Source organism: Rhodamnia argentea, chromosome 9 (genome assembly GCF_020921035.1).
Source record: "Rhodamnia argentea isolate NSW1041297 chromosome 9, ASM2092103v1, whole genome shotgun sequence".
NCBI classification, from domain to species: domain Eukaryota; kingdom Viridiplantae; phylum Streptophyta; class Magnoliopsida; order Myrtales; family Myrtaceae; genus Rhodamnia; species Rhodamnia argentea.
This window is the reverse complement of record NC_063158.1, coordinates 7,136,046-7,254,401: the sequence shown is the minus strand read 5'-3', so window position 1 is coordinate 7,254,401 and position 118,356 is coordinate 7,136,046. Positions and strand designations below refer to the sequence as shown.

General features: G+C 39.9%; 12 protein-coding genes, 1 long non-coding RNA gene and 1 pseudogene across 14 annotated transcripts; 8 read left to right on the top strand and 6 right to left on the bottom strand.

Annotated features, from left to right (window-relative positions):
• Positions 1 to 17,268: 17,268 nt before the first annotated feature.
• Positions 17,269 to 21,126, top strand: LOC115744340 (LRR receptor kinase BAK1). The gene is made up of 4 exons (XM_030679459.2): positions 17,269 to 17,981; positions 18,793 to 19,053; positions 19,174 to 20,034; positions 20,406 to 21,126. The coding sequence occupies exons 1-4, from the start codon at positions 17,552 to 17,554 to the stop codon at positions 20,885 to 20,887; spliced, it is 2,034 nt and encodes a 677-aa protein (XP_030535319.1). The 5' UTR covers positions 17,269 to 17,551; the 3' UTR covers positions 20,888 to 21,126.
• Positions 21,127 to 22,433: 1,307 nt separating this feature from the next.
• Positions 22,434 to 24,668, bottom strand: LOC115744341 (pentatricopeptide repeat-containing protein At2g45350, chloroplastic). Its single transcript, XM_030679460.2, has one exon. It carries the CDS (start codon positions 24,570 to 24,572, stop codon positions 22,674 to 22,676), a length of 1,899 nt encoding a protein of 632 aa, XP_030535320.1. The 5' UTR covers positions 24,573 to 24,668; the 3' UTR covers positions 22,434 to 22,673.
• A 961-nt stretch (positions 24,669 to 25,629) lies between these two features.
• LOC115744343 (probable protein S-acyltransferase 14) lies at positions 25,630 to 30,446 on the bottom strand. Its single transcript, XM_030679462.2, has 7 exons — positions 30,130 to 30,446; positions 29,432 to 29,651; positions 29,247 to 29,338; positions 27,729 to 27,852; positions 27,562 to 27,647; positions 27,072 to 27,137; positions 25,630 to 26,207 (listed from the first exon to the last, which is right to left on the bottom strand). Exons 1-7 carry the CDS (start codon positions 30,337 to 30,339, stop codon positions 26,082 to 26,084), a joined length of 924 nt encoding a protein of 307 aa, XP_030535322.1. The 5' UTR covers positions 30,340 to 30,446; the 3' UTR covers positions 25,630 to 26,081.
• Positions 30,447 to 30,762: 316 nt separating this feature from the next.
• On the top strand, positions 30,763 to 40,648 carry LOC115744342 (transducin beta-like protein 2). Its single transcript, XM_030679461.2, has 10 exons — positions 30,763 to 31,111; positions 31,680 to 31,785; positions 33,082 to 33,142; positions 33,214 to 33,509; positions 34,538 to 34,677; positions 36,457 to 36,531; positions 37,705 to 37,795; positions 38,688 to 38,891; positions 39,735 to 39,779; positions 40,134 to 40,648. Exons 1-10 carry the CDS (start codon positions 30,899 to 30,901, stop codon positions 40,217 to 40,219), a joined length of 1,317 nt encoding a protein of 438 aa, XP_030535321.1. The 5' UTR covers positions 30,763 to 30,898; the 3' UTR covers positions 40,220 to 40,648.
• Positions 40,649 to 40,863: 215 nt separating this feature from the next.
• Positions 40,864 to 45,387, bottom strand: LOC115744347 (glutathione S-transferase zeta class-like). Of its 2 annotated transcripts, XM_048284881.1 has the most exons (10): positions 45,136 to 45,387; positions 44,962 to 45,004; positions 44,724 to 44,780; positions 44,465 to 44,550; positions 44,156 to 44,227; positions 43,852 to 43,905; positions 43,704 to 43,779; positions 42,642 to 42,703; positions 41,974 to 42,033; positions 40,864 to 41,229 (listed from the first exon to the last, which is right to left on the bottom strand). In XM_048284881.1, exons 1-10 carry the CDS (start codon positions 45,157 to 45,159, stop codon positions 41,131 to 41,133), a joined length of 633 nt encoding a protein of 210 aa, XP_048140838.1. In that variant the 5' UTR covers positions 45,160 to 45,387; the 3' UTR covers positions 40,864 to 41,130. The 2 variants fall into 2 exon arrangements, with proteins under 2 accessions (XP_048140838.1, XP_048140839.1); XM_048284882.1 differs by lacking the exon at positions 44,156 to 44,227.
• A 551-nt stretch (positions 45,388 to 45,938) lies between these two features.
• On the top strand, positions 45,939 to 47,262 carry LOC115744439 (protein cornichon homolog 4-like). Its single transcript, XM_030679622.2, has 4 exons — positions 45,939 to 46,195; positions 46,340 to 46,521; positions 46,761 to 46,883; positions 46,984 to 47,262. The coding sequence occupies exons 1-4, from the start codon at positions 46,124 to 46,126 to the stop codon at positions 47,015 to 47,017; spliced, it is 411 nt and encodes a 136-aa protein (XP_030535482.1). The 5' UTR covers positions 45,939 to 46,123; the 3' UTR covers positions 47,018 to 47,262.
• Positions 47,263 to 50,000: 2,738 nt separating this feature from the next.
• On the top strand, positions 50,001 to 52,414 carry LOC115744423. Its single transcript, XM_030679597.2, has one exon. The coding sequence runs from the start codon at positions 50,233 to 50,235 to the stop codon at positions 52,147 to 52,149; it is 1,917 nt and encodes a 638-aa protein (XP_030535457.1). The 5' UTR covers positions 50,001 to 50,232; the 3' UTR covers positions 52,150 to 52,414.
• Positions 52,415 to 53,215: 801 nt separating this feature from the next.
• On the bottom strand, positions 53,216 to 69,037 carry LOC125316512. Its single transcript, XR_007199651.1, has 3 exons — positions 68,831 to 69,037; positions 67,861 to 67,865; positions 53,216 to 53,227 (listed from the first exon to the last, which is right to left on the bottom strand). It is a non-coding gene; the product is annotated as an uncharacterized LOC125316512 (long non-coding RNA).
• LOC115744420 (LOB domain-containing protein 18-like) lies at positions 62,982 to 65,556 on the top strand. Its single transcript, XM_030679594.1, has 2 exons — positions 62,982 to 63,442; positions 64,931 to 65,556. Exons 1-2 carry the CDS (start codon positions 63,113 to 63,115, stop codon positions 65,333 to 65,335), a joined length of 735 nt encoding a protein of 244 aa, XP_030535454.1. The 5' UTR covers positions 62,982 to 63,112; the 3' UTR covers positions 65,336 to 65,556.
• A 2,782-nt stretch (positions 69,038 to 71,819) lies between the features above and the next one.
• Positions 71,820 to 73,945, bottom strand: LOC125316649 (annotated as a pseudogene).
• Positions 73,946 to 81,285: 7,340 nt separating this feature from the next.
• LOC125316648 (cucurbitadienol 11-hydroxylase-like) lies at positions 81,286 to 81,910 on the top strand. The gene is made up of 2 exons (XM_048285500.1): positions 81,286 to 81,642; positions 81,752 to 81,910. Exons 1-2 carry the CDS (start codon positions 81,286 to 81,288, stop codon positions 81,908 to 81,910), a joined length of 516 nt encoding a protein of 171 aa, XP_048141457.1.
• LOC115744346 (cytochrome P450 87A3-like) lies at positions 81,312 to 83,755 on the top strand. The gene is made up of 5 exons (XM_048285499.1): positions 81,312 to 81,901; positions 81,982 to 82,229; positions 82,320 to 82,409; positions 82,498 to 82,576; positions 83,493 to 83,755. Exons 2-5 carry the CDS (start codon positions 81,996 to 81,998, stop codon positions 83,753 to 83,755), a joined length of 666 nt encoding a protein of 221 aa, XP_048141456.1. The 5' UTR covers positions 81,312 to 81,901; positions 81,982 to 81,995.
• A 16,372-nt stretch (positions 83,756 to 100,127) lies between these two features.
• On the top strand, positions 100,128 to 101,361 carry LOC115744403 (AT-hook motif nuclear-localized protein 22-like). Its single transcript, XM_030679558.1, has one exon. It carries the CDS (start codon positions 100,147 to 100,149, stop codon positions 101,086 to 101,088), a length of 942 nt encoding a protein of 313 aa, XP_030535418.1. The 5' UTR covers positions 100,128 to 100,146; the 3' UTR covers positions 101,089 to 101,361.
• A 3,233-nt stretch (positions 101,362 to 104,594) lies between these two features.
• On the bottom strand, positions 104,595 to 117,043 carry LOC115744402 (kinesin-like protein KIN-UB). Its single transcript, XM_030679556.2, has 19 exons — positions 116,500 to 117,043; positions 115,865 to 115,965; positions 115,617 to 115,739; positions 113,145 to 113,330; positions 112,786 to 113,007; positions 112,474 to 112,627; positions 111,673 to 111,822; positions 111,257 to 111,345; positions 110,773 to 110,976; positions 110,399 to 110,521; positions 109,742 to 109,873; positions 109,502 to 109,633; positions 109,087 to 109,222; positions 108,902 to 108,994; positions 107,875 to 108,000; positions 107,597 to 107,722; positions 105,650 to 105,793; positions 105,205 to 105,333; positions 104,595 to 105,131 (listed from the first exon to the last, which is right to left on the bottom strand). The coding sequence occupies exons 1-19, from the start codon at positions 116,693 to 116,695 to the stop codon at positions 104,971 to 104,973; spliced, it is 2,727 nt and encodes a 908-aa protein (XP_030535416.1). The 5' UTR covers positions 116,696 to 117,043; the 3' UTR covers positions 104,595 to 104,970.
• Between the last annotated feature and the right edge of the window lie 1,313 nt (positions 117,044 to 118,356).

Sequence of the window (118,356 nt, the reverse complement as noted above, 5' to 3'; positions counted from 1 at the left end):
AACCGTCGCCCTCGACCATTGTGGCCACCGTGATGGTCGAGGACAAGACCAACCTCGCCCGCGACTGTGATGGCCTCATCTAGAATTGGGTGAGGCTCGACCACGGGCAATAACCCACGTCAATCACAATAAGAAAAAGAAAAGATAAGGAAAAAAAGGGCACTTTCAATCTTATTTATCTATTGAAAGCACTTATAGGCTTATGGCCATGGAAGAATCTATGTAGCTTCTTTGAGATTTTCAAACAGCTTGCCTTTTTGATAGCACAAGAAAGATTTTTAGCAAAGTTTAGTCATGTAAAATCAAATAATTTTCTTAATCCACAGGACAATTGATTGTTACAATTAGCAAGTGTACTATGCTATAACATTTTCAAATGGTTTATGTTTCAAAAATAACAATTAAAGGGATTTCTAATTAAATAACTCTTGATTATAGCTAGGCATAACAAATTCTCAAAGAACCTATTTTACCAGAGGCGACTAATTTCGAATTATGCGAATCGGTATAGCAACGAGAAATTACCAAAAAAATCCTAAACTTATTGCATTTATGCCATTTAATTTTAAATCTTTTAATTGTTATAATTCAATCCTAAACCTTTTAACAATTTACCAATATAGTTTTTCCACTTAATTTTAACCAAAAAACGATGACGTCGCGATCCGATCGGCGCCAATAATCCTTTGTGGCGTATCGGTGCTGACGTGAATTTCTTTTTTCTTTTTTTATATTTTTTTCTTTCCATTTCGTCTGTGGTCGGTCTTAAGCGATGGCTGACCATCGACAATGCCAAGAGCAGATTAGGCAAGGGTCGCCCTAACTTGATTTGGTGAGGGCTGCCCTCACCGGCCACAGGTGAGGGATAGCCTCGCCTGGGGGAGGTGACCCTTGCCCACGGTCAACGAAGGCTTGCAAGCCCTTGCCTGGTGGCCAACATAAATAATGTGGATTCGGAAGAAATAGCCTAGTCTTAAACTTTTTGTTTATTTGTCAATATAGTCCTTTCGGATAATTTTGATCGAAAATTTATTACAAGCAATTTAATTTGCATTGACCATCCTATGTGGTGTACAAAAGCTAATGTGGAATTTTTTTTCAAAGTTTTCTTAATTTTTTCCATTTCACTGTTGGCGGATTTCAAGTTATGGTTGGCGCCCAGAGAGGACTAGGTAAGGGTCACCCTTGCTAGTTGTAGGCGAAGGGCGGCTTCGCCTTGGGGAGGCGACCCTCGCCCTACCTTGACAAGGGTTGCCTCGCACGGTCGGCAAGCACTTTCTGGCCCTCACCTACTGCAACAAAGAAAAAGATAAGGGTCACCCTCGCCGGTCGTAGATGAAGGACGGCTTCACCTTGGGGAGGCGACCCTCGCCCCACCTTGACGAGGGTTGCCTCGCCTGGTTGGTAAGGACTTGTTGGCCCTCACCTATTGCAACAAAGAAAAAGAGAAGAGAAGAAGAAATAAGTAATTGAAATTTGAAAGAACATTCAAACTTTTATTAAAACAATTGCAAAAAATGATTATGTCAGCACCAACAGTGCATCATAGGACTGTTGGCGTCCATGTTAGCATTTTTTTTTGTCAAAATTGACCCGATTAATTACATTGGCAAATTGTTAAAAGATTTAAGGCTAAGGGAATTACTACGAGTCCAACAAACAAAGTAAATAATTGGCCAAATTCAAAGATTTATGATTGAATTTGCAAAAGTATAATCGATTTAGGAATGTTTTTTATAATTTTCTGACATAACAATGTTACCAATATGCATAATATGGAGTTATATTAATAAAACTACACGTCATCAATTACTAACTACTCTAACTTATGTGATTTTATTATCTATATATCTACATGTCACAGAGTTGATATACTATTGAAGTTTCATGATTTAAGGTGTCATTACACGATATGTCTATGAAATACATACCAAAATCGACCTTTGTTTTCATAATTGACCGATTGGCCTGTGCAGTGATCTCTGTTTCTTTTCTTTTTTTCATATCTCGAAAGTCTTGATCTGCCAAGCTCCGTTGGCCTTCCTTTGTGGGACAATAATTGTTCAGTCATTTTCTTTCTTCTCAAAATTTCAAACTGCGGTCCCAGGAAAGTTTATTCCACAGTTGTGGGATTCCCAAGTATATGCTGCGGCACAAGCTCGTTTGTTTTGTTGCCTTTGGCTGGTCCTCTTATACTTTCGTCAGCACAAGTTCGTCATGTCACAAATCTTTTCTACTATTGTTAACATTTAAGGTTATTATACTATGTATTAAGGCAGACTTCCATGCGTTTGCTTAAATTCCAAAGCCAGTAGCGTTACAGTCTTACTATATAGTATCTGATTTGATTCCTTAAATGTCTACAAGCAACTACTTTGTGCAATTGGTGGAATGTCTTGGTGTGTCCAAGTCCAACTACTTCTAATTAATGCTGTTAAACCACCTTTTTTTTTTTTTTGCTCTTTCTAGATTGACTTCCGCAGCGCCCGGGTCAATGACTGATTTTATATGTATATGACAATATGTATTTCCTTGTCCATCTCTAGGGTTTGACTTTTCAATACGACAAACCCAATTCCCATGCCAAGCACGAGCTGCAATAAATTACAAGAATAATCTTATCATCGTTCATTTCTCATGACTTTCAAACTTGTCATAGCTTTACCATAGGAGATCATGCCAAGCACGAGCTGCATAAGATATGCTACGGATCGAAGAGGTGAACGAATCTAATGCAAAGTGTGCAATCAATACCATATTTAGTATATCATGATGCTTGAAGTTAGATGAGGTCAACTTAAAAGTTCAACAAGATAAGTATAGCTCGACCTTTTTTTTTTAATTGTAAATTGTGAGGGAAATTACCCAGTAAGTCCAAAACCTATCGTACACTATCAATTCAATCATAAACCTTTCAATTTAATCAATACAGTCCTAAACCTTTTTACCAGTTTTCAATGAAATCCATATGGCCAATTATGACCCGAAAATGCTGATGTGGACGTTCAATCGGTGTCGATCATCCTATATGACTCAAGTGGCGTCCGACATAGACGACCTTAAGTGAAATCACATAGGTTTGAGTTAATTTTTCCAATTTTTATTTATTTGATTGTCTTTCTTTTTTCTTTTGTCATCTATTCTTTCCTTCTCCTTGACTGTTCATATTCTTCCCTCCATTGCTTCTTCACTCGAGCTGCCCTCACATCCGCCAGAGGAAGTAGAAGAAATGGATAGACTTACACTTTAACGAAAAGACTTGATTGCACAGATTTGATAAGTTATAAGATTTGATTACATTTGTGAAAGTTTTCAATGTCATTTGCAATTTCGTAATAAGATTTTGAACTTCTAATACACTTGTCCCTAAATTAAATCTACAAATAATTTGCTTCCCTTAACATCCCCCACTGAACTTTGCCCATCATATCTATCACCATCGTCATTACATAATTAACAAAAAGACATAATTCGCTGTCTATTATGCGATTAGGAAATTTTTTGGGGCCATTATTTGAATGCCAAAGTACATACAACAAAAATAGTCTTTTTTGTTATCATAACTACGTTGTCATTCACTCAAATGCAATCCTTATTAAATAGTCTTTTACTTTTCATTGTCTGATTTTATTTGCGCATATGGGACAAATGACACAATACTACGCATTTTTCCTACGACTTACTTCTTTTTCAATTCAATTCACGTCTTCTGCCCTTTCTCCTGCTCTTGCTAAGCGTTGCAAATTTTAGAAGGTAATTTTAACCCAATTCCTCAAATCGGGGTTAAGTTTTGGATAACAGACCCAATTTTCCCCTAATTCAATAATTTTGGCCGAACTGATGAGCAAAATGATGTCATTTACACACTCGCCCACTGACATCTTTTTGCCTGCGATTCACGTCAGCGATTTATTATAAATCAATGTCACGCTAGATTTTCCAATCAACCAAATCACTCATGGTACTCAGCTGAACAATTTTTAATTGATGTGGCATTCAGGTAACTGAACAAAAAAGAAAGTTATGGCCTCAAGTGGGTGCTGTCCAAAATTTATGATATTTATACTGTCTTTGTCCTAAAAATGTCTCTTCGTATTTTGAAGTTCAAGGGGCTTCTCATTTCTCTTCTTGAACAAAACTGTTGCCCCTTCTTCTACCTACTGTAAAGATGTTCATGCCTTTTTCAACTACTATTTCTCTTTGGAAATATTACCAAAAAAGTACTAAATCTATTATAACTATATCAATTTAGACCTAAATCTTTTTTTTTGCCAATTGAGTTCTAAAAATTTTACAACTGTGCCAATTCAGTCCATTTGGCCGATCGGCACCGACGTGAATCTTTTTTAATAACACTTTAATATATTTCGGATTTTTAATTATTTTTTCTTGTCTTTTCTTTTCTTTTTGTTAGGTGAGGGCCTGCGAGCCCTCATCGGTAGCTGGGCTAGGGTTCGCGATCCTCGCAGAGTTGCTAGCGGCCTCCTGTCGGCCTTAACAAAAAAAAAAAGGCAGAAAAATTATTTATAAATAAATAAATAATTCCAAAAATATTAAAAATCAATAAACAAAAATTCCACGTCATCGTCCGTAGTGCCATGTCGGCGCCAGCGAGCAAATAGAATGAACTGACACAATTGCAAAAAGTTTATGACTCAACCGGCAAAAAAAAAAAAGGGCTTAAGATTGAAAATTGACACAATTACAATAGATCTAAATTTTTTTTTTAATAATTTTATCATTTCCTTATCTTTTCTTTCTATCATGTTTAAGGTTGTCCCTGTCAAACAAGTTGCACGATCAAACTTGTTTCCGTCCGGGGTTCTCTATCTTGAAAGAAGGGAGTAGACTTTCTTTATAACTTCCATTCATTGTTTGAATTCCAAAGCCAGCAGCACTATATCGTAGTTACATGTAATGCATAAACTATATTAGTGCAACAATTCTTTCCCTATTGTTCTTTTCCGAGGATCATGTTAGACCAGATCTTTAAGAAAGCAACAAGCAACTCCACCAATTCAATTGGTGAAATGTCACGGTGTCTTCAACTACTTCTAATTGAATTCTAGTTGAACAGGCTGTTATTCATATACTTTATTTTTTTTTTGGTAAGGATTATTCATATACTTTATTCATTCTTAATTGACCTAATAAAATGCAATATTTTACGTGGCGTCCGTGTCAATGGCTAATTAAATAACTTTGCAATTTGAAAGGACCTTCATATCAGTCGTCAAGAAGAGAAATGATCATATCTTTCATTTGCTCATTAACAAAAGCAAAAAGACAGTCCACAATGCTAAGAACCACATTACCACAACACTAATGTCTCCGACAGGAACACATAATCTTTAATATAAAGTTCCAACACAATATATTAAGCAAAGCAAAACGGTTACCTTCATCGCCAAAAGTACTTTGATTGGATCACTTCAACCGCACGACTTATGAGGGTCGATCGAGACTAGTTGATGGATAATCGGAGTCACCTAGAAGCAACCACAATTTATGGGTATCTATGTGATGTTTGTTTGACTTTTCTATCAACTAATGCCAGCATAGCTCACGTTTTACTTGTTAAGTGAAGCTTCTTGGTCATTACGTTTATCATATATTTGTAAGTGTATACAATACACAAACTGGCTAAGAATAGACATTGCAGAGCTAATGAAATCCTCTCATTGATCATGGTGCTTGTTTTGACTTTTCTCATAAATAAGATAGATATATACCCCGAAGACTTTGAAAACTGCATGTTGTAATTATCTTGTTTACGATGGCGCTTGGCGCGTATGGCAACACTTCTGCTATAAAAATCAACTTATGGCCGGAAGTTGATTTTCTGCTGAGTAGAAGTTGATATTTCTACTGATGAAGAGAAGTAAATTTTTTTTAAATTTTCCAAGCGGCTTCAAAATTACTTCTGGAACAAAAAAATGATTCGGAAGTAGAAAAAAGAAATTGCATAATCAAATGAATGAATTTCTACTCCAAAAATTACGTTATCAATCTAGAAGTGTTGTCGTGCGGGCCATTAACATAAGTCTAATCGTGAGTTCGACAGATCATTGGGCCCATCAAAGCCTACCAGGCTCGAAGGACTTTCTGGTTGGGCCTGGACGATATTATTCCCTCTTGGGTTTGGGCCTTGGTTGCTTAGACTCGATCAGGCCTCACCATTTTGATGAGGTCTGGCTAGAGGAACTTGCTTATGAGGAATGAATTAGAAAAACTTCGTAGTTTTAAAAGCACCGACTTTTATCGTACTATGTATAACCAATGCTTAACAAGTTCTAGGAGCACTCATTAACTTGTAAACAATATAATCTTTTCAACCGTTTCTCCCGTTTAAGAAAAGCACTTTAACAATAATCAATACGGTCACGTATGGTTCTGTTAACCCGGTTACTGTTCGAGCCCTTTCCAGCGGTATAAGTAACCCTAGCTCATCAGTTGAGGATGGAGTTATCTGTTCTGCTTCTGAAAAGGGGATGTTTTCTTCGGTTGTGGCTTGGGAAAGGGTAAAGAAATGGAGATACTAAGGTGGATTGGCATCGTCTTATTTGGTTTTCGCCTAATCTGCCTACATTTGCCTTGACTTCCTGGACGACTAATAAGTGAAATAAGCTGCCTACGTTGTGTAGAATTAGTTGCTAGTTTGCTCCCTCACTTCCTACTCTATGTTTGTTATGCAAGCAGCAGCATATGCAATGTCGAGATTATCGCCTTTTTTCCGGTGTTCTTCGGCCTCCCCAATGTTTGGAAAAACAGTTCTTCTGCTTTTTATAGGGGGATAGATTTCCTGGTATGTGGATCTCTGACTTAAGCGAGTTGAGGCAAAATGCTAGGGGAGATTCTTTTAGATCCATTGTGTTAAGATTGGCATGGAATGGGTGCATCTACTATAATTGGAGAGCTCGCAATAGGATGCTTCATAATCAAATGATCCCCTATGTTGTTCATACATTAAACATGGTTGCATTTGCTGTTAAAACCTTTAAATAACCTGAAGAAGGTCCCTAACGGCAGCGATATCACCCTTGGAAAACACCAGCACATCATCGGCAAAGCAAGTTTGTGTTAGCTTAAATATAGAGCACCGACGGTAAAAAGAGAGTGATTTCTTCATCCTGTTGGTAGTTTGTTTGTAAAACAAACTAAGAGGTGCCTTGTTCCACATCGAATCCACATCGAAAGGATGCGAGTGTTTATGTGGACTAGTTTTGGCACTAATCAACAATTGCTATTCTTTGTTTATTGAAATTCAAAATTATTATTCGCAAATGAGTTACAATTATTTTTTATCTTTTTAATTTCGAATTTTATATTAATTTCTTATACCCTTTGGAGTGTTTGTGTCTATTAGGATGTAATTGCCGATTCCGACACGAAGAGTTGTGTTCGAATTAACTTCCTTTAAAAATGAAAGGTTGTGACTATTCGAACATAACTCCTTAGCCTTTGAAAGGTCAAGTCTGTTCAAATACTTTCTCTATATATTACTAAACATGTCCGTTCAATTCAGAACTTCATCTTCCATTTTTCATTTTTTCTTTCAAGATAAGTACAATCACTCTTTCCAATTGTTTCCTAGAGAGATTCTGGAGAAATATCAAAATTGCTATCTACTATTCTCACCGAGATTTTATTGTATCCTGGAGGATATTTGCTAGAAACAATTAGTAACGTTGTGGGGTAAATAAATCCTTCAAGAGAGTGTTATCGCGTCTCAAAGTCCAATTCCGTTGTTGGTCCCATTTCTGACGAAATTTTCCAATAATTTTAAGGATTTAATTTGCAACAATGGAGTCAGAGTGAATAAAAAGGTAATGATATGCACGAGGAAAAGGATTTAGAGTAGGCATAGTAGTAGAAGAAGAGTTGGAGTCATTGGCCATGATGAATTCTCTCTCTATCTGCCATATAATCCTCCTGTTTGACGAAGAAACCAAAAGTGGAACGTGGGATTCAATGGGTCATCTTCGTCATGAGAATTCTGTCAAAAGTTGATTGCTTTGGTACAGTTGGTTTCAGAAGGTTCACGTGTTCCGGCGTATCTGTGATCATTGAATCCTATGAAAGTGTCATTGGTTTCGTTGGTCACAAGAGGACGATAGTGGGCAAGGATGAAGATATACGTTTATTCAAAAGCCAAACATCGTTAATTGCATTCGCATGATCCCATTGTTCCAACAGTTGACAGTTAGTTGGTGTCGTTCACCGATTTCCCAATTTCAAGATCTTCCTGCTTCATTCCTTGGATGCTTTAGAGATGAGTCCCCAGCATAGAAGCCTCCTGTCCGGCGATGATGAGTACAGAAATCTCGCTTCCAAAGACGTCCGGATGCATGGCTGTTCGGGATCCATCTCTCCAGTTCCTCGAGCCGAAGGCCGAAGGCAGCAAAATCTCGATTCAAAGGCCTCTTCGAATTTGCCAAGATGTCCACGTGCAATGCCGTCCGTACAAGTTGCGAGGGTTCCAAGCGAAGGAGCAGTTGCAATTCGAATCTGGAGGCGTCGATAGATCTCGAATCAGCGCTTGGAGGATCGGCGAAACTCAAGGCTTCCGAGAGGAAGACTAGGGATTTTAGGGGGGATAAACTCCAGTTCCGAACGGACGATGACGCCGTCCTCCATGTGGAAATGCCAGTTCGACGGGCTCGAAAGACTCCAAGCAGGAGGGACTATGCCTGTTAATTCCATGATCAGAAGATGGTTACGAGGATGATACGATTTCGATGATGAAGTGAGAAACCCGAGTCAGGCTCATGCTCCACTGGAGGTGAACTTGAAAATGTGGTGGCCGGGATAATTGCAATTTCGACTGGATGTAATAAAAGGTCCAAGCCTTCCTGCAAATGATACTGCGCAGTGCACCACGTTGGGTCTCCTGTGTGCGCTTTGTTGGTACAAGGACGTGCAAGATGCGGAGCGCTTGCACTACATAAATAAGAGTGTAGTCCTTCTCAATACGAAGAGCTTGAACATAATTCGCAATCCACTTCGAAACCGATCCTCGACGGTTTCCAGTTGGATGCCGATGGTCATCACTTGTCACCGTCAGCCAAATTTTCGAAAGAGCATAGAGCGTGCTCTATTCTGCTATGCTTCATGGCCGAGAGCCTGAAGCGACAAGATATTGCTCATCCAACATCTTGCATAGAACATTCATAACCAACGGTAATAAGAGAGTGATTTCTTCTTAGCAGCATCATCCAACATCTTGCATTAAACATTCATAACCAAAACGAAAAGATTAAGGTGACTTGATACACAACTTTAACTAATGAAAAATCAACCCCGAAAACTAAGATCCTGGAGTACATTTAACAAAATGTTCCAATTTGCCGAATCAAAATGCTCATGGTAGAGAGAAGCTATGGCATGATCTATAAACCACGCGGATTAAAGCCGTCGTAATCACTAATCATATGGGTCTCACATGATGAGCTAATAAGATGGATTCGATCGGCATTCTCTATCGACCATACGACATTTCTTCGATCTTTAGGAGCAAGTGATTTGAAACAACTAAGAAGCGAAGTGTAAGATTATGTGTTTTTACAACGGTAGATCTTCCAAATTACAGTGACCGAGATATATTGTGCTCGACTTTTCACACATGAAAAGACGGTCCCTAGGGCTGTCTTGCTTATCTGGTTAAACAAGAAAAGTAACTTCCCTCCTAACCTGGGGCTCAACTCAAGCTACCTTTTGACCTTTTATGACTGTAGTCTTTCGCTTGGACTACATGAGCCACGTTCTCCCCTACAAAACCCTCGAGCGACATCCTCGAGAACCAAACATGATCACACGAAAACCAATTTGGCGGCACCCCCATTTCTTTTTCGTGGATAAGAGAGACAACGTTCAGAACAAATAGCGTCTTTTAAATCCCTCGTTTGTCGGGTTTTTTTTTATACAGACTTGCGAGCTTCACGAGCTGTTGCGCATGGAGGCAGAACCAGGTAGGTTTTCCAAAATAATCGCCATCCGTTCTGGCGGTATAGAGATGTTCCCTTCCTTGAAGAGACGGGACTTCACTAGTGACCTATTTCTAAGCGCTTTCTTTTTGTAAACAAGAAAGTTTGCCTCTTTACAAGACATAAGTCTCAAACCTATGGAGTAATTCATAATATCTTATGAACCATGTAAGACGAGATCCCGACACCCGAGTGGTTTGTCTATGTAAGAAATTATTTGAGTTTAACAGTACGAGAAATTGCACATTTCATGTATGCTTCATTCGCACGCTAGAGTCCACACCTAACTGCTAGATTCGCCTTGTATGATTAAGAGAAACCTAAGATTAGTGCAATTAGTTGAGGCATCGGGGAATTTTTTTAGTTCGTGAACTGAAGGTTACGTGTTCGAATTCCGCGAGTTGAGTGTGAACTTCTCTGAATTAAGGCCGCATGTATAGGTCAACGGTCTGAATTCAACCAATTCATGGGATTTGCAAAGTATTCAATAATTCTCTAGGTTGTAGAGCCTCTATATTTGTGCCCCTAGGTTATCGACTGAAAAATGGTTAAAGGAGAATGTATATAGGGCCGAACGGATGTCGAAAGATGTCCTCTTGAAAAGCATGACAAATTCATTTTCTAAGATCATCTCGCATGCATGCTCTCAAATAAGTGTGTTTAAACTGGTGTGCTGTCAATGCTGCGTATGGGGTTGCAATTCGTTTTTTGTTTTATTTCTCAGTTAATTTTTCCTTTCATTTTTTTTTCATTTATATTACTTGAGAAAAATTGGCCTAATTTGTTCTAGAGGACTTCTAACACTAATTCACTTAGTTGTAGGAGTCGACAAAGGAAAGTATTGACAATCTCTCAACGCCGGAAAAGAAACAAGGCAAGCATCACGAGATGGAAAGAGAGAACTACGAAGTAGTAAAAGCAACTTGTCAGATTCTCCAGCAAGATTTCTCGAAATGATAAAGGAAGAGTTGTAAGTGTTTCCATGTGTGTCGCACGGACACATCATTATTTCTTTATTTCAGTCAACAATTTAATCATATGCTTGATGCTCATTATTTTCATGTCTATATTATTGAGGTGTGATTCATATTCCTCATCGATAAAAAAAAATACGGGAGTATTGTTCTATGGTGAGCAAGCGAGGGTTCGAGAAAATTGCTCCGACGAGAGTTGCGAGAGCAGTGCTCCCAAATTGCCGGAGGGCTTTTATAATTTGAGTCCATATTTTTTCATTAGTAGTTTAGATTTATGCCCATGAATAGATGAATAGCTATTGTTATATATATATCCTTTTTTGCTTGCAATTGAATGATATAATAAGAGGTGTAAGGTGCTAATTATAATGAAATCTTATGCTGGACGTAGCCCTATTTTAAGGATGAACTAGAAAGAAACCTCGTGTCTTGATTTTCTTTTTCGCTTTTACGCTTTATTTCGTTGTGTTCGTGCGTCAAATCCTAATGCATATGTACTTAATTTCTGAATTAACATATGCTACTTTTCAATAGGGCAACTTTTATCCTTTTTTAGTGTGCTTGAATAAGCAAAAACGGAAGAAATGATTAATATATTTTAACTTTACGTTCATTTCTTTTATAGTCAAAAAAAGGGACATACACGAAACAGAGAGGACAATAATTGTGGATTTCGCACAATCCCCAATTTAAAGTGAATTGAGAAGACAAAGAAGAAGAAGAAGAGGAGGAGGAGGAGAGATTGCAATCAATTTATACTGAAAGTGAAGAAGGCAGACTAGCTCTTAGACGAATGTTTTCGTAACACTTTTGCTTCCACAATCTGAAGTTGTTTCATTTGGGGAAGCCACCATGGTTGCTTTAATGGTCAAGGTCGTGCAACCCTAGTCTACAATGCACGAAAATCGAGCATAATTTCATATTATATTTCGTATTCAATGAGTGATCAAAAGAGGACGGACATAAAAGAATATCGTATTCCGCCCCGTTTTGTATTACATCATATATCATCTAATCAAATGATCTTGAGTGATTAAAAATAGCCGAAGCACGTTCTAGTTAGATTTATCGACGCTAATCGATTCGAAGTGCGCCTGAGAGCACCGAACCAAGTGCGTGTCGGGGGTGCGAAATCTGCCACATGAAATAAAAACCCGAGCATAATTCCTTTTAATCTTTACATTTGGGCAGGGGGTAGCACTTGCGGATGTGGCCTTGTCCGAAATTCAAATTCGGATGACCGACTCTTTTTTTCAAAATGCTCGAGATCTGCTGACACCGTCCAATCATCCTCCCCCGACAACGCTGCAGACCCAATTCACTGGAAGAGAGAAGAAGAAATATTTATTATACAGGAGGGGGCAAACTGGCAAAGTGCGTTGCTTGCCTGGTCCGTCATTTCATTTCTACTCCGCCCCCCTTTTTTAACCCCTTCATATCTCTGAGATTCCCCATTCTTTGGCAAAGATTAATTATGTGCTAATAATTGCATAAGCCAGAGAAATCATGTGTTAGTCATCACGACACAGTTTGATGAGCTGATTACGTTCCAATTAAGGAGTCACGTCCTTTGTCCCGACTCAGAGCTACGACACACATTGGGATATAATAAAGTCGAGTGCTCAAAAAATACACATTGAGTATTGATTGTACATAACAAGAGAGCAATCAGAATGCAAAAAATTGCAAGAATTTCTTGAATTTGTTGCTTAACGAGTGCTCTCGAGATCTTATCTATATAGGGTAGAGGCCCACTCAAATCTTCTATTCATGCGAACACGAATTGCCATCCTTACTAATGATCCCCATAAACCGAAATTATCGTGTGAGAAGCATGATGAACTCGGAGCAACGATGGTTTCGGAAGCTTTTGCTTGGAGTTCACACTTCACACGTTCGGATCGGGTAAAATAGAACTCCAATTCATCGCAACTAGGCGGGTACTGCCTTGACCGGCAAACCATAACTCTATCCAATTCCCATCACAAAACACACAGACTAATTTGAGCATCGGAGGGTCTCCGACGGAGCCGACCTCAGGGGGACTTTCTCTTTGTTTGTGTTGCGCGAGATGATAGGCAAGCCGGAAAAGCTTAATCTCAAGTCCATGAGACTTGGAACAAAACCATAAAGCTTTAAGGCTAAACAAGAAAATTTGAATCCGAACAAGGTTGCGTTACACTAGCACCAGGAGATAATTGCTTCTAAACAGATTGATAAGAGAATATTTTTTTCCTCGTCTTGATACCTTCTCAAGATAGCTCAACCGATCAAAAGAGCCATAACTAGGCTTGACCAACGGGCCGGATGTTCGTTTCCTTGAACGTGGTTCGGGCGACATATTTCACTATTGGGTGTTTTGCCCTCTCATGGTCGTCTTGCTCATTGCTTTTCATCGCCGCCAAAAAGTTGTGATGGCAACCATTGCACGCTCGACATAATCTCATGGTGCATTTGTTTGCGGGAAAAACTCCACGAAAAAAGAAACGATTTTCAAAAGATCATTTTTCAGAAAAACAGTTTGTTTTTCTTTCTTTGGTGATATGTGACCAAAAATATTTTTTAACATTTGAATTTTATTTGGAAAATGATTTCATTCTCATGACTTTATCTAAAACAAAAAAAAAATCGAATTTTTAATTAATTTTTTTATTTCGTATTATATTTTTGTTTCTTCCTCCCGGCGACCAGCCGGTGAAGATGGGAACTCGTCTTATCAAGGGGGAAGGGGCACTTGCGCCAAGAAGATGGCTGCTATATTAATTGGTGGTTAGTAATGGATTGGCAAAGATGAGTTTTTCCTACAATAGATATCAAGACAGATTAAGGGTGCGTTTGTTTGGAGGAAAGCTTCGTAATAAAGAAATATCATTTTCGAAAAATCACTTTTTTTAGGAAAATAGTTAGTTTCCTTTGTTTGGTGCATTTGATCGAAAAATTTTTCTGGTATTTTGATCTTATTCGGAAAATGATTTCAATCTCACGACTTTATCTCGGTAAAAAAAAATCAAAATTTTAAATTTTGATTTATTTTATTAGTTAGTTCTTGTTTTATATCTTTTTATTGTTTTTGTTTTTGTTTTTCCTTTTTGCTCCACTGGTTGCCGGGCCTTGGCGATGGTCGGCGGCCAGCCACACGAGGTCGAGTCTTGCTGGCCTTGGCTTTGGAATAAGCTTTCATTCCGGAAAATACTTCACTAAAATAGAAACACCCTCGCACGAAAATGTGGATGTAATGGATAATTGCAATGTTAACAGCATGGTAATATCCATAAAGAAAACAGCCTGACAACAAAACTTGATTGAATAAATGGGAAATTCTCAATTTATATATATTTGGTGAATTGATAATGAGCCTTTGGTTGGGCAATGGCCGTCGACCCTTGATAAGTGACAGTTAAGCACTAATAGATGTTGCAAATGGGCGGATTAGATCGGGTTTAGGTGGATCATAAATAAGTTCGACCCAAATCTATCTATTTAATTCACAATGACCCATTTATTTACAAAGCCATTTAGATGACCTATACACAATCCAATCCAATCTAGATTTAACCCAAACTCACCCATAAAACCAATGAGAAAAACGTATAAAGAATCCCAACAAATCTTCGAAATTAAATGAACAAGAAATGAATAAATTCTGCAAAATAAAATGAAAACCCTAGCCATAGAAGAAGTTTCGGCTTGAGAAGGCTAGGGGTTTGATCACGACAACGGCGCCCCCCACGACGACGGTCCCCAATGGCTGCCCCTAATGGGATCAAAAGCTTGCAAATCACAGGCCTTAGGCTTCCCAGACAGAGTAATTGCATGGCCTGGCCATGGAGGTCCGATGGATCGTGCATGACATCTTCGAGTATTAATTGTCACCATAGCCGCTCTACTGCCACCGGTTCTACCGCGGTCAGATATTCATTGCTGAACTGCTTGAACCGAGCGTAGAGATCGTAAGGGTACGCTGTTGAGAGAGAGCGGCTTTGAAAGCAAGGGTCATAAATGGGTTTATAAAAGACCCAATAAAACTCATTTTGTTTGGGTTTTCTTGTTTTAAACCCATTTATTACTCATATCTTAATTTTAAGGCGGTCCATATCCGACATGCTTACATAATTGTGGGTCAAAAATATGGGTCTGCGACTCATTTTGACAGCCCTAGACACTAGTAATCATTGGTATCCTACCCAACGCCTCTTAGTGGTCAAGTCAATAAGTCATTCCCTCTATCTAAAGAGAGGTTGGATCTTTCTTGAAACGGAAGAAAGAGGGGAAAACGAGCAACCAGGATCCATTTGGCCATTGTGGTTAGAGGTGTAGGTGGGTCAAGCCACACATGGGGTACTCTTGCTCGACTTGTCACCTACTTTAGACCGTTTCAATCTTTTTTGAGATCGAATCGAGTTCAAGTACCCTGGATAGTTTATCAAGCCAACTTCGTGAGCTATATCAAGCATCTCATTTTTCACAAACATATTTCTATTTATTTATTTCGGTGATAGATAGTATTAAATATACATGACTTTGATTACCTGCGATGTAATTACACTATCGACCTTTAACACTCTATTTGACGTAAACGTAAAGGGTAAGTGTGACTATTTTGAACTAAGCCGAGTTTGATCTTGCTGGAGACATTAAATGTGTTTAGTTTTACTTATTTAGATCAATTTGACCTCGAGTATGTCTAGATTTGTATCGGGACGAGTTTGGGCAAGAAAAAAAGTACTTAGTCAAGCTTCGGGTGTGTTTGGGAACAGCTTTCCCAATGTACTTTGGACCTCTAAAGTACCTTGAGAAAAAGTTTTGGTGTTTGGCAACTCACTCTAGGAAAATGCAAGTATGGGTCAAAGCTGAAAGCCTAATGCAGCTAGGGACTTGCCTTGGGTATTGAGCATTTTCGAAAGGTTGGGCGCACAATAAAATGAATTTTTTTCCTTCCCAAATTGCCCTCACTTTTTATTTCATTTTTCAATTTTGCCCATGCACTGTTCATCTTCTCCTTACAACAGATTAGGGAAGTGGTGGGGGAGAGAAGTGTGACTTGAATGGTGCCGGTGAGGGGTCCGCAACACCGACGTTAATCGCCCGGGGTCATGTGGCCGGAGTTGCCTTCCGCCTTACCGTGCAACGTCTAGAGGCATGACGGTTTTTCGGATAAAGTTTGAATCTTTGGACATCTTTGGTTGTTCTATTTGGCCTTGACGAAAAAACAAGAATCCATAAAACTTCGGAGGCACGACTTGAGGTCGGCGATCTCGGCGTCACCTTGACTGAGGTTGGGCCAACGCATGAGGGCCGAATCTAGGAGAGGTCATGGTTGGTCGTGAGGCACAAGATCCGAGAGCGACAAGCTTCGAACGACCAGATTTGCTTATAGCCGATCGAAGGTCGCTTGGCCGTCATTGCGGCCGAGATTGGATCGACACTTGAAGGACAGATTGACGAGAGGTCATGGGTGGTCGCTAGGCACCGGATTTGACGGCGATGAGCTTCAAACGACAACAGAGAGGGGTGATACAACCGAGGAGAGGACGGGAAGCTCCAGCGACGCCTGCTCCGACAAGGATAGTCGACGAGTCGGCGACTCCTGCTCTAACAAGGACTCCTCCATGTCTTCTCTGCCCTGGCCCATGGCTGCCTCTATTTTTCATTTCAAAGTTGCTTTGAAAAATGAGTTATCCAGACACCACCCTAGCTTTCACTAGATACACCTTCACTCAAAGGTCCTTGAGAAAATGGCTTTGTATTCCCCTCAAATGGAACCAAACGCAGCCTTCATTGAGTTTTCAGTTTCAAGTTCATGAGTCAAGTTAAGTTTGAGTCTAACATCGTCTCGACTCAACTCGACTCAACTCGATTGTAATACTAATTTGTATGCTTTGAGCCGAAAAGAACGCAGTGTGGATTAAAGGGCCTCCGTGGGCCTTTGGGCAAAATATTGCGCTACCGCTACGTTAGTCTGGCTTTGTCATTTGAGATAGATTTTAAACTTTGAAAAAAATTGAAATAGTTGGGGAAGATATAGGGGAGACCCACACTATACACTGCGGTCTATTCGAGTAACACTGACAAAGATCCACTTTCCCTAAAGCACTGGCTGACAAAGATCAGCTTGATTATTGCAAGGGTGTCAGTCAAATCAAAATGGCACTATGCAAATCGACAATCTCGTTCAACGACAGTAATTGGTTGGTGTTGTAATCCCATAATTATATCTAATCTGATATCCTCAGGTCTGCACACAAACTCACATTCCCCGCAACTTTCGCTTTCCCCGAGCTCGAGCTTTTCAAACACTTTCCCTGCAACTTTTTCTCGACCATTTTCTCGCACTTCCCCTCCAACCAAGCACGCCCAAAGAATCTCTCTCTCTCTCTCTCTTTGCTTCACACTAGTGACAAGTCCTCCGCTTCAGACAAAGAAAGCTCACATTTTTCTTCTTCACTCTCTCTGGCCATCCCTGAGAAAGTTACTTGCTTTCTCGGCCATTTTTCCTCCTCTTTGCATTCGACCCGACGACCCCAAACGTCGGAAACTTCGCATTTTCCCGCATTTCCCTTCACTTTCCTTCGGTTTCTTCCTTTCCCACAAAGCATGCCTCTCCTTCTTCTCTTCTCTCTCCTCCACGCCCTCCTCCTCCTCCCGCATTCTCTCGCCGTACCCACTTCCGAGCTCGCCGCGCTCATGGCCATGAAGTTGTCCCTCGACCCGGACGACCGGGTCTTGACCTCTTGGGCCCTGGGCTTGGACCCGTGCGGCGACGGGTCCTTCGAGGGAGTGGCGTGCGACGAGCGAGGCCGCGTGGCGAACATCTCGCTGCAGGGGAAGGGACTGACCGGGAGGTTACCGGCGGCAGTCGGTGGGCTTCCGAGCTTGACGGGCCTGTTCTTGCATTTTAACGGGTTGAGTGGTGAGATACCGAAGGAGATTGGGCTGTTGAGCTCGCTCAGCGACCTGTATCTTAACGTCAACAACTTCTCTGGGGAGATTCCTCCTGAGATTCGCAACTTGTCAAATCTTCAAGGTTTGTTCTTGTTTTCCTTCCATTTTACTTTTCTGGTTTTAAAAAATTTTGGTATCAGGAACGCGGAAGTCGTTTGTGACTGTTAATTTCCATTTACAAATGCCTTTCTCTTTTGGGTTGGGTTTGGCGGGCGAACGACTTTGCCTTTGTTTGACAAATTTTCTTTTTTGAGTTTTGTGGGGTCTCATTGAAGAAGAATGTTTTTTTCTCCTGACCGGAGAAGACTTAATTTGTTTGAGCACCCTTTAGATTTTTAATTCTTTTTAGTTGAAAGTTTGAACCCCTGTTCGTTTGTGTGTGTGTGTGTGTGTTTGTGTTCCCCTGTTTACAAGTCGAAAGCTTTCTATGACTGTATGTCAATGTGCTTATGATCCTTAGAATCTGGCCTAAAATGCTATGATCTTGGTGATTCATGGGCTCGCTCAGAGATTTCTCCTCTATTTAGTAGCATAATCAATCTTAATGACTGATCTAGTTACTCATTGGAATTCTTCAGTTAAAGTTTGGTGATGAAAACTACATGGGGTTTGTTTTTGTATGTAACATATGTAGAGTTCCTCTGAAGTATTGGGTAGATAGCGTAAAGATAAGTTTCCTTTTACCTAGAAAAAGGAATAGAAGGAATGCTGATCATGCAAGATACAGCAGTATGTATGCAGTTGTTTCTTCAGATGTAATCTCACAAGTCATTTTTCTTTTTGGTTACAAATTATTTGCTTTATTTTGTTTCGCGAGAAGTGATGAGTAGAGATAAAACGAATTATTTCTAGAACGATGACCTGACTGAGGGAACAAATGTTTCTCTGTGCAGTTCTGCAGCTGTGTTACAACAAATTGGCAGGGAGTCTACCTACACAGCTGGGATCTCTGAAGAGGCTTAGTGTACTCGAATTGCAATATAACCAACTAGCCGGTGCGATTCCTGCGACCTTGGGGGATTTGGAGAATTTAACGAGATTGGACATGAGTTTCAACAATCTTTTTGGTTCCATTCCCACTAGATTGGCTGATGTTCCCCTGCTCGAGTTTTTGGACATCAGAAACAATAGCCTTTCGGGCAATGTACCTCCAGGTAATTTTTTATCGCCTCTCTGGCTGAGTGCAGTTTAGCGCTGGTTATTTTGGCCTTTGTTTTGTTGGAAATGCGTAAATGGAATTTCCTTTCAACTTTTTTTCCATTGTGAAATGGCAGCTTTGAAGAGGCTCAATGGTGGCTTCCGATATGAAAACAACCACGGACTGTGTGGAAATGGTTTTACTGACTTGGAAACCTGTGGTTTGCCCGACCTTATAAATCCAAACAGACCTGAAGCGTTCGGACCAAAAAATATTTCTACTAAAGACATTCCGGAGTCTGCAAAAGTACTGTCAAATTGTAGTGAAGCTCACTGTTCTAATCCTTCCAAAAGTCTGCAAGCCAGTTTAGTTGTTGGGGTGATGGGGACTATTGTTGCGTTCACAGTCATTGGACTTTTTGCTTTCTCTACTTATCGTCGGCGGAAGCAGAAAATTGGAAGTACTTTCGACACATTGGATAGCCGTCTTAGTACTGATCAGGTGAAGGAGGTTTACAGAAGAAGTGCCTCTCCTCTCATTAGCTTGGAGTATTCAAGCGGATGGGACCCGCTGTCTAAAGGTGGGACTGGTTTCTCACAAGAAGTATTTGAGAGCTTTATGTTCAACTTGGAAGATGTGGAACGTGCGACTCACTGCTTCTCCGTGACAAACTTACTGGGGAAGAGTAATTTCTCTGCCACTTATAAGGGGATATTGAGAGATGGGTCGGTTGTTGCTGTGAAGTGCATTGCCAAGACAAGTTGCCGGACCGATGAAGCCGAGTTTCTCAGGGGTCTGAAGCTACTGACGTCAATGAAGCACACAAATCTAGTTAGGTTGAGGGGCTTTTGCTGTTCGAAAGGAAGAGGTGAATGTTTTCTGATCTATGAATTTGTTGCAAATGGAAACTTACTTCAATATCTCGATGTGAACAAAGGAAGCGACAAAGTGCTTGAATGGTCCACGAGGGTTTCCATCATCAATGGCATTGCTGAAGGTAGGATCTATAACTCTTTTTGCCATCTAGTTGCCATTCTTGTAAATTAATCACATGTGCATATGTGTTTGATGTTCACATTGCTAGGCATGATCTGTTCTCTAAGACATAGCATTTTGAAAGATTTGTTTGATCAAAGCATTGCTGCAATGAATTTGATTCAGTCATGAGCGGGTAGTTCTCCAGTAAGAGGTGTATCTTCATTATCTTCTGCATTAGATCTTTTATCTATTCTCCGCTCAATGATGCCCTTTCCTCCTAAATGAATTTACCTGAAATGGTGACCTCTTTAGTTTTAGCCTAAGTACTCATGGATAGTTCTAAAACGACTTGGCTTCATGGCTTTGCTTACGTTATGTCCCCTATTTCAGGCATCAGATACGTACATGCAAATAAAGGGAAAAAGCTTGCTCTTGTTCACCAGAACATATCCGCGGAGAAAGTCCTTATTGACCACTGGAACAATCCCTTGCTGTCTGATTCCGGCCTTCATAAACTTCTTGCGGATGATGTCGTGTTCTCCACGCTCAAAGCCAGTGCCGCCATGGGATATCTTGCCCCTGAGTACACCACCACTGGCCGCTTCACTGAAAAGAGCGACGTGTACGCATTTGGCAAACTTGTCTTCCAAGTCATCATGGGTAAGAGCAACATCACGCCCGGCATGTGGCAAGGAGCGGAGAACTGCAAATTCGAAGACTTTGTGGATCCAAATCTCGAGGGCAATTATTCAGAACATGAGGCAGCCAAACTAGCAGCCTTTGCTTCGCGTTGCACCCAGGAATCTCCGTACTGCAGACCATCTATGGAGAATATTGTTCAAGAATTGAGTAGATTGAGTGAAAGATCTTGACTCCTAGGTGGACTTAATTGTCGCCTCAATTTTTCTGATGATTAGAGGCAAGCTGAGCTTCATTTCTAACTTGTCTCAGGAATGGTGAAGCTGTAGGTGACTTGTATTTATGCCATTCCACACTGTCCTTTAATTAGTCATCGCTTTAACTGTGGCTTGTGTACTACTGTGTTGTATTGTAGATGAAGGACCTTAAGATGCACTTAATTGGGGGAATCAGGCCTTTGTTAGTTGTATTTTGTTTAAGTTGACTGCATTCATGTTGGCTTTGAGTCCATATTTGAAGTTGTAGCTGGTAGCCTGGTATCTAGTGCCTACTTAGATTATGGAGAGCCCTGGAAAGGGATTGAATTCTCACCTTGGTTGCTTTCAGTCTTCATCCATTGCCTGGCCCTGCTGCAGTGGCGAAGAAATTTTGAATCTTTTCTGGGATGCTGGAGATTGACATTGCAAAGACCTTTTCTGGCAATGTTGATGAGAATGTTGTTGGTCTGGTAAAACGTGTTGCACGGTTATGGTTTTAAGTGAACTGTCAGATTCAGGTCTTTCCTTCTGCGCAAATTAGGAATGATTACCATCCAGGCCAATCGTGTATTACAGTGTGATTGCACAGCGATAATGACATACTAAGAACTGCTTAGGAGCTGCTTGACGGCTCGATTTGCGTTTTTAGACCTTTACCATGACCTCTTCCTCTCCCGCAACACCATAAATTTACACTGAATTGACTCCAGCGTATTTACAGACTTCAACTTGTTCTTCAATTCCATCATCAAGAACTAATCTTCATGCAACTTTTTTCGGCACAATCATTGTATCGTCTAATTGTGGGAAGGTCCTTCGTTATCCATCTCTGCACTGCTCGCCTCTCCGTAAGGAAAGGTAGATTCCACATATGAACAGCTTCACTCTGAAACCTCCAGACCAGGATGCTGTCTTTTATGATTGTCATTTTCCTTCTTGACATATCACTGGCAAAAACGTGCAGCTCGCCAATTACTTACGGTATTGATTGTGGCCTTTCAATGTGCTTTGGAAATCAGCAGTCTTTGTGTCCATCCCTCTCCTATTTTTCCTCAAATTCTTTTGAGAGGTTTCTCTTATCTGTGCTTCAAGAAAATGATTCAAAGTATGTTCGCAGAAACGCAGTATTATTCTTGGTAAGAGGGTTCTGTTCTATTTTCTCAGGGCAAAGGATCCATGATAAAAAAGCTGTGATTTCACTTCAATAAACCAACTAGGCAGGTTTATCGACGATTAACTAAAATATGGCGATTCTCTGGCAGTTTTGATTTGCTTCGTCGTAGAAAGGTGATAATTATGAGGAGTGACAGACTAAATCACACCGGACATTGCTCTTGTGCTGGGTCTGATACTGCGCATTGCACAACCCATAATGAAGGGTCGTTCTTCAAGCCTCAGTTATCTCAAAATTCCAGCAGAAGGCTGCATCTGGCAGCAGCTCACCCCGCCTAAACCAGAACCAACAAATGAAGAAACCCTTCATAAATGCTCAGCCTTTTTCATATAGCGTACACCAGAGAAAGAAACGCAAGACAAAGTGTGCGCTATTTCGATTCAAAAGAGATGTTAATTACAGTGTGCTTTTCATAGCTAGGGTTAATAACACGTATGTACAATTGAATTGAAGAGACTCCCCAAAAGCAAGGATACCAAGGGGCTGTCAGCAAATTGGGGTGCTTTCCCTTTCCCACAAATCGGGAAGATGAATTGATCCATAATTTTTGCAGGTGGGAGAAAGAAATTCTGACTAAAAAACTGATTCCTAGCAAGTTACTTCTGAATTGGAAATCAATGGACTGCCCAATATTGAATAAATCTCCGCAACTTGGGAATGGGACCTATCATCCACAGAAAACTCATGAACGATTCCGTTGAGTTCAATCCAACTGCATCCCGGAAGTTTCGGGATTCTCCTCTCTTTCATTACTTCTCTAACACTTCTAGCCTGCTTCCACAGGCCAAGACCCGCACACATGTGAGAGAGAAGAATATAAGAAGTTGAATTGCATGAAGCCTGCCTAAATAGAGAACTAGCAACTGACAGCCCAATATTGTAGTTCTCTTGAATCTTACAAGCACTAAGCAGGGTCCTCCGAATAACGTCATTTCGCTCGATAGGCATTTCTTCGATGAATTTCTTTGCCTCATTTAAATAACCTGCCCGACAGAGGATGTCAACCATGCAACCATAGTGTTTAATTCTTGGATTGATCTTGTAAACTCTTCTCATAAGCTCAAAACAAATAAGACCTTCCTTCACCAAGCCGGAATGGCCGCACGCGTGCAACACTCCAATGAACGTGATATCATCTGGTTTCACAGAGAGTCTTTCCATCTCCATCAACATACCAAAAGCACATTCTCCTAGACCATGAATAGCCAATCCACCTATAATTGCATTCCAGTGATCCACATTTTTTTCAGGCAATACGTCAAACACTGACTTTGCATTCTGTATGGACCCACATTTTGAGTACATATCTATTAGAGCAACACCAAGGTTTCCACGTAACGAGAAACCGATATCTGTGATATAGCGATGCACTGCAATTCCTTCATTAAGCTGTCCTAATTGAGCAATAGCGGAAAGTACAATTAATAAAGTGGTAATATCAGGCGACAAATTCCTCTCCCTCTTCATTGAATAGAAAATCTCCAAAGCTTCTGCATGGAGACCATTTTCAGCGTATCCAGCCATCATTGCATTGCAAGCGACAACATCTCTTTCGGGTATTTCAGAAAAGAAATCTCTCGCAATATCCACATGTCCTATCTTGGCATAGCCATCTATCATATTAGCCCAAGTGACCACGTCCATTTCAGGCATCGCATTAAACAGTCCATGAGCATCTCCCATTTTCCCACACCTGACATACGCATGAATCATAGTGTTCCATGAAATCAAGTCCCTCTCAGGCATTTCCTCAAAAAGCTTCCGCGCAGGGATAAGTCCATCTTCTAATTGTGAATAACCACTCAACATGGAGTTCCAAGAAATTAGATTCTTCTCCTCGATTGGCATCGAGTCGAACAATTCACGCGCCGAATCAATCATCCCACACTTAACGTAACCATCTATCATGCAATTGTAAGACACGGAATCTCGGGCAGCCATTCTACCAAACACATGGCGAGCATCGTCCAGACATCCACACCGTAAATACCACCCCATCAAGCAATTCTGCAAGTACAAATCCGACGCCATTTCTAGCTTCCTCAACAGCCCGTGAACCTGCAGCCCTTCCTTCAACGAACCCAACCGCGAACACGCTTTGAAGACCAAAGAGAACGAGAACTTGTCCCCCAAAATCCCGTTCTCGACCATCAAACGAAACACGGGCAATGCTCTCTCGGGCTCTTCTCCATGGGAGTAGGACTTGAGGATCGCGTTCCAAAGAAAAGGGTCTTCCCCGTTCCCACGACGCGAGAAGGCGCGGTGGGCGAAGAAGACGCGGCGAGCAAACTCGGCTACCGGAGGGTCCGGGGAAGAGCACAGGACGAGGATGAGCTTGGAGGTGAGGGAAGCGCTACGGATGAGACCGGTCGTGATCAGCCTCGCGTGGATTTGGTTCACGTCGTGGGGTGTCTTGCAGTTCCGGAGGTGAGCGAGCGTGGGCTGTATCGAGTTCCACGGCTGATTCGGGTTTGAAAAGAGGAACATTGCGGTCGCTAACTGCGCCGTAGCTTCCAATGACACTCTCCGTTCTTCCAAAGACGAGCTGGGATGGTGGGGAGCTAAGCTATTCGATACGCAGGAGCTCCCATTATCCACTAATTTTTGGTTAAATATTTGATTTATGGTTAAATATTCTCGTGAACAATAAAAAATATTTATTCAAAAAATATTTTTTAAAATAAATACTACCACGGTGAGGTGACACATATTTCTTTAAGTCGCAAAACATAGAGGTCGGAGGATCCGTCGTTCCATAAGTAGAAAGTCCAAGGTTGTCTCAATAAAAAAAAATCTTAAATTCGTTATATTCAAATTAATTTTCATGTCACAAAGAGCCTTAAATTGCGGTGACACACATATTTCTTCTTAAATTTCAATATTTGTGCAACATGAAAAGCGAAAACACATTAAAAAGAAAACATAAATTATCACTTAAAGTCGCAAAAACACAAGTCCAGGGGATCACATCGTGCCATAAGTAGAAGTCCAAGGTTGTCTCACCGAAAACATCTTAAATTCGAGACTTAAACTAGTATCTCGAGATAATCTACCAAAAAACCTTAAACCGATACACTTACAACAAATCTACCGAAACCTAGGACAAATCCCAGACTTCCTGATTTTGTACTTCCAATTTGAAGTAAAATGTGGTGTTCCTTTAGAAATTTTCTGTGATATTAACCCATTATCTTAATTATTGTGCTAACATAACGTGATCCCTCCATTAAGTCTCTTCGTGTTGATTTCAAGGTTACTATATACAAAGACACTTTATCGCATGAATACACTCCGCCAAACGCATTGAGTTGTTTAAATAAAGTCTTTTCTCTAATAACAGGACGATCACGACCTTTTAACATAACACCAACGTCCGTTTAAATGGATTTTTCACTTCTCGCATTTTATTTAGACAAAATCCTAACTTCTATTTTAAGACACTTTGAAACTTTTGTAAAAATAAAAATGCTCATACGTAATTAAAGATATTGTAAATCAAATGTTCAAATTTGAGATTTTAATGGAAAAGTGAAAAATAAGAGAAAAGTAAAGAAATTCCCCGCTGGTATAGAAAAGGAAATGAAATTTCACAATGGATATGATTGAGATCAGAGATAATTTTGTGTAGCACTTAAAACAACTCAGCCATCACTCAACAGCCCTCTAATCCACCAGAACGGAACATCTCGACATCGACCAAATTGCGCACTGGATTCCTTACCTCGCAAGCTTCCGAATCTACACAACCTTATGTACAAATCAAATGCTCGATCCATCTTGCTCGGCTCGACATGACTCCTCGATTCACGTGAGGCAAGGACCCCCTTTCCTGCTTGCTCTCTTCGTCTAAATACAGGAAACACATACCATGGAGCCAAAATTTAGCAGCAGCCTCCTTTGGTAATGGAAAGGTCGCAATTGTCAAAGTGACCCATCTCCCAAGATTTACGAGGCAAATTTCTGGATACTCCCGGAAAATGCACAGTGAGATGGTTCCTAGAATGCTTCTGAATCGAATTCGGGTCTCACTGGGTAGTCAAGACCATGCAGAGATGGAATTCGCTTCCTATCTTCCTCCAGATAAGCTGGAATGAACCAGTATAATTTATCTGTTCCAAACACCTAGCGCACAAAGAGAGATCCATCATTAATGGTCTCATGTAAAATGCTACAAAACTGAGGAGATCGCATATGTATGAAACCAGTATGGGAAAGTTAAGAAAATTAGAATCCAACTTCAGTAATCTTCACCAAAAAAAAAACTTCAGTAATCTTCACTTTTTGTTTTATTGTGCAGTCATCCATCAACACCAACTGCAGACGATGAAAATTTTGAAGAGATGCAGAATCAGAGAAAACAGAATAGGGTGCTGTCCATTCATGACACTCGGGTGAAATGTTGACGGAAAAATTGTTTCCCCCGTACTAAAAGTGAATTCATTAAATACAACTTCAACTAGTTTACAGGACTTACTTATATAGTACCAAAACTTGATCTTTGTACTCTTCCCTCGTACTTTTTCTTGACAAGAAATGTAGACTCTTGAAGATAAACAGCAATTTAACCAACACTGTGGCAGGGGAGTCAACCACATGCACTTACAAAAATGTCTTTCGTTCTGGTGTAGATGTAATGAAATCTTCGAACTTCAATCTTTTTGATGCACATATGATTCTAAGTTAACCACCTTTCGGATCAACTAACAACTAGCACATATGGAACAATCGTAATGCTACTCTCCCTTAATTACCACCTTCAATCACGTTACTGTTCTTGGCGCTCCTGATCATTGCGGAAATCCAATAAACATATGAAATACTTTTGGCATATTAAGACTAGGACAAGGGAAACAAGAGTAACTGTGAAAAAGCATTTTAAACTTCACGTTACATAAGGTTTCCTCGCATTTTTTTAAAAGAAAGATTATTTTAGGACTTCTCAAGGAGATAAGTGAATATGGTCAATGAAATTACAAAACATGCTACCTGCTCGAAATTTCTTTTCCGTCCAAGGTCATAACGCCATTTGGGAGTGGTCTTCTTCTCATAAGCCTGATCACAAGAGCAGAAACCACCGGAAACAATGAAGAACAAGAAGAAACTTCTACAACTTTGGCATTAATTCATCTGTGCAGATATTCAGAGTTCTTTCAGCAAATAATGTCTAGCATTAAAAGGGATACTTCTTTGCTCAATTTCACATCAAGCTATGGAAGCTAGTTCAGGAACACTTTTTTAGGTCATAGAGGAGGTGTTTTGCTATAACCAAAAAAGCACTGACTGTCTAAGATCGCCACAAAAAAGTTTGTTGTTTTGAAGTATAATCAGCAGATAATGCACATAAAGTATCTCCAAGATTCCTAAGGCAAAATAATATCACTCCGCATGCAAAATTTACTAAATAGGAAGGGAAAAGTTGTGAGCAAACCACTTGACGTTCAAACAACATGCTTAGATTCAGAAGTGAAGGTAATACCTCGATTGTGGTGGTGTTAGCAGCAACCAAAGATATATGCAAGATCAGGAAGCCCAATACGCTCAATGCGAATGCCAAATTCAAAACTATTGACCAACACAAAAACATTATTAACTCAAGGAAAACAAGATGCAAGTGAAGGTCACAAACAGTTATGTTGACCTTACCAAAAGATAGAAATGTCGTCGCAAGAGTGCCTGGGGTTCCAGGTATCTCTCCCTCAGTAAAGAATGCTATGAAGTATGGAAGTAAGGCTAAAGTAACGACACTTGTCTCAAGGAAGGTATAGAACTGCATTCAAATTCAGAAAAGGACCAACTAAAACCTTAGCCGTTGTCCAGTCAAAAAATTGGCAAAACATCTTTATGAGTAAAGCAGGGATAAATCAAAGATATTCACAGAGTCAAATACCAAGCATAACTGCAAATGTCAAACATGCTGAAATTATGAGCATATGTGTGAGATGGAGAGAAAAATAGACAATATTGCACATGAACAAGGGCACTTGTTTAGAGCACAAAAAATAATAGCTGAACCATGATTGATTGCATCACATGGAACAAGATCTTCAACAGAACCAACAAAGTGTTCATGAATCTAGGACAGAATAGGAAAAAACCGTAGATGGAAGCTAACCACGGAGAAACAATCTCAAGAGAAAATATCATCAGCAAGAATCATGAACAGAACTGTCCAAACACAGATTCCACTTTTTTCTACTATTACATACATGATACCGTCATTATTTTCATCATACAATTTCTGTGTTCCTTTGTTTTTTGTCATTATTTTTTCTTCTTCCTTTTCATTTCTTTTGGGAGAAGGGAAAGTGGGAGGCGGCGGGGGTTAGATATTTATACAGGTATGCAAAACCTGGCGAGGAAAAACATGTACACTGCCTAACAAACTTGATGTGCTAAACTAAAATGCAATGACCCCTGGACCACGATGGCAAGTGCAGAAATACAAATTTTTTGTTGCCGGGGATGGTGTTGATATCACTCATTTGTAACACATATGAAAAAGAGAAGCCAGTTTCTCAAAATCTGAAGAAGACACGATTTGCAGAAGCTACAGTAAAGCTAAACAGATGAGGGACAGTTAAATTTTAAAGTCAAGTTTCAGGTTTTAAGGGAATTAAGATGAATCACTCTTGGAACATAACAGATTGGTGGCTCTTGAAGCTAATCTCCCTCTCTCTCTCTCTCTCTCTCTCTCTCAATATCTGCAGATCATTTCATACTTAAACCTCAAAATGCACTTCCAGATTGTCAAGATAAAGCAGCAAAACACACTAGGGAAAGGCCCAATCAGAGGTCGAAAATGAATGCTTCGGAAATGAGAAGATAAAATAATTCAACAGGCCTGAACTTGAAAAGGCACAGAAACCAAACTAATATTCTCAGTTTTTTAGAACACCCTAAGGTTTTCGTAATACTTTTCCGTCATTTCAAACTCAGTGTTGGACCTAGAAAGTCTACAGCACGCATAAAATAAGTTATTCTAGACATACCAAAAGCACAAGTGAGAATACTACATTATTGTAGCATTTCAGAATAGATATTCATGGAAAGTAAGACTAAGGCAGATAGTACATAAGTAGTGGCATGTCATAATAATTTAAAGACCTAAAACCAGACATACCACAATGCAACTTGACATATCAGGCAATGGTGTAAACTTACCAAAAAAAGAAGGAAATATTTGTAATTCAATGCTCCAACACAGTTGACAACCCAAACACAATGATGATCCATTTTGAGTATACACCTTCCACCTAAAACAAGGAAGTACAGGCCACCTGTCAACCCAGAATGGAAAAAGGTAGACATACAATAATAGAAATGAAAAACAGTTTAGTAGAACTTACAAACAGAACAATGATGACAGCGAGGTGGCTTGAAATGGTTGCACTTTCGACAATAACGGATTCTTTGATTGGATGGATCAGATTGCAAACCACTCAAATCAGGTAAAGTAAGCGGATCAGACTCCCCTCTCTCCTCATCAATACTAGGCCTCCAATTAGGCGGAACACTACCCGGGTCGGTGAACACAACCGAGAAGTAACTCCACAACAGCATCACCAACTGCATCATGTCAAATTTCCATTACTTCCGGCTTCCTTAAAAAATCCAATAGTCGACAAACTCTAGTAAATTTGTGTAATCGTCAGCAAGAAAATGGCATGCAGGATCAACAACAGGAAATGAGCCTCATAAAAGTACTCATTTTTCGAGAGTCCAGGACTAAGAACTTCAGCAGGAACTTCTAATTGCCTTGCAGACACAATAATTGTTTGCACACATTGAATGATACTTATATCTATATCCAAGAACATCCACAAACAATAAACCAATGCAAACTCTAAAAAATCCTAGGGAAGACCCAAATAAACAAATCATTTTGAAGATACCAAACATTGAACTTTCCGCATTTAAATTTTAAAGCACACTTCAGTCAGACTTCCTTTTTTCCCCTTTTTTTCTTTTCCTACATTCAGATTAAGAGAGAATTCCACAAAAAAACCAGCCTCAAATCACTACGCAAAGAATTAGGGAAGCTCACGAGGCCGTGGAACAAAACCAAGATGACCAGAGCGGTCAACGACTCAACGCCACCGTCGAGCAGAGCAGGACCGTAGTTGGCCACGACGACGGCGTAGTAGGTGACGCCCACGACGCCAAGCACCAGCAGGATCATGATGGAGCCCAGGCCTCGGAGGGCCGTGCAGAACTTGAACACGTTCCACGCCATGGCAGCCCCAGATCTGTGCATATTAAAGCCGACGCGCCGGCCGCGAAGGGATCGGTTCGGGAGCTCGATTGCCCCGTTCCGGTCTCCAGCCGCTCTCGGTTCCGGAGCGATTGCCGATCGGGACGAAATTCAGGTCGGAGAACGTGAGATTGGGTGAATTATCAAGAGGGATTCGTGGAAAATCAAGGGTTCGGGGATTTCATAGTGTAGGTAAGACAGTTTTGGATTCCGTGTGGGGTTCGTAATCCATGGAGCTGGAGAGAGCGAGAGAATGAGAGAGAGGGTCTTCAAGTCAAGTAGGCCGAGACGAGATTTTGTGGGTGGTAAGTGATATAATTGTCACGTAAAATACAATGGAGGGTCATTGCCAAAGAATAGAAAGGATAGGGGCTGGATTGTAATTAGCACTATAATACGGGGGCTAGTGTGCAATTATCCCTGAATGAGATAAAGTCATAAACCCCTTGAATTTTCTTACTTCTTTTCTCGGTTCGGAGTAAACCTCTTGAACTTGAAGCTGCTTCAAAATCTCATCGGTGCTGAGAAATTTTTCCGATCGGTCATCTCCGCTCGGAAACGCATGGATTCCGCCGTCGCGATCGTGGTGTCGTCGCTCCTGGTCGGAGCTGCGATCGCTCTCATTTTCTTCGGCAATTACTTCCGCAAGCGAAGATCCGAGGTTGTGTCCATTGCCAAAGCGGACCTCCAACCACATCCCAAGAACCCGTCGAAGCCTCCTCAGCCCGCCTCCAAGAAGATTCACGCCAAGTCCCACGCTCATGGCGCTGATAAGGTACCGATGCTTTGTTGCCCTATATCGGAGGTAGCAGGTGTTGCTGCTGAATAGAGATGGAGCATTAGTGAAGGAAAGGCTAGTGTTTGGAACTTGACTGTGCGTTGTGTTTTCTTTGTGCTTCAATCGGATGAAGATAAGATATCTTCGACAAGCGAAGAGGGAAATTACTAAACTGTGACCTGATTCCGTGGTTAAATCTAGTTAATTTGTTTGATTTGGGGGCTTTGGGGGACGAAAACGTCCAGCGAGCAGTATGACCGAGTTGTTATGGATCTTCATTGGCTGGCTTTGTTCTGCTTACGGTAATGCTAGTGATAAAAGAGGTACGAGTGTCGAAAAAGTGAGCCTGTCAATGATGGACCGACTTGAATGTTCTGATGCAGCAGGTTCTGAGTGTCCAAGCAATGTTCAGACATACTATTTCTAATATCCATGGAGATTCGTTTGAGTTTAATCTCCTTTTGCAGATTTTTTGTCCGTCTCTCTTAAGATAAGTTGCTAAGCTTTTATCGTCGATGCAATAGTAGCTTGTATAATTTGCTTGCTGGATAATTCTGGAATGTAGGATAAACACAAGAGGCATCATCATTTGGATCTGAATACTTTAAAAGGTCATGGCGATTCAGTCACAGGGCTATGTTTTGCTTCTGATGGACAAAGTTTGGCAACAGGTAACGTAAGGTTCCTTACACTGGAAGATATGGTATCAATAAACATAGAAAATTATTTTAACAGTGTGTGACCTCAAGGTTGAAGAATCACACTGTGAGTTGGTTTTCTTTTGAAAATTTAAGTTTCTTTGATTAGCATGTAAAGTAGCATCCATATTTCATGTGCTGCACCTTACTAAATGAATGCTAATTAACTATTTTGATGTTATCTTCAGTGATTTTTACTGTTTCTTTATGCAAGAAGAATTGAGTTTCCTATAAGTGCATGTAAGTGCATCTTAGTGGATGAAAGCTAGTTGAAAAGTGGTCATAAAAATTGAAACCAAGTTTGAATCTCATTATCTCCCTGTGACCCAAGGAAACAAGTGGTCATAAGTAGTAGTAAAAAGGGGAGTCAATTAGAAGCACTGGAATGCTACTTAAAAGTTGTTTTGGTTGTTTATTATGGAGGATGAGAGAACTCTGTTCTATTCCATTCAGCATACATGTATTTTGATGTTGAGGAAGCGCAACTAGTTGGGTAGATCCTAGACCATGAATTAACCATCTAATCTCATTCACCTAACCATCATTCTTTAAAGAAGGAAAAAAAAAGTATAGGCTTTGCGTTGCCTCGTTTCAGTTGATATGTTAGAAGAGCTCTCTGCCAGGGCCTTGCTATGAAGAGAAAAGTGACAGAAACACTATTCTCTATTTGTGCCTTCTTACTGAATATGGTTTTAGCTCTTTTGTTGGTATGTGAGAGGTCGACCTCCAAAAGAGTGAAATGTAATGAGGTGTTTGTTGTGGAAATCTTGAAGTATCCTTATTCATTTGCTCATATACTGTCCAATCAGTTGAGCATAAAATGTAAAATTGTGTTCTGTGTGCTTTATCTGAAATTGCTGCTTTCAAGTATGCTGAAAAATTGCATTTTGATACAAGTCAATTCAGTATAAGTTCATTACTTTACATGTGCGTAGGATGCTCTTTTTTGTTATAACTTTTTGTGTCAACTGGACACAAAATGAAAGTGCCAGCTCTTGAACTTTGAGATTTATCCTATTTTTGCTTTACTAAGATGTAAGAGTACATCTAAATTTGTCAAGTGAAATGCAAAAGAAGGGGACTTGGATCCTTAGTACTCAATTTCATATAAAAAAAAAAATTCTTCTTTGCTGGAAAGAAAATGCGTCATCCATCCCCAATTCATGCGGTGTTCGTGTTTAGGATATCGGGGGTGGCTTAAACAGAATACTATTGAGCGGCTTTATTAATGTGAGATCTTATTTACACATCACTTGTTTCTACATGCAGCTTGTGCTGATGGTGTTGTAAGGGTGTTCAAGTTGGATGATGCATCAAACAAAAGTTTTAAGTATGTCTCTCTGACAAGCTTGGTGATTGATCAGGTTGTTTAGTTTTTCACTTGACAACTCTCATCTGCAGATTTCTGAGGATTAACTTGCCTGCTGGAGGCCATCCAACTGCTGTTGCATTTGGTGATGATGTATCATCGGTAATTGTGGCATCTCAAAATTTGTCTGGTTGTTCTCTGTATATGTATGGAGAAGAGAAGCCTAAAAATTCAGACAGCGATAAGCAGCAGACTAAGCTACCTATGCCTGAAATCAAGTGGGAGCATCCCAAAGTTCACGAGCAGAGAGCAATATTGACCCTTTCTGGGGCTACTGCAAATTATGACAACGGCGATAGGAGTACAATAATTGTATCTTGTTCAGAAGGTGCGGAGTTTATCTCCAAAATGTGTCCTAAACTAGCTCAATCTTATGTTTGTTTTAACACAAATTTCTTTTGGACTAGCCAATGTTCTTGCATCTGGTAAACATAGTTGAGTTAGAACATTGAGATTGAGATTTCATAAGTTAAGGTGATTGGTGTTAGTTCATTTAGTTGATGCACTCCAACTGGCTGTGCAGAGAAAGTCTTATCGTCCTCCCCCTAGGGTTGTTTCCTATATGGGGCGGAAATTGAAAACGACAAACTTTCAGGGCTTTGAATTGATGCAAAAAACCTACCCAAAAAAAAAAAATTGATGCAAAAACAATTTTTTGTGCAAGCTAGTGTATTTATTAATATCTCAATGCAAAGTTTCTAGATGTTGCCCATATTTTCGTAGTTTGAATCAGTGATATGACAAATAGTTCCATCAGGTTACGCGAAGGAATCAATATTGGCATATGAATCATTGTGCCTTAAATGTGGTCTCTGTAGCATCCTTTATGTCGTAATGTATTTGCACATGGGATGAGTGCAACTTAATGTCGTTCAATGAATTATTATGCGTCAAAATGTTTCACACTTCCTCTTGGAGGGATCTAAAGCTGTTTAGAAAGTAGTCTTTGGGATAAATTGCAGGAGCTTGATTTTTTTTTTTTCTTTTTTTCTGGCTACTTTTTTGACTGGTGTCATGGTGCCTCTTTTCTGCTTCATTTATGTGGTCCTCTCTCCTCCTCTTTTTTCAACTTACTATTGCCAAAGAGGCTGTCTGTGTTTCTAACATCTCTGAATTCTTTAGTAGGAGCTTCCAAATTCATATGATTATTAATTAGGTCGCAGAATAATGTAAAGTATAAGATGATGGCTATTTTCAGTCATTACTACTAGCATAATTGTAAGAATGACCAGCAAATGTAGTTCCTTGTCTTTGCAGCAACTGTCATGATGGAACATCACAATGGCCATTTAGCATATTGTGTTAGAGCTTGTAAAACCTTTTCTATTTTGCAGTAATCTTTTGCATCCTGTCCAGGAACTGACATCATAATTTGGCATGCAAAAACTGGGAAGATATTGGGGAATGTCGATACAAATCAATTGAAGAACACTATGTCTGCTATCTCACCCAATGGCCGTTTTATTGCTGCTGCAGCTTTTACCGCCGATGTTAAGGTAAATCATCCTTGATTAATTGTTCAGCTGAAATGGTGCTTCTTTTGGATAGTATATCTGGGTTATGTCTGATAGTGGCTGCAGTCTATAAAATCGTCATTAGTTTGGTGTCTGATAAGCATATTATCCGTGCAATATTTCATCTTCTACTGCTGTCTGATAGGAATAGGTCTTATATACAAATTACGGTAAAAGAACACTTGGAGTGCCAATATTTGTGAACGACGCTCATTTTGGTGCCTATATATTGATCACTTAACTGTCAATTTTTTTGAAAAACGGTTATTTCATTGCCAACTCCGGTGAGCTTCGCTGGAAATCTTACGTGGCATCTACGTGGCTCGTCGGAAGATCCCGATTAGCAATAAAAAAAGCTAAAAATTAATAAAAAAATTCTAATGTAATTGGGTACGAATGAATGTCATGTTCAAAGCTGCTTTCTGTAGACACCGCTTAAAATGACCGATATGAGCTGAGATAGTCTCGGTCCTAAGAATCTGACTGTACTTCCTGAGTTGGAGGGTTGTATTAAAAATTTAAAAATAAGCTTAAAAAAAAATAGAAGTTGCAGCGGCGAGGGTAGGGGATGGCCGAGGGGGGTCGTCGAGTTTGAGGCCTGGCCGAGGCCTCGTAGACCCATGGCGAGGCCGACCTTGCCCAGATTTGTGAGGTCGAGCCTCGCCTAGATCTGTGAGGTCGAGCCTCGCCCAGCCACGTTGACCCACCTTGGCCATTCCCCACCCTTGCTGGCCATTGCCGGCGATGGTGGGGCGGTGACGGTGAGAGCTTTGTGGTCTTTTACCTTGTTTTTCTGTTTAAAGTTAATTTTTAAAAAAGTAACTCATTTTTAAGTTTAAAAGTCCACGTGGACTAATTTTTTTAAAAAAATTGCCACGTAATGTTAAACAATTAAAAATAAATGACACGTAATTAGTTGGTCAGAATTTCTCGCCGTTAGCATTAAAATGATCGTTTTTTCTCCGATTTGGCACTTAAGTGATCGAAAAAAAATATTGACACTAAAGTGAGCGCCGTGCACAAATATTAGCACTCCAGGTGTCCTTTTGCCTACAAATAACAGACCTACTGTTTTTGACTGTATTTGAATTGAAATATGAAACGTTGTCTTTGATGACTAAATGTAAAATGTAGAAATCTCATGCATGTCTTGTTGTTCTTAAATTAGAAGTATGAAGAAAACTGAAGAGCCACAATTTTGCAAATCAAAACCAATTTACAAGCCTCTTTATCAAAAGATCAAACCATGTTCATATTGAAAACATTTTGATAATATTCATTAAAAATGACAACGTCTAAATATTAAGTCAAAATTTTGTTTGGAATAGAAGCATCCTTGAGTCAGCTATCAAAAGATGGCCCTCACCCAAAAACGTCGTCACTCAATCGAAAGAACTAGAATATGGAGAGAGTAATTGCAATTAAGAACTTTGAGATCACTACCCCTCTGATTATACTATTCTAAAAGTTTAGTTTCCTCGGCCACTACTGGGAACTAGACAATGTAGTATCTTCATTGTCTCAACGGAATTCCTAGTGTTCTTGCTTTTGGTGAACATGTGACTGTAAGTAACAGATTGAGACTTAGCCCTTCATAAGAGTCTTTGCTTACAAGCACCACTCCGCTTCTTTTGTTGAAAAAACTTGGATGCAGTTTTTAAATTAGGCAGATAGTCTATCACTCTGCTGTGGTACGTGCTGCCATCCATGTCACAGTCTTATGCTTCTTGTTATGTTTACCTCGTGCATATGTTTTGGCAGGTCTGGGAGATTGTTTATTCAAAAGATGGTTCTGTGAAGGGAGTTACAAAAGTCATGCAGCTTAAGGGACACAAGGTGATAAGTCCATGAATGTTCTTTGACTTTGGTTATATTTGGTCAAGTGTCTTCTCCGTTCAATTATCTGTTTCATTCAAGCTGCCGTGAATTGAGACGCGTTACTTTTGCTTATAATCTTTGTGGAGAAAACGAAATTAAGCATATCTTGAGTACAGGAATGATAATTTCTAGTGTCACGTCTTTTAGTAAGGAATAACCATGCTATGCATGTGTAGGGAATGTAAATACTTACATTGCGTATTTTAAAACTGGACCCGACTGGCTGGCTACCTGTATCAATGCCACATCATTTTGTTTGGACCATGAATTGGTCAAAAACAGGTTTTGACTCGGTTTAAGCAGTGAACTCCGGCTTAACTGGATTTGGCATCAAAAGAAATTTCGTTGACCAGGCAGAGTTGGGTTTAGCCTTTTGACCTAAGCATACAATTTTCCATACATTGCCTAGGAACAAGAGAAGCCACCTTGCCCGATCTATGTTGGTGGCTTTTATATCTGATCGCATTACGCATGACCATTGACCCTAAATAAGTTCTTTCAGATTTCTCCTTGCCTCTCAGATTGAGTTATCCATGGGATTTAATCGGGGCAACAGTCTCATATCCTACCTTGGCTTGATGCTTAACAATTTCTCGAGCCATCCTGCTGGAGTTTAATTTGTTTTAAACTCCCACAAAATGCGAGCGATATCCAACTATAATTGGCTTGCACTTTTTCCTCTCTTTTTGATAATGTAGAATTGATTTTGTTATCGCCACATCAGCCATTTGCCATGGAAGTCCTTGAAGTTGTGGCATAGCAACAACTCATAAAGCGTCGTTCCCTTCATAAAGCAGAACCTAACATTCCGTGAGATTGAAAAAAACCCACATTTAGAAGAATAGATTCATGTCAAAAGTCAAAAAAGCTTGTTTGGATCAGGTTTAAGGTTTTTGACGGACTGGTTTGGCCAGGTATAAGAACTCTTTGAAAGAGGTATTGGACTTCCCATTGTTTCAACTTTTCTTGTTTCTAAGTTTTCTTCGATTCAGATGATATTATAGTTTTCCAGATAGCTATATTTTCTTGTTAAGACTCCTCATTTCCTGTGGTAATTGTGCTTTGGTACAATATTGTATCAATACCTAAAGGTCGTACTTTCATTTCTTAAATTCCTGTTTACTTATTTAGAGTGCAGTGACTTGGTTATGCTTCTCTCCAAACTCAGAACAAATAGTTACAGCATCAAAGGATGGCTCTATAAGAATTTGGAATATCAATGGTACGTGCTATCCCAGTCTGTTTAACTGCGCATTTCTGAGGCTAGGTCAAATACATCCCCCATTTTTTGGTTGGGATGGTGCTGGGCAAGGCTAAAAATGCACCAGGAAAAGGAGATATCAAAGTTGGTTACTTGCTGTTTACTCCTTGTTGCATTAATTGCATTTTTGGATTCAATTAGTATGCTGTAGGGAGCGAGAAGTGGCTCCTTCATGTCTCTTATGCTTCCTGAACGGTATAATGAGTTGGTTCAACATTGAAGTATGGGCTGCATGCTCAAAGTTACAATTTGTGTACTGCACAAAGAATCACAAGACATGTAGGCTTATTGTCAAAAGATAAACTAGCTGCAGTTTATTAACTATTCTGGAAGGGGGTTTATACTGTATTCTGTGTTTGTCCTTCATTTGATTAAACTCCTGCCACCAATTTCTATAGAAATTGAATGTTTTGGTTGGGTTTGTGGCCTCATGGAATGAAAAGGAGGGAAGAAATGGGCAGATTTTTGTCTCTACTATTCTTTTTGGTAGTCTGAGCCTTTCCAAGTGCAAATTACTAGGTTATCCGTTTGTTAAACGAGCCTTCCGGAGAAAACAACTAATAGAGTATTTGAGGATAGAATTATGATCAGCTGATTGGGTTTTACTTTCGTATTTTGCCTGGAGTCATTGGAGTGGATATTTCTCTAAGTTAACTTCTTATCTGCTGAAGGCGGCGTTAGTTGATTGAGAAATATGATATACGCTAGGTATTGAGTTTCTTAGATATTTTTATTTCCTATTGTCCGACTGAGATGCTAATAATATCTTGTAGGCTTTATCACATTTCTTTGTTATAGTATTTCTCAACTTCCTACTTCTTAGTTCTAAAGTTTCTTTCTTTATTCCTTGAAGTTCGATATCACCTTGATGAGGATCCAAAGACTTTAAAGGTGTTTCCAATCCCATTGCACGATTCAGGTGGTGCTACTTTACACTATGATCGCCTCAGTCTATCCCCTGATGGAAAGTTACTGGCAGCAACCCATGGTTCAATGTTGCAATGGCTGTGCATTGAAACTGGAAAGGTTTTGGATACAGCTGAAAAAGCTCATGATGGTATGCCCCAGCCAGTAACATTTTCATGAAGCATTTCCTCCTTTTTGATCTTCAATAAGTAACACATGAAATTTTATGGTCAAGTTAAATGACTCATGTCAGTTCTCTAGATGGCAGAACTCCTTTATCTATGGCTTCACAGTGTTGATGTACTTGTGAGGCGATGGTAAAATGTGGATGGAATAACAAGACTGGTCAATGGGATTAGTTGGAGGTCACCACTATATGCTCACAGTAACCTACCCAATCCCCCCAAACTCCCCACAGAAAAGGGGAAAACTTAAGGGCTATATTTTCTTGCTTACATATAATGATTAAGTATAAAAATCCTGTAATGTGAATTTGAAGATGTAAGGCATTATATTTTCTACTTTACTTTCTGTGTTGTTCGAGATTGGAATTGGAACATAGAAATATTGAAAGACTGCATGGGCAGTGTGAATGATAATGAGATAGTTGCCCGGGGCTTTAGCTTGCTCCTGTGCATTCTCCTTGTCCACTTTTTCCTTTGTTTATAACCAATCTTTCTATCTATTGTGTTAATACTGCTGTCGATAAATCTTTCCGTTGAAGAATTGGATGAAAAGAAATGAGAACTGTTACTTTACCCATGACCATGACGCAATAAGTGGGCACTTTTCTTAAAATGATAAGACTAGTTGATAGATGATAATTGTTCTAAGATTTTATGTGTAGCAGCCAAGCCGGCTGCTGTATTCTCTATTCTTGTCAGGGGCAGCTAATGGGCTTAAATACCTTTTTCAGCATTCCTAGTTGAGTTTTACAGTTCTTCATTTTGGTCAATGTTGTGTAATTTCACTCATAAAGTATTCCTAAATGCAGGTGACATCACATGCATGTCCTGGGCACCACAGAGTATTCAAACAGGTAAAATTATATAGGCCTAGTAAGCACTGTTCTTCTCTTGTTAATGAATCTATGGATCCTGAAGAGCCTGCGTTTCACCTGATGCATTCAAGCATTGTTGTGAATATGTGAAGGGTATTAGATATTTCACTTGTTAGAGAAGCACATTGATACACCGTACTGGGGCCTGCATTAGTGAGATAGCTCTCAGACAGAGAACTGGAAGAATACATCCTTATCTTGACCAGAGCATAGAATTGCTTCAACTCTTCCGCTAGTCTCTATCCATGCACTACCATATGTGTAGACAGAGATGCTTATAGTTACCTGTTTCTTTTTTATTTTCTTTTGACCCTCCCTCTCTCTCTCTCTCAGGTGATAGAAGGGTTGATGTTTTGGCGACTGCCAGTGTTGATAAAAAAGTGAAGCTTTGGGCAGCCCCAGCACTCCAAACCTCATAGATAAGTTAATACGGTAAACTGATATTCAGCATCAGAACAAAGAAAATCTTGCTCCAACGAATATGCTTTGCCATTTGAGATGCAATATGGGGTTCTAACTTATCTCCAAGCTGGTGGATAACCAAAAGTAGCAGCTGTTGCTCTCCACCAAGAGCCTCAGGGTGTCATATGGAACGTCCTGACAGCATCCGGACCTACAGATCATACTTCAACATCGTTTGTCTTTATTTGAAAATTTTGCCAATAAATTTAGCCTAATACAGGATCAAGCAAGAAGAGTTTGTTGTAGTTCTTCTGTTTATTTGTCTTTTCTTTGGGGGGATTGTGAGAAGGTTGTGCTTGCGATGGTGACTGAACTGCGAGGTGATGACAATCTAATCTATCTGAGCCACACCGATCTGGTCGGCTGAATGAAGTGCTTTCTCCTTTGGTTTTTGGGACGGGATTATTTCACTTTCAAATTTGCATTGGCAAGTTTGAACACAGTTCCCGTAGAATGCTAGAATCTATATGCTTGACTGCGTATTTGTTAATTTGAGCTGATCACGATTGATTCTGAGCACTATGGAGAGAAGCGCTGCTCTCTGAAAGTTCACAGTAATTTCTCCCAATCATGGCACTTATGTATTGCTTGACAGCAACTCTGGAAAGAAACTACACAACCCTGTATTATTTAGAGTAGCAACCTTGATGAGAAATTGACAAAAAAAAAAACTCTAAAAATCAGCTCACGACCGACCTAAAACTTAAGGGCAAAGCACCAACGGGGCATAAGCATACAGAATGTGCAATGAAAAGTGAGAGAATGAGCCTCATCACAAAGATGAGGCTGGCAATTTGAGAGCTTTTGACCATGAGAATCATCAGACTTTCCGGCTTCGAACTTTGAGATTGGGAAGGAGATACCCAGGTCAGATCGTGGCATCAGGTTGACTTTCCGGTAATGATGCTGTGTATTCCGGCAAAGTCTTGTAAGATTCATGTATCCTCCTCAAAGTAGGGAACTTGACCTGCAACAAAGAATGTGGATGTTCAATCCACGAGTCAACATGAATGGATGTTCTATCCATGAATCCAGCACCGATGGGTTTCGAGAATTGCAGAGCTCTGACATTAACCATTCCAAGACACAATGTGCGTCATTAGAAGACCCTCATGCGGTACCATACTATAAAGATGTCTCGGTCACGAGGTGCGTCATGAACATATTTTCAGATGTTTTTGCTTGCAAGACATATCTATAGTTGCGATACATGGCAGTAGGTTCACAAACTATTATGAACTGTGAATTGAGAGGCAAAGGCCCTCTCGTCTGAAGATCTTTATAGCCCTATTTGAAATGTGAAAGTTCTCTCGGCGAGACAACTAAACCCAAAGATGAAATCTTCTAAAGGGGTGGCACCAACATGCTTGTACAACATTAAGCAGAATTTATCTACATTTGCTCTCTTCATAAAAGAGAAGTATATATAACATGTCTGAAATGGGCGTTCCCTTAGTTCTCGAAAACCAAGGAATAGCCTATGTAAATTGCGCCATAATTGAGGTGGGATAGTATATAATCAGTCTCATTAAGTACTCACGGAAAAATCTTTCGTGCAAGAGAATGCTTTCACTGAAAATTCTTCCGAGATGCTTCGCTATATGCAGGAAAGAATGTGCACATACGAATGACCACGAGGAAGAAACAGGAACCATAATAGCAAACTCAAAGTGAATTGATCATAGACAAAGAGACAGGGAAAGAACTTCACCATGTCAATTTGAAATCTCAAGGTAGAAGCACCTATTTGTGGGGCCAAAAACACATCAGCCTGCAGAACATACATTCTCAGGTTGTTAATACTGCATTCACCAAAATTTGACAAAGGAAGAATAGTAACAGGGGATTCGCAACATTTACATCAGTCAAATCCAATCACTGGTTCAAAAAGAAGGACGTCAGGAGAAGGGATATTCGTACAAATTATTCTAATCTACTGATGCATCGTTTTATTGAGTTTAACCCCGCTCACATTTCATACGGGGATCTAAGTCCCATACAAAAACACGACAAGAGAATCGATTGTTGAGTTGAAGTGGGAAGAGGGAAATCAAGATGCAGTTCATCTTTGGCTCCCAGCACGCATGGCAAACTAAGAGTAACAATATCAAGTAAAGAATCATACTTCTTGGTGGACAAACGAGAGCAAATAGCATGGCAGGACAGCAATTGCCAGCTACCTTGCCTCATTAGCACATTTTGACAATTGACAATTACTTTTACAAGTCCAAAATACTTGTTACGAAGTATATGCATCTAAGTCTAAATGTTCTTTCACATAGATACTTTTCAGTCCATAGCGTTGGTGTAGAGAATAAGAGACACAAAAAACAAAAAGACAGGAGAGGAAAGATAAGATGTGAAGATTCAGAAGCAAACCAAGCAGACTTCATCCCCAGTGGCATATCTGGTCGCAACATTTTCTAGCAACTTCTCGAGAGCTGTACATGGAGGAAACTGGTCTTATTCACAGCTAAGAAACATCTGCAGCTTGGTATACAGGCATATGTTGCTAATATCCATTGATACTTCATGAGACTACAACAAAATTTAAGGTGCAAACAAGATAGGTTTGTGACCAGAATTATTGTGAACATGTCTAGCCATTCAGTTTTTCTTCTCTTCCAAGCACCAAACTAGACGGTTCTACATTTTCTTATTTCTCTTTCAGTTTGGATTTCCAATTTTCTGACCCGATAAATATGCCTTGCTAATGTGAAAATCTCATTGCAATTATGTATGGTAAAATCTACACAATATCCATGTCTAACTTGAAGCTGTTTTCATCATGATCTTGTGATTGTTAAGCCTCAAAAGAGTGCCTAGCCTTCACTTTAGGTGGTGTTTCAAAAATGATGGTCCGAGTTGTGTTGTTTCTATATTAAAAAATTATAAGGCGCCCAATTTTTCGAATGAGGGTACATGACAGAATTAAACAATGCCATCATTTAAACCATGCTATATGCATTTGTCATAGGCTTGCTGTAACCATAGTGAACAAATGCAAATAGACTGGTAAGATTACTACAAGGAGAAGACAAGCCAGAGGGGTGGAGTCTATACTGCTAATGTCAATGAACCAAAGGTATCTGTTATCATTGCTGCCGCTTATTCAATCAAGTGTCGAAAAAGTAATTTCTAAGTTTTGTGAGCAACTCGAAAATCATGTTTTCCACCGTGTGCTCAAAGTGTGCTTCATTCCTAACTGAAGGTGGACTCTGATTACACCCAAGTGATTACTAATGCTTTGGAACGGGGGAACTGCAAGCATGGCCTAGTGTTCCTCAAGTTTAGAACAAACAGTCCTTGTACTTAGCATACTTTTTGAATCAAATGCATCATCCATCAACTTTACTTTTGGGAGAGAAAATTCGAGGTCCATTCTCATGCTTCCTAGTTAGTTCCAGAGATCACTTTGTACAGTCTTAATGAGACATTTACCTTGGAAACCTCTCTCTATTACATATCGAGCCCATGATAGCCTCTCTTCAGGGCCAGCTTTCTCTTCAATGTACTTCTGCAGAAAAGAAAGTATGCATCTCACAGACTTCTTTGGTCCTAAGAGAAAGCATTACAAACAGAACTATACCAGCAGATTCAGCATCTGAAGAGGTTGTACGCTCGAGCTGATTATACTTGCAGCCTGCCAAAACAAATGACAATGCTAGTCATTATTCTACTGAAAACACCTACTAAATTGAATCTGAAGTCTGTTGTAAAGTGACAAAACGGAGAGGCTAAGCGAAGGGAGAGCACAACGATGGAAGATCGCATCTAGTTAATTATGATCATGCGTAATCCAGCAGATAGTCTGAAGTTCCGTGTACATGATCCTCAAAATCTGCGGGAAACTTCAGCTTTAAAGGAATGGAATGCGCAAAAAAGAAAATGACCTGGAGGTTAAGAGCTTTCAATCGAAGATCGCGAGGTAACAAAGCCTTCTGAGGATACTTTTCTTCCAAATACTGAACAAAGATAACACGTGCTTTAGCAAAAATTCAAAATGAAAATGCACTCAATCCAATCAGACTGATCAAATCAAGCAAAAGGGCTAGGAAACTATGCATCGAGTTGAAAAAGGAGGTATGGAGCTTCTTTCAAGGCTCCTAAATGTTGACCTCATACATATTGGTACTCCTAAGTTACCCGTCCATCCAACTCGTCTATTGCAAACTCTGCTGCATAGCCTAAATAACACCCACCAGCAAAATTGCAAAAGAATCTGAAACCATGGTATCTCCATCGACCAATACTGGAACGAAGTACATAGGATTTAACTTCTCAAATTCTGCAAAATCAAGCACACAACTTCTATCAGAGCTAGAGAATACTCCACTAGATTTCACAGACTTGAGGTAATCGTGCCAACAGGTATTACGCATACATTGTCACTCTCAGGCCTACCTACATAAAGCTCGCGAACAATTTGATCTATAACTAAAAGAAAGGATCTGAAATTACCAGCAGTATATTGCTCTTCTTTCCTGAGATCGACTGCTTTATACTCATATGAGATCCCTACACACCGACCAAGAATCAAGTTGTAAAACATCATCAAAAGAAGGTCTTTTTTGACATTATTTCGGCTGCAAACTTCCAGGGTTACTTTCAGATTATAAGCTTCAACAACTGGTTGATCATAATGCCAGAAACAACAAGAAGCTCACACCCCAAAACAAGAACAGAAAAAGAACTGGACCTTTAAGGTTCAGCGCGAAGCGCACGCGCCAAGAACAAGAGCTCTGCCAATTGGAATACAAAACGAGCTTCCCCTGAAGAAGAACAGAGAAAAGAAAACCCCAAAATCGAAGTTCATTTGCATTTCCAAATGGGGGGTGTTCTCAGAGGAACATTTCGAGCACAGAGGCAAGACCTGGTTGTGGGTATCCATGTCCATGAGATGGAGAGTGATGATCAAGGTGATGGTGAGGCAGAGAGTTCTTGGTTTCAGGGGATCGTCCTGTAGATATATTTCTCACTTCACACAATCACATGCAGGTCTAGTAATGGAGGATGGAGCTTTGAATGGATTAATCCACGCCCAAGCAATGGTCCATGCAGAAGATGGCGAGCTCGAGCTCAACCAGAGACAGAACAGAGGTGGTTCATTTTCAGTTCGATTTGCCAGAACAGGGCTTTGAAACAAATAAGATTAGATGCCACTCCTGTCGTTAAGCTCAAAGACAACCATCCAAAATACACATCAAAATATACTTTTTTGACCACTTGATTGACAGAGAGAATAAGATAATGGGTGAATTTCAACCACACAATCTCGTTTCCTATGTTTTATTTTCCTTAATATGATCAGTGGTGAACGGAAATAATGATAGCTGACTGCCACATCAATAGTTATCATACCAATAGATTAAAATGGCACTTATGTGGACCTATTGTCAACGTCGATTGAATCATTGGAATGAATAGGTATTAATAACTGTTCTTTCTTATAATGCATGACATGAACATAAAGGCCAGATTAGCTGACTATGAAATGTCGTGCACCTTTCATAATTCGATTAAGTCCGAGTCAAGTATCCATGAAAAGAATTAACTTTGTAAATAGATACGGTATCAAGTTCGTATTATGAAACATCTTTTGTGGGATTAATAGGTAATCAACCAACATAAATGGATAACGTCCCAAAATAGGAATCCTAGTCCTCTCATCACCAATGCTTTTCTTGTTTTCTACTTCTGGTCAGAATCCAGTCACCAGAAATTAGAATCCCCAAATTCAGCAATCTTCAAAATTACATCCTCGAATAGAAAGTTATCTACTTCAAAAGTAGAGCCATGGTTAACATGGGAAAGAAACATTTGCACAGAAAAATAGAACCAAAAAGAGGGGGGAAGGGACCATGGGTCAACTGCTTTCATGGTTCTTTGCCTTTCTTCTTCTTTCTTTGGTTCTCTGCTTGGTCGGCTATCAGGTAATGTTGATTTTGGAAATGGGTGATGTATTCTGTATTCTGAACATACTGTTGGGTTATGAGCATTGGAAAGTGATTTGAACCGAGAACAACTTAGCTTCAAAAGTCTCATGGTTTGGTCTTGAGACCATGCTTTTGTTGCAGATCGTTTGCTTGACGAACTTGGAAATGGATTACATCAACCAATACGACGTGGCGGCTCGGATCAACAAGGTCGTCTTGCCCGAGTTCGTGTCCCAAGGAGTCTTATGCTTCGTTTATCTCGTGACGGGCCGCTGGTTTATGCTCATGCTGTCCCTTCCATACCTATGTTACGACATCAGATTGTGAGTCCCCCTTGATCCTCGTCTCTGTTTCATTTGACATGGAAGTTCTCCAAACGATTAAATCTGATCAAAGAACATAGCTCCACTGGTGGCTTTTACAGATCCTTCCTTAAAGGACAAAATCAATGTCACTGCCCAAGTTGTGCATCTTCTTTAGGTTTTAGTTCATACAGTGCAATCCTTGTAGCTTATATTCTCTTTAAATGAGAGCCGGTTCATTTGACTAGCCCGCTTTGCAGGTGGAGGCGGAACCGGTACTTGATCGACGTGACGGAGATATATAACGACCTAAGACGGGAAAAGAATCTACGGCTTTTCAAGCTCTACTATCTCATCCTACTAGTGGTCATTGCCATATTCTGGTATCACGAGCAGCGTTTTGTTTACCAGAAGAAAACTTGGTAATCATATGCGCTTTCGAGATGATCTGATCGAATCCATTCTCTTTTGTATGTGCATTAGGATGATCTGGAGCCATGGAGATAGTATGCATTGATCGGGAGCGACAAGACATGCTCGTGTAAGTCACTGATGCTCTCGTTTTCTTCTAAGCTGAAGAAAGATGTACACTTTTGCCGTGTGAAAGAGGAAATACAGATGATTCTGGGAATAACCATTCTTGTGTATGATGTCCTGATAATCACCTGCTGTTATGACAGTAGTCTCCTGATCGCAATGCCCGTCGACAATGCTGGCTTTGGCCTTGTTCAAAGGGAAAGGGATGCCGTTTCTAGTGAGATGCCCGTGGCTTCGAGGATTACCGGCGATGTTCAATGCATATCGCCAGCTGCTTCTTGAGTTCTTCGAGCGTCGGCTAAGGAAAGCGGATTGGTGGGCTAAAAGAGAAGCTTCTCAGTTTCAGCAATCTGTTTTCAAGATGTTGCAGCGATCTATTCGATGCAAATGCGCAGCTTTGTCTGGTTTGTTTTGGATTTGAGCTTCCGTCTTTTTTTTTTGCCTTCCAAAGTAGTTCGTTAAATTGGTTTGAACACATCAATAACTCAAAGCCTTTCAGCTAATTTAACGTCTAGTCAAGCCGCGTCGCAACTTAGGGGCCAAATTACATTTTGGCCCCAGGATTTTCCAGGTTGTTGCAAAATGCCCCTTGATGTTTCCGTTTTGCAATTTGCCCCCTGATACTTTCAAATTCGTGTCGATTTACTCCTCAATTTGACGGAACATCCGCAGTTATACATAAAGCCATGGTCGATGAAGAAAAAAGACCAGGTTAATTATGACAATCATCCATGCATTTACATATGCTACGATGCATGCTTAGTAAAATGTCGATATAACAATCAATCACCGGCACAATCTATGTTACATTCATATCTAGAGTAGTGTTAATTAACACAGTCGATATTCGACATCACATATTTATGTAATTATAATTTGTGACATGCGGTTACTCCTAAAGGTTTTCGAAAAGTCCCAATCTTATCTGTGTCATCTGTCATGTAACGAAGTCGTACACCATTCAATTGTGGGCAATCTAAGTCTTTCAAGCAATTCCACAAAAAAAAAAAGATGTCTTTCAATAATTTTTCTATGTGGCATCATTGAAGGCTGCCACGTAATTGAGGAATTTTTTTCTTTGGTCGGAACGTAATTGAGAAATGGTGACTATAGTATTGTGATTGCTCGTTTTCGAAAAAACTTAAATGTACGTAATTTTATTCATTTCGCGCACATGTACTTATGAAGAACTTCCATCAGAAGGAACATCTCATCTTAACTCGTCTCTCTTTAAAAGTCATTTACCCTGTACTTCATGTTCTATAGGGTCTAATTTCCTAGAAAAATCTTAATTTTAAGTCAAGTTCTAAATATGCCTCGAAACTTTTTTTATCTAAAAAAAACCAACTTTAGATTCAATCCTAAATAAGCCCCGAACTTTTTTTTTTTTTGTCTCGGAAAAAATCCCTAACTTTAGGTTCATTCTCAAATATGCCCGAACTTCCTTTTGATTAAGAAAAACCCTAAACTTTAGGTTTAGTCCAAAATCTACCCTGAACTTTTTTTGGCTAAGAAAAATCACCAACTTTTACTCCGGTCTCAAATTTACTCCATTAGCCCTTTGTCCAAAAATCACTACTAACCGTCCATAATTTTCATACCCTAAAATGGTTTCGCTTTGGAGAAATTCTTTATTGGAATGGCTTTGTTATCCACGTGGAACTGCCAAGTCATTCCGAACCTATTGCCCCATTACTTTCATAATGTGGATTTTTTATCGGCTTAAAAATGCCATGTCAAGTTGGGATTGGATCGCAGGCTAGATTTGAAAATACATTGAAAATTTATTATCTTTTTAGTCAAAATAAAATTGGGGGCGGATGTAAGATTATACTTAAAGTTTGGGGTTTTTTCGAGACAAAAAAAAAGTTCGGGGCAAATTTAAAACTGGACCTAAAGTTGTGATTTTTTCTAAGAAAAAAAAGTTCGAGGTAGATTTTGCATTGAAACTAAAGTTTGGAGTTTTTCCGGGAATTAAGCCTATTCTATAAAGACCAAAATTACTAATATTTGGAGCGGGTGTGCCATTGAGTACTATGTATAGGATCAATATTATAAATTTAGAGTATAAAGAATTATTACCAAATTAAATTGTTTGAAAAACTTCTTATAAGGACTAAATGACGTGCGCAGGAGAGAGAGAGAGAGAGTGTGTGTGTGTGTTCAATTTGGTCCCATAAATTGATTCCTATTTCGGTTGAAATGTCTTTATGTAAGTTCGATCGAAGTGACGTCATGCGACCCGATATGACTTAATTGACGAGGAAAATTGTCATAAATTTTTAATAGGCATATAAATGAAATAAAAAATATACAATCAATTGTTGACGGAAGAAATTTATAGTATTTCAGCCAATCAACATGTGTTTATCTCAAGAGACTCATAATAAAGATACCCCGGGACATATTTAAACATCTCTAGATAATTTCCCGCTCACAAAGCTTATTTAGTATATCTATCTAAACGGACGGTTTTTTTTTCTCTTTTGTCGCGACCAGTTAAAAATTAAAGCTCCATTAAAATGTATTTTCACATGGTAGAACCTCCACAGAGAACATAAGATTTTCAAGAGCCCGATCTCAAACATCCATTATCTCATCCTTTGGAAGTTGTAATTCTGGTTTCCGACCTATCGGGTTTAGCTCTAGCACGATCACATGGTGGTCTCTTTCATAGTGATGAAATTTGTTGAGACGGATTTCTAAAAGCATAGAGACTTTTTAATCAATGAAGACGATGAAACCATGGGGTTCAAATTTGGATTGGGTGGGGGGAGAAGGAATCGTAAAGCGCAAAATTGAAGTTTTCTTAGTTATAGAGAGAGAGAGAGAGAGAGAGAGAGAGAGAGAGAGAGAGAAAAGTGCAAACGGAGAAAAGAAAACCAAACAAATCGAAGTCGAACTGAAAGAAATATTAGAGAGAGAGAGAGAGAGAGAGAGAGAGGAAGGGTTAGACTTTTGTACTACAGGTAGAGCAGGTCTATCTGTAGAGAGAGAAAGAGGAGAGAGAGAGGAGCAAGAGCAAACCCTCGAGTCTCCCCCGACTGTCAGACCCCGCAGGAGAAGAAGAAACTGAAGACCCACCAACACTCTGCTTCGCCACTCTCGAATCCTCAATCTCTCTCTGCAATTCACTGATCAAAAACCGATCTTTCTCTCTCAAAATCTTTCCTTGTTGTCTTCCGCTTTCTTGAAATGAATCCGAACAAAGTAGAAGACGACCTTTTCCACCACCACCACCACCACCACCTGGGCCCCCCTCCTCTGTTGCCCCAATCTCCACCTTCCATCCCCCACCCCGATCCCCCCGACGAACCCACCTTCTCTCTCCCCGAGATCGTCCTCTTCCGCACCTCCGACTCCGACTCCCCCTCCCCTTCTTCCGATAACGAGGACTCCGTCTCCCAACCCTCCTCCTCCGCCGCCGTCCCCGCCCAGGGCGGCGACAAGAATTCCCACCATGCCCTCGCGTGCATTAGCCCCGAGCCCCACATCTCCTCCCAATTCTACACCTTCAACGCCGAGTCCCACTCCCTCATGATCCAGTGCATCCTCGAGCAACGCCTGGCGACCCCCGCCGAGATTCGTGCCGCTACGCCCTGCACCGTTCTCAAGTCCTGGCGCGCTGTGTGGAAAGACCGGAACGAGGACACCGCCTACCTGACCGCGTGGAAGCGCATCCAGGAGAAGCTCGCCGCTCATGTCGACCCCGGCTCCGGTAATAAGTTCTTGTACTTCAAGAATAATTCCCAGCAGTTCGTTTCACATATCAATCAGTGGCAGGATATTGTTATGAGTTTCCATGGGGATGCTGATTTGAAACATTTGGGGCTGAAGGAAACCATAGAGAGGATTAAGCAGGTGTGGACCGTGGGTGCCAAATTTTATGGGATCCCCGAGAGTTTCATTAGGGTTTGTGTTGCAGCATGCCAGGTGTGTAATAGCTCGTTGCCTGGGTCCGCAATTAGGAGCAAGCGTCGTAGGTTTGAGTATACAGAGTCGTTTGATGTGCCTGCGAAGGAAGTGCCCAGTAGGTTGCAGCAGCTGGCAAAGAAGCATAAGGTTGTGCTTTGCATTAGGCAGAAGTATATTAGGTATAAGCCATTCATGGCTGAAGTAAAGGATTATGCTTGTCACCGGGCAGGGGAGCCCGCGACGAAGAGGTCGAGGATGTTGAAGAGGGAGCCTTATGTGTCAAAAAGATGTGGTTGTGGTTTTCGTATTAGGGCAATTGTTCCCATTATGAATTATAATGAGAAGGATAAGACTTTTGTGTATCAGGAGGAGGGTATGGCGGTGTTTAAGTTGTATGCAGTGCATTCGGGCCATGAACCGGGACCATTGGATGGAAACGCAAGGATCATGCACCGTGTTGTTGGGCACAAGAATGGGCTTTTAATGGATCAGGACACTGTTTATGGGGTGAGTGAGGAGATGGAGAATGATGGGTATGGGTTGACTGGGAAGGATGATGGAGATTTGCAGCTTTCAGTTTTGCAGCAGTTACAGGAACTCAAGAACGAGCTTGGGTTGTTGGAAGGAAGAATTTATAAACTGCCTCAAGAGCTATTGGGTTCGGTATCTCACGAACTGTTTGATATTGCCAATAGAGTTAGAAGAATAGGCGAAGAAAGACCAAAGTCTATTGGGTTAATTTCAGACAAGCCACATTCAGATGATGTGCTGGTGTGTGACAATGACATGGCTCACTGGGGTGATCCCCACTCTGAACAATTATATGGGGGTGGAAAGGACACAGAATTGATAGATGATGATGAAGACAGTTTTGAGCGAACTCTTGGGGATGTTGTCTCTTGGGAGCAGATAAGGACAGACTGTACTAGTCAAAAGGATCTGATGGCTGAGCCTTGTAAGCCTGAGAAGTGGTTGAAGTGCAGTGACTTCGATGATAAGGGCATACTTGATTGCGAGGATACCAAACTAAGTAAGCCCATAAGACATGATGAAGGTATTGTTGGAGATGAAAGCCTTGTTGGTATACATGTCGATAGCTTTTACCAAGAAAATGCTAAATGGTATGATTCTCCTTGTGGGTTGGACTCTGGTGCAGATTGTGGGGATAGTGGATTTAGGCATGAAGAGATTGTGTAGCATCCTGGACTGCTGCATGAATCCTGTCTAACTTAGTTTGGGACAATTGTTTGCCTATTCATCCCTTCTCAAAGTTGGAAGTGGGTTGTAAATTTCTGTATACACAACATTGGGGCCTCTCACATGCTTTTAGGTGACTTGCTGCTTGTGTCTCTAATTAGTCCTGTAAAGTAGAGCCAAATTGGGTTCCTATGCACATACCCTTTTGTAACTATTTATTGACTCTGTTGCTTTCTTTCTTCTAGTCGGTTTCTTCAATAATTAATTATGAGTGTCTCTATCCAGTCAGTTGGCATTATAACTGTTGTACCAGTTATATGTGTCAGGACTGCTTTCAAGCTCTCCCCGTATTCTGTCAATCTCTCTTATTTTGCCTGTTTTACATTTCCCTTTGTGTTGCCAATGTCCTATGACCATGAAGGGAGCATTTTTCTTATCCACTCATCTAGCTATTGATGGACAGTGACATGTGATTCTGGATCGTAAACCATTACATGTTTGGTTGTGTTGCAACTTTGTTGGTACCTTTTTTTTGGGCATTTCGCAAAAGAAGGTTATGTGACAAGATTCTTTGTTCTTGGTATGGATTATTAACTTGATGTTACTTTGCGGGACATATAACAATCCGTAGCAGGGATTGGTTGGCACTGTTCTTGGGTTGTTTCTATCGCTGTTTCCGTGTTTTTTTTTTTTTTTTTTGCTCTCTATATGTGGCCCTATTAACAACGGAGCCCGTGCTTTCAGCCCTTACGAAAATGTCAGTTTATATCTACATTTTCAATCTTATCCCAGAGATTACGTCAGCAATACTTATGTTCACTTTATTATAGCGGCTTATCTTGGAAGCGTGGGTTGATAATTTTGGGTTATTGAGGTTAATGTACAGGTCAGAAGAAAAGAGATGCCTATAGCTGAGTGCAATACATTCAATGAATATTTCACTATATTGCCGTCGTATAGAGACAATACATCAGTTCTTTTTGTTAATGCTTCTTGGCTCTCTGTCTTCTTAAGAATATTAAATGCCCAACTTATGTTGGCATAGTTGTCAGTAGTAATTAGCCTTCTATTGCTAATTCTGTTAACTATACTTTATTTCCAATGGACTGTTTTGCTTGTGAGACCTAGAAAATTATTTGTACAGATGCATGTGAATTTTGATGATGGCATTTTTGTCCTGATGTTGAGGGCCATGTGGTACATTTTGCTTTTCCCATGAATTGTCTTACCAGTTATGCATGGTTTGCACCTCTTGGTGATTTTTGATGCTACTTCCTTACACTCCTGATTTTATCATTAGAGAAAAAGAAGAATAAGCAGCATGTGGACATTATGATTCTATTGCTGAGTAGTTTCAAATCAAATTTAACGTTTCAATGTCCAGAGTATTGTACGAAAGGACTTTTTTGAGCCATATTTATGTAAAATAAAACCATTTTATCTGGGTTTCTTTTGAGAATCATAGCTTGTGAAAAGTACAGGATTTTTGCACATAGTGATATTGTTAATTCTCTTTTCAGAAAAAGGAAAAGGAAGAAGATTATTCTTCATTGCTGATCAAAGTTTTGGTGTACACCCATTGAGCACAGATCTATTTTTCAAAAAACCACTTCATGAGCCTGGATATTTAGCACTTTTTACTTGTAGGAAATAGGTTAAAGAGAAGAGATCATTTAATAGTTCAAGTATATATCATAGGGTATGCAATCTGAAGAAAGCTCTTATTCTCGCTGGAGGCTTCATTTGATCCATGCAAACCTAATTTGATTTCATCTCTTCTATCTACTTTTTTATATGTACATTACCCCCCTGTTTTACTCATGTGCTACATTCCTCAGAAATTTTGAAGGCAATATTACCATGCCTTCCTCATATAAATAGGGTTTCTGTGATGGTGGTCAGCAACCCCATTGAAAGAAGTGATGGAATGTCCTTTGTTGTGGAATATGCAGGAAAGGAAGAACTTTAAGGCTAACGAATTATTGTGATTTTACCGTTTAACTTGGAAACATGCTTGTTCTTAGCCTTACTTCTTAGTTCTTGGCCATAGCTTGTTACCGTATTTTATGTGCCCTTCAGAAACTATCTGTCACACTCTGAATGAGTGAGCATTACGCTGCACTTTCAGTGTTGGCAAATTGTTAGGAACTTGTTGTTGACGTCTCCTTTTCCTTCTTAGAGGAGGTTAGTTTCGGTGCTTCATCTGCACGTTTGGGTTTGAAAATTCCCTGAAGTTTGGTTCCGATATCACTGCAATGCCCTTTAGTCCATTAGTAGACTTGGACTGTTTCTGCAGATCTATATCCCAAAGAGACATAGTAGATATGCTGCTATTAGAATGAGTATTTGCTATTGCAGGTTGACCTTTTCTCTGACTATCAGTTGTATTCCTCTTGTATTCGAGGTTGACGGTCACGTAAGCCAGAGTACGGTTTTACCACCACAGTAGAACGACTGTACATTTGTTTCTGTATGAGATCTTGACCAGGAAAATTCCCGCAAGCTAGTGACAGCTTTATATTGGTTCAGGATAATGTTTTCAGGCATGCGTCACCCTGTCCTTATAGGTTCTCAATAAGGTAACCACTGATGTGTCTGTTCTATATTTCCATCTCTTGGACATAGAAAGCAATAGGCTTTTTTGATGTGTTTATCCTGGAACATTGGTTTGCCATGTGTTAGTCTGATTATATTGGTTTGGAGTCTGGATTGTACAGATTTATCCACATCCTCTGCGCATTTTCTTCTATCTCAGTTATCAGCTTTTTCTCTTGGCATTTAGCTCAATTGCATTTCAAGGCACCTTTATCGTGCTTAATTTGTTGCTGCATATATATGTAGTCTTCTTGGTTGTGCGACTCTTTGTGCTAATGGCGAGTTATGTGCTGAAACTAATATCAGTGGTGAACGGGAGTTTTTTTTTTTTAAAGGATTTCCAGAGTGTCAAACTCCCTTTTAATCGGCAAGAGTGCGAGATTTCAAACAAATATATGGGACTTTTGAAGGTCACTGTAATGTCCAGTTAGCCTTCTGGGGTAAATATAGTCATGCATCCTTTTGGTTGGGATACGACCGAGCTTTGTTCCTTCGGCTAGGCATGCATCTTGTTGTCTCCTTTCAAATAGAACATAATATTTCTGTCGGGTGACCTCATAAGTGGTGCAACAGATGGGCCTCGGCTTGGAGTCGTCCCGGATTTCTCTTTCTTGATTTCGAGATTCAGAGTTACTGGTAAGTCCAAGCTTGTATAACCCGCCCCCTCCTCTATAAGTTTTGTGGTCATGTGACTGAGCACAATGCTATCTACACGTTAGAATAGTGTAAAGTAAACCGCAGAGAATTTGCCCTTGCCCTTGTTATCCTTGTTTTAATTGCTATTAACTAGAGTGGGATTTCTTCGAATTAGTTATGCCAAATACTAATGGGGTCGCATGTGCAGAGGGATTTAGAAGACTCAGATTCCGGGCAACTTGGCCGTACGATGCTGCGGTAGTTTCCAGCCTTTGTGTTGATTTCACAGGGTCGACGTGATTTGAGTGAAGAAAAAAAAGGGGTCAAAGATTTGATCTGTTTGAATGAATGAACCGGCGAAACAAGAAAGATTCAGGTCCAGATTTGGAATGTGTTAGTGAAGGAAACATACCGTGAGTTGCCTAGTCATGAATTGCGATTTCGTCACTTCTTATGTGAGAATCTACAGGACATGATTTGAATTAGATTAATGCAAATGGATTTCTGATGGAATGTTTCGATAGTAGCGGAGAGATTTGATGATCGATCAGAGTCATTTTTCACGTTCTCTCTGTTTCTTGCTCTTTCTCTCCCTCTGCAGTCGGACTCGATAGCCATCGCTGCTCTGAACGATCTGGTTACCTATCTGGTGAATGGCTTGGAATGTCCGTTCCTGCTTTAGCCCTTGAATTGCCTCGTGTGAGTTGTGCAATTCCAGGACGAAAATTTGTTCGCATCGCCGCAATCACCGTGCATTCTAGTTCTGTATGGGCTTATGCAAATTCGCCTCACGCAGGTTACCTATGTGGATAAGTTTTACAATTTTAAAAGATATTTTTCTGAATATCTTATAATTTTTTTCTCTTTTCTGTTCTGTTCTTTTTTTTTTTTTCCCTTCTTCTTTTGCTGGTCATTGGCCTCACCAGCCTTGGGTGACCTTGTGCCGATGGGGTGGAGTCTCGCCAGCTCTGGGCAAGACTCGACCTCGCCCTTGCATCTATTCGGTTAATTGAAAATCTCCAAAATAATTATTTTTTATTTCTGATTTTTTCTCTTTATTTCTTTTTGCATCGTCTTCCTCCCACCTCCATCTCACTTTGCAAATCTCCTCCTCCAAACTCCCTCAATCTCTCCTCGCCGACGTCACCATCAATGCCCTCAACCTCGTCCGCCACCACCCTCGACAGCAAATCCAGCCCCTTCGTCGTCAGGTGGCGGTCAATTTGAGCCCTAGATGGAGCACGAGTGAGCCGACATCTGACGCTTGTCCTTGATTTGAGACCTAGATCTCATCCTTGTGGTTGTGCATGGCAATGGCGGAAGAAGAAGCTCGGAGGTGTAAAGCCATTAGCTCAACGTCCTCCTCGCTGTCGTCCTTAATGCTACAACTCAAGAGTCGGGAGATCGGTTTGGCTCAACGCTAGATCGGCGAGGCAAAGACGTTTGTTGGCGCCCTCGGCTAGTGGCTGGCGACCTCGCCTGCCCTTTGCACCAAAAAAGGGAAAAGAAAAGAAAAATAAAAATCGGAAAAATAAAAACCAAAGACCGAATTGAATTTTTGATTCAATTCATATTGAGTTCTTGACGAAATTCAGTTTGGTTCGAATCAAGCTTCCGCCCTAATGGTTCGGTTTGGCTAAAACTAACGTAATTGAATTAAATCATTGATACCCCTAGCGTGCGAGGTTCACCCTTGCTCGAGACCAGCGAGGCATCTCGGGTGACGTCGCCCCTACGAGGGCGAGTCTTTCCATCCCTCACCTGTGGCCGGATGCTCGTCATCGAGGAGGTCGTCAACCGTGGGAGGAAGAAGGAAAAAAAAAAAAAAAGGGAAAGAAAGGATAAGAAATAGAGAAATAATTTTCTTTTAAATTACAAAAATTGCAATGTCTACATGATTGATTTTTGGTCAATATTGGCCAGATGGACTCGATTGACAAAACATAAAAATAGTTAGAACCGAATTGACACAATTAAAAATCTACAATTGAATTGGCACTCGATTGACAAAACATAAAAATAGTTAGAACTGAATTGACACAATTAAAAATCTACAATTGAATTGGCACAAATATAATACATTTAAAGCTTTTCTAGTAATTTTCCTCCGAACTCAAGCGGTGGGGTCGAACTCCTCCTCACCTTTAACGTTCCACAAGGTCAACACAATTGCTCTATGGATCAGTTGACTACAATCTCTGTGTTAATAAAAGATTAATCAATCGATTAATTAATTAATCAATCGATTAATGCCATTCCTTAGCATCTCCTTAATATTGGTAGCCAGGTCTTCTTACTTTCCTTTTTTGACCCCTTTTTCGCTGCGTTTCTATCATTGATGAGACCTTCTTTGCTTAAGCCCTTTTTGAACTTTGATCGAGATCCAAAAGAGCTGTCTCCCCCCACTACTTTCGTGTATTTGACATCTCACGAATTCAAGATAACATGTCATTTCGACAAATCCCTTTTGGTTCTTAATTTAGACACAAAGTGAGTGACTATTGATTAAGGTTCCGCATGTCTTTGTCTGGAGCCTTGGGCGTGCGTGTTGACCGGGGGGAGAAAGTGGGGTCCAAATTTACAAATTGGGTTCTCGACAAAGTCATGCAAGGAGCGATCCTAATCTTTAATTAGGTAAAAAAAAAAAGGTACAACTTAATCATATTTTTAATTGTGATTATGTGCCACGCTTGGGTAGGCATTCCCCTAGATTTCAGGGAGATTGTTTCTTGAACACCCAACATGCAAGACTCTTGAATTATGCATTTGGCATTTGTGATTTTTGACCACACATCTTTATAGAAAGATGACTTACCTTGCTGTTTTCCTTTCTAGGTTTTCTCGTAGATTAACTCGTTTTCGTGGGTAGAATCGCCAAAAAATTCTTGGAACTACTGTACTTGTACCAATTTAATCCTAAATATTTTAACTGTGTCAATTCAATCATAACTCTTTTTGCGTTTTGCCAATTGAGTCTATCTCTCTAATTTTTGCAGGAAATCGCTGGCGTGGATAATTTTTAATAATATTTTGAATTTTTTTTTTGTAATTTGTTTTCCTTTCCTTTACTTATTTCTTTTTTCCCCTAGACTTAGGGCCTGCGAGGGCCGAGACGCCCTCAACAAGTGGTTCGAAATGTGTACTTGTTAATATTGATGCTTATGAGATACGATTAATAGCTGTTGGTCGCGTGTCATACAGCAGCAAGTGGTACTAAAAAATAAAGCTAAATCTAGAACCAATTGCTTTATTGAGGGAGGATTTATCCAAAAATTCCCACGGTGGCTATTCAGTCTTAAACTTTCCATTTTAACCAATTTACTCCTAAACTTCTTAACGATTTTATGATTATTCCGGTCAATTTTAGCTAGAAATCACTTGAGGACAAAGTCGAATCATCTCTAGAGAGATCCTATGAGTAGGATTGAAGGATATTTTGAGAGGTGACTACAGCAATTTTCATTATGCATTACGTACGAGTTTTTCTTAACTCAAACTGAAATTTAGTTTGAGTAATAGTTTCGTCAGTTCTCACTAATCTAAATGCATACGTGCCGATAGATCCTCAATAAGTGATCGGTCGACCTATCAACCCAAAGTTTGAAGAGGTTGCAACTCGCTTGAAGTGCAAAAAACAAAGAGTTAAGCTGTCTTATGAATGAAAACATAACGGATGATTACGGAAACCATAATTTACGAATCCAAATATCCTTATTTAGATAACTCCAAGAAAAAGTAAATAATACCTGCTAAATTACAAAAACAATATCTAAGACCTTTCCGGGTAAACCAATGAAGAAGTAATCAAGTTGACACAAATGTATAAGAGAAATCCATATGAACAAAGTCCTTCCGGTCTTGAAAATCGCTGATGTGTCGTTCAGTTATCGTTGGCTGTTCTACGTGGTACGTTGACGCGGACAACTTGTGGATTGCCACGTCAGCGATTTCTGACCACAATTGATCAGAAGGGCCATATTGAATCTTTGCACAAAGGTTTAGGACTATTGAAAAGTTCCAACAAGCCACCTCAAAAGAATAGTTGCTCAATTGAAACAGGGTGCTTCCTAAAGTCGCATGAGAACGTCATTTGGACGACGCGCACGTGTTGGTTCGTCTGGCTTGAGTGAAGCTTATGTCTGTGCTTCCTTGACGCGATACAAAGACCGGACAATCTCCGGACGGCGCGGTGGAAGCTGCGTTACGAACTATTAAACAATCTCTCCCCCCTCGTCTTTTTGACCCAACTTCGTTGAAACTTAGGGATGACGATTTCTAGAAACTGTTGCATGGTTCGCCCTGTTACTTCCTTTTGACGTCTGCCCTTTTATTGTTTTGTCTGCTACAACTACAAGTTCTGTTTCAACAAATTCAGAAAAGAAAGAGCCTGGCAGAGGATTTGCATTGTGAAAACGCGAATACATCACATGACAAGAAGGCCGTAATTTCGCAAAGTAGACATATTTTTGTGACGTCGCAGATGAACGAAGTCTCGTTTCGAATTTAAGATTTATCACGAAGCAGCGCCGATTGGCAACGCGCGAGATGGGGCTGGATTGCTAATGCCGTGCCTTGGACGCAGGATTTGGCCCGCCCATTGGTGATAGGACGTGGGGGCGTAGTCGACATCCTCATCCTATCACCGATGCATGGCATCGAGGTCATACGAACGAGTAGAAGATGAAGAAAAGATTATTGAGTGCTTTGACATAGAGATTATGTTCTTTAGTCGAGGTAATTTTGTGAAGAAAGCGTTTTGTCCTATGATATCTGTGATGCGGTGGTTTTAACGTTTTATCAATAACAAAAATCCGATATCGCAAACAAGAAAGACTTAGTCAAAGCGCATTAACATATCAAGTTAGACAACGTTCTTTCAAAAAATTTAAACCAATAAGTTATGTCTCAAGCATAATATACATTAATTGACTCTCTTGTCCGACGTAGGACCTCGCCTATACCTCCTCACACATATGCGTCAACGGTAAAATTATAGATGTATCAAAATATATCAAATGTGACGCACTTTTTTTTTCTACTTTTTATTTGATTAGTTATTGCATCGTGTCTAACCGATGTAATTGAAACTTTAGACTATGTGGGTCTCACGAGAAGCGCAAAGATTTGAATGGTAGCATGGACTCGGATTCATGGTAAATTTGTTTAAGACGAGTTACTACTTCTTAATTTGAAAAAATTAACCATTTTAGAAGAAGAGTTAATACCACCAAAATTTCAAACTGGTACACTTGTGACCAATTTACTCTAAACTATTTTTTTGACTCCAAAAAATCTTAAGCCGGTACACCAGTGATAAATTTATCCCAAACTGGTACACCTATGACAAATTTACCATCCGTTAATTTTCGTTAAATCTAATCGTCAAATTATTGAGTTGGATGACACTTGGTAGTTGATGGGTGTACCAATTTAGGGTTTTTACCCTTTATTTTGTCACATGTGTATCAATTTGAGATTTTTTGTGGTATTAACCCAATTTTACGAGGGAAAATTTGTCATAAACGTACCAATTTGGGATTTTTCGTGGTTAAAAAAATTAGTTTAGGGTAAATTTGTTCTGAATATATCGGTTTAGGATTTTTGGTGGTAAAAAAAATAGTTTATGATAAATTTATCACACGTGTACCAGTTTAAGATTTTTCATGTTAACAAAAATAACTTGGGGAAAATTTATTATAGGTGTATAGGTTTGAAGTTTTTCATGGTATTAACCCTTAGAAAAATATCCACTTTGCTTTGGGTACGATAAGAGGCTTATCTGTAAAGTTGGAACTTTTACCTATTTGCTGACTTGGCGTGTCCATGGGACCCATTCTTCCCAAAAGAAGCCATTCAAGAATAATGATAACTCTGATTATGGACTCCATTACTAGGTTGGCAAACCATGAGTGCACTAAAAAAATGTTTTGTATATTCCCTTTGCTAGGACAGTACTCATCATAATTTTAGGCTCCGTCTGTTTCGCGGAATATAAATGATTTAGAAAATATTTTCGTAAAAATGATCACTTATATCATTCCCAAAATAATGAATTAACGAAATATACATTCATCGTCCACGAATATGTTTAGATAAAATCGTTGCCGATAATGAAAGTATTTTTGATTGGTTAATTATCTCAAGCGATACAAGTGATCTTTTTTAAAAAATGTTTTCCAAATCATTCGTTTTTCGAGAAACAAGCAGAGCCTTAAACATCGTACGACTATGCAAAGATGCATTTCATGCTGGCCAAATTGATGTCTAATATTACAGTAAACAGATCGCTAGAGAAATAAAGTTAAGTTTAATAACATAATGGCAGATGAAGAGAGAGAGAGAGAGAGAGAGAGAGAGAGAGAGAGAGAGAGAGAGAGTTGTCTCAATTTTGTCACTTAAAGTTTAGAATCCTTCGCATTAATATTTAGAATCTGTCTTCTAAAGGGACATGAGTGGGTCACGCACTACCAAATATTAATATTAAGCATATCAAAACCCTAGAACAATGGTAGGGAATTCAGGGCAAGACACGATTTTGCTTAATCTATAGTGTACAACTTGAGAAAAAGATGGAACATGGGGAAAGCTAGATTAGTCCATAATTAATTTTCCCTAATCTTATACATGAATTATTGGAATTTGGAGACACAATGACATCCATTTTATGTCAAAGTAAAAAGAAGAAGAAGAAGAATCCATCCATTTGCTACTGATGTATTCCAAGATGGATACCAATTTATGGGTACTTGTTTCCTTTCTCAACTCAACTCTTTTTTAATAAATGACACTCGCATGACGAAAATTTTTTTGTTTCTTTTTTCACTCATGACTTTTCACACGAACGAGAAAACTGTGCGAATGATATCGCTTAAACACAAAGCTTTAAATGTGTCATCTTCGTGAACATGGCATCCCTTTTGTAGCTTCTTCGTAGTGGCTTGGTTCCGTGTCTCGTTTCTTGAACAAATGGTCGTTAGTTATTAACTTTATTTTTTAAATCTTAGTTATGAGATAGAAGAAACGGATACTTCTAGCCAGGATTGTGTTGATTCAATCTCTTCATGTATCGGGAATTCTGAGTATTCATAGGGTGTGAGGAAAAAGAACTACCCGGATTGGGAACTGTTTGGACCAAACCAAACAGGTCGATTTGGTCCGTTTCCAAGAGTGTTGGTCCGGTCCTCGATTCCGGGTTTAGGAATGGGATTGGACTGGACCCGAAATCGATCACTCCTAAATATTTAAGTATAAATATTTTATTGAAATGGTACATTTCGATGTATCTCATGTGAATGTTTCCTCTCCAAATCGCAATTTGAGCTTTCGATTTGGAAGCCTTTCACAAAAATCACGTTGAAAAAACAAGCATATGTAACAGTTGAGAAAATTGAGGACACGTGTCTTTCATTGGAGAGAGATTTGCTTGTGTGGAAAATAGACTGGAAAGACTTTCTTAAAAACAAAAGTAGTTGAAAATGGATATGCACATCGCATGTTTGCTTCACGCAAACAGCTAAAGCAAGTTTGCTTTATCGCGTGGCTTTAAAGACTCCTCCTTCTATCGTTTTTATTACAGACCCTTCATCGTCATCTTCATAACCCCTAAAACAAGAAGGAAACCAACCAAACCAAACCCTAAAAACCCGGGTCTTTGCTCTCTCGTCGAACTCCCTCTGCTTCTCCGAATGACCCCACAAACCCCCACCATCCGATCATAAATCCACTCGGAGAGATGAGCTCGAACCCAGGCTCCAGCAACTCCGGCAGCGGCGGGGTCGCCAGCACTGTCGCCGGCGGTGGACCGTGCGGGGCATGCAAGTTCTTGAGGAGGAGGTGCATCCCGGGATGTGTGTTCGCCCCCTACTTCGATTCGGAGCAAGGAGCGGCTCACTTCGCGGCGGTTCACAAAGTTTTCGGGGCGAGCAACGCTTCGAAGCTGCTGCTGAACATCCCAGCCCACAGGCGGCCCGATGCCGTGGTGGCGATCTGCTACGAGGCGCAAGCCCGCCTTCGAGACCCTGTCTATGGGTGCGTTGCCCACATCTTTGCTCTCCAGCAACAGGTAATAAATCTACTTACAGACGATCAATCCAATCTTTCACCTGGAGTAAATCACAGATTTTTGTTCCAAGTGGTTGTCTTTTTTCTTTTTCTTTTTTTCTTTTCCTTTTCTGGAAGGAAGCGACGATCAAGTCTGACAACATGTAGACTGACTAGTTCCTCATACGGTCAGAATCATTAGCTTTCTAGGGTTGCAAAAAGTGAAACTCGAGAAAGAAGAATCATTGGGAAACAGCGAACATGCTTCACAGAAACCCAGACAAATTTTCTGATTATTTGAGTTGTACAGTTCATGCGGTCGGCGGTTACTACAAGTGAGCGAGGGTCTGCGTGCTTCGTCGGTGCGTACTGAATTTCAGTGTTCACGTATCTCGTCTTTTCGCGTTTATTAAGGAAATGGTCGGTTCAACGTCTGGATAGGTTCGCCAAAAAACCAGTATGCGATCATTAAATGTCTCATTTTCTTTCCTTTTGGTCACCTTTCTTGTCAAGATTATCCACCGATTCAGAGTCAACGTTTTTGAGGTTCAAGTGCAACATCGTACTTATGTGTATCTGCCATAGTTCTTCTTACCCTATTTCGCTTACGCACGTAAAATGATCTGCAAAGATATCCTAACAGTCTTATGCTGTCTTTAATGCTCGGTCTTTATCTAATGCGTGCATTTTAGATCGTTAATAGTCTGTGAAATGGGAACAGCTACAGATCATGGTGCATATGAAATCCTTCGTTAATGACTCGAAATGACATCTTTCTTGCGATTTCTTGATTCATTTGTTGTTTCAAGATTCAGAGAGCATCCTCATCCTAAGCATGAGCTGTTTAAAAGTTTTTCGCTAACATGTCCTGTGGTACGGCACACACAATTGCACGAGAGCTAGCAGAAGCACTGTTTGACTATGATTTAGGAATTATTTCCTTCTATTACTGGGAAAAATAAAGACTATAGTTAGCTTTTAAGCCTAAGAGAATGCCTTGGAGAAGGCCCCGAAGCAGCTAGGGTAAACTTTGTTACGGTTTAAGATGTATCTAGTAACTGAAGTTGTGTGTATTATGCTGCTCTTAGATTTAGACAAGGCATATGTAGTATACCTTTAAAAGAAGAATACAGTCGCCAAGAGAGATATTAATGAGTAATTGAGGATGATAGCATGCATTCATCCAAAAGTTCATAAAACTCAATGTATAGAACCCAGTTCTCATTTTATTTTTCTTTTTTCAATTTGAGACATGTCGACTAAATAAATAAATAAAATTTTTTTATTGGTTTTGGTTGATCATGTAATTTGGCAAAAATAGGTGGGTTGTCAACTTAAGTGTTTACTCGCCTAGTCGACTAGATTCAAGGTAATTCCTACTGAAAAACATAATTTCTGGCTACCAAAAACATTGTCGTTATTGACTTGATTGTATTTGACGAACCTATGAATTTCCTTACCAAAGGCATGTCTAATTAACTATAAGCATATGATCTTCCTATGTACACAGGTGATGAACCTTCAAGCCGAGCTTTCATATCTACAAGCCCATCTCGGACCACTAGAGCTACCGACGCAATCGCCACCATCCCTTCTTCCAATGCAGTTGCCGGTCCCCCCTCATTCTCTCTCTATAGCTGACCTTCCAATTCCGTTTGCCTCGCTATCCATGCCTGCCCCATACGATGTATCATCACCTTTTGATCCAACGACACATCCATCTCCATGGGCTGCCGGCACGCTGCTGCGGAGGACAGTTGATCCACGTCAATTCAGTGGCGGTAGCTCATTACCGAGCACAATGGGCGAAGGGGATGGTGATCTTAGAGCATTGACAAGCGAACTTCTCGGCACACAATGCCCTCCCCAACTGCCTGATGATTCACCACTGCCGAGCACCTCTGAAAAAGACTAACCTTGATGATGGACCCAACGTTTGTTCGAAGCATTGCATAGCTCATACAAGCAACAACGGCTTTTTTCCCATCTTGTTTCTTGTAGTAGCAATACCTTCAGCAAGTGATTATACTAGTGTTTGTAACTTTTCGGTATTTGGCTTAGTTCTGTGCCCATTCTTTTTGAAGAGTTAAATAGGAGTGTATGAATTCGAAATTGGTTGTGTTGCATTAACTCCAAATGGCACCAAAGAGGCAAAACAAGCAAGAAAAAAACTGCTTTGGATGATGCTAAATATACTAATACAGGTTTATGAAACTAGTGTACTAAACAATGCAGTAAACTCTTGTTGAGCGCTGAATATGATCCACTTATGTAAATCCCCCCTTATAATTTGCTTCACATAGTATATTAATTTGATAAGTTTAGCAAATATAGCTTCATTCAAAAGTTTTCTTTCCATATATTGAAGGGCATGGAATTGCCATGTTAACTGGAGGCAGATTTATTCTCTTGAATGGTGTCACTATAATTGGCTCCTAAAAGATGAAACTATACCATACCCAGCTCGAAAGCTTTCCTCTGAATTCGAAATTCCTTCGTCCCAAGTTAAATCATTATCTTTCAACAGTAATCTCCTCAATGGGTTCGAAATCTGGATCGACTTGAGGTGAATGAGTTTCAAGAATCATCTGTTCTTTGAGAAAAATTACCAAAAAAATTCTAAACCTATTGTAATTGTTCCAATTCATTTCTAAACATTTTCTTTTTAATTAGTACTAATCTTTTTTCATTTGTAGATGTTATTAGATGTAATTGGGGCTTGAGAAACACTAAGAATATTTGAGTGACTCAAGTATGATTTATAATCTTCGTGTATAGCTTGTTCTATAGTGAAATTCGTTGCTGCTCTCCCCGTGGATATAGGTCTCTACGATCAAACCACGTACATCCGGTGTCCGATTTATTTTCTTGTTCTGTCTATTTATTGTTCGATCGCTTTTTCCGCGCAACAATTGATATCCGAGTTAGGCTTGCTTAAGTTGAAGCGAATCGATGGTGACAAAAGAAGTTAAGTGAAAATCGAAAAATTCGATGGGAAGGATTTTGGTTTTCGGAAGATGCAGATTGAGGATTATCCGTATTAGATGAAATTGAGAAGCCAAATACGATGAAGCAAGTTAACTGGGAATTGCTGAATAGACAAGTGAAGGGTGTTATTCGGTTGAAGTTGGTTCATAACGTCGCATTTGACATCGTAAAAATGAAGACCACTACGGGTTTGATGAAAGCCCTGTCGGATATGTACGAAAAGCCATCTGCCATCAACAAGGTCTATTTGATACGACGTCTGTTTAATTTGAAGATGAACGAAGGTGCGTCGGTTACTAATCATATCAATAAATTCAATGTGATCGTTAATCAATTGAGTTTAGTTAATATTGACTTTGAAGATGACGTATGTGCTTTGATTCTATTATCATCATTGCCGATAGTTGGAATATTATTTTTACTATTGTTAGTAATTCTTTTGAATCAACAAGTTTAACTTTTGATGGGATTCGAGATTTAATTCTAAGCAAGGACATCCGTAGAAGAAAATCCGGCAAATCTGTATCTACTATTTTAGTAGGTGAAAATAAAGGAAGAATTGGTACTCATATTAGCGTAAGTAGTATGAACATGAATAGACGCAGTCAATCTAGGACCGGCAGTTGTGTCTATTGGAACCGTGGCAATGGGTATCTTAGAAGGGACTACCGTAAGTTGAAAAACGAGAAAGGTAAGGGAATTAGAATTAAATATATAGATGATGTTGCAGCTATAGCTAACAGTAATTCGGATAATGCTGATGTTGTCTTGTCTCTCACCGATGATTCGTTGTTTGATGGATGAATTATAGATTCCGATTATTCTTTTCATGCTATACCAAACAGTGTATGGTTTATTACTTATCAATGCATGGAAAGTAGTAAAGTGTAGTTGGAAAACAACGCTGAATACGATGTTGTAGGTGTTGGCCATGTTAGAATTAGAATGCATGATGGTATTGTGAGGACATTGACTAGAGTTAGGCATATTCCAAAGTTGAAGAAAAACCTGATTTCCTTGAGTGCCTTAGATTCGGTTGGATGTCGGTATTCTTCAGAATATAGAATTTTGAAGGTTGTTCGAGGTGCCTTGGTGATAATGAAAGGAATCAAGCATAATGGCTTGTATGAACTTCAAGGTGAAATAGTGACGGAGTTTGCTACTGAGACATCAGATGCATATGTTCGAGAGTCTGAATTATGGCATATGCATTTGAGGCACATTAACAAGAGAAGTCTGAAGGTTCTAAGTGAAAGAAATTTATTGTGTGATTGTATTACTAACGAACTGAATGTATGTAGGTGTTATGATTTAGATTAACGGCGGAAAGTACAATTTAGTGCGACTATCGGAGAAACCATGGAAATTACAAAATTATTTCACTTGGATATTCAACGATTGTCTTGGTTTCTTTCGAGGAAAAGTGCCAGATTTATGCTAACAGTTGTTGACGACTACTCGAGGAGGACCTTGGTGTTTGTGCTTAGGCACAAATTTGATGCTATTGTTAGGATCGGGCAGTTGAGAGCTTTGATCAAAAAGAAGACTAGTAAAAAGATCAAGCATGTGTGGATTAATAAAAACATGGAATTTTGCTCGGAGTTGTTAAATGAATTATGCATAAAAGAAGGCATAGTGAGATACCGCACTAGCGCCAATGAACCACAACATGTTACATAGTTGATGAGCAAAACATTATTAGAGACAGCCCATAAAATGCTCTCTAGTACTCGTATGGCTAGGAGATTCCCGGCGGATACGCTTAGTACGACAAGCTACCCGATGAATAGATCCCTATCGATTGCGATTGGATGTCGGATTCCCGAAGAAGTGTGGTCAGGTAACGTTGTTAATTATTCTGTTATTAGAATATTTGGTTGCCGATATTATGTTCGAGTTAGTGATGGTAAGCTCGATGGAAGAGCAAGAAAGTACATGTTCCTAGGCTATGCATAAGGTGAACATGGTTATCGGTTGTAGTGTAGCAACACGAGCCCGATGAGCGTTGATCGAGATTCAAGTTGAGATGGATCCGGAGAAAGGAATCTGGTGGCCAACGCGATTTTCGGGCTTGTGGACGGTGTAGTGTAGCAATGCAAGCCTGATGGGCGTTGATGGAGATTCAAGTTGAGATAAATTGGTGTGGAAGGATATTTGGATTAAGGGAGAGCAAACCTAACACTAGAGCTCACACATGAATGGGAGATTGTTAGGATGCACGTGTGAGTCATGTTAGAAAAGTCCCATATCGATTAATTAATGTAGTGTGAAGCGGTTAATATATTCTAATTGGCTCATAATTCATTGGCTTAAGCTTTTGAGTAAATGTGGGTTTGATTGGATATATTGACGGGCTCGAACTTCAGCTCCCTCTTGGCAATCTCCCCGGTGAAGTATCGAACTTCCGCTACGTACTCTTAACATTAAGACAAGCTCAAGTCAAAACTTCAAATTTACGCCTCAACCAAGCCATCCACGCTATCACATCACTGCATAAGACATAAAACTACCTTTTCATACGAAAGTACAATTGACATGATCGTTCTGCTGAGAAAACCATCACAATCCGATCTTACATATGAAATGAAAGAGAAATTGTAAGTATCGGATTGAGTTCATTCTAGAAATAATCATAGAGCCAAGTACCTTTACTTTCTACTAGAGGTGTCAAATGAGTAGGTTGGATCGGGTTTGGGTCCGGTTAAACATGGTCCAACCCATATTGACCTCTATTCATCCAATGAAAATTCAATGACCCATACCCGACTTGATCCATACCCGACCCATATTTCTTGAACATTTTTATATTTAACCAAATCGTACAATTCTTGTTTCTTATAATTTGTAAAAAATTGATATTACTAAAAATGACATTTAACCAAATCATACAATACAAATTTTATGAATTTTTTTATTTTTTTTATTTTCTCTTTTCTCTTTTTATTTTCTTTTTTTTCCTCCCTCCCTCCTCCTTCCTCCTCCCTCCTCCGTTTGGGACTCTGCAACTACGTTGTAACCTCCGTCCACCGATACTTAGAGGTCCAATGAAGGTGGGAAGGCCAAGAATCGGCCGCATCTCAAGAAGCCTCGACTCGCTTGATCTTGGCCAAATCGAGGTCACCCAATCCCGAATGGCGACCTCGAGGCCGGATCTCGACAAGCCCCGAGTTGGCTTGGGGCCGGCGAACTCGAGGCTCGCCCTATCCCGGCTAGCGAGCTCGAGGCCGGATCCCGACGAGCCTCGAGCTCGTCGTCACTCGGCCAAGCCTTGAGGCTCGCCAAATCTCGATGAGCCGAGCTCACCCTAGGCTAGCCGGTGGCCGTCGTCAACCAGTGGCAACCAAGGCAAGAGAAAAAAGAAAATAAAAAGAAAATAAAAAATTAACGTTACAATAAAATAATAAAATATTAAAAAATTTTATTTTTTTAAATATTCATAAAAATTTATTTATGATTCTCTAGTTGTCTTACCTAACCCATTTATGCATAACTCATTTATGACCCATTTAAAATCCATTTAGAAGCCATTAAATTTTTAAGTGACCCATTTAAACACTTAAGCTAACCCATTTTTGACCCATCATAATCAAATATGGGTTGAACAAGGGTTATAGACCATGTTGTCACCTCTACTTTCTGCTAAGATGAGCAATGAGTACAAAGATGAACAATAGAGCAGGATTATCGGAGAAGACATATCCAAGTATTCCATTCCCGCAAGCCACCCAACCACACTATCTATCCGAGGAGTATGTGCAATTTCAAAACTCATAATTAAGAAAAAATATAGCACAGAAACAATGCATATAAACCATTGAATATGGTGTGGACCGTATGATAAATCTATCGATGTACCCAAGCAGATTCAACAGCCCAGATTTATTTGTATATAACCAAATCAAGAAATCTCTCACTCATCTTTGAAGTTCACAAAGTGGGGAACCGTACTTATTAGTGACTTCCTTGCCGATTAACTGCATCATAATTAACTTTCCAAAGCAAAATGGTTGTGGTGTTCAATTGTCGAACGTTTATACTTCTTTCATATAGTTTCAAGGACCTTTATGATGTAAAAAATTCGAGTTAATCACATGTTACAAGGGCATATGACCAAACTTTTTTAAGAAGCGACATATTCTCGGTCATGTGATGTTCAATTATGTTTTGCTTAAATTTTCATCCAATACTTCACAATGACCTACACTTCAATACATTCCCATAGCTAAAGTTTTGGAGGAGAAAAATCTCTGAACAAAAATTTAAGCTTGATCAGCCCAAACAGTACATTAGTTATCGACAGAAAAATGGGCAACAAGATGTTGACTGCATAAACTTGAAGTTCAAGGAGTTTGTTATCACAAAAGTCTACACAGAGTTTATATCCTAAGCACCATGGAAGGTGATTAGGATATAAACTCTATCTAGACTTTTGTTTAACACATAAACAAGCATGACACCATATTTCACATAACTGATTGAGAAATGTGCTAGAACAACCCCCCCCAAAAAAAAAAGAGGATAAAAAGGTGTAATCTCCCCCCTATGTTTGAGTCATCTCCACCTCATGATGGATTTGGTCAAACAGATTTAATGAGCTTAATTCCCAAAAAAAAAAAAAATTAAAAAAGCTCAACTTTAGGTGCACTCCAAATTCTTTCCTGGATATTTTTTTTGTCTAAAATAGATTCGTGACTTTAGGTCTAATCTAAATTTGCCTGACTCTTTCTTTTTCTTTCTTTTTGTCTAATAAAAATTCTCTAACTTTAACTCTAGTCTGAAATTTGCCACCGTTGGGGCCTTCATACGAAAATGGTCGTTAGTTGTCTTTGATTTCCTTAATTTTTACCTAAAAGAACGGTTTCCTTTTGGAGATAAATTTCCGCGTCTTCTTGTTGATGTGGATTTGTTATAGATGTTGGAATGCCGCAAGGTGATTTTCGGATGGATGGTTAACAAGGACAGATCTGATATTAGATTGAAAGTCAGTAATTTTTTTTTTTTTTTGTAAACAAAAGAAATTTGGGGAAAATTCTAGACCGAACCAAGAGTTTGGAAGTTTCTCGGACTAAAAATACCTGGGAAAAAATTGAAAGCGGGCTTGACATTGAAAATTTTTTAGACAAAGGAAAAAAGTTCGGGACAGGATTTGGAGCGGACCTATGGCTAACGATTTCTTTCAAGGGAATTAGGCCAATTTACCGTTGGCAAAAGTCACTCATATTTGTACCCATTCCCGAGCACGGATCCAAGGGTGGATACAATTTCCATCGCCGGGGGTTGGGGGTTACACGTGCACGAAAAATTTGGCACCCCGGTGGCACATGTCTTCTTTTTCTAATGTCACCATTCATTTCCGGGGTACGAAAATCAGATATTAGTCATTCATTCAATGGGCAGGCAAAAGAAGATAATTAGCAATAAACACGATAATATTGGTGTCGTCCTTCATCTTCCACCACCTCCAAAGAAACTCCCGACGAGGAGGCGGAGGAACCCGGCCTGCTTTCGCCGACGGTTTCCTCCACTTCCAAGGCGGAGAAGCAGGGCGTGGACGAGGATGACGACGAAGAGGAGGACAGCTACAGTGTTGTACAAAGACAACGGGGACGAAGGAGATCGGTGGCCGGGGAGACGACATTGATGATGGGGGCGGCGATCACCATGGACAAGCAAGTCCACGAAGGCGTCGTAGATGTAGCCGTGGTTGTCCTAGTCGTTGACCTATAAGTACCAACAAAGGAGCTCTTCGAGGCACTCCCGGTCGTCCCCCTTGATGCTGTGATCCTCGACTTCCTGAAGTCCTCGTACGGGTCTCTCGACTCCATCGCCAGCAACGTCACGTTCTCCTTCTTAAACGCCACGTCGCCATCCTAGTCATCGACCTCGTTCGCCTCGCAACCATCTTCATTCACTCTCACATTGGACATGGAGCACCGGTCGGTGAGGATGGAGCTAGTGTCGCTCCGACTCGGCTCGAAGAATAACCGGCGCTCGGAGTGGGTGCCGTGGACGAGGGACTTGATGTCGGCGGCGTCGCCGTCCTCGTCGTTGGTGTTGACACCTAAAATTACCTAAGCTGTCACGTGATAGGTGCGTGAGGAAGGCATGATTAGCTACACTTGGGCGTCTTGGAATCAAGTTATGGTTAATCAAGAGGATGCTGCGCGTCAGAGGCGGCAGTTTCAAAAAGCAGAGGGAAAAAGACGTGCGAAGAGACCATGATCAAAGCAGTTACACAAAAAGGAGGTAATCCCAAAAGGTGGAAAAGGAAGTGGCGCGCAAATCCAGGAACCGTCGATGAAAACCGTCGAAGAATGGAAGAACGTGCGGAAGTGGAGAACCAAAGGCGAGAACTTGTCGACGGTGACCAAGAAGCTATCTATAAATACAACAAATCATTCAACGAGAAGCCCTCCGAACAACTCAACAAACAAGCCTTTATCCTTTCACTTAGCTTTTAGTCTAGTCGTAGCTTTAGATTCCCGTCGTTTATTCAATTCAGGCGAGTTTCATATCCCGCAGTTAGGTGTCGTCGATTAGATTCCGGCGTCTGCTTGTCGGGTTCGATGCCGTTGATTCAATTCCGGTGTTGTACCCTTCATCTAGACGTGGCCGGTTTTGATTCCTGTTCCGGGTTTGGAACCACCGGTTCCGGGCTGGTTCCGGTTTCGGTTCGGGTTCGGAACCGCTGGTTCCTAGGCCCAACGGCTCTTTTCCCCGAGCCTCCTCCTTTTAAAAAAAAAAAAATGGATCGGAACCGAAACCGGCCCTTGAGGGGCGGTTCCAGTTCCGGTTCGGGGTTGGAATCGTGAGCTCGGTCAATGGGCCGGTTCCGAGCCCACGGTTCATTTGACCATGTCTACCTTCATCCATCTTGTCCAAGACCGTTGATTAGATTCCGGTGCGGTGTCCTACTTCCCCCTATCCAGTGTCGTCGATTAAATTTCGGCATTGTGTCCTTTATTTTGGTCCAACTCCGTCGATTCAATTTCGGTGTCATATCATAGGTGACAAGGTGTCGAAGGGTGGTTCTTCACAAATCATCGAATGTGTTGATCATCGAGTTACCCAGAGTCCGTACTACGTACTCGGCGCTAATACAAATATCGTCCGCATTTGATATTCTCTGTCCAAAAACGACCCAGAACTCCTTATCAGAAAACGAACGTTCTAGTTTGATAAAAGATTCTTGCGTAGATAATCCTTTTGGGCCTTAACCTCTCTTAGGTCAAGACTCGAGAACCTGTTTGGGCATAGTCGAAGGATTTTTAACGCGCAACAGTTGGCAAGGTTGTCGGGCAGCTCGAAAGGGACCGTGGAGAAGCTAGGGGACTCTTCCGAGGAGGAGGCAGCAATGGGGGAGGAGGGGGGTTCGGAGGTGTCAAAGGCGGAGTTGATTGTCTTGAAGGGGCCGTGGACTATATATGCGCATCTTTATATTTGTTTAGAGATAATTTCTAATAGTCAATCCGATCCCATAAAGTCTCAAATACCGAATCATATTAGTAATCGCAATAGAAGACACATAACAATCCATGGTCACAAGTGTTCTTAACTTTACCGATATGGATATATGCTAAAATCATTTCTAACATTGTTGTTCGAAAAGCCAGGTAATACATGAAACTCTGAGGTTGGGTAACACCACACCGGAACCGTTGAGGACAAAAAAGGATGTGAAATGGAATGGTAGGTCATTTTGCTAAAATCATTTCAATTGCGCCTTGTGAATATAGTCATTCCGCCCAAATATCCAAATAATAGGTTTATGACTAAATTGGAAATTTTTTAAAAGATTTAAGATTAAATTGACACAAAAAAATATTTGGGACTAAATTGGTCTTCGTACAATAAATTTAAGAATTTTTGGACATTTTTCCATTTGCATAGAAAACATCGATAACTAGTTTCATTACCAAGTCATATTTAGAACTTTGATGATGGTTTGGAATTCTTTGTAGGATACACAATTCCCCGTGGGCTGGGGAGTTTGATGGCCACTTCTGCTTTTCACTTGAATCTCGAGACCCACAAAGATCCTATTACGTTCAGGCTGCGCATGGTAATAATTCTATTTTAGAAAACAGATTATGATTAAAATGACTTTTTTTATTTATGTTCCTGAATGAGTTTAAGAGAATCAGAGCGCGTTTGATAACTGCCTAAAATTTCTGTTCCTAGAATAGAAACCCATGTGATAACTGCACAAAACTTATTTTTCGATTGAAGACTAATTTCCAATGCACACTAAAATAATTTAAATACATTATTTTTTAGCATGTCATAAATGAAACACAGATTTTAATACGTGACGTTTAAAGTTCGATTGAAGCATGGGACATGTTCTCACATTAAGGACTCAAATTTTTTTTTAAATGTTGCGTTATCCAAATACATACAAACATAACAGCTGAATAACCTAATTATCCACTGACAAAAAAAAAAAAAAAACAAATTATCCACCTTGATACGAAGTACAAGTCCTTCACTATCATTTTGCAACTTCTGTCCTAAATCCAAGTGGGTATTTGACTCCAGCTCCACGTGCAGATGATCACATTTTGTGACGCATGGTTATAAGTATATATGTTACCATCCGCACGTTGGATGCCCTTATCTTCTGTGACATTTTTTTACGTAAGAGTGAAATCTAAACTGATTCTGATTTTGCTCTAAAACTGATTCCGATTCTCCAAAAGTGATTCCGGGAACAGAATCAGAATCATTTACGTTATCAAATAGGATTTTCAAATTTTTTTGTTCCGGAGAATAGAATCAGAGAACCAGAGAGCTAGAATGGTTCTCATGTAGGCCAGAATGGTTCCAATAAAATGCCCTAGTGTGATTGAATTTTTTACGGCTTTCGAACTCCAAGACCGCGAATCGAATGTCATGCTGAAGAATTTCATGCTGTTCGAGTCAGGAATGAGACAATGAGGGGAGCGGAGTACCCGAGAGTTTTCTTGGGGACTTCCCTACACGTTTTGGTCACAAAATACAGGTACTCGTCTCCCTTTCTCAACCTCGACAGCCCGGAAATGGACCATCACGTTCATGGCTTCATTGGAATGAGTGCGATGTGGTTTCTAACATCTTCTATATGTTGGAATATGATCAGATATATAACGGTCAAGAGAGGTAAAATTCGCCGAAATCCGACTCTCAGCTTTGGGGAAGGCCTGCACATCAAGGTCATGGAAAAATAGAGATGAAAAGCTGCTTCCACCCTCTCGGAAGATCTCAACTTTCATTGACATAATGAAATGGTCTTTCAATGCTTTCTCTCTCGGCACATTTCACTGTTTATAAAGGAACATTTCACGAGAATAATGAGGCCAAATATTGTTTGCTTCGCGATGGGCTCAAAGTTTCAGGAACATTTATGACATCGACAGTGGGCCTAAAATGGGGATCCAAACATAAAGAAACTAATGGGGCCGAACCAAATTATAACATTTCTCTTAACCCATAACGCCTGCTTTGATTATATGCCTAAATAAGCTCGTCAATCGCGAAGGTTATAACAATACGATTGGCCCGCTACGTTCGATGGAAGCGAAGACTCCTTGAGGCGAGTCTTGAATGGACTGAGATTGAGTGGAGTTCATTGCATGTGGCGATGATCGATTAACTAGAAACAAGGAAGTTGAAGTCTCAACCGAAAAGGTAATGGTATCTAAGGGCGCGGACGATAATCATTTTGTTTCTCAATTTTTTTGTTTTTTTTGTTCTTGGGAGTAAATTTGGGATAGAAATCCGTTTGATCACATCATTTCATTTTTTATTTATTTCGAGGATAAATATTTAACCAGAAATAGGTTTGCAAAAGAAATGAGAAATGGAAAATTTTCCACTTTTCTATTTTTAGAACATACATAGAAATAGGAATTCTTCTCATCTTTTACTCCCCTTCTCTAGCGTCCATGGCGGATGGTGGCGTGCGGTCTCCCTCTTTCTCGCATCCTTATTGCCGGCCGTCATCCGCCAGCCTCTAGTCGCCGCTTGCCGGCCGTAGTCCATCGATCGCCGTTGAAATTTTATGTTGTTATCGAATCAATTTCTGTTTTAGGAATAGAAATTTTGCATCGTCGTCAAACGCTTGTTTTTTTGCTTAGAAACTCGCCCAGGGAATAGAGATAAAAAAAACATATTTTTAGCCAGAAATAGTTCCTAAGAATAGAATGATTACCATCCGTGCCCCGAATAATCGGGAGCTATTACAAGTCATCCTTGATGCATGATTTATGCAACGCCAAGTTGACCACTATCTTGTAGGGGTGAGCGGTTCCAGATTCCTTACGGGTTCCACCCGGAATCTACCCGTCGAAGCGGGTTCCTCATTTTTTGGAACCTAGAACTTACTCATCATATCTTGAAACCTAGAACCTACCCCGTCACAGGTTCTAGGGTCGGCTCCAAGGTACCCGGGAACCTGCCAATTTCTTTTCTTTTATTTTCTTTTTTCATTTTTTAGTTAAGCAAAATGAGAGTGAATGCTACAACTGCTAAAGGGAAGTAAAGGTGAGCGGTATTAGGTTCTGTACATGTTACATTTAAAACCTAAAACCAACCAATTGGAACATGTTCCTCATTTTTTGGAACTTGAAACCTAAAAATTTGTTTAGATCTAAATTATACACTCATCATTGAACGCCATAGAACATTGTAGAATCATGCGAAGACATGTATCAAGAAAAACACAAAATTATTTCAAGATCTAGGGTCCATGTTCCAGATTGTGGAACCCGGAACCTACCCGTTATAACAAGTTCCTTAATTTTTAGAACCTGAAACCTACCCTACGTACCTTGAAATCTGGAACAGGGCCGATTCCCATAGGTTCCGATTCCAAGTTCTCGATTCTACCCCGGAACCATGCTCACCCTTACTATCTTGGGTCCATTCCGTCGGGTTCTCGCCCCTTTCGCGCACTATCACGAATCCGAAGGGTAAAATCCAACTATATCCTCTTCTATTTTATTGCCCCAGGTGCGCGTGCAAGTCAAGAGGTGGTTGAAGATCATTGCAGAGAAAGGTGGGGATACACATCGGAGTGGCTCATTAAAAATAAATAAGGGAAAACTACAAAATCAGTCTCAACTTATTTGCACATATATAAATTCAGTTTTAGACCTTTAAATTTTGTTGATACAGTTCCAAACATTCGCATGCGATTCCAAGAATCATTTTGGCCGAATTTCAGCTAAAATTACTAATGTGGCCACCTAGCCATCACTAGTCGTCCTACTTGACACGTCGGTGATTGAACGGTAACAGCTCACGCGGAAAACAACGTCGTTTTGCTAAGAGTTGTGGCAAATGACCTGAGAAGCGAATTTCAAGAATTCTAGTTATCCACGTGGCCGTCTAGTCATTACCAGTCATTTAGTAATGCCACGTTGACTCAAGAAAAAGAAGTGTAAATTAAGAGTTGTGGTAAATGACCTGGACACTTTTGCTGAGTTTTATGCCCATTCTTTTGTTATTCAATGCGAATTCGATGCCTCTCGACTTATTCCAAGTTTGTTTTGGTAAAAAAGGAGAGACGAAGAGGAAGAAATTGAATTGAGCGCCTCGATTATAATGCTTATAATCTTCAGGTCTACCTATGCCGTGGCCAGCAAAAATAAATAAATTGTATTATCTGTTAGTGTTTTAATGGGACCGGCATCCAATTTTGACGGTTGGATTTTAAAAAAAAAGGAAAAAAAATGTGACGACGAATTTGTTTTAAAAAAAAAGGTTGGTGCTAGCATAACGGCACCTTATAATAATAACAATTACATTGTACACGCAATAGAAAAAAAAAAAAAAAAGGTTCGTGCAATAACATATGTGAGCTAACTTCGCAAATTCTCAAAGTAGGCGTGAATCCATATCTACGTGAGATGATCAATTCCTTAAAAGAGGGAAAAGTGTCGGAAAAGTCTTAAACCTGTTGTATCCGTGCCAATTTAGCCATAAACATTTTAATGATGTCAATTTAGTCCTAAATCTTTTGATCTAGAGCCAATTCAGTCATTCCGACTAATTTTGGTTGGATATTATTGACTTGGAGCCTAATAGTCTACGTGGCATGACCGAAACTAACGTAGATATTTTATTAATAATATTTTAATTATTTTTGTTTGTTTTGTTTGTATTCCTTTTTTTTTTTTTTTCTGTCTTTCTTTCACTTTTTCCTCTAATGGCCGGCGAGGGTTGGCCTCACCGGGGCGAGGGCGAATGCCAGCGAGGCAAGCTATCTCTTGGGCGAGGTCGGCTTGGCCTGACGTCGCCCTAGCCCAAGTGAAAGACTTTTCTAATACTTTTCCCCTTAGAAGGAATATTTAATGAATGCATGTGCAACACATAAATGTATTATTTAGGGATTCGTTTTTTTTTTCCGAATATTTAGGGACTAATTACTTACGGATTAGTTGACATAAATCTCCCATTGCACATGCACATGCCACTAGGGGTGTCAATGGGCCGGGTCGGGCCGGATTTCATAGAGGCCCGGCCCAGCCCGGCCGGAAACTTGATGGTACCAAGCTTGGCCCGGCCCGGGCCAGCCCGATACCCGAATTTTATATGTCCCATATTTTCGAGTCGGGTCGGGTTTGGTCGGGTCAATAGGTTCCCCTTTTTTAAAAAAAAAAATTCCAAAATTCCAAATATATCAAGAATTCAATATTTTCTAAATTTATATTGATCCGAGATTTGACAGAAGTTTAATATTTTCTTTTACAACTTCCAATCGGCATAAATGAAATGAGCAGTGAGACACATATAACTCTAACTCTAACATGACGTCCATGCATTGGTTGTAAGACAAACTCTTGGAGATGTCTCGGAGAAATATTTTCTCAATTTACTTTTTTCTTCCAAGTACAACTCATAACAGTCATGCCTCAATGTGTTACGTGTCGGGATTACAAACTTTGGCTGGAGTCTATCAAAAAATATTTGAAATCCCTTGTTTTCTACAAATTTGAATGGGCACTCAACAATAATAAACATAGTTGCTAGATCCCTTCGACTAACATCTTGGTCAAATTTCCAAGTTCTAGATGAACTAACAACCCCACCAAATTGACTCACGGCATTTCTTTGCCTCTTATCGACATTTGCATATGGGCATTCCTTACATCTTGACAAATGACGATGCATCGAATTGGTACCCCGATTACTAGCACAACCTATCTCAATCCCACAATACAAACATTCAGTTTTTTCTTTATCGGGAATATGTTTGAAGTGTTCCCACACTACCGAAGATCTCCTCTTTTTTTCTGTGGCACTCGAAGCACTTGTTTCAGCCATCTAACAAATTGAACATTCAACAATAATTACTAAAAGCTCTCAATTCACAAACAAATTTCTAAAGAAATTTAATTAAAGGTGAAAACTGCCAAAAAGATTTCTCCTACGGTTGTTGCACTAAATTAAGAAATACCAATTTGATCTTGTGAGCTGCAATCCTACAATAAGAGTGATTCATACTTCTATATTCTTTAAACAGTATATGCTACTCAAGGGCAACTCCAAAAGGTGATTCATACAAAACAAAAATGTAAAATTGGCTCATTTCATTGCAACAAACATCAGGTGGACCAACACCAAGTTAGGGGAGTCCACGGTCAAGGGCGAGTACATCAAAATTAGGGAGGAGATTGAACAGCAAAGTAGAATCTCAGCCTCTACGTCCTACCAGCACCGCATTCCTTGATGGTTATGGAAAAGGATCGGGAGGACAAATACAAGGCCCAAAATCAAAATTTTCTTGTGGGTTATTTGTCAAGCAATGGATCGTGTAGTCTAACTCAATTCCTAGCTCATGCAAGACAAAATCCACTTTTAGAGACTCATTTTCAAAAGCATCGTGGCGCTCTCACTTCAGCAACGAATTGGCGGGCAAGCTAGAGAGTTAGAGGAATCACTTACCTCAGAGTCGATGCGCAGCGCAAAGAAGCAGAATTGTCAATGAATAAGTCGCGGTCTCCCTGTTTCCACTTGGAATCACACGGCCCGAGAGCTTAAAAGAGGGGCGACCAGCGAGCTTGAGCTAGGAGGGATGCTGAGGAGGAGTCACCGTCGCCGTCGTGAGCGAGCTCAAGCAGCCAAGAGGAGGCGCAGCGTCGTGGGTTTGCTCGGGTGGAATCCATGAGGTGAAGGGGGATTCGCACGAGTGAGTGAGAGAGAGACGTCAAGAGGAGAGAAAGATATGTGGAAGAATAGGCAGGTTTGTAAGTTTCGGGCCTTCCTTTTTCTTTTTGGGCCGAGCCTCATGCGGAATAGTACCAAGACCCGGCCTGAAAATACTCCAAATTTTTGCTCCGGGCTGGGCCGGCTCGGGCATTTTTGACCCCCATGCATGCCACCATCCTTACTATTTAAATCATTAGGTCTTGTGAGCTTTTTCCGGGGGAGCACATGATTGCTTCAGGCGCAAATATATTGTAACACACAACATGAGCAGCGCATTTACATCACAAATCTCCGAACCAGGAGAGATATTTGTATCTGGGAGAGAGAGAACAACTTGTATTTTTCTTCACTTCACGCTCTACTCTCCGTCTCCATTACCGCTGGTCTTCTTAGAGAAACAGGCGATGTGGATGATCGGAATGTGTCTGTCCGGATCGATTGTCGCATGGCTCGCTCACTGGATTTACAGGTGGAAGAACCCTAGGTGCAACGGCTCTCTTCCTCCCAGTTCTTTGGGGCTCCCCCTCATCGGCGAGACCCTTCAGTTGATGGTTCCTAGTTACTCTCTGGACCTCATTCCCTTCCTCAAGCAGAGAATCCAAAGGTACTCACACCATCTCACTGCCCATTTCACAATAAGAAAACTGCTGACTTGGTTTTTCCGAAAATTCTCGACCATACCTAGAAATGCCCCACTTGTTTGTTCTTTCAACGCAGTACGGGAAGACATTCTGGACGAGTGTGGCCGGTCGTGCCATAGTAGTGTCGGCCGATCTGGAATTCCGCCGTTTCTTCCTCCAGCAAGACGGGAAGCTGTTTGACTTATGGACTCTCGACTCATTTGCAAAGCTTTTCGCACAAGAGAGCGAGGCCCGCTCCAACATCCCGAACGTCCACAAGTACATCCGAAGCACGGTTCTAAAATACATGGGGATGGAGGTCCTCAGGGAGAAGTTGATTCCCTTGATGGAAGAAGCATCTCGAGTGGCGATAAAGAGTTGGTTAGGCCAAGAATCCGTCGATGTAAACTATGCCACCGGAGCTGTAAAGACCAAATCTTTGGATCGGAACACTTTGGAATTGTCATTTCCTTTTCTCTAACTAGGGTGATGTGACATATTTAACACCCATTTGCTTCTGATGTTCTTCCTAGATGGCAATTGAGTTCCTCGCAAGGCAAGTGTTGAGCTATGATCTTACACAGTCATCGGAGAAGTTGGGCGATTTGTTTCTCTCGTTTATTCAAGGTCTCATGTCGTTTCCTTTGAACATACCTGGCACGACATTCTACAGATGCATGAAGGTGAAGTGAACAAGTTTCTTTACCAGAACTTGAATTTTTAGTATACGAAAAAGATTAGTACCGAATTTGGATCTGTGCAGAACCGTAGAAGGCGATGTTGGTCCTCCAGAAGATGGTAAAAGATCGGGTCTCTTCGCTGGAGACACCTTACAACGACTTCCTTTCTCGCATCACGGCAGATATTGGCAAAGAGGAATTCTTAACGGAGGATTCCGCGGTTCTTCTTATATTTGCACTTCTTTTTGTCGGCTCCAAGCCTATTCCGGCGACATTGACATTAGCTATAATGTTCCTGGAAGAGAATCCTAAAGCATTGCAAGAACTCACTGTATGCTTTTCCAACTGCACATTAAATCATGTCTAACGGAAACCCTTTCATTATATTTTTAGTGGGTTTTCACCATATTTTTTTTCCCAGGACGAGCATGAGGCCGTACTAAGGCGAAGAGAATCGTCGGACTCCTCCATCACTTGGGAAGAATACAAATCGATGCCTTTCACTCTTCATGTATGAAATCTAGCCAAAGGGACTAACTCTTTAGCACAATCAGCATATATACTAAAATCTTTTCCAACGTTGGTGTTCGAAAAGCCAGGTAATACATGAAACTCTGAGGTTGCGTAACACCGCACCTGGATTGTTGAGGAGGACGAAAGAGGATGTGAAATGGAACAGTAGGTCACTTTCATAACAGTGGATTCATGTACTTTTTATTTGCATAGGGAAAAATTGTTCGAAAAAGCCTAAATCTAAGATGTCAATTCAATCTCAAACTTTTCAATTGTTTTAATTTCGTCTTGACAATTTCGACGATTGACCAATTTAGTCATAAACATTTCAATTACGCCAGTTTAGTCCTAAGCTTTTGACCATTTGCCAATAGAGCCCTTCCGCCTAAAATTTCCAAATAATAGGTTTAGGACTAAATTAGCAAATCTTCAAAAGATTTAGGATTAAATTATCGCAAAAAAGATCTAGAACTACTTACACCTGCACCTGCTGCTGCTTTGACAACAATCCACCGTTGATGATGTCTACTGGTTGCTACAACTGGGCACTCACCATCCTGGAGGTCCTGCGACTTCTTGCTGCTGCTTCTTCATTCCATGTTAGACCGGGGTCCCCTACAGCTGCTACCGTCTATGCTGCTACTACCTGCGTTGGTCCTTCACCTTTTGCTGTGGCGTTTGCTGCCCCCTCGGGTGTTACTTTGTTACCTTTGGTTTTGGCTTGGCGCCGTTGTATTTTCCCTCCCTCTATTTCTCTGTTGCTACCGGGCTGTTTCCTGTACTTTCCGTTTCCGGTTGTATCTTGCGGCCGGTTCACCGTTGAACTCCCTATGCCACTTGTTGTGTCATACGGAGTTCATGGTTTTTTGTGACCGGTTCTCTTGTATCTAGCATTTTGGAAGATCAATACATACTTACCTTACCAAAAAAAAAAAAAAAAAGATCTAGAACTGAATTGGCCTTCGTACAATAGATTTAAGACTTTAATGAATAGTTATCCATTTGCATATAAAACATCGATAACTAGTTTCATTACCAAATCATATTTAAAACTTTGATGATGGTTTGGAATTCTTTGCAGGATACACGATTCCCGCGGGCTGGGGAGTTTTGATAGCCACTTCCGCTTTTCACTTGGATCCCGAGACCCACAAAGATCCTACTACGTTTAATCCCCGGCGCTGGAAGGTTGAATTTAAGAGGGGAATCCAAAAGTTTAGGCTAATTAACAAGATTAGAGGAGTTGTCAGCATGAACTTTTGTCCTCGCAAGCGGTTTTTGATAAAGTGTGATTGGATTGTTTACATTTCGAATTCCAGGACCGCGAATCGGATGCTATACTGAAGAATTTCATGCCGTTCGGGTCGGGAATGTGACAATGCGCCAGAGCAGAGTACACGAGAGTTTTCATGGCGACTTTCCTACACGTCTTGGTCATGAAATACAGGTACTCGTCTCCCTTTCTCGACCCCGACACCCAGGAAATGGATCATCGCGATCATGGTTTCGATGGAATGAAGCGACGTGGTACCTAACATCTTCTATCTGTTGGAATTTGATCAGATATATAACGGTCAAGAGAGGTGAAATTCACCGAAATCCGATTCTCAGCTTTGGGGAAGGCTTGCACATCAAGGTCATGGAAAAATAGAAATGAAAAGCTGCTTCCACCCTCTCGGGAGATCTCAACTTTCTTTGACATAATGAAATGGTTTTTCGATGTTCTCTCTCGGCACATTTCACTATTTATAAAGAAACATTTCGCGAGACCTGTCGATTCAGTTTTTTTTTTTTTCCCTTGCTGTAGTATCAACAATAATGATGCCGAATATTATTCGCTTCACAATGGGCTCAAAGTTTCTAGAACATTTATGACATTGATAGCGGGCCTAAAGTGGGGGTCCAAACATAAAGAAACTAGTGGGCTAAACCTAATTATAATGTTTTACTTAACCTATAGCGCCCGCTTTGATGATATGCCAAAAGGTAATGGTATGTAAGGGCGTGAATGATAATAATTCTGTTTCTCGATTTTTTTATTTTTTGTTCTCGAGAACGGTTTGGAACAAAAATCCATTTGGTAAAATCATTCCCTTTTTTTATTATTTCGGGGATAATTATTTAACTAGAAATAGGTTTGGAATAGAAATGAGGAGTAAAAATTTTCTACTTTTTTATTTATGGAACATAAATAGAAATAAGAATTTTTCTCATCGCTCACTCCCTCTCTCGCGCATGAGTCTCCCTCTCTCTCACATCCCTATCGTCGACCTCCGTCCGCCGATCTCTAGCCACTAGTTGCCGCCCACCATCCGCCAGCCGCCGTAGAAATTTTATGTTGTTATCAAATGAAATTCTATTGCAGGAACAGAAATTTTGTGTCGTTATCAATTGTGTTTTTCTACTTAGAAAATCGTCCAGGGAATAGAACTAGAAAAATCTATTTTTGATGAAAAATAGCTCCGGGGAACAAAATAATTACCACCTGTGCCCTAAATAATCGGGAGTTATTACAAGTCGTCTTTGAATGTGCACTCGCAAGTCAAGAGGTGATTGAAGATTATTGCAAAGAAAGATGGGGGATACACAACGGATTGACTCATTAAAAATAAATAAGGGAAAACTACCAAATCAATCCCAACTTATTTGTATGGATATAAATTCAATTTTAAACCTTTAAATTTTGTCGATGCAGTTTCAACACATTCGTGTGTGATTCCAATATTATTTGTTGTTGTGGCCGCCTAGTCATCGCCAATCGTCTTACGTGACATGTCGGTGATCTAACATTAACAACTCACTCGAAAAACGACGTGGTTTTGCTAAGAATTGTGGTAAATGGCCTAAAAAGTGAATTTCAAGCATTCTAGTTATCTACTTGACCGTCTAGTCATTATCCGTCATTTAGTAGTGCCATCTCAACTTGAGAAAAAAAAAGTATAAATTAAGAGTTGTGGTAAATGAGCTGGATCCTTTTGCTCAGTTGGCACCACATTATGCCCATTCTTTTGTTATCCAATGCGAATTCGATGCCTCTCGACTTATTGTGATTGATTTTACTCTTATGTTCTGCCAAAAAGTGAAGCCAGCAGCACCACGTTATGGACTTATTCCAAGCTTGTTTTGGTAAAAAGAAGAGGCGAAAAGGAAGAAATTGAATTGAACACCTAGACTATAATGCTTAGTTGCTTATCATCTTCACGTCAGACCGGCATCCAACTTTGACGGTTGGATAAAAAAGAAAAAAAATACGACGACGAATTTGTTTAAAAAAGGTCGGTGCTAGTCGTTGACACTAAAAATTTGTTTCCAAGCAAACATGCTTCCAAATAAGTTTCCTTACGAACAAGTTTCGTAGAAGAAATTAATGGCTGATAGAGCACCGCTACTCTCACTGCAGGAATGGACCGTCATCTCATCACTAAGTTTATCTTAAAAATGCATCGTCTGCTTACGTGGAGAATCATTTTTCCTTCGTAACTTACCTAAAAGAAAGTTAGGACATGAAGGTGATAAAACTTATGTTTAAGCAGGAGAAGTTGGGATGAGTAAAGAAAATTACCGAACCATCATAGATTGTAAGAATTTAGTATGAGCTTACGCAGGTTACTGTCATTTGTGCAATATCACGAATCCTAGGACGTACAGAATTTACGACGCCCGAGAAATTACATCATGTAGAGAAAAGTTGCAGTTCATCCTGAAATTCTCTCATCCCACCTGCTGTGAATGATATCAACAATTGCAAATCACCTGGTCGTACTCAGTAATCACATTTTTATTGAAATCTAATCTATTTTCCCCTTCTTTTCACTAGTTACATAGAAGAATATCTCTTCCATGGGTCTAATTTCTTTATAAAAAAAAAAGGCAAAAAGAAAATCAATTTTAGGGTCACTTCCAATTCACCACCAATGTTTTTTTTTTTTTTACTTAAAAAGTTCACAAAGTTTTACTTTATCACAAATCTACCCGTGTCCAAATCTTGAGACTGATTATCAACATCTAGAGGCTGCGATTGTCCCAAATGCAAAAGGGTGTTGGTAAAGACACCGGTTTTGATGAAGAACTTCTAACTAGCCTTGATGTTTATAATATTGAAGAAACTTGTGGCAATTATTGGATGAAGAGGCCAATTTGAGGTTACAATGAAAGTTGATGATTTTTTTTTATTAAAAAATAAAAGTCCGAGGTAGAATTGTCACTTTTGTTGTGTCTAGCAATATCACCTATCGTGTGGCAAATAGGTGATTTTAATCAAATTTGTTTAGAAGTTGCGAAATTAAAAGAATCAAGTCAAATATTAAGTTTAAATTAGAATCTGAAGATCTGCAATTGATGAACATGAACACTAATGTGCAATATTCTATTAAATACAATAAAAAGAGTTTAGGGATAGAGAATATTGCGGTGGTTAGGCTTAGATCAAACATACGTCCACTCTCCCATGCTAATAGGCGATAGGTTAGATTCTAGTACATGAATCAATGGAGGTTTACAACAAGTGATGATACCCTTTTTGATAGATCACACTATCCTCTCTCAATCACTCTTACAAAGCCTCTCAAAGATCATAACTTTAAGCTCACAGAGACAAGTAGGTAGAATTTGAAGTTCTCTTGCACTTTGGGATTTATGATTCTGATGTCTCACACTCGTAACAGTACTAATGATATTCTTTTATACTCCTTCATCTCCAAACTAACCGTTGGACAGATCTCCGGAGAATCACTCTTCAATTTTTAATTGACGTCTCCAATCCTTAATTAAATGAAACTGTATCTTGAAGATTTAATAGCCGTTGAGTGATAAGAATCTGAATCCGGCTGATTCGATCACCAATACAACCAAGTCTTTAGTTTCCATAAGTAGATACATTCATTTATGGAAGTCAGCTTATCTCTAGAAAGGTAATATCCAACTTGAGATATACTACGATACGTTGTAGAATTCTCTTCCTAATCGAAGATCGCATACTTCTTTAAAAATAGATTCTCGGTGGGTCTTCAAATAAGAGCAGTTTATGAATATATCGCACTATTTGGATAAGTTGCGGTTTCTGAACATGTGCAGTTTCTAAACACTCAAAAAACGAAACCAATATTTAGAATCTAAGAAAATAGAACACTGAGTTGGAAGTTAACAGAGTCCTTGTTGATGCTTGCATATAAGTCCTTTTTGAAGGTCTAATTGAATTTACATAAGTGACACTTCACTTAATCTGGATAATATAATTCAATTCCTTCAAACACAAATATACACTACTTTTGCCTTAAGTCTGAACATCCAACTAAGGTCAATCTTCTCTTCTCATGTGTATCACTTGAGCTTCCATCTTTCGGTCTCTCCAAGTGGATTGGCAATAGTAGCTCTGCTTCGTTATTCACCTATCCAAGATCCTTCCAATCTTTACCGAACTTCCTGTATTAGGCTTGTTCACCTTCTATTCAAGTACCTCCAGCTTGTAAACACCTCTATACCCAATGCCTTGTTCACCATTGATGGATAACTCATAACCTTCAAACGTTCTGTTAATACACTATCTACATAATGGCCTGTGCGTCTTTCGCCTAGTTCTACTCAATCACTAAATATATTAGTGGCCTTTGATTATTTTGTCATCTTCAAAACACCATAAGGGATTTTCTCCAACAATTCTACCTAAAGTTTAGGATTCTCAAGGGAATTAAGCCCTCATCCATTAGAAAGCATCGAAAGTGACAATTACGTAATCATCGAAGAGCATATAAGATAACTATTCTCGGGAAATCACATCATAATCACGATCTCAAATTCTAAGCAAAACGAAGTTAGTAGTAGTGTATTAGAGGATGTGGGGGGCTCTGAATGATTGTACAACTTGTGTTACACATTTAGGAATAGATCACCATTTTGGGGCTGGTAGAAGAGGAGGAGGAGGAGGAGGAGAGGCCATGAACCACCCAAACGAAACATGTTCATCTCAATTGTCCACCTGTGCAAGATCTGGGCCTAATCCAATGGGCCTTATCCTATTGTATATCACATGAATTTATTCATCAACACCACTAAGAGAAGAGATTTTTTCAATTTATATGAACAAAGGGAAACGCGGATTATATGCTTCAAAAGCTTATTTTATATATATATATATATATATATATATATATATATATATATATTTATATATCCATATTACTTCTCACATCCCAAGCTGCTTGAGTGTGATAGATCATTTTGCAATATACAAAAACTTCGTACTTCCTACCAAAAAAATACTAAAGAAATACATAGTAGCCTATAATAGTAGGTAAGTAATCATTATGTTAGCTTGCTCTTACCAAACCCCATTTCTTTTATCTAAGTGTAAATTCGCTATGAAATCACGCAAGTCAAAAGATTATAATTGGTAGAAACTAGAAACCATGTGGGAGAACGAAGCATTGTTTAAGCCTCGATGACTTTTGGAATGTTTAAGGAACAAGAATCCAGTGAGTTCTGCCTAGAAACATATTTAAAAACGAACATCATGCAAAACCTAGAAGACGATTCCTCCAGAGAAAGTTAGCGTCCCTTAAATATGATGAGCTGTGAAAAAAAAAAAAATTTCCCCACTTATGGCCGAATTATTTTTAAATTGTTAGCAGCAATATCTTGTTATTGAAGATTAGTGCGTTTGATTATTGGCACTTCCACAGAGGCAGGAACCACTGCATAGATGCTAAATAAAAGAGATCATACTAAAATGGGTCAAGTACAGAACAGAGGACATGACTGAAAGAAGAACATGGAGAATCGAACTCGAGACCTTTTGACTCCGGCATCAATCTGTAATCCCACGGCTTGCAACAATATGGTTCAAGGCTTCATCAGAAGAAGTACTAAAATGGTGATTTTAAGGGTGGATTTTTTCATTCGTGCATCACCATGTCTCTCCACTTCAAGTGAGACATGGGCATTAACAAAGGCACCATCCATTGTCCTAGGCCTAACAAGCGGGGGCTCACACATGTGGCCCGCACAATGCGAGGAGCCATGAGCCTGCCATGCCAATTATCGGGAAAAGTACAAAAAAAGTTATAAATTTATTGCATTGATAACAATTCATTCTTAAATATTTTAATTAGACCAATTTAGTCCTAAAAATTTTCAAATTGATACTAATTTAATCCATCCGGAATTTAGGCCAAAAATCACTAACTTAGATGTCGTTTACGTGACACGGCCGGCGATGACATAGACATTTTTTAGATTTTTTTTAGTTTTTCCTCTCCTTTTTTCATTTTTGTGTTTCCCTTTTCTTTTTGCCAGTGGCCCGAGGTGAGGGTGAGCGCCAACAGGACCCCCTCGCGAAATTTGTGTTTCCCTTTTCCTAATTATCATATCAGCGCGCCTTCACTTCATCAAACCTCAGCTTTTTGCACCTCGGGCTGCTTCCACATTGCAATGACCACGTAAATACCATTTTAAATTCAAATGCAACCGATTACTATAGAGTACTTGAGCCTGTCATTGCAAACATCAAAGACGACCTTAAGCAAGTTCAATTCCATGGAGTCGTACCAAGATTGGATGAAGCACGATTGGATGAAGCACGACGGTGTAGAAACATATTCTCAAAGCATGTATATCACCACCAATAGAAATCCAAAAACTTTTTAGGTCGTCGCTAATCTGTGAAAATAAAGCACTGTTTCTCTCGAATTCCTATCCATCACTTCGATGAAAATCATCTGAAACATCAAATTTCCATCCTGAAGTTTTCCTTGATAATGAGACTAGGACGAACGAAGTTGCACCGACCAAAAGACGCCACCATTTGATAGAGCTCAACCAATGAAAAGAAAGAAATTAGCACAAAATTAGGTTCTTGATAAGACGCATCAACAGATTCCAACCTAAGTAAAGTCGTTGACATATGAGAAACGCGAAAGGGCGCGGTCGAGGCTGAGGAGGATGACCAAGAATGATTCCAAAACAATCACTATCCATCACATGGCAACCTCAGTTCGGTCGGCTAGATCAATTAAACTAAGTCCCTCTAATAAAATAATCCTCCCCCTAAGCCTCGCCCTCGATGCATTAACCTTTATATTTTTTCCCTAATTAATTAACTCGAGTTTGAAAGTTTCCGATTGGCGTTCATCGAGCGTGGCAATCTCGAAAACCCACTTCAACTCAAAAGCAGCTAGTGAGAAAGCGAGAACATGCAGCATCATTGTGTGCTAGATTCGAAGTCACGAGTGCTCTTCACATGAACAACTTGTGGTCCATGGCCTCTAGGATTTAGCTTTAGTGCTGTTTTTCTTTGTTTAATGGGAAAAACGATTAGAGGGTTTCACATTATTTTGTCAAGATGGTAATTGACCAAGACAAGGGTTTCCAACACTTTCCTCTAGGGTTTGGGTTATATGTGCCACATATCTTCCTTCTTCTCAAAGGAAGAAAGGGAAGACTATGTCTTTCTTGGGTTCCTGAATTTCTTCATATTCGGAAGATAAGAACTGAAATTTTTACAAGGGAACATCGTGAAGAATACGATGATGTTTAGAGGTCCATTGGTGAGCTGGAATTTGCTGAAACCCATAATATTTTTCTCGGATCGATGTTTGTGTAATTACAATGTCCTTAATATGCCGATGCTCATGCAGAGAAACCAATTTGACGAGGATGACCCATTTAATAGTGGTGGGGGATAAAGTATATTTTGTTGATCAGGTTCCTCAAGATACTATGAACTCTTCACTCTAGCTACGAGCCATCTGAAGTACATGGCTGAATCCGCCATGGTTGTGTTTTATACTTACCTCGCTATGTCAAGACTGAAAAAAGTTATGAAGCTTGAAAAAATTTCCAAGATTGTGATGAAGAACAAATATTGGTGGGTTTCGTTTTTACATGACTATGGAAGCTCCAACAATTATATCAGACATAAATTGTTCGAGTTGGTCTTACTATTCAGAAAGGTTTATCTGCATATTATGGCAGCGCCATCAACGCTGCTGCTGTGCGACGTTATTAGGTACTGCCCTAACACGTGACAGCCTTCACCGTCTCACTGGTTTCCCTCATGTGAGTTTAAGCCAAAAAATTGTGCCGCGAAGGGGAAAAAAGAACACGAACCCTAAACCCCAGAAAGAGGGCAAAGCGGCGACAGCGGCAACGCTTCTCCATGGAGCTTGGACGGCAGGAGATGATAGAACTTGACGTGCGTGCATGCAAAGTAGAGGACCGAGCAAAGGGAGAAGAAAGAGAGATTAGACCGGCAGTGGCATTGATGCTGTCGATTGCCAACAGCTAAACCTTTTTTTTTTATTTTTTGGGACTACTGCCGCTAAACCGTAGATCATTGAGCAAGTTCTGCACGCAAATGCAGAGCTCTATATTGCTCGATGCCCAAAATTAGAGATTTTTTACCGTACTGGCAAACATAAAAAAGTGTTAAAAGTGAAAAAAAAAAAAAAACACTCCTGGTAGAAAATGACCGGTGCCTTTTTCTCCAGGTTACTGTTGGTAATTTGTCATTTTTTTTTTTTTAGATTACCAACTTTTTATAGTTTGCCAATTACATGTTTTTGTACTGCCTTACCAACTTTTATTTGCATAACATGCGAACGCTTTGTACTTAAAACTCTTATGTGGAACTATAAACCTAAATTAGAGTAACTCTCTAACTTTTGTTCGATTAAGTTACTGACTAGGTTTAGGTTACTGACTTTTATTTGAGTTGCTTACCAATGTTTAATTGTTTTTTTAGTTGACCGAATTATCCATTAACTCAACAACTTTTATTGGCACTGGTATTTTATATCTATAAACTCTTTTAGAGATTATCAATCTAAATTGGCGTGACTCACCAACTTCTTTCTCATTAAAGTAATGATTTATATTCTGATTATCAACTCTCATTTGAAAAACCAACCGATATTTGTTTTTATAATATTTCAACTTTTTCTACCGCTTGTAAAATTTTATTAGCATTTCTTAGCAATGCCTTTAATTTGCCTGCTTCTCGCCCGAAAGAACCACTCGCTAGCTAGCCGGACTAGCAAGACGTGTAGGCGGATCGACTCATCAAGTTCCCATTGAAATAAGATCCACACAAGCTTTAGATTATAAGGTTTTTTCTTTCACGAGCGACCTATTTTAGACATAACAAACCTTAATTAGAGTGACTTATAAACGTTTCTCTAGATAAATTACCCTCTAATTTTGTTAATGATCTTTCATTTAAGTTACATACCAAGTTTAATGTTTTTTTATCTATCAACTTTAGTTATATGTTACCAACTTCTATTTACTTTTCCCAACCACGCCTTAAAGTTATCTACTCTTACATTTTGAGTTATCAGGTAGATCTGCATGGCCAACACTTTAATTTTACGAGCTATGACATGAAATAATCTATCTTTCGTACAACATTTGAAATATGATCCATCTGATCCAAAGAGTCGAGTAAGGTATATAAAGCCCAATGCCCTGAAGGATAGCTACCTCCTCCGACAAAGGGCATCAAAGGGTTCGTGGGATTCAGCGAAGTTTAAGGAAGGAACAGGTGGATAGAAGGATAAGGAGGCCTTTAAGGGGTTGGTGTGAAGTGAATCATCTCGTCAGTCACTCCCACTTGCCTCGCCCAGTCCATCTTCCTGGTCATTCGAATTTTGTATTCATAGATCTCATTGGACCCGTCTTTTGGCTCGCTCTATGTCTGCATATATTCATCTGAAGCACCCTCTAGTGCCCTTCCTCTGTGGAAGCCAGCCTTTTGTCAGCGCCTCCCACGCCTCTCTCTCTTTCTCTCTCGCCCACACAGCTACAGCCACAGCCACAGCCACAGCCAGAGAGTGCGGAATATTATGGTTCAAGCAAGGCGAGAAGGCACAGGCACTCTTCACGACGCGGTCAAACCAGGCAATGTCTTCGTTTGGTGGCAGACGACGAAGCCAGCTTGTGGCTTCGACCAGACACCCCAGCACACAGCAACAACGCCCATGCACGCACGACACGAACACAGAGAGAGAGAGAGAGAGAGAGAGAGAGAGAGAGAGAGAGAGAGAGAGAGAGAGTTAGTGGCATTGCAGCTGTTACTGCAGTATAAAGGGTGCAAAAAACTTAGGTGCAATTAAATTGGGCATTATTGGGGCGAAAATAGATGGACTTTTTCACTTGTGCCAAAAAAATCCAAAATCATTAGATGAACCGGTCCTTGGAAAATTTTGGATGCTTCCATGGTGGAGTTCGGAGACGTTCTTTGGTGGCACCAATTTGAATATGGCTTTTATTGGGTAAAAATTAGTCGCCGTGTTTTCAGAAAAGCAAAAAGATTCTAATTATATAAAGAGTGTAATCAAACCCTAAACATTTTTTATAGCCTAATTCTTTATAATAAAAAAAACTACTAAGTCTGTCGAAATCTACTCCGGACTTTTTTTTTGTCCAAAAAAGGAAATCTCAAATTTAGGTCCAATCCAAATTTTCCCCAAACTCGTTTTTGTCTAAAAAAGAACCCCAAACTTTTTTGTCTAAAAGAAAATTCATCAATTTTTACTCCATTCCCAAATTTGCCCCCATTAGCCCCTATTCAAAAGTCACCTTTAGTCATCTCTAATTTCCATATCCTAGAATGGTTTCATTTTGGAGATAATTTTTCATATCACGTTGCTGATGTAGATTTGTAATCAAGGTGAAATTTCACATCGAAGTTGAGACTAGGCCATGGGGTAGATTTAAGAATAGGCTGAAAGTTTGTATTTTTTAGACGAATATAAAATTTGGGATAGATTTGGGACGAGACCTAAAGTTTTGATTTTTTTTTTTTTTAGACAAAAAAGGTTCACGGTAGATTTGGGACTAGACCTAAAGTTTTGAGTTTTCTCTGAAAAAAAAAAAAAAAAAGAAGAAGTTTTGGGAAAAAATTAGGACTAGACCTAAAGTTTGGGGTTCTTTAGGGAATTACGCCACTTTTTAATTATGTATCGTAACCAAGTTTTAATCTATTTTCGAAGAGTCCATCTCTCCCACGGTTCCTGCATCTTGTCTTCTCCTGCCTTATATTGACTAGACTCGGATAAACATGCACAGCGATGAACACTTTGTTCGGCTAATCGGGTTTGGATGGAAAAGGAGAGAGAGCAAAAGAAAGGAAGTGAAAAGGAAAGAACCAACAGGAATTTGTCAATCTCCCTGCTCTTTGGATATTCATGATAAGATTGCTGATGTAGATTGTATAAGGAAATGATTATTCGACAGACCCAAGTAGCATCTGTCCTAGTTTTGGGGCCGTCACCTTTTGCTAAAGGTGGCTTCTCGAACTGTGAAAGGAGTCATGAGTTGTCTCTATTTCCATCATTTTCTCTCCATGGTTTTGGAGAGGAATTTCTCGTGCTCCGGATGAGCCATGTTTCACTTGTCTCTACGTCGATTCAGGGTGCTTTTGAGTAAGTCATTAGCCATTATCGGAGAAAAGTGTTAAAAAAGTCTTAAATTTATTGTATTAATATTAATTCGGTTCTAAATATTTCAATTGCGTCGATTTAATTCTAAACATTTTTGTATTTGTGCTAATTGAGTCCATTCGGCCAATTTTGATAGCAAATCACTAACGTGAATGTCGGTTGTCCTATATAGCATGATCGATGCCGAAGTGGACTTTTTTTATACGTAATTTTGTAATAATTTTTTTCTTTTTTTTTCCTTTTCCTTTGTTTATTTTTTTTTTTATTTGAGGGCCACCGGTTGGCCCCTACCGGCCCCGGGCGAGGGCGTCGCGGGCAAGGGTCGCTGGCATTCACTTGTGGCCAACAAGGGTCAGCCAACGATCCTCACCCGCCCTCAATAAAAAAAAAGTATTGAAAAGAAAAAGGAAAAAAAAAATTAAATAGTCCATGTCAACTTCAGCCATGCAACTTAGGACAACCAACTCACGTCAACGATTTCCAATCAAAATTGGCTGAATAGATTCAATTAGCACAAATAAGGTTTAGGACTGGATTTGGCATAATTAAAAAGTTTAAGATTGAATTTGGCACCAATACAATAGATTTATGACTTTTTTTTTTACACTTTTCCCTTCTTTGGCTTCCCTCTTGTCTTGTCCTTTTGAGTAAGTATTAAATTGATTCTAGCAAATAGATTCCGTACCGTCAAATTTGATGGAAACCACCAAAGTTACATGCTTTATAAAAAGAAAAGGAATATTCTCACCAATTCCTCTCATGAACGATGATTGAATCTATCGAATCACGTAAATTTCTACCCCTTAAACAGTATTCTTTTCTTTTCGAATTTTCACCTACTTAGGTAATATAAATAGAGAGAAAACAAGTAGCATCCTTGGGAGACAGATGTCCCAATCACCTTGCAAAGCACTCCATGGAAGCTCTTGCCTTGCAGGCCACGAGCACGTAGGTTGAGAAACTGAACATCAAGCAACCACAACACTTTGGGCTTCCAACCATTGAAAAATAGAAGAGCCAGAAACAAAAGGTTTGACCTAATTAATGCTTCTCGCAAAACGTATACTTAGGATACGAGTGGTCAGTCCAAAGAAATACCTCTCTCTCTCTCTCTCTCTCTCTCTCTCTCTCTCTCTCTCTCTCTCTTTCTCTCTCTATATATATATATATATATATATATATATATATATACAAGAGTTTCAGCTTCAGAAATGTTCCCCTAAACAAAAAAGAGGAAAAAAAGATAGGAAATACGTTCATAAAATCAGTACTGATGGCTCTATGTAATCTGAATCATTGGTGGCGAAGTAGATAACGTGACTATGTCGTAAACATTTTTCATTTACATATTGTAGTAAAGCAATTGATTCAGGCAAAAGAAACGACCTATATCGAGATGACTAGGGTTAGGTAGGACCGTCGCACGGGGGAATCATGTGTGTTATCATGCGTCGATTAGATTCAACCGGGCAATTCATAGTTGAGTTGGATAATTTTGCTTTATTTGAAGGGGAAAAATAATCTCTGTAATGGTTTTAATTGGCCCCATACATCAAATTTTTGGTAATATACTAGTATCCGACAAGGACAAACGAAGTTTCGTGTTCTTGTCCGTTGCAATAGGAGGGTAATGTTAAAGTCATAGGATTCTCCATACAATACAATTTGCATTAGGAAAATCATCAAGTGGGCTCTTTAATCGCTTTCGCTGAACATCGGTTTGTTGAATCTTGCGGCAGGAAGTCAACGCAAAATTTTGGGTCGGTCTCTATGATTAGTGCTCTACATATTAGGAACTTGACCGCTTCAACGAGAATGATAATTCAGTGGCCGGCCATAGAACAAGAGAAGGGAAAATTAAAGTATTGCCTTCATTTGATGTAACGGTTGAAAAACAAAGTTGGTTTTTCTTGATTTCATGTATTTCTTTATTTTGTGAGAAAAAGCTTGTTTGATGAGTGAAAATTGAAGGTCTCTTTATGAATTATATTTTTTCTTGCATTTCCCGTGAATTATAAGAATAAGATTTTTACTCCAGTTGTCTTAAACCCTTTTGTTTTCATTTAGAGAATGAGGTCATATTCATTTCACTGTGCACCCGGATTGACTAACGTAACACGTTTTCTTTCGATCAATTAGTGTGACCCCAGAGAAAGATCACTTCGTAAGAAATTCTTATATGCTTCAAGATCGACACGACCAATACTGTTCATTGCACAACCCACCGGCACCTGCTATATTTATATCAAAAGATCAGTGATCTCTGGAATTTATCAATTCATTTCAAAGAAGATAAGAAAATTCATAACACTTGTCGCTCAATGATTAAATTAAGCGAACGGCATACACTGGCTCGAAGTTCTTGGAAAACCCTAAATGCAATGTCTTTTTGCTAGGGCCATGTTGGGAACATTGTGGTGATGCAACCAAAGCCAATGCCAACTCTCTTGAACCGAAACCAAATCTAGTAGATCAAGAAAATCGAGTCAATCTCAGACCCTAAGCCAAGGTCGACAAGAACGCCTATTGCTCGTAGCTTACACGCTCAGCAAGATTGCGATGCAGAAATCCTGGGATTTCATGTCATTCAAAGTTGTCCGATCCTTAAAACCCACCAGACTATTCAGCAATTTTTCAGACAGATTTGTCAAGATGAGGTTAAGAAAGAAGGGGGTGTAAATATTAACAAATAATAATAATAATAATAATTGCTAGAGAGAAACAAGGCCTCACCCTAAGCAAAATCGGGGGACCCTCGTTCATTTTCATCACCATCTTCAACGTCCACACCAAGGCCTGCACATTATGTTAGCGAGAGAAAGACGGATAAGAGAATTCTTGTGTGGATTTTCATTACCGCCTTCTTTAGACGTCCTTGCTAATCAGCTTAAATGAAAAAGAAAGGATCATAATGTCACAGGGAGTTCTGGTTTTACACATAATCATTTTTTTAACAATAAATTAGTTCAAATTATGTATACTTAACGAGCGCTTCGAAAGAGCTCTTTACCGTGACTTACCTTGATTTGTCTTCTCTTATATCTTCAATTATATCACAAAGTCGAACCACAAAGCGAAGAGTGAACCCCAAAGCGAACGAACTCTTGCTCGCTGCGTGCTCTTAGTCTTAGGCGTTGCTATCTTCATGGTAAAACACTATGGACTTGGATATGGTCGATGCCCGACCTCATCTTGTAGTTAAGAAGTTATTGCATGATATTATAAAATGAAGTCGATCAATATCATTTCATAGAAAAGTAAAATGAAAGGAAAAAAATAAAAGGAAAAAACAGAAACCTTGGATGGTTTTTTTTTTTTTTTTTGGAGTTTCCTCGAATCAAAGAGTCGCCCTTAAGACACGCTCTGACACTTCTGATCCACATTGTCTCTGAGCTATGCGCAACGCCCCCACGCTCCTCTCTCCATTTCCCCATGTCTCTCTCTCTCTCTCTCTCTCTCTCTCTCTCTCTGCAGCCACAACTTCTGTTCGAAGATAGCACGCTCTGGTTCTTCTCCAACCTCCTCGAGCTCTCCACAGATCAACGGCGCCCTCATCAAACATAAGGGGCACTCATTTCTTGGGGGTCATCATCTCTGTCCGATTTGGTCCGACTTTGGGGCGGTCCAATGAAATCGATAAATAATGTAGGGATGAGCAACATGAACTTTAATTTTAATATGTTAATTAAAATTAAGGTTGTATTTAAATAATGAAAAATAACCGGTAGATTATTAGGTTCACATTTAAGAAATGAATAAACCAAAAATAAAAATAAAAAATATAATTGATCCAATCCGGGAGGTCCAGTTCTCCTTGGAATCGAGAACCGAATAGAAAATCATCGGTTTCGATCTTATGGAATCGGGAATTAGATCGGCATCGCAGGGAATCGAACCAATTCAATCCGGTTCGATCATCCCGTCTTGCTCACCCTTACGTGTCCTAATGTGTATATAGAGCAAACTTACACTTTGGATAGACAAATTCACCATCTTTCTCTCAACAAGGTCCGTGATCCCCGACCACGCTGTAAAAGCAATTATCTAAAGATGTGATTAAGGGTGTTTTCGCTGTTTTTTCAACACCAAACTTTTGATAGATTTTCCATCCATACATTGGCTTTAATTTGGTTAAATAACGATGGAAAGAGCTAGTTGCAAAAATTATGCAAGTTTAACGACTTGATTGCACAAATTACGGGTTCAAATGTAGACGATATTGGAAAAGAAAAACCATCATAAGCTCATTATCTCGTCCGAACTCCGGAACGTAAAATTCGGAAGTATTCCCCGAGATATATTTTTGTCTATGCATTGTGCTTTTTAATGTGTTGTAACTACACTATCAAGCGCAGTAAATTTTTTGCGTATAACAATGAATTTAAATTATAGCACATTAAAATCGGATGATGTCCGTTCTCAGAAGAATACGGTAGTAAGTCGCTACTGCTTAGCAAATGCCACCATTCAAAGGTACTTTTAACGAAAAGAGAGATTTAGACATGTTTTTTTTTTTTTATGATGATCGCATCGATGAATAGAATGTTGATTAATACGTAACCAAGAAAGTTTTCTAGCTCTTTATCTAATGGCGCGTCTTGCTTGCAATCGATAGTGAATGACGAGGTTTAATGTTCTTGAGATCTCTCTCTCTCTCTCTCTCGATTCATAATGAGGTTAGAACGTCATGGATTGTGGAAATTAGAGCATCTCAATCTAAAAACAAATCGCCGGATCTTCCGCATAATGCAACAGTGGCTAAGCCGAATTTCAATCGACTTAAACAAACAAAAACTGGAGTTGAGCAAAAGAGGCAATAATGAATGGGGTGGACCCCACTTGCAAAATGGAGAGAGAGAGATGTGGGTCCCGCTCCACCGCCCATGCGCACTCTGATCTGTCCGAACCCCAACCCGAAAAGAAACTCATCAACCCCCCAAAAGGACTTCAGACTGAGAGAGAGAGAGAGATTGACCTAACCCTAACCCGACCCAAAGCAAAGCTTTCTCTCTCTAACCCCCAAACCCTTACCAGCAAGACAACCTCCTCCTCCTCCTCCTCCTCCTCATCTTCATGGAAGAAACTTGAGAAACCTAAGCAGAACAACAAACACCCATCACCACCATCTCACTCCAAGTCACACTTTCAATTCAGCTCAAGATCTTGGTGTGCGAAGCTCATCCCCACCAGCAGCTCTCAAGCAAAGAATTGAAAAGATGCAACGCAGTTCTGGGTCGTTCTGACTTCTTGTTGGGGTGAAAGGGTGATAATTCACTCCCGCAAGCTAAGCCAGGGAAAGAAATGGATCCAGTGACAGCACATGGACGCCCTCTTCCGCTTCCTTTCCTTAGCCGAGACCTCCACAGCAGCTTCACTCCTCATCATCCCCAGTTCCAGTCACCCCACCACCACCACCAGCACAACTCCGAGGATGACAACCTCAGCAACGACAGCAGCTTCGGCCGCCACCGCCAGAAACGGGATCGCGACGACTACTCCTCCACCTCTGCCGCCACCGATTCCCCCGCTGCCCCCGCCGACGACGGGAAAGCAGCTGTTGTTGCGGGAGGAGGCAAAGAGGTCTCGAGGAGGCCGAGGGGCCGGCCGGCGGGTTCCAAGAACAAGCCAAAGCCCCCCATCATCATAACCCGGGACAGCCCCAACGCCCTCCGCTCCCACGTCGTGGAGGTCGGGAGCGGTGCCGACATCTTGGAAAGCATGTCGACCTTCGCGAGGCAACGGCAGCGCGGGGTCTGCATCCTGAGTGGGAGTGGGACCGTCACCAACGTCGCCCTCCGGCAGCCGGCTTCCCCGGGAGCAGTCGTGACGCTGCATGGGCGGTTCGAGATCCTGTCGCTGTCCGGGTCGTTCCTACCACCCCCGGCCCCGCCGGCACTGTCAGGGCTGACTGTGTACCTGGCGGGCGGGCAGGGGCAGGTGGTCGGGGGGAACGTGGCGGGGCCCCTCGTGGCGTCGGGGCCAGTGGTGATAATGGCAGCTTCGTTCGGGAACGCCGCTTACGAGAGGCTCCCACTCGAGGAGGAGACAGGGATGGCGGCGCCGGTGCCGAGCAACAGTCAGTTGGGATCGCCTGGAATGGTCGGGCAGCAGCAGCAGCAGCAGCAGCTAATGCCTGCAGACGCGAACGGAGCGTTATTGCATGGTTTTGCACCGAACCTATTGAATTCATGCAATTTGCCCGGTGAGACATACTGGGGAGCTGCTCGCCCTCCTCCTTATTGAATTAACCCAAAGAATGGAACAGATTTACCCCAATTTTTCTGTTGATGTGTTCTGCGGATCTACCTTCTTTTTTTTCTTCTTCTTTCTTTTAATTTGACTTTCTTTCTAGTGACCTTTCCTTCCTTCTACCTTTTTTTTTCTTGTTACTTACTAATATGTGGTGGTCGTGATGTTAGTCATGTGGTGTTTTCGCCTCCTATAATTGATTTGAAGAAGGATGTGTAAATTCAAAAGGAGATTCTTTTCTGTTGGGTTTTGGTTTTGATCAAAGTAGCTCTCTTTCATCCAGACAGCTTCAAAAATGAAGAAATGGCAGAATGTAGCCATAAATCTCTCTCTCTCTCTCTCTCTCTCTCTCTCTCTCTCTCTCTCTCTCTCTCTCTCTCTCTCTCTCTCTCTCTCTCTCTCCATCTTATTTTTGTGGTTGGAGTTCTGGTGATCCCTCATGTCACAACTATGAATGCCTTCACTCTTTTCTGTCAAAAGAGAAGGGAGATTTTGGACCCCAGAAAAGATAAACATGGAAACAAAAACTCAAAAGAAGAGGAGGAACCCAAAGTTGGGGATAGTTATAAGTACCAAATGTGGGCACTCACGAGACTAAACACATGACTGCACACACAAAGTACCATCTTTTTCCCCATATCATCATTTGAACCAGACCATAACCCTCTCTCTCTCTCTCTCTCTCTCTCTCTGAACCTGTCATGATGATGGTGTTGCTGTACATGTCTTCATCATTGCTATCCAGTTTTACTTTTTGAGGGCAGGCTTGTTCCTATACAAAACAAGCGAATCTCCTGTTGTGGTCTTGAATCCAGGATGAGCTATATGAAGGGTGAAGTTGTGGTCTCTCTCCTTTTCTCCCCCTCTTTTTCGTTTTCTTTTTCTCTGTTCTTTTAGCAAATCTATGGAGAATGGGGGAGGTAGGTCTCAAATTTGCAGCAGAAAAGAATGGGTCACACGTGCGCTGGCTCTGTGAGAGAGAAAAACAAAAAAGGGTTTCCTTTCCGAGGCTGCATACGCTCAACTGTAGTTCCCCATTAAAGAACAGAAGATGACCAAGGCACAAACTGATCCGACCTCAAGCTCTTTAACTCCCCAGTCACCACCCTCTCTCTCTCTCTCTCTCTCTCTCTCTAAAAGACAGTGAAAGTGTGGTGTGGCATCGGTCAGAGAGGTGAAGTTCGGGAGTCATTCACTGGGCGAGAGAGGTGAGTTTTATCTTTTTGAATTTCAACTTTTGTCTTGTTGCGTCGTTTATGACATGTTGCGGTTGTTTCTTTTCTTTCTATTGGTTGATTTCTGGGTTTAAACCTTAACTTAATTCTTCTTCTTCTTCTTCTTCAGTTTATAGGGTTTTTTTCTTTACGTGCATAAAAAACTAACTAGAAATTTTCCATTTGGTTTATCGGGAAATGCTGAAAATTATTCACTGTTAAGACCATCTTAACAGATTGATTTAATTATCTGAAAATCAATGATTTGCCAATGTGAAATTAATCTCAGTAATCCATCTTTCTTTCATTTAATGACTTAATATGATTAGATTCCTCGCGTCCTACGAGGTTTCTTGAACATTTTCCAAAGAACGACTCGTCAGACTTGGTGTTAAGCTGAATATGAAATCTCAAAAAGTAATGACATTATAAACGGGACAAGTGAGATAAGTACATGCAACTCAATTGTATAATTGTGGAATTAATCGCGCAATAAAGACAATGACTCGAGTGCAATAACATATTTGAAATACAAGTGTGAACTAAGATTCACACGGTAAATTCAGAAAAGGATTCATCCATTGCATGGCTTGAAAGATATTTAATCTTGTCATTAAGTACAAACCCTGGAAATAAAAAGACAAAATAAAAATTAAAACGAGGATGTACCTAATGAAGTTGTCAAGTCTAAGGATGATTGAGTAATAAGACATAATATGTCCATAGTCCATATATGTCTCGTTTGTTGTTGAGCTCAGAATAAGTTTCATGACAATGGTCGGAGCTTCTAAAATTAGTGTAGTGATTTGAGGATCTACCGATCTAAACTTGACTTTTAAGTTTTCGAAATCATGTCGAATTCGTGTAAAAAAAAAAAAAAACATCCGTTTAGTGAGCTCATCGTTCTTAATGGCCAATGCAAAAGTGCATTATTGTGATCCAAGTTGTCATGTCGCATCAACTATGTTACTTTGATATGAATTAATATTCCTCTTGTGAATACGGTTGTTCAATGGAACTAACCAACTATATCTAGGCAACTCAAGTTTCGTCAACATAATATCGTGAGAGCGGGTTTAGTTTAGAATCAAATCATTTGATAAGTTCGCCTACATTTGCTCTCCCCATGATTCGCTATTCTATTGTTCTGAAATGTCCACATGTACATATACATGAACTTGAGGATCAATTTTACTATTTAAATTAACCAGTCATCACATATAACAACCAAAATCTCTCTCCCTACCGTCCAATTCACTCCATTTTACTTTCTCATACCTAATTTAGTAAGCCAAAAAAGATTCAATGCAATTACAAGAGACAAAATCTGGCTCAACGATAACAATATACCGAAGAACAAGTCACCAGAAAATTGTACAAAACAGATGCAGAATTCATGATGGACCAAGACTAAGCCAATTGGCAATACATGCATGAACTTAATCCGACTAAAATGGCTTAGTCCGTCATGCATCCGAGTAAGAGATTTGTAATGCAGTCGCTGTTGCTTGAACAATGCCAACAATAGAGGAAGCTGCTCTAGGGGCTGGTCTAGGACATGCTTATCGCCCACCGATGGCCATGCCTTTTTCTACAACATTGCCCATGAATAAAAGGAAAGAGCGCACATCGGATACACATCCGTACCAGATGCATCTTATCGCAAAGTAATACCCAACATGAGTTTATCTCTTCCCTGGGTTTCTGATGATCCTGCTCATCTCAATCCATACTGCTAGGGTTACACTCACAAGTGCGTCATCAAATTCGAAACTGGATCCGTATCGACTGTCCTGTATTTGCATGTTTTCCCAGTGCACAGCGATACTTCTTTCACACACACCTTGCTGAATCACTTCGAATATTCAACCCTAACATTTGCGCTCATTAGCAAGCTTTGATCAATGAAGACAATACAAAGATAAATGATGTCTTAAGTACCCCTCGTATGTCCCCGGAGAAATTATTAACAAGTAACAAACACAGAAAACATAATTACAGCAAAGAATGTTTGAAAAAGACTGTTATTGCACCATTGATAGAACAATCACCAGTTTAACAAAAATGACGAACTGAAAAAGAAGAAAAACAATCGGTAATAGATAATGAGAAAATTGACGAAACTGATGCGCATGACATCAATGAAGCTATTCTTTGATGAAAAGCCATGATCCAGTTAACCCTGATGATAAGAGCCCTTAGACACTGAATGAACAGAGCTGTGTTGCAAGCACAAACCCTCCAGTCCTTGTTTTGGGTTCTTCCATCAGAAAAAGATCGAACATAAAAGAATGATGATATTCATTGCTCGTGACAGATAGAACAAATGTTTATATATACATAGGATGACATGTCAAGTGGCTCCTCACACAAACAGTGTCAAAATAAATTGACTTCTCTTCAATCCCTGAGCCTGAAAAGAATACATAGCCTCTGACCTAACAACTTTATGTATCTGCTAGCTCAGCGCTGCTTGACAACAAGATGGCAGAACCAATGCATGATGGTATCCTTCATTCCAAAACCAAAACTGCTAGCACATTTAAAATCATCCGATTTCGCCCAATTTGAACAAGACCCATCTATATATCACCTGCCAAAGTGCATATAAGCGTACACGATCTCCCTGACTGATCAATAAAGTTGAACGTTGTATACCAGATTAGTATTCCACCCGTAGCCGCCTTAACTCTGCCCGAAAGGTGTGGCTTGAGTTCAAAGTCTTGCGGGCAAGATTCCTTATATCTTCACGCGAACAGTCACGTGAGATACGAACTAGTTCCCACAAGGCACCACCACTAACCATATCCTTCGCGTTCACTTCTGCAGTTTGTTCTAGTCATCAATTTAAAATTCATACTTGCAACATACCAGGAGGTAAAGATTCTTTCCTTACCATGTTGTGCCAAGTGGCACAGAGCAAGCTCTATGTGGCGCCTAATTGGAGCAGCTTCATCATTGGCATTGTGCACAATCCATGGAAGTGCACCATCTTCAATCAAAAATGATCTACCAGTCCTTATCCCTGTGGTTGGCAATGAAACACCGTCATCAGTTACTCTATGCAAGTCTGAATTGGATCATACCTAAATTTTTTACAACAATAAGAAACTTTAACTATTTCACATTAACCAACATGCCCCAGCCCTCAGAAGCTACTGTTCTTCCTCTTGTGTAATCCAGGAGATACAATAGGCTGTTAAAAACACGTACTTGATGAATAGCACCAAACATTAGCAAATTGTTGCTCATGTACTAACTCGAGTAGCATTCAATGTCTATTGAAAGTCCTCAATATACCTAACTGTACCTACTATAGTGCCTCAAGATCTGTGGTGTACCTTGTGTAGCCAAACGGGACTCGCATTTTGCAAAGTTGGCAATCCCGCGAGCAACTTGAGATAATACATCAGGATGTCCACATCTGACAGTCCCCAGCAAAGCCCGTATACCACCTTCAGTCCTCAGCTTCTGCTGGAGTTTGTCTGGTCAAGGAACATATTATTCTCAACACATCAACTAAATACGAAATCAGGAAAATTGAAGAAATACCTTCTAGTGCATTCTAGATAAACTGAACTATATAGTGTACTCTACTGTATTATACTCCAACAGACAACATAAGCACCTTAAAGTCTGGTAGTTGCTGCTCATAACAAGGCCCTCACCATCCCTTCTCCGTATTCATCAATTTAAGGAGGATAAAAAAGATTATGAATCTAAGGGCCTATGTTCCTGATATTCACTATTCAGCAATCAAATTTCCCTAGTTTCTTAAATTGGCCACAAGCCCATTCCAACAGCCCTGGCATGAAAACAATGGCATAAATGTACATATGATAGCAATCATGCCTGGTAATTAAGGTCCCATCATTTCCCTAGGAATGACCAGCGTTTACATGTGCTTATTTCCAATACCATGATTTACCAGGGGTGTAAATGGCTCAAGCTATTCATAGCTACTTATCCAGATTCCCAATCCTCGTGAGCTTCCATTTGTTATTGAAAATAACAGCTTGACTCAAGTTCGAATTTAAAGTTAAGTCAAGCTCAGGCATATTTGATTCAGTCAAAACATTCGCTTAATCAAGTAGTTGCTTGCTTTTACATTTTCAGGGCACTTCCAACTATGATGTTTTATGTATGAAAGATATTAAAGTTTTCACATTAAAAGCATTGCAACACTTAATTCATTCTCTGATTTAGACACAGAACCCAAAATGACCTGATTTCCTAACTGAGCACTGGTTGCCTTTGGACCATCACATCCAGTCAAGCTTGGGCTTAAGCATGAAGCATAATCAAGCTTGAGTCAACCATTCAGCAGCAGGTGTTCAGGTTGAGTTCAGGGAGTTAGATACCATGACTCACTCGATCGCACTTCTAGGTAATATCTGAGGGTGCTGGGACAAACACCAGGGATTTAGGGGTTGCTGATTACAAATCTACTTCAACTGTGGAGGATTTTTCCCCGACTGAGCTAAAATCTGCATACTTTTGTTTTGCTTTTGAAATAATAAAACATCAGGGGTCCACTATTAATTACCATTTCACTGGTAAAAGGAGGATAATAATAATAATACAAAAGTAGGTTCATATGCCTAGCAAAATAACTCCATTCATACACAAAGACATGTTGCCGTTCTTGCATCTTTATAGGTTAAGATTAAATGCAGCCAAACTTGTTAGTGGCCATACTTCTCTTCAACATCTGCATATTACAGGGAATAGATCATTATTTAAAAGTGAATTTTGGAAACAACAATGGCAAGTGCAGGATGATTTACAAAGACGAGCTATTAGCAAGTAGTCACAGAACATGTCAGTAAAGTCTTTTCTTAACTCCTACATCTCAAAGGTAAATAAATTGTGATATTTCTCCTTTGTCCTCAATGATAAATGAAAGTAACAATTATCAGTTAACTTTGGAAGGTAGGTAATTCAATCGCATCCAAGAAGCTGAAAATAAACTCCCAATACCGATGCTATCGTCATCAAATCTTTGATATGATATATCATATCAAAGATGAACTAGGATGACAGTGTTAGATTTCATAAAATTATGCATCCCATGTAACGTCAAGTTTCAAACGATAAGTGGGAAGCCAGTGCACAGAACTTAGCAAAGGTGCAGGAGCTAATAATGGGTTCCCATATGATGTTTATAAAATAAAGTCTTCCCACATCAAGCACTGAACTTCATGTATCATCATCCTGGAGCTCCCATATTCAAAACAAAGAGTGTGAGGATTCAAAGCAAAGGGATCAGGCCAGAGAGTTGAATGTACCATTGCCACACAAATTTGCAATAGCCCCAGCAACCATGCGCAGCGTTTGTGGATCCTCTGCATTAGCTGCTGTCATAGATAACAAACTGATTCCCCCTTGAACCATTATGAGTTCTTGATTGGCTTCTGCACAAAAGCCAAAGCAGCAAAAAGGAAAAACAATGGAAGTCAAGCAGAACCCTAAACAAATGCTCACCCCCTAGAGAATCCTCAAAAAGCAAAGATTTTGAGGAGTGGGAGGAAGAAGAAGAACAATAAGAAGAAGATTCAGCTGTTACCATTCATAGCAAGATTGGCTACAGCACCCGCTGCTACCCTGCGGACAGTTTCATCCTCATACCGTCTCAAGAGCATGAGCAATGAAGTAAGACCACCAGCTTCCACTATCCTTTCTTGATTTACTTCTGTACGGTGCATACAGAAGAACATTCATTAAGTGTAAAAACAAGGAACTTTTACAAGTCTAAACACAATGAAATGAGGGAAAATAACCATTAAAGTTCCAACAGGACTATCCCACCCAAGAATCGGGGATAAAAGGATTGTCACAAGCACCAAACCATCGTGTTGTTGCTTATGAAAAAGAGTCGGTTGTCTCTAATATTTCTTTCACATTTCAACAACATGAAGACAGTCAAACATCAAAGCCATAAAAATTTTAGGCATCCCTATCACTATTTGCTGTTAGCCTTTTATTTAGACTATGAATTTACTGTCCTTATAGGCCATCCTATTGCAAAAGTAGCCTATATCTCCTTCCACGAGAAGCCAATGACTCAACTTCTTCATAAACAGTCGGCAATTGAATTATCGGGAGAATTTGACAGGAGTGATATGCTCTAAAGCATCTGAGAGGGTGACTTTTGACATCTGTTCCAACTACTCAAAAAGGTGAAATCACAATAAATTTCTCCAACATAAGAGGGACAATCTTTGTACTGAGAGAGGAAACAGAGCAACCGATTGTTGTCCTCGAAAAGACCGTTGCAAGATTTTGGTAAGTGAAATTGTGTAGAAGCAGCAAGTGCTCTTCTATTAGAAACCCCAAAGAACGACCACATGATGTAACACTCAACTAAGTAAAGATCAGTACCAGACTGTTAGACAGCCACAGCACTCACAGTCAATGAACTGAAACTTGAACAACACAAACGCAACACCGACATAAACAAACAGAGGCCACATATCCATCCCAGCATATCAATTGAGAAATTTAATTATGAAGATACAGACACGCTCCCAGAAAATGGGATGACATCCGATTCACATCTGATAAGAAGTTTCAAGAGAAAGATGGAAATCCACCTTCAGCAGCAAGGTTGGCCACCACCTTCACAGCATGAATGCGTACATTGGCATCATCTGACTCCAGGAGAGACAATATCCTCTGCAACCCCACTGTAGATTTTGTTGTTGAGTTGATGAATTAGATATGTGCAATTCTAATTTAATAGACTAACTGTTCGACCTTCTCAAAGTTTGTCCCTTACCTTGCTCAGATAGTGTGGCAGCTGATGCCTTCTGCCGATTTCCGTTACTTCTATAATGGGGATTCTGATCTTGAGATGTGAGAGAATTTAAACCATTAAAAGAATCTCTATATGCACCTCTGTCAAGATATCTTGGCTGCAGAAGGAAAAACATGTGATCAAAGGTTCCGCCGATGAACATTCCTTTGTGATAGTGATTTCATGCTAACAAATATAATCCTTTTAAACTGACTAAACAAGGGGTTTCCTCACAATACTAAAAATATTGTGAAATGTCAGAGTAATTTCTCATTATTTTCTACTTTTGTAGTAGCAGGGATCTTCTATATATATCCTCCAAGTTAAAACCTTTGAAATTGTAAATCTCGTGAGATAAAGAATAGCAAGATGTGCTTAGTTTTCACAAGAAGAGTACCTGATCGGTGTCAAGAGTCATTTGTAGTAACTGACTTCGAAGCATTATAACTTCTTCCTCAAGTTTCTTCTTTTCACAAACCTCATCCTCTAGATCCTTGTAAAGCCTTAGAATTTCACCACCCCCGTTTTCCTAGATATATCATATCCAAGTGTAAAGCAATTTAAAGTTACACAACGTGAAAAACTGACAGGTATTCAAATATCCAATCCCTAATAACAATTAATGTTTAGAAGATACCCTAGGCTGTAGACATTGTGCCAATCGACTCTTGAGATTGTTAACATCTTCCTCAAGTGCCTTTCTTCGAGAAATTTCATCATTGAGTTGCCTCTTGATTTCAGAAGCTTCCTCAACTGACAAACCCAGGCCCTGCAAAAGAGAGTTTGTTTAAAAATTGCATTTACCACCATGAAGATTATATGCACTTGCATATGCACAAGTATGAAACGCAGTTCAGAATAAGTTTATTTTCATATGGCAATAACAAGAAAGGGTACATTAGAACTCATCTCTACTTGAAACTTCCTTAGTACTTGATGGTAATGGATGAATTTTCATTAAAACAATTAACTTGTGCTGAATAGGAGACTAGCATAGATCTTAAAACGGAAGCAATGGATGGTAGATACTAGTGGAAATTCAGAGTTCAAATTGTTTCAGACAACAAAACCATTTGGTATTACAGACTGAGAAAGGTAACACTTCAAAATTTTAAAAATTGCATATTCACTGTGTGACACAGCAGTGAGTGCAATATGTACCCAGAGATGCCAGTGTTTATGCAGAGAAAACGAGCATGATTTGCAGGGTTCAGGAAGTGCTTGCTTAAATCACTAGACATGGTTTTCCACTACTAACAACCCAGAGTGCCAAGATGTGGGGCAGGAGAAGTACCTCTTCGATGTGTTTATCATCAAAGAAGCCATCTCGGTTATGTTTGCGCTGATTTGAAACCATCTTCTCCTCCAGCTCCTTGATAGACTCCATGTATTCCATCTGACATTTCAACCTCTCCTTCTACACGAGTTAATCATCAACTCAGAGAGTCAGCCTAAACCAGTCTAGGAAACCCAAAGCAAAGACTACTATTTGCAAGAACAGACCCATCTCTTGATAATTTTTGGTGATATTTTGAAAAGGATGCAAAAAACTTTTACGTACCTTGGGGATACTACCCGCAGTTGAGCATTTTAGTTGTTTTTTTTAATACACCAATAAAGAAAATGTGGCATAATCACAATGACATATAGATAAGGTGCTGGACAAACCTCTAATGCATCTGCAAAGTTCCTCTCGACTTCAGATATTCTGTTCTGAGCTTCTAGATTTATTTTTTCAACCTCATCTTCAAAATCTTTCTGAAGTCGCTCATTTTCAGCAACAAGTTTGTCCACCTGAATCTCAAGCTTTCTTGAAAGACTTTTGTAATCAAACTCTTCCTTTATTTTCAACATATTTTCCACCTTCATAGCCTATCACAGAATAAGAAAAATAAACAAACAACAGCGAAAACTGAAATGCCCACAAGTCAACTAGTTAAGGCATAGATGTCTAAATTAAGTTACCTTAAAAGGAGCACAGCAAAACAGTCGACAAGAAAAGTTCAGATAGAAAAAAATCCAGTCTCACAAAGTGAGGTAGTAATGACTAAGTGATTTTGATAGTGAAGACAATGCATTGATAACCACATTACAACTAGCTGGAAAGACCAGTTGTTAATTAAGCCCAACTACGTGTTACGTGAGACCTCACCCTTTGGCCAAACAAAATGGTACTTGTAGTCTCTCCTCTATGGCGTGGAGATGGGCCAATAGTCACGACAAGTGATGTCCTTGCCGTACCTGAAACCAACATAATGCATATCAACATTTCAATACTAACTTAACTCAGACGACATAATACATATGTATATGTCAGGACTTCCATCTCTTAGCTTCTAAGTCACAGCAGTTTTTTCTTTCTTTAGACTTATGAAGATGAGAATTTCCATCAGACCAGGATTTATAGATTCGATTATTTGGCCAAATTGAGCTTTAAGTGGATTAACATGAATACTTCACCAAGTACACTTTCATATTCTGCCTAATCTCTTCCTCTCCTTTAAGATCTGCTTGAAGTCCAGCGTATGCTTATATTCATCCAGAACATAAAACAGGAAAGCAACTTACCTCCAAAAGAGTCTCTGAGCAACCTCGTTAGCTTGGAATCACGAACTGGAACATGTGAACTATTCTCTGCGAGTGCATTAATGCACTTTCCTAATGCACTCAGTGATAGATTAATGGACTTAGCTTCCTCTAACATGTGACCCTCACTTCCTGCAATTCATGTTTATTCAAACCAGCTAAAATTCTCGAAATATCTATATGACTATTCATCAGATAAGAGCATATGCTACACACTGCAATTATGAATAGGCATGACTACAAACAGACAAAGACAACCATAAAATAAGCAATAGCAGCTTAGAGATCACTCAATCATCGTGATTCACCCATTGTACAGCAATAAAGTTCAAGAGTGGACCTTCAACTGGTGTTGGGACGTCAAGAGAAAAATATACTCCAGAACTAATTTTATCAGACAAAATACGTCATCTAATATAGAAGAGAGGAGTCAAGCATTGCAATCACCATCTTTTTTTGGTTTTTCTCTCATAAGCTCTTTTTTTCCTTATAGGCTTCTTGAACTGATATTGCAGAGTTTCGAGATGTCATCTGATTGTTAATCATTACAATCAAAGTCACCGTAGAGTTCTGCTACTGTGTCAAACTCAAGCTCTGGCACACGCTCAGACACAAAATATAAGTCGCTTAACTTCTTTTGCTTGATGTGCCATGATCTTGGGGAGTGATGCAGGTTTTTTTTTAAGAGTAAAGATTCCCAGTGGCGGAGAGAGAGAGAGAGAGCAGTAATAACCTTTATGAATATATTTAGCAATGAAAAGGCTAGATCAAATGTGTACATACCTGACTTATGAATACGCTCTGAACCTGCCAAATCCACTATAACCAGCTTACTTTTCCGCACAAGTGGCCTGGAAGGTTTAATAAAGTGAGAAGAGCTTCCATTATCAATTGAAGGAGCATCTTCTCCTTCAGTGACCGACCTCTTGACATGTACCTAGAACAATCAGCCAAGACATCACTTATTCATAACAACTAGCTAAATGAAATAAGCATTGATGCATCATCATAAAGATTGTTCGATCAAGAATCCAGCTGATAAATAGGACATCATAATTCAATCGGTAGAAGCAAACACTAAGCTAAAACAATTACCATTAGAATAGCATGGCTACGCGAGGATTCAGTATTCAACTTCGTATTAGCAGCGATGCGATGAGCCTCTCCTATTCTTAGTAACTCAAGAAAACTTTGCTGGCCATTGATTTCTACAAGGGTTGCCCCAGGTAGTGACACATCCCCAGTTTTTGGATCTTCCACAATGGGAATATTATCATTTGAAGGATCAAGAAGATCCTGTATGTACTCCATGTAGAGCTAAACACGATTTGATGACTGTTAGACAGGTCGCTCAAGATTATAATTTCAAATAAAAGGATGAACAAAGAACACTTTGGAAAATCCGGAAGGAAATTAAACAGATCGCAGAATGACACAATCAAGATTATGGCAACCTGTAAGTATGAGACAGTGATCAAATCAGTATTTGGAGAAACATTCGCAAATATATCCTCCATTGAGCGGACCATAATTCCACGATCAGCGGTATCTTCGTCCCCTAATCGTCCCAGAGTAAAAGTCTTGCCTGTTCCAGTTTGCCCATAAGCCATCACAGTCCCATTGTATCCATCTAAAACACTCTGCATAATTGCAAACATCAGAAAATAAAGAGCAGGGAAAAAAAATCCATAACCCTTTCTCTTTATCAGTGAAAGATCAGTAAAAATAACCACATGCCTATGGTTATGCAAAGTAAACAGTGCCAATAGTCTGCTTAAACACAATATCACAATGACAGACGGACAAACAAATTAGCAGCTTGTTTTGTTTATTTGGACATCACCACAACTAGTACCACAGATCAAAACATACTTTTGTAAGCACTATTAGCCATATAGTTTGATATTTGACTAGTTAGCTTTAGAACATTTTTTGGAACTGTCAGGACTATTGGCCATATAGTTTGATATTTGACTAGTTAGTTTTAGAACATTTTGTAAAATTGTCGGGACTATTGGCCATATATTTTGATATTTGTAAGCGCTATTGGCCATATATTTTGACTATTTTGTAAGCACTATTGGCCATATATTAGCTTGTTTTGAAATTTTAACTTTCGAAAGTGTGATATGTATTCAGAGAGAATATGTCATTCTCACACTTGGAAACATTTTTGACATTTATTTTGACTTGAAAGCCGAACCCATCTCCTGCTTCTTTCTCCTGACCTGCCAAACTCACAAAGAAAATGATTTTATTTACCCCACCAATTTTTATCCTTTCAAATTTCTTGTAACCTCTCTAAGAGGGACTTCTAGAAGACATGACTTTATAATTATTTCAGGTAAACGATTACAAATGTGAACAACAACGTTGTTAAAATCGCTTTTTTCAGTAAGATCGCTATGGTCTATAAAATCAAAATGCAAGAGACAATCCAGAGATTGTAAGATTCTACAACCATCAAGGAAAAACTGGAAACCTGTCATACCTATGGCTGTAAATGAAAAATGCATTAGATAATAACACAATAAGCATTAAAAACAGCAAACAACTATCATTCACAAATACACAGAGCGGTTCTACTAAGCACAAAAATGCAATATAATCTGAATACCAACTACTAGACAATTCCACAGTTCAAACTTTCAAATAAACAGCGGGTAAGCTTCAAAGAAAAACCAATTAGACTAGCAACATAGATAACATCAAAAGCACACGGATAATGCAGCAATATTTAAATCTAGAATAAATAGTGATGAACATTTTTCTCAACTTCTAGATTATGGTTGCAGCTTATTCTACCATCTCCACCATCCTCATCAACTCCATCATAGAGTGAAAATCACCTATACTGTCCCATAAAAGAGAGATCTTTGTTTTAGACTCCACTTCGATTACAAGAAAACACTAAAATCACATCAATAACTTTCCAAGGAAAAATTTGTAATTTTCTTGGGACAAGAATCTACCAATTACAATTTCAAGCTAAAACAGTACCTAAAACCTACAAAAATTTTCCCCAAAATGCATGCAATGCGCACCTGCTTCTAGTTGTTTACAAAATGTCGACTTCGCCCAGTCAGATTAAATGAGTATTATTCAGGTGCTCGGTCAATGAACACCATACCTAAGACCTATCTATTAGGAAAATGAAAATCAAAACTTCTCGTGCAATACCTAGCTCTATTTTTTGTTAGATTGGACCAACTACCTTAGTTAATAGGACATGGTAAAATAGGGCTGATTTTACGATTTTATGAGGTTTTGACAAGATTGAGATCGTTCAATAGTTTTGACATTGTAACATCATAATAACAGCTAGATTTTACGACAATTACACCAACTTAAGATTTCGGATGAGTGAGATCGTTCAACGATATTGGGATCGTAGAATTAAAAAATTTACTACAGATTTCAACAACCATGGTGAGAATAACAGACCACTTCCCACCTCTTCCTGTCAACACATTTTGTCTAGCTGGTGCTCTTTTCTTAGACTGAAACAAAATTGCTGCTTCCTACCTTAAATCTTCAATGCTACCATGAAAGTGTGTTCTAGCAGAAAAATGTACAGATTCAGATCAAGTGACATCACAACTTTTTGTATTCCAGGGGACAAGGTCATCTTCTTCCAATCAATTCCTGGCTTTTGACACCTGCCGTCTTTATTAACTTTTGCAGCTTACGAGCTTTCACTTTAGAAGTTGTCACACATATGAACTAAACCAAGAGCTAGGGAAAATTCAACAAGGCAATCCTCCCATATCCCCCACAGGATTTTAATAATGAAGAGAAAGTATAAGAGACAAGGCCAAAACCCCCTTAAACAGGCAATTGAGTAGACTTCCTATTATGGAAATTTTCTTAAATGGAGATTATGGAACAACTCAAGCAAAACATATATCGTGCCAAGCACTGCATACCTCAACAACAGGCTTGGCAACTACTTCATAGACACGCTTCTGCGAAGCATATTCAGTAAGAACCTCATCAAATTCATAAGTGTCGGCATCCCAGTTGTTTTTCCTCAGCTTCAACCTTTTAAGCTGAATCGAAGCAAACACATGTCAGTTGCACTAAAACCAATGCCATAACCAAATAGAAGAATTGCAAGATTAAAAATGAAGTATGGGAACCGAAATGCTAAAGTCAAGATTGAAACTAGGGTCACCTCTGGCTGCAACTCCACACAATCAGCAAAGTCCGCATCTGCCGACATTTCTTCAGCATTTCGCGGTCTCAACCTTATAGCTACTCGGACTCTTCCTGGAACTGGCCATGACAATGATACAGAATTTCGATTCACATTCAAGAATTTTGTCGGTCCAGGGTATTAATCATCCAGGTCAAAACCCCAAATACGAATTCAAGTCCTTGTCAAAGAGAATAGCACAACAACAGGGTTCATCCCTACAAGTACAGCACAACTGAAGAGACTAGCGTGCTAATTTCCAACCATATCTGAAAACTTAATTCAGGTCGCTACACCAATAAAAATGCAAACTTACAACCAATAATTGATAGACTCGTGACTAACACTTTATGATCCAAGCAGAACTTAATGCGAGTCAGTAAATTGATCGCATCACCTTTATCTTCCTCCAAGAATTTAAACTTTAGTAGCATACTCAGAGGGGGGGAAAACTTTAGTAGCATACTCAGTGGGGGCACAAAAACTCTGCTCCACATTGAGGTTATAAACCAAACTCTCAACAACATCCAATTAAAAAAACACCTCACCAAGTACAAATCAAGATAACAAGAACAGAACATCCCCGCGTAAACAACAAATCGAACGCAACTAACCTCCATTTTGATCCTTAAAAGAGCCTCCCCCGTAGCCGCCGAGAGACGCAGGGCTACTGCGGCGGACGACGGATCCGGGAGACGAAGAGGGAGGGAGCCTGGATTTGAACGAGGACTGCCTCACGTTCGATCCCGAGGGCTGCGCCTTTAGAGCACCTCGGGGAACGCCGCCATTCCGGTGCGCGCTCGATGCCATCGCCTTGGGAGGAACGCACCAGTCGTCGGGGAATCCTCCGGAGCACTCACATTGCAGGAAGGGAGAGCTCGACGGACGCGTCGGAGCAGGGCCGGAGAGAAGCACTGGTTCCGCAAGAGGCTACTTCGGCGACGGCCGGCAGCGGAGGAGGAGGCTGACCGGAGGCGAAATGCAGCTGCGGAGGCAATCGAATTGGAGAAGAGCGAAGCCCAATTGGAGCTTCGATTCAGCTGCCGTGCGCAACTGCACTGAGCTGGACGAGTATGCCCTGGGTGCGAGGGAACGGAGAGAGAGAGAGAGAGAGAGAGAGAGAATTGGGGATTGTGCGTGAGAGATTTCAAATAAAAGCAGAGAGAGAGAGAGAGAGAGAGGAGGTGGGACCCGACCCGACCCGACCGGAGGACAGTAGAATGGTGAAATGACGAAACTGCCCCTCGGTCTGTGACCGTTTTGGTGAGTCGAACGCGTGGGAAAACGAGAGCTTGGCGCGATAAATGAATCCAAAAAGAAAAGGAGTCTCTTGATTTTTATCACGGTGAATTGAATGCCGTCGGAGCCTCGGGGAGATATTTCTAAAAATATTGAATTTTGTTTTTGTGATGAATTTATTGCAGAAAAAATAAATTGTTGCAGATCTCCTTGCCCGACATATACGTGGGAATGCTTGTCCGGTCGGTTTTACTAATAAATGCATTATTATTTTCTTTCAAATTTGCCACGGAAGAAAGAAAAATTTTCAAAAAATGGCTCGAAATGCATTCATCATCTCAAGCAAAGACATGAAATGAATATTATTTCAAATAAAAATCCGAGGTCGCCACATAATCTCAAAAAAAGGGCCTCATTCACAAATTGGTAGGGGCATTTTTGTCATTTAATTTTTTTTTCTATTTCCTTTGTTTTTTCCTCTTTCCTGTTTTCAAATCACGCCGCTCTTTACGGGATATTTCTTGCCATCTAAATCCAATTACTTGTAAATCTGACCTTTTTTTGGCATTAAAACAAACTCGGTTACAATTGTAATTGGAAAAAAAAAATCGGATTATAATAGCCTTGAGTAATCCAAGAACAGGTTTGTCGTATCACACTAGATTCATTCATTCCTCCAGAGCCAGAGCCTCAAAGAGAAACACAATCATTCTGGATTCTGCTTCTTAGTTTGGCTGCCCTGAATGTGATTTTTTTGTCCCACTACCTTTGGATATGATTCAATCTTTTACCATATCCTACAAACTACAAAATTGTAAATAATCTTTGGTTTCTGAATTTTTATTCGGCCGAGTTACTTCAATTTACACCACATCCTTTTGATTTTGGAATTTTTTTTTCTCACTTGAACTCCGTTTGTTTCGAGAAAAATGAATAAAACCGTGAGAACTGTGTATCCAAACATATCTTGCAAGTGGTGGGCCCAAGCCGTTACAACCGCCACCCGCCAACACCCACGACCCCCGCCACTAGCCAACCGCCCCTCATTGCCAACCATCGCCACTTGCAACCATCACTATCTATCACCCATGACCACCACTGCCGACTACCGCTCATTGCCGACCTTAGTTGGCCACCATCGCCCCCCGCTGCCAACCATTGACTACGACCATGCTCATAGCGACAAACCGTTAACCGCCGCCGCCCCTCATCACCACCGAGTCGCCTTTTCC

Excerpts from the sequence above, each read along its gene's own strand:
- LOC115744403 (XM_030679558.1), top strand. The coding sequence starts at position 100,147 with ATGGATCCAGTGACAGCACATGGACGCCCTCTTCCGCTTCCTTTCCTT.
- LOC125316648 (XM_048285500.1), top strand. The coding sequence starts at position 81,286 with ATGCCCCACTTGTTTGTTCTTTCAACGCAGTACGGGAAGACATTCTGG. Across the intron at positions 81,643-81,751 it reads TAAACTATGCCACCGGAGCT|ATGGCAATTGAGTTCCTCGC; the intron begins GTAAAGACCAAA and ends TGTTCTTCCTAG.
- LOC115744402 (XM_030679556.2), bottom strand. The coding sequence starts at position 116,695 with ATGGCATCGAGCGCGCACCGGAATGGCGGCGTTCCCCGAGGTGCTCTA. Across the intron at positions 115,740-115,864 it reads GTGTGGAGTTGCAGCCAGAG|CTTAAAAGGTTGAAGCTGAG; the intron begins GTGACCCTAGTT and ends GCTTCGATTCAG. Across the intron at positions 109,223-109,501 it reads TGACTCTTGACACCGATCAG|CCAAGATATCTTGACAGAGG; the intron begins GTACTCTTCTTG and ends TTCCTTCTGCAG.
- LOC115744340 (XM_030679459.2), top strand. The coding sequence starts at position 17,552 with ATGCCTCTCCTTCTTCTCTTCTCTCTCCTCCACGCCCTCCTCCTCCTC. Across the intron at positions 17,982-18,792 it reads CAACTTGTCAAATCTTCAAG|TTCTGCAGCTGTGTTACAAC; the intron begins GTTTGTTCTTGT and ends TTCTCTGTGCAG. Across the intron at positions 20,035-20,405 it reads CATCAATGGCATTGCTGAAG|GCATCAGATACGTACATGCA; the intron begins GTAGGATCTATA and ends CCCCTATTTCAG.
- LOC115744439 (XM_030679622.2), top strand. The coding sequence starts at position 46,124 with ATGGGTCAACTGCTTTCATGGTTCTTTGCCTTTCTTCTTCTTTCTTTG. Across the intron at positions 46,522-46,760 it reads CTATGTTACGACATCAGATT|GTGGAGGCGGAACCGGTACT; the intron begins GTGAGTCCCCCT and ends CCCGCTTTGCAG. Across the intron at positions 46,884-46,983 it reads GTGGTCATTGCCATATTCTG|GATGATCTGGAGCCATGGAG; the intron begins GTATCACGAGCA and ends TATGTGCATTAG.
- LOC115744423 (XM_030679597.2), top strand. The coding sequence starts at position 50,233 with ATGAATCCGAACAAAGTAGAAGACGACCTTTTCCACCACCACCACCAC.
- LOC115744346 (XM_048285499.1), top strand. The coding sequence starts at position 81,996 with ATGTTGGTCCTCCAGAAGATGGTAAAAGATCGGGTCTCTTCGCTGGAG. Across the intron at positions 82,230-82,319 it reads AAGCATTGCAAGAACTCACT|GACGAGCATGAGGCCGTACT; the intron begins GTATGCTTTTCC and ends TTTTTTTCCCAG. Across the intron at positions 82,577-83,492 it reads AGAGGATGTGAAATGGAACA|GATACACGATTCCCGCGGGC; the intron begins GTAGGTCACTTT and ends AATTCTTTGCAG.
- LOC115744347 (XM_048284881.1), bottom strand. The coding sequence starts at position 45,159 with ATGGACATGGATACCCACAACCAG. Across the intron at positions 43,906-44,155 it reads TGAAAGCTCTTAACCTCCAG|GCTGCAAGTATAATCAGCTC; the intron begins GTCATTTTCTTT and ends TTGTTTTGGCAG. Across the intron at positions 43,780-43,851 it reads TTCAGATGCTGAATCTGCTG|AAGTACATTGAAGAGAAAGC; the intron begins GTATAGTTCTGT and ends TCTTTTCTGCAG.
- LOC115744420 (XM_030679594.1), top strand. The coding sequence starts at position 63,113 with ATGAGCTCGAACCCAGGCTCCAGCAACTCCGGCAGCGGCGGGGTCGCC. Across the intron at positions 63,443-64,930 it reads TCTTTGCTCTCCAGCAACAG|GTGATGAACCTTCAAGCCGA; the intron begins GTAATAAATCTA and ends CTATGTACACAG.
- LOC115744341 (XM_030679460.2), bottom strand. The coding sequence starts at position 24,572 with ATGTTCCTCTTTTCAAACCCGAATCAGCCGTGGAACTCGATACAGCCC.
- LOC115744343 (XM_030679462.2), bottom strand. The coding sequence starts at position 30,339 with ATGCACAGATCTGGGGCTGCCATGGCGTGGAACGTGTTCAAGTTCTGC. Across the intron at positions 29,652-30,129 it reads TGGTTTTGTTCCACGGCCTC|TTGGTGATGCTGTTGTGGAG; the intron begins GTGAGCTTCCCT and ends GACATGATGCAG. Across the intron at positions 26,208-27,071 it reads GGAAAAGAAATTTCGAGCAG|GTGTTTGGAACAGATAAATT; the intron begins GTAGCATGTTTT and ends TTTGTGCGCTAG.
- LOC115744342 (XM_030679461.2), top strand. The coding sequence starts at position 30,899 with ATGGATTCCGCCGTCGCGATCGTGGTGTCGTCGCTCCTGGTCGGAGCT. Across the intron at positions 34,678-36,456 it reads CTTTTACCGCCGATGTTAAG|GTCTGGGAGATTGTTTATTC; the intron begins GTAAATCATCCT and ends ATGTTTTGGCAG. Across the intron at positions 36,532-37,704 it reads TGCAGCTTAAGGGACACAAG|AGTGCAGTGACTTGGTTATG; the intron begins GTGATAAGTCCA and ends TTACTTATTTAG.